A 118,593-nucleotide genomic window follows, 5' to 3' on the forward strand; every position below is an offset into this window, starting at 1 on the left:
GTCGTGGTGGAAACTGCACAACTTGGACAACTTGAAGAACAGCACCCCTGATACGTAGTGACGAGCTAGACAGCCGAAACGGGAAATCCAGGTTGTCAGAAAGCTGCATGCTGTTGTCTCTGCCGGGCTATCACTGGTTGCAATCATCTCTACCCGTCGAGTGATCTGTAAACAGTGCTAATGGCGTTTAGTGGACCCACGATATCTATATGGAGGTGGGAGAAAAGCCTTGTTGTCTCTCAAAATTCTCCCTCTAACTTGTGAACACGCCCGTCCATTTAATACCGCTGACATGCTACACTCGTTCTCGCCCACTGGCGACAGTCTTTGTTTGTACTGGGCCACACAAACCTTTCCATCATTAGTGCAATGCAGGGGTGGGCAGGGGTGTACGAGATTATGGATACTATCAAAAGCTCCTCTTCATAGCGTTTCAGACACAAACGGTCTGGTGTGGGTCAAGACACAAGGCACCAAGTAAGGTGCTTAGCACCTAAAAACTGCACTTGCTCACGCTGTAGGGCAATGGACTTGTTTTACAAGCATTCTTGCAGCTGTTTACCAGTTACCTCTGCTGTTCAGAATTGACTGTAATTAATATCAGACAAGATGGCATCAGTTCTTAAGAAAAAAATCAGCTACTACATTTTCTACTCTTCTTATATGCCTTGTGTCTGTTGTGGATTAACCAATAAATTCCAACAAGCAAAATTGTCTGGGAGAGCAATCCTCTGTAAATTTGCTAAAAGTAAACGTGATTGGTTTGTGATCTGCACAGATTACAAATGGCCTGTTCTCCACATAAGAGTGGGAATGCTGCACCGCTTCGTACATGCTAAGAGCTCTCAGTAGTATGTGCTCCAATCGGTGCCTACGCCACCTTACAGGACATACTGGTGGAGAGTTGCGCTAATCGCCTTTTGGCTAGCCTCTACCACTACAGTTAATGGAGCATACCGAACCGGCAGGGATAAGAGAACTGCTCTTATCTTTTCAAACGCATGCTGCATCTCTCGCTTGCTTGGCAGGGGGCGTTGGTCCATGGCTTTGTTACCTGACAGTGCTGCTGCCAGCGGTGTCTGTATACCCGCTGTTCCTGGTAGGTGTCATTGGAAGAAGCTAATTTTCCAGGCATCTTGTTAACTGCTGTGTCTCCTTAAGGGATCTTCTCTGTATGACTGAGGAATGTTACCTGCTTCTGGCACAAAACACATCTTCCATCATTTAAATGGTACAAATGGCTCTGAGCACTATGGGACTTAACATCTGAGGTCATTAGTCCCCTAGAACTTAGAGCTACTTAAACCTAACTAACGTAAGGACATCACACACATCCATGCCCGAGGCAGGATTCGAACCTGCGACCGTAGCGCGGTTCCAGACTGAAGTGCCTAGAACCGCTCGGCCACACCGGCCGGCTCCATCATTTACTTTTAGACTGTATTTACATATTCTGCTGAACACTGCGATGAGATGCTCCTCGTGTAATGCTAACATTTAGGAAAATACCAGGACATAATCGAGACAAACGAAATATTAAATTCAGAACCCCTTACAAGTCTACAAAACCAAATGGCATGCGTAGGTATTCAAAAAGACCAGTGTTATTACTGCGGTATTGAGGATGTCCTCTTCTGCAACTGGGACCTGATTTTAAGTCCTTTTACAATATCACGCTGAAGACCATAGCTCCAGCTAGCATATTTATTAAATCCGTTATGTTAGCAACTGGGAAGCCATCGGGGATGGTATGTGCGGTTAAGGCGCCGTCATCTCCACAGGGCTTACTGACGCTGTCCTTCATTTTTAGCATATGCATCGGTGATGCCCACAGGCCGTCCGATCTGCCTATGCTGCCAGTTTGCAACATTTCTTCAACTTCTGTCTTTGCTGCAGAAAAACTGCCAGGTGCTAATTTCTGTGGCTGTTGAGAGTCCGTTTGTTCAGTTATTGTCTCGATACGGTGATCATGCTATGCAGCATTTTACTTTAGTGGCCATCAACTTCCTGCCTAGTTGCTGGTATAATCGAGCTGTGAAGTGAGACGATGGTGTTGGTAGCGCCTCTGCCTATAGTACCTGTGAACCGCTCATCTGAATCTGTACTGTACTAAGATTTATCTCCAGCCTTTGGTGATGAGTAAAATCTGTTGCCTATATCGGTTCAATTAGATTTGTCAGCACGCACTTCCACTTGAGCTTTGTACTGAAATGCATGTCAATTATCGCCTCACGATAATCATATGTTGTTATGAATGAATTGTTGGCTCCCGTAAGGTGGAGGGGCCTGGCTACCGTTGCGTTCTCATTCTGCCTGAATAATAGCGTATTTGCATCTGAACCCTAGCCGATCAAATAGCGACCTCTGCTTTCTTGTGCTTACATACAAAAGGCGGGATAATGTAAGCAAAGAAGACTAGTTCGCTGCGTGTGTGGTTGAGCTGAGCTTAATAACTGCTCCCATCTTGAATGCTGTGTGTGGATTAAGTTTGGTTAAATGCTTTACATTGATTTCAGGACCCGTGTCTTCATTTTTAATGTGGCGCTCTTGTGGGAACTCCCAGACTGCCGTGCCTATTGCCGTGTCCTTAGGCCGTTAGGGAACGTATTCGGAGCCGTGCATCTCGTGGTCCGATCACCAAAATGCCTGCGATACCAGCACACCGGGCCGTGTTGCTAACCTTAAGACATTTGTGCGTCTGCTTGATTCTGCTGGTAGGATGGATACCTATCTCCTTTTGCCTTTCGTGGGTCTGCTTATCAATTGTCAGATACGACTACTGCTTCTGCAGTGGGTCTGTTTGGCATTTCAAACTTCAAAGCTGTTCCTCCTTCTCCACAGCAGCTGTCTCCTCCGAGCTGACATCGTTAGCTGCTTGCGTCACCACCGAGGTTTTCGATTTTTCTACCAAAATATACACTTCCTGTGCTACTGCAACTACAGAGTTAAAGTCACGTCTCCCACACGTTACCACGGCTGTCTTCACTGATGATGGTAATTGTGTCAACCACACTTGGCATAGCGTCACATTAGATATTGCCAATTATTGGACGGCGTTCTATCGCCCATATGCTCTCTTTGTAATATCTGCTGCACGCGCTGGTCCAACGATTAACACATCCGACAGACTAGCTGCCCTGGAGAGCTATTTCCGCTGCGAGGTAGGCTTCAATATAATATCTGAAACCATTGTCACTATCTCGGGATCTAAATTGTTAACCGCCGCAGCAAATTTCGTGTGATCACCAATAACGTTGTTTGAACTAAAGTTCGGGTTTTTCCAATAGGAACTTCGGAATCTGCACCTTCATTTGCGGAGCAGAAGTTGCGTGAGATTCAGCGGACGAACTACTTGTCGTATTTTCGGCCTGTCTTGTCTTCATGCCCTCTTGTGTCGCGACTCGAGTTCGAAGGTCGTCCATTTGCTTTTTCAGATGCTCTTGCTGTTGTAAACGCTGTGTCTCCGTCTGGGCCAGTCTAATGCAGTGACGCGAAGTCACCGTTTGACTTTGTACGTTTCCTGAGGTCTCTGCGGTCTTTCGCATTTCAGTGGTCACCAATTTATAGGATTTCGCCATAATTCACCCGCTAATAATTCAATGATACGACAGTACTTGAATTAAATAGTTTTTATTCTCATACTCAGGAAAATACAACTTGACAAATGGTTCAAATGGCTCTGAGCACTATGGGACTTAACTGCAGAGGTCATCAGTCCCCTAGAACTTTGAACTACTTAAACATAACTAACCTAAGGACACCACACACATCCATGCCCGAGGCAGGATTCGAACCTGCGACCGTAGCGCCTAGAACCGCTCGGCCATTCAGGCCGGCTGCAACTTGACAACAACAAGTAAACACACAACTGTCAAACTCAAGGCAAAGAGCAGACAACATTACTAATCAAAAGTACAAAGAACAAATATTTGCAATTTTTAGCTGTCAAAAGTCAACGACACAGTTTCGAAATTAACAGAAGGAGTAGACTCCCATGAAACCCATTATCCTACTATGATCTTCAGTTGTTGTTCCTCAGTTAATGGTAGCAAAATATGGAGTGATGAATTTAAGTGATTTCAGTGTTCGAAATGTGGACTTTTTACTTGAATTCCAAAATACAATGTCAGCAGGATTGTATGGTCTCTATGGAATTAGCAAGCAATCAGCAATATTGTGTTGCTGTTATAAATATGTCTTTGTATAGGAAAATTGATTTTATTTATTGTACATTGAGGTTAGGTTGTAGAGTCTGTTGTTATTGTTCATGACTGGCTTTGCTTTAACAATCGATAGTCGACTATGAAATCATATCACACGATGTAGCTGTAATGTTTGTCAGAAAACGACTAACACTACTTTTAGATATCTCACTTAGTTCATAGTGTGGAAATGTAAGACCTCCAAATGAAGGAAGAATAGCTGACCTAGCTGGACTGTAGATTTTACTTCCCCCATAGTTTTTACAGCTTTACGACCAACGACGTGAGATAAAAGTATAACTAAACACGAAGTTGGAATTTCTGGGTTCGTTAGTCTGTTGCGCTGTGAAGATAATATTATTTCCTAACGTCTTGTCTACACTTGTGGAATGCGTTATCAGGCGGTGCTACGTGAAGTTGTAGGTGTTTTTACACAAATTTATTATCAGTATTTGACAGACATATTCAGTCTACAGAAAAAAGACACCTGGGAATTTTTAAGAACTAGTGTTCCTATCACCCATGATGTCTTCGCTAGCAGGGAAGAAACACTACCTAACAAAGTTGTGTTCCTATATTTAAGATATGTGAACTCCGTGTTGAGAAAATAAAAGGTGTGAAATCTTATGTTGCAAATAAAAATCTCGACAAAAAGAAACTGACGAATGAGGCCTGCTACTGATGAACAACGCACAAATAAAATAATATGTGGGGTCAGTCATCTGTTTCTTCAATCCACTGGGTTTACCTAGAAGTCTCTGGGGACTAGATCTAGCGCCGATTATTTGTGAGGTGAAGTCAGGTTCATTATGATGTGCCCATCATTTCGTTAATGGTCACAGTTATTGTGATATTTACGTGGACGTAAGACACTGCGCGAAGATCGAAAAAGTTTGCAATGAAAAACAGGGGTCGCTATGATTTTACGTTTTTTATTTTTATTTTATTTTCACGTCTAGTTCCGTAGGACCAAATTGCGGAGCAAATCTCCAACGTCATGGAACGTGTCAGAACATGAAATTACAACATAAAAGTAATAACAGATAAAATGTGATGAACTCAAAAAAAGATAAGCCATGAGTTTATGTAAACGCAATTAACAATACAACATAGGAATCGGCTTAATTTTTCAAGCAACTCCTCGACAGAATAGTAGGAGTGACCACCGAGGAAAATCTTCAGTTTCGATTTGAAAGCATGGAATACTATTGTACAGGAATATGAGTACTCCCACGGAACTGGCAAACAGTATAGTGTTACACAGTTTAATAAACCATTCACTAATATGAAGAGTCAAGTAAAGAAGCAAACAGATCTGAAGGAAACATGAAATAAACCGATTAAACTTAAAGACTGGCAAAAGGATTCTATTCTTATTGCTCTCCCAGGAAGATAATCTCGTTTTTAGAAAGGTTCCAGGAGCTATTTCTGTAGGTGTCAAGCATATATCAAACGCTGCTAAAGGCTGCCACAGAAATGAAGATAAGATGTAAATGTCATTTGCAGGTATGTGCACAGTTATTTTTTCCGTGACAACAAAACCGGAAACCCAACATACATTCGTCCTGGAGTGAAAACCCTTGAAGCATATAAAAGAGAAGAAACAAAATAATTCTCTTTACCGCATCTTCAGAGACTTGTATTTTTGAAACAATTATAACTACAGAACCTTAAAGTAGAAAACGAAAATAAAAAGATGGAAAAAAATTGGAGAGGACAAATATACTCAAACGTATTATTAGTATGAAACATAAATAGTGTCTTCTGAAGAAGAAGAAGACATTAGACGTGAAACCATGGTGAAGGGGTTTTAACAAACCTTCCAATTTACAATTGATTGGCTGTTTGCTATTTCTACAAGATTTCATTCTGTTGTTGCTGCTCCAATCATGTACAAAATTTTAAAACATAAATATTATATTGTTAAACGTTTATTATTACCATGTTCTTTCCATTCCTTCCCTCATTGTCCAAAACAAATAAATAAGACTACAATTTGTAAATTTCACCTGCTCTCTTGTAAATGCTGACTTCTAATTGTAATTACACAGTTTATATGTTGCTTGTTGTGTTTGAGTAGTTCACAGTTAAACCATGAAAAAACTAAAAAAATCAGAGCATTTGCTGCCGCTTCTGTTCACTACGAACCTTGCTTCCACTGCTTTCTAGCTGCCTGTCGGTAGGCTCGTCTTCATCATAACTCTCACTTCCGTTGTCTTCTTCTTCTTTTTCTACTTTTTATTCTTCTCCATTCTTCCTCTCCTCCAAATGAAACTGAAAGTGATATTTCAGGTGCTTAGAGATGTTGTGCTCAACAGCACACATTACTATTAGTTTGAGGACTCTCTCTAAAGAAAGTGTTACATAGTTATTAATGACTGGAAATTGTTGCTTCAGTTGACCAAAGGCACTCTCCACTACCCACATTTTTCTCTGGCATGGACCAAATTGAATCTTCCCCGATCAGCATTTCTTGTTGGCGTAAACTGAGTGACTAAGCACGGAGATATTTTTCCATACCCGGGATTACCAAGTAAGTAAGCATCCCCATGGTGCCCTGAAATTATACAGGGTGCGGCAGAACCGATTGCCGCTGGGACTGTGATGGGGGTAGGCAGTTGCACGTGGTCTGCCTTTGTTCAGTTGTTGGTCCCATTTCAGTAGCCAACATGGTCTGGACCGGTGCACATTGTGGTTTTGCCTTTCGCGCTTGTTATGAAAACAACAGATCTGTGATCGCTACACAAGGAGCTTTCCGGCTACAGTTCAACATTCCACACAACAATGCCGTTCCTAATGCACACACAATTCGGTCCTGGGTTCGGCACTTGGATAAAATGGTAGCACACTAAGAATAGATAGATACACATGGCCGACGCAGATCCATCAGAACGCCAGAAAATGTGCAGCGGGTGAGAACAGCAGTTCAAAATCGCCGCAATGTTCTGCTCTACGACACTGTTGGATTGGAGATTTCAGACCGCAGTTTGAGAAGGATTCTGCAGTGCGGTTTGAGAAGGATTCTGCAATCCGATTTGAAGTTCCATCCTTTCAAAATGATCATTGCCCAAGAATTACGCCCAGCAGACTAAGCCACCCGTCAAAATCTGTGTGAGCAAATGCTTGCTCAGATCCCTCCGAATGCAGCCTTCTTCAGCAGTGACGATGCACATTTTCATCTTAGTGGATGCGTGAATAAGCAAAACTTCCACTACTGGACTGAAAATAGCCCCGGAATTATTCATAAAAAGCCGCAAGATTCTCCTAAAGTGACAGTGTGCTGTGTCCAATCACAATTTGGCATGGTAGGCCCTTACTTTTTTGAAGAGGAAGGAGTGACCGTGACAGTAAATTCCACACGTTATGTTTCAATGTTGCAAAATTTTCTGCAACCCAAAATGGACGAGATTGGAATGATGTCGGGTGGCCTGCGCGGTCACCAGATTTGAGCATTTGTGACTACTTTCTTTGGGGATACCTGAAGGAAAAGGTTTTCAAAAGCCGCCCCCACACCCTTCCAGACTTAAAACAGCGTATTACTGCCGAAGTGAATGCCATAACCCGCGGTATGCATGCAAGAGCTGCTCGAAATTTCATGGATCGTCTACAACAATGTATTGATGCTAACGGTAGCCATATTGAGGACATTATTTTCAAAACTAAATGAATGTATTATGCTATAATGTACTAATTTTTTCTCTATACATCCAAATTTACTTTTTATTGCTCCTTAAAACTGCTTAGCCTGTTCTGCCTCACCCTGTATTTCTAATTGGGCTACGTCGCCATGTTCAAGCATCAAGCACGCTACCAGACCATTCTGCACTCATGCCAGTAAATTTCTAACCAGCATCTACGGTGGCATGTACATTGATTGAGACACAACCTTTATGACTGATATAATCATCACTGTACAATGCTGGTTTTCTATTTTAAATTTGGGTGCAATCCACAGCCCCTATTACAGTTGTCAGTCGAAATACTTTTTGCCATTTCAGCTTAGCCGTGTTAATTTCCTACATTTTAGACGGAAATCGAATCCAGTCGTGAGTTTTTAAAATTATCTGATCCATAACATCGTTCACTGTTTTACATGCTGTTGTCCGGTCAACTCCAAAGTCTGGAACCCAGCCTCTCGCCCACACAACGAAGTATCTCCATCCGTTTACGGGAAGTCAAGGCTCCTCCACCTGTTTCATCACGTACTGGCGTGAATTCCGCAGTCAAAATGTCCACATTTTCAAGTCGTAACAGCTTTCTACATCTACTGACATCCCGCCGAATCTTATATTATTTCTCATGTCTGACCAGCAGGAACATCGCTGTGGCGCAGACTGACGGACAGTGCTTAAGAGTTAGCATGCCACTATCGTCTTACGAATAACTCTTATGCATCTGAGTGTGAAAGGCCAACGGCCTTGCCACAGTGGTAACACCGGTTCCCGTCACATCACCGAAGTTGGGCGCTGTCGGGTTGAAATAGCACTTGGATCGATGACCATCAGATCTGCCAAGCGCTGTTGGCAAGCGGGGTGCACTCAGCTCTTGCGAGGCAAACTGAGGAGCTACTTGATTGAGAAGTAGCGGCTTCGATCTCGGAAACTGACATACGGCCGGGAGAGCGGTGTGCTGACCACATGCCCCTCCATATCCGCATCCAGTGACGCCTGCAGCCTGAGGATGACACGGCGGCCGGTCGGTACCGTTGAGCCTCCATGGCCTATTCGGGAGGAGTTCAGTTTTTTTAACAAAAAATCTAAATGTCAAAAATATATATTCTGTTCTTTATTCGCAACTTAAATCAAACCCATCCGCAAAAGCCGAGGTAGTCTTGGCGATTAGAATCAACAACGTTTATTCACATACAACTTAAACACATCTTAAAATTGTACAAGACTTAGCTACAGCTAGTTTTTATTCACATCATTCATTATGTTCTTGAGCTGTCACAGCATCAAAAAGAAACTGACTTTACTGTTGTTTACATTCTAGATTGTACTATTACACTTAGCAATACATCAGCTGAAGACAGTCATTTATTATTTCAGCCACCAGGATTAAGTAATAATGTCAGACTCCATTGAGGCCTTTGTAAGTCGATAGATTTTCCTAAACTTTCACATTAGGTTCTTCTTTCGTGAGCTGTCAGTAAAGTGTGGTCAGGTGACAGAAAGGAAAACAGAAAGACAGATGAACACGCTGGCGTGCGAAGTTTATTGCACAAACTCAAGGGATTTGAAGACCTTAACCCGCAAACGAATCGTTTTTAACTTTACTTGCGTCCATGATGCACTAGACATGTATGACATAGGTGCATTATTTACTGTGAGCCCTGTGTGCCCTTTGTCAAAATAGTGGTAAGAGTTTCTTTCACCATACAAGAAGTCCGCCCCCAGTAGCTGAGTGGTCAGCGCGACAGAATGTCAATCCTAAGGGCCCGGGCTCGATTCCCGGCTGGGTCGGAGATTTTCTCCGCTCGGGGACCGGGTGTGTGTTGTCCTAATCATCATCATTTCCTTCCCATCGACACGCAAATCAAAAGACTTGCAACCAGCGAACGGTCTACCCGACGGGAGGCCCTAGTCACACGACCATACAAGATTAGATTATATTAGTACTTGTTCCATAGATCATGAATACGACACTTCGTAATGATGTGGAACGTGTCAGGTTAATAAAAGTTGTCTATATAAGATATTACATTAGACAAAATATTACATGACTCTCTATATTTTTAATTTTTTTTGTGGGGTTTGGGAAATTACCCACTTACTATATCCAAAAATTCATCTAATGAGTAGAAGGAGTTGCCATTAAGAAATTCTTTTAATTTCCTTTTAAATGCTATAAGCTATCTGTCAGACTTTTGATGCTATTAGGTAAGTGACCAAAGACTTTTGCGGCAGCATAATTTACCCCCTTCTGAGCCAAGTTAGATTTAACCTTGAGTAGTGAAGATCAACCTTTCTCCTAGTGTTGTAGCCATGGACACTGCTATTACTTTTGAATTCGTTCGGATTGTTAATAACGAATTTCATAAGTGAATATATATATGTATTGTGAGGCTACAGTGAAGATTTCTAGCTCTTTAAATGTCTGCAGGATGATCTTGGATGAGCTCCAGCAATTATTCTGATTACACGCTTTTGTGCAATGAACACTCTTTTACTCAATGATGAGTTACCCCAGAATATGACGCCATACGAAAGCAGAGAATGTTAATTCTTGTCTGTCGGGTGTGATAGCTATACTTGTATCATCGGCAAGAAGTACCAGCTTTGCATCTTCGTGAATATAGTATGGCAAGTCATTAATATATATTAAGAACAGCAGAGGACCCAAGACCGAACCTTGCGGCACCCCATTCTTGATTGTTCCCCAGTTTGAGAAATCACCAGTTTTTTGCATATTATGTGAACTGTTTATTTCAACTTTCTGCACTCTTCCAGTTAGGTATGATTTTAAACATTTGACCACTGTCCCATTCATACCACAGTACTGGAGCTTATCTAGAAGTATTCCTTGATTTACACAATCAAATTCCATGGTTTACACTTGCCGAACAGTGGCACATTGCTTTGGCCGTAATCGTAGGGTGGCTAAGGCTTCTTGCATGATAACTTTAACAGTCGGCAAGGCTTTTAAGCCGTTTCGACTTGGAAGATAGAAGAGCTCTGTTATCTTGGGTGTTAAGAGAGCAGTTATTCTACGTAAAACACAGTGCCACTGATTACTGTTTGTCAAACAGATATCGCGCCTGGCTAGCAGATAACAGATTAGATACTTAGAGTGTTTAATAAATCAGCCAACTTTTAAAGATTGCAAGTAACGAATAAGCGTCTCGGTATCTACAAGGAAAGAAATAAAACGTTTATAAACTCTCATTTATATGATAAGCTATTAACCGAACTGCTTGCGTTCACTTCTGCTGGAATGTATGGCAAGACAACTTGGAATCAATCGAGTAGAGCGTAGAAAACAACGGATTCCAAGAAGACGACTCTGTTGCTCGATGCCTGCAGAATTAATCACCGTTCTTTAAGCAATTTCAGCAAATACTGCACACTTGTTTCTTTACTTTGTCACTCACGTACGTCAGTCTTATTTCAATACTCTCCAGTTCTTCCTACAAGAGTCAACTAACATACTGCTTCTTCCTACACATATTTGCTAATTTTACTTATTTATTGCTTGTTTAGCCTGATCAGATTTGGGCCTTAAGAGCCTCTCTTACATGTGAACAGGAACAACAAATACAGAAAATATTACATAACAATCACAATAATAATAATTTGCATTATTAATAAAATAATAATAATAATTATTATTATTAATAATAATAACAGTAACACTAACAATGTGCTAAGATAATGAATGAATTAAGAAGGGCATTGACTGGTTTGAAGTCTTGTTTGCTATTAGAAGAAGTGGAAGGGAGAATGAAAGAGGAGAAGATTGAAATGAAAGTGACACTGCCTATTAGGAAAGAAGAGGACTCAATAGAGGACTCTGTAGATAAGGGGAGGGAAAAGTGGTGGGGACGGAGGTTTGACGAGAATTAGCTGCAGAAGGAGGAAGACTATGGAAATAAAATTAGAAAGATTCGAGCTCTTACAAAGGCTTTGAAACATTCTTCCTGCGCTCTTTTCTTGACTGGAACAGGAAAAGAGGGCGACGACAATTTTACACGAAGTAATATCCGCAACACACGCTAAGGAGGCTTCCGATGTATACAGAAGTTGTAAGTTGACCTCGCTGTCGACGTGTTGTTAAATCCTAGTCTTCCTTCATGACGTCTCCACCGAAAAGTCGTGTTCCTTGTGTCCTCGAATAATATACGAGAAGAGAGAGACCGACTTGTTGCAATTTAACAAGTATTCAGACCGCAATTGGAGCGTCGTTTTCTTCCAACAACGTCAATTCGAAGGCAGCACCCTGATGATATTGTCCCACGCGTCATGATAAGATCTATAATTTTTTTGCTTTTGGATAACGAAAGATATAATTATTACATATAGTTCAAAAAACCGACACTATATCGCGCAGTTTTATTGGAACACAGACGTCATTTGTGGGGCAACTGAACAAACTGTAAGTAAAGTTATGAATCTGTTGACTGTATTTCTTAATAACAAATTATGTAATCATGAATTGACCTTAGTTATTTACGAAGTCGCAATTCGAAGTTGTTGATACAACAATTTATGGAACTGTGTATGTAATTAGGGTAAGTCCGGGAGAGTTAGACCACCGGACTAGTGACGTATTTCACAAATTCGAGAGTGGTTTGAAAAGTTCTCGGAATCACCACGAGAGGTCAGCGCTAGCGCCACGAATTGTTCATGTGATATTCATTGGACTGTTGCTTTTAAACATGTGCCACGTCAGTGCTCTTGCAAGAGAGCTGTGGTGGTGATGCGGTTTCGTGTTGTTCCCGCGAAGTGATTATCTAAGATGGAAAAAATCGAGATCCGAGCAGTGATTAAGTAATTCTTAAAGAAAGCTATGAAAGCAAAGGACATTCATGCCGATTTTTGGGATACGCTGGGGGACTCTGCTCCTTCATATTCATCTGTTGCCAAGTGGACAGATGAATTTAAATATGGTCGGGAGAGCTTAGTTGATAATCCGCGCAGTGGTCGGCCAAGATGTGTTACTACTCCGGAAATCATTGCAAAAGTGCAGAAAATTGTCATGGAGGATCGCCGATTGAAAGTGTGTGAAATTGCTCACGCTTGCCAGACGTCATCTGAAAGGGTATATCACATTTTAACTGAATAATTAGAAATGAAAAAATTATCTGCAAGATTGGTGCCACGACAAGACAATGCGCGCCCGCACACATGTGCCGTCGCCATGGCAAAATTACACGAACTAAGGTACGAATTGTTGCCACACCCGCCTCTGCACCTGATATGGCTCCGTCAGATTTCCGTCTCTTCCCAAAACTGAAAATGTTTCTTGGTGGACGAAGATTCACTTCAAACGAAGAATTGATAGCCGGACTTGACAACTATTTAGCAGGCCTGGAGGAAACTCATTTTCGAGATGGAGTCAAGGCACTGGAACATCGTTGGAGCAAGTGCATTCATCTACAAGGGGACTATATTGAAAAATGAAAGATGTTTCAGTGATGTAAGTACTTTTTTCTATTCCGTTCCGAGAACTTTTCAAACCACCCTCGTACACAGCTAGAGCGGTTCCCAGCTACATGTGAGAAAACTGTTTTGTGAACAAACGTGGTGCAAAAGTGTTGCTGTCATTTTCATGTCACTTCTAGAGAAAAATTATACTCTTTGATCTGGTAAGCCGAGGAATTTTATCGTGTTGTTATATAATGTTAGTATTAAGGCTTAGTTTGTACAATATTGATGCAATTTTTTACTGCAAACTTGACAAGTTTGTAGGCATGAACCTTACCTAAAGTGGCCACCGAGATCGCTACCTGCAGATAGAAGTCTGTGTGGTCCATCTCTCTCAGACAATCGGGGGAGTTGGACCAGTGTTATCTGGGAGACATGGACCACTTGTTTTAATGCGAGACAGCTGGAGCACAATTAAATTTAGCTCAAGGCATGTGGAATAAGCCCAATGAAGACGGCCGCAGGTACAAACTACGCTTATTTGTCGGAAGATATGGGTCAAATGGCTCTGAGCACTATGGGACTTAACATCTATGGTCATCAGTCCCCTAGAACTTAGAACTACTTAAACCTAACTAACCTAAGGACAGCACACAACACCCAGTCATCACGAGGCAGAGAAAATCCCTGACCCCGCCGGGAATCGAACCCGGATACTCGGAAGATATGCCTGTGCCAACAAATGGAAAAGCAGAATCTCACACAAAGGACAACTAACCACTTCAGAGCCCATCAAAAGACCTAGTGATCCCAAACACATCAAAAGAGAAGAGCTATCTGCACAAGTCAAATTCCTGCACTAACATAGCTTCGGATTCCACTCCTACAAAACCTAACACTCCCAAGATTACAGCCAACATAGACAAAACGCTTGGAAGAAATGTCACCTACTCCTTAAAATGATAAAACCATGAATTTTAAGAGGAAGGCAGCATCTTCACCCAAAGGGCTAAACTCTGCTGAAAATGTGGAAACTGCAAGGAAATAGAGGGCTAAGAAAAGAAAAAAAAGAAAATACTGCAAACTGTAAAAAGCTGACCAAGTTCATCTGAAGCAGACACACTGAAGAAGATAACGAAAATAATTTTAATGAATGGGATGAAGATGTGTTTCTTGGGTATGGTGGGGCCAATTACGAAACTAATAACAATGACAATTGGATTCAGTGTTTTTCCTGTTCACGATGATCACAAGAATATTGTTCAACATTTGGCAATAAGTGTAATTGTTATGGGGGGGGGGGGGGGTTTAGAGGCTAATTGCTTGAACAAAGCCAACAAATCATTAGAAAAATTGGTGTTCAATCAAGATTTATAATACACTGATAAAATCGTTCTGGACCTAAATATTTAATTAATAATAATTCTGTAATCAATACAACAGATAACAAACAAAAATATAAAATTTTAATTGACTCATTTCTTCATGTGTAGCCATTTGCATATGGTCCATCTCTCCTGTACACTGGTCCACCTCAATCACACACCCAAGGGTGAGATGGATCACTCTTGTACATTTTCGTTTTAGCATACCTCTTGTATTTTAAGTGGCATTATCTCAGTAATATATTGAACTTAATTTTATATGATGCTCTATACGAGCATGCTGACAGATGTCAAAAAAACGTGAATAACACACAAAGTTTATGTTGTGGTCGAACTCTCCCAGACTTACCCTACGTGTATCTATAACTTGTGGCTGCACCTACGACTTAAAACTGTTAGACAACCTTCCACGACTTTCATGTCATTTTCTTTAATTAACGCCGTAAACGTCATATGGTCAGTTGCCGCTTCGATATTTCCACCATTACGTGGCATGGCACACCAACCCTCAGTATGGCTCGCCATCACTTCAGATTTTATTGTCTTCATACTGGTCTCGTACACTCACAAGCCGAACGGTGCTCCGTCAATCGCCACAGAATCACAGAACGTGGTGTCTTCATCAGAAACCGTGCATTACTGTAACGGCAATATCGGCTGTAAGACGCACAGCACAATGCCACCGTCGAGCGAACATCCGACCAGAAAAGCGTAGTCAGTAGACTTGCCAGCCTGCTTACAGTGTTCCATGGATTATGTAAGCGTCAAAGAAAGACTCATGTTGGTCCTCTGCAGATAATCTACTGGAGAGAAGCCAGAGATGCGATCTTCTCTCAAAAGTTACGCTCGTGCTGTGGCCTTCATTCCTGAGACTGGTCTGATGCAACTCCCTGCGATAGTTTAACCTGTGCAAGTCTGCATACGCCGGCCCTAGGTTGCCTGGTTGGCGCAATCCCGCAAACCGAGGGCATAAGTTGCCATGCACAGCAAACTCTCGCTGCATTTAGTCTTTTACAGTTCTGAGCTGTTCTGCTATCGAAATCCCGGCCTTTACCAAGGACGTTAGTCCCTGATCTCCCGTAAGTCATTTGAACATTTAACATGTACTGGTTTCACATTTTTCACAATCACACTTCTCTGTATCACAAAACTACTTAATCCTCGAGGCCTCAGGATGTATCCATAAACCTATTCCTTCTTTTAGTCGAGTTGTGTCACAAATGTCTTTTGTCCAAAATCCGATTCACTTGCTTTTCATTCGTTAATCCATGTACATACAGCTTTTTAAAAGCTTCTATTTTCCTGTTAACTGTTTATCGTTCTCCACGAGTTATATTCCAAACAGGTACTTTCGGAAGAGAGTGCCGCACAGTTAACTTTTATATTGTATTTTAATACATTTTTCTTGCTAGTTGTTGCTCTGCATTTTACATCCATTCTGCGTCTTCCATCGTCACATACTTTCCCGCCTAAATAGCAAAAATCGTCTGCTACTTTCCGTGTCTGATTTCCAAATCTAATTCCTTTAGTATCGAGTATATTGCATAGCCTTTTTTTTTTTTAGATTTTTACTGATTAGGCAGGCCTCTATCCAATATGTTCCCAATTTCTTTGACATCTGTGGCAGAATGGGACTGCGAGAGACGTCAGCCTGATGGGAAAGAGTTTGATCGAGGCAGGCGTCCTCCAATGAGCCAGATCCGCGCAGTTCCTGTGGTGAGAGCAGCGAAGCCTTCAGGCTGCGCCGCTCCAACCGCAAATGAAATCGGAAGGAGCTGTCGGGCTTAAAACGTGAAAAACACTCCAGCCACATTAAATTTTTGGCACTAATAACGGAGATATAATTTGGTAAGAACTCTCGAAGACTGTCCCACATCATTTCCCACGTCCTCGTTAACACAGCCCACAGTTAAAGAGTGACATCAACATAAAACTTCCTGAGAACTTACAACTGAGTCTGGAGCGGCACTCGAGCTTCTGCCTTTCGGGGATAATGAAAATCCGTTCTAGAAGCAATCCACCAGACTGTCGCTAAGCCGTGTCTTCGCAGTATTCTATCCCCAATAAGTGCTAGTCGCGCAAGGTATACAGCAGAACTTATGTGAAGTACGGAACGTGGGAGATGAAGTACTGGCAGAAGTAAAGCTGGATGGACTGATCATGAGTCGCGCTTGGGTAGCTCAATCGGCAGAGTATTTGCCCGCGAAAATCAGAAGTCCCAAGCTCGAGTACCTGTCTGACACATCGTTGTAATCAATCAGGAAACTTCAGATCAGCGTACTCTCTAACACAGGACCGAGCGAGGTGGCGCAGTGGTTAGCACGTAGCACACTGGACGAATGTTGTAACCCGCGTCCGCCCATCCAGATCCAGGTTTTCCGTGATTTTCCTAAATCGCTTCAGGCAAATGCCGGAATGGTTCCTTTGAAAGAGCACGGCCGATTTCCTTCCCCAAACCGAGCTTGCGCTCCGTCTCTTACGACCTCATTGTCGATGGGACGTTAAACACTGATCTCCTCCTCCTTCTCCTGCTCCAACGCAGAGTTCTGGAGATTCAATGAGATTTCATTCTGAAAAGCAACAGTAGGACCTAAAATGAACCAAAACAAGTGATTCAAAAATATTTGCTAGTATCTTGTGCAGATTAGGGGTAAAAATGTTGATAATAAGGTCAGAGAAGAGTAGAGGACGTCAAATCAAGCAAAATTTCCCATTAAATCGCGAGTCGGGAACGCACCATTGCAACTGACGGCCAATTAGCGACGAGCGCGCTGTAGTGTGTGCATTTATATTAACTTACCCTAGCTGAAACCAGTTATGCTCTTGAACAGAGTCACTAAGTAAATTAGCTGAAGATAATGGCTTTATCTGAACAACCAGAGCTAGACAATCGTTAAATGCCTATTCACGACTCTTTACGTCAGATGCAGATGTTCAATGACCTTTGCCGAGTAAACCTTGATTATAAAATCAAGTACACTAAAAGTGCAGTAACGTCATTAATCTGTTAAGATAATAAGCAGTATTGGAGAAAAAGCACTGCAATAAGATAGTCGACGTTTGATAGTGGTATGTGCGATCTTATTAACACTTTGCCGTCCGGCGATACCACTGTGGTGTCCTGTGCACATAATCGCTCAGTGGTCGGCGACAGCACAGTGGTGTCATAAGCATAGTACCGCGCAGTGGCCGGTGACAGCACTTTAGTATCTTTTTCATTCTGTTGGGGTTTTGTTTAAGTAACAATAAGTTACACACGTCAACAAGTTTTTTGTTTTTATAAGTACTTGTGCACTTTCATCATGGCAGACGAAAGAGACGATACGATTATTTACGATGAATGCGCGGACGTCTTGTCTGACGTTCCGGACGACGTTCCGATTGGGAAGAAGACATTGGATATCAAAAAAATGAAAGTGAAGCAGATTCGTCGGAAGATAGTGTAATACGTCCAAGAAGTATTCGGCGAATGCTACGGTTGCCAACTGATTCGGATGAATCAGACGAAGAAGACAGACTATGATTTACTGAGGACCAATAATAAATTTGAAGGATCTCCGCGTCCACACATATTTCCCAAAGATACACAGAGCGTCGTGGATATCGTAGAATTATATGCTGGGAACGATCTATTTGAATATATTAGCAACGAAACCAACAAGTATTACAGTCAAAATTGCAATAGAAGGAAACTGGATAAAAAATGCCAAATCTGTCGACGTTACGGGACCCGAACTTAGAAAATGGTTTGGCCTTGCTATCCTTATGGGAATTGTAAAAAAAAGCAAGGATCTATGATTACTGGTCAATGAATCCGTTGATAGAACACCGATATTTCGCAAAATGATGTCCCGCAACCGATTCAGACAAATTTTATCATTTTTACATTTTGCCGACAACAATAATAAACCGAATAATGCCGACCGGCTTTTCAAAGTGCAATTCGTAATTGATTATTTTTCCAAAAAGTTTAAAAAAATGTTTACTCTAAGTCGAAACATATCAACTGATGAAGGAATGATACCGTGGCGTGGACAATTAAATTTCATATTTTACAATCCTTCGAAAATTGCGAAATATGGCATACTCATTCGGATGCTGTGTGATTTGAGTACGGGATACAGTTCCTCATTCGAGATATATTCCGGCGCTGGACAACCTTTTGCAAAAACAGTGATGGAACTATTGACACCTTCTGAAGGAAAGTGGCATCACCTCTACATGGATAATTATTATAACAGTGTATAACTTGCAGAGAAGTTACTTGAAAAGAAAATTCGAGTTTGTGGAACGATACCGCAAAACAGAGAATTTCCGGAAAAATTAAAGCGCGCAAAAGTCAATGTTTGAAGCTTGTCAATGTTTGAAGCTTATCATCAATGGAAAGGTGACAAGCGGCCGGCGACAAGACAAGTAATCTGAATTAGCGCTGCCGGCGCCAAGCGAATAAATCTGTACCAGACGTGCGGACGGCAAAGTGGTAATAATTAAATCTAAAGGCTAAATGTTTTAAATTTTGCTTATGTACAAACAACATGTATGAACCTCTTTCCCCAAAAGTACAATAGATCAGAAAATGTGAACTAAGTCAATAATGGGAAAGGAAACAGAAATTAAATTTTAACCACTTTTTCTCTCAAATCACATCTTCTTATAGTAAATATTCGCAATTACAGACTCCAAGTCAGTCGAAAATTCCTGGAATGATGCGGCCTCAAGAGTTCTTGTGACCATTTCTTCCCGGACGTAAACTGGAGTACGCTGGATGATTACCGGATTGGCTAACGTTTATAGACGTAGTACCAAGTGGTACATTTCCGACCTACGGTTATCTGGAAAATTTTGCTCGATTAGACGTCCCCTACCGTGATATGATCACATAAAACTAATCTTGGAAAGTCTACACGCCAGACTGAGTCACTGGAAGAATTCTCAAAAAGTGCAGTCCAAACACAGTTGTTTTTCTCCAGTCTTTGTATAGTGCTCTACAAAGTAAACTTTCTCTCACAGAAATGGAAAACAATTTGTACTGTTGCACAGCAGAATAATTTTACTGGCCAGGCTTAAAATTTTGTTGAAGTCCTAACGAGCGAGCTGGGAACAGTGTAGATTACTGCTGGACGGGTATGCCGATCGTTATCGTCACACGGGGTACCGCCGAAGCAACAGACCTCAGAACAGGGCACAAAGAAGCGCAAGCACCGCTATGCTACTTAAGAAGACATTGTGAGGTAACACTATGTAACTTCACCGACTGAGCGCCACTACAAAGTCAAACCTTGACAGAAAGAACCGAGCTCAGAAACCCAGAATCATTACTGAAATTGTAATATGCTCATACAACCATAGCCACTATGTCACAGACGCTGGCTCGACCCATTAAATAGAATGAGCTTCGGAGCTCAAGAACATATTGTGTCATGCAACCATTCTGTCCGTGTCGCTAGAACTAGAGAGAATGAGAATCTGCTGAGTTTTATTGAAACCACGACACTCTGATCGATAAAGGCCCTCTTGCAACTTGCTTGCTGGCTTCTACACCGAGACGCAGCCAACCTGATGTGTACCAGAGCCGCGACCTGCCGATGCTGCCTCCTGGGCCATCACGGATGGGAAGACTGGTGTACAGCCAGCCCGTCGCCACTCTGGGTCATCACAGATGACCTGCAAGCTGCCATCCTCGCACCGACGAGGCGAGGCGCGTCCGCTCTGTCGTGTGGCCGAGTTGTGAGCGTCTGTTGCTTTCTTGGTCGATCCACACTGGGTGACGGGGGCCTAGTCTTCACGAAAGCTGGCATCCTGAAACACAGTCACCAGACTCCACCTGAGCACATGTCTTCGAGGGCGATCAGATGGTAGCCGCACTTGGCCATCGCAGTACGCCAGGGTAGGCCACACTGCCTCGCCTCGCTGCCATCGCCAGCACAGCAGGCAGACGTGACGCAACCTACGAATGGTAACAGCTGATTCCCCTTAAGCAACCACAAAATTAACGGTTCATTTATTATACCAAGTTTGTAGTACGTCAATGAAATTATAGGTATGTCAGTCAAAGTTACCTTCTCTTCCAAAGAACATTGTAGGTATTTCCTCCTTATATGTCACAAGTCAGAGACAGCAAAGGACCTGGAAGAGCAGCTGAACGGAATGGACAGTGTCTTGAAAGGAGGATATAAAATGAACATCAACGAAAGCAAAACGAGGATAATGGAATGTAGTCGAATTAAATCGAGTGATGCTGCGAGAATTAGATTAGGAAATGAGACGCTTAAAGTAGTAAATGAGTTTTGCTATTTGGGGAGAAAAATAACTGATGATGGTCAAAGTAGAGAGGATGCAAACTGTAGACTGGCAACGTCAAGGAAAGCGTTTCCGAAGAAGAGAAATTTGTTAACATCGAGTATTGATTTAAGTGTCAGGAAGTTGTTTCTGAAAGTATTTGTATGGAGTATAGCCATGTATGTAAGTGAAACGTGGACGATAAATAGTTTAGACAAGAAGAGAATAGAAGCTTTCGAAATGTGGTGCTACAGAAGAATGCTGAAGATTAGATGGGTAGGTCACATAACTAATGAGGAGGTATTGAATATACTTGGAGAGAAGAGAAGTTTGTGACACAACTTGACTAGAAGAAGGGATCGGTTGGTAGGGCATGTTCTGAGGCATCAAGGGATCACCAGTTCAGGATTGGAGGGCAGCGTGGAGGGTAAAAATCGTAGAGGGAGACCAAGAGATGAATACACTAAACAGATTCAGAAGGATGTAGGTTGCAGTAGGTACTGGGAGATGAAGAAGCTTGCACAGGATAGAGTAGCATGGAGAGCTGCATCAAACTAGTCTCAGGACTGAAGACCACAACAATAACAACATGTCACAAGTTTATTGTGCCTCCACCTTTTTTTAATCTTTTGAAGCAGATGGAGCATTGCACTTCACTGCTACCGCACATCGAAAAATACTTCCACAAACAAGGGACAATACCAATCTGTAATATCACTAAGGCCCGTAGACAACAGCGAGAAACTTCGTGTAGACCAGGTGCAGGTAAGTCTTGCACAGTGAACGTACGTGTTTACCTTCTAATAGGCCACGCACATTTCAACACGCCATTATTATTATTATTATTGTCTCTGCAGTGCTGTACCGGTTCTTAAGTCATGTGTGTGTTGCTAGTTTTTAACTGAAGCCGTTGTTATTAATCTAGGGCCAGTTGCTTTTCCCAGTTTTTATAATAATCCAATATTTCAAAGCAATGGAAATTTTACGAACAAGTATTACTCGTTTTTTAAAAAAAGTTTTATTTAAAAACAGAAATTTTTAACACTGTAGCCATGGTAAATTGGCATGCCGGCTTTTTACTCGATTGTTAGTAAACAATGAAAATGAAACCTTTTACAACCGAGACCAAACAAATACCAAAAAATATCGGCTGTTAAGAACTAAAATGCCGGTATCGGTTTTAACCGATCGGTTTTTCCCATCCTTGGTGCCCAGCCGCCACCGAGCTCTGAAGACAGTTGTATCTTCGTAAGTTTTGCTCATCCATTAACTGTTATTACAGATTATTGTATCACTGACGCCTCTGGGCTTGCTCTGGACCATTCATCCTCGTTCTTGCTCTGGACCACTCATCCTCGTTCTTGCTCGACTTCCTGATCAGAACACAACTCACGATCTGGGTCGCTACAGTATGTATTTGCCTTCAAATTTAATTAATTTAAAGGTGGACATATCTGTTATCATAATTATTATTGTTGTTGTTACTGTTATTAGATCTGATATTATTACTCTTGGTGGCTGGGTAAGTAACACGCAGTGTGCAGTGCGTGTATAGTTGCGCAGCTAATGGCTAGTGCCAAGATTTTTTTATTCGTTAATAGCAGAAAACAAAAACAAAGTCCCATGAGGCAGCAACTAATATCATACCACAAAAGTCGTCTCACTTATCAAAAAAGCGATTAATATACTGATAAATTAACATCCACCACCGCGGCCGGCACATTGAGCGGTCTGTATACGGGATCGGTAAGGGGGAGACGACAGGTATGTATATCGCTCCCAATGGTCCACGATGCCACTCATCGGGAGTAACCTGATGATGATGGCATGTTACGCCGTCGAAAATTCGATCTACAAAGATCAATTAATCTGGCTGCGTGCCCGAGCGACTTTCAAGCTGATTAATTAAGTTCAGAAAACCCGTAATTATGTGGAACAGTCTCACCAGTTTATTGATTTTCAGTCCACATTAGTTATTGTTAATATGAGTCGTTCAGATACTCCTGTAATTTTGAACAAAATAGTTGAGTACGACACTATTCACGTAATGCCCCTATCTCTACTTCAAGAGAAAATCAGAGTCATCTTTTAGCATATTTCTACTTTGGTAAGAAACTGTGGAACAGCTGAAGTACAGCGGTGGTAACAATACACACACAGTGCTCATTACGGCAAAGACTCACACAATAGCTAGGCTAACTTGCACACAACGTAAAATTCTTTTGAGACATTACTAAAGGCACTGATTTTCCATTAATATCTTATTTCTGTTAAGCAAGACTGCACATCGTTATTCGACGCAAGTTTTGTAAACGTCTGTTAACAAAGAGAACATTTCATTTAAAATGTTTATTGTTTTCTTTAATATTTGTCTGTGATGAAGGACTGTGGTAAGAAGAATGAAGAGTGACTGCGTTTTTGGCTATATTTTTGTGTCCCATATGCAATGACTAAACAGTCTTTGGTAACGATTCTGATCGGCGTTGAAAGAAGCAGCATTGTAATTAATTGGTAACTTGTTTAGCATTATAACTTCTGAGAGTTAAGTTCACAATTTTATTTTGTTAGTCAAGGGCATCAAAATTAATTACTGCATAATGTAATCAGTGCGTTTACATTGAAAAAGAGGTAAATACCTGAAAATTAAGGGGGTCTTTGGGATAATGGACGCTGGGCTGTGGCAAAATGAAGCGAGAAATCTGAATAATTTAATCCAGCAAAGTTCCTGCGGCTGAACAATAAGTTATCATAATTACTTTTGTATAGCTTATTCTTTAACTTATTGTGTCGGTGTCATGTACTGTATTTGTTAGTCACTCATAGTTGATAAATGGGTGCTTCGTGCAGACCAAACAACACAGGCAAATAGAGGCCACTTTTGATCAAAGTTCTGGGTTGGCTGAAGCGAATAGAAGTCGGTCATCTTTGGGTAGCGAGTGTTTTGCGTCTAGTCACTGCCAACACTGGCGATCTAATACTACATTATCTGTGATCCCGTATGTACAGAAGCCGCTAAGAAGTGACTGTCATACCGTGTCGTATTAAACCTGGAGGCACACATGTAGTGCCATCCATCACTCTCCCCTATCCTGTTCGTGTGTCGGGCTTTGGTGGGCGCAGTCGCTTCCTCCTCTCCCCACACCTGCCTGAAAAGGCGGCCAGGACGTTGTGAACAACCATAATATTGACACAGTAATTATCATGTTGTAGAAAATATCGTGAAGGTTCGCACTGAAGTCGCGGAACACTCGTTTTCAATGTCTTTAGTTATGGTACGATAAATTTCGCGAAGGATGCATACGTCATCCGTAGTCCTTCGAGGCCACGTTTTAATGACTATACAACCTATAAAGTGTGTGGGAGTTTCCAACAGCGTTCGCAGATATCAGTACAGAGTACCAACCAGCGATTATGCACTGAGGTGCCAATACCTCCTAATAGCGTGCCGGGCCTCCTTTTGCCCGGCGTAGTACAGCAACTCGACTTAACATGGACTCAACAAGTCTTTGGAACTCCGCTGCAGAAATAATGAGCCATGCTGCCTCCATAGCTGTCCTAATTGCGGAAGTGTTGCTGGAGCACGATTTTGTGCTCGGAGTGAAACGTCGCGTAAATGTTCGATGGGATCCATGTCGGGTAATCTGGGTGGTCAAATCATTCGCTCGAATTGTCCAGAATGTTCTTCAAATCAATCACGAACAATTGTGGCTTGGTGACATGGCGCATTGTCATCCATAAAATAACATCACTTTTTGGGAACATGAAGCCCATGAAAGGCTGCATATGGTCTCCAAGTAGTCGAACATAGCCGAGGACCCAGTCCATTCCATGTAAACACAGCACACACGATTATGGATCCACTATCAGCTTGCACGGTGCCTTGTTGACAACCTAGGCCCATGGCTTCGTGGGGTCTGCACCACACTCAAAACCTACTATCAGTTATTACCAACTGAAATCGGGATTTATCTGACCAGCCCGGTTTCCGAGTGGCCTAGGGCCCAACCGATCTGGTCTCGAGCTCAGGAGAGGCGCTGCAGGCGATGTACGTACGGTTAGCAAAGGCACTCGCGTCGATCGTCTGTTGCCGTAGCCCATTAACGCTAAATTTCGCTGCACTGCTCTACCTGATACGTATGTTGTACGTCCTACATTGAATCCTGCCGTTATTTCAAGGAGTGTTGCTGTCTGTTAGCACTGACAACTCTACGCAAATGCCGGTGCTTTCGAACGTTAAGTGGTAGTCGTCGGCCACTGCGTTGTTCGTGGTGACATGTAATGCCTGATATTTGGTATTTTTGGCACACTCTTGACACTGTGAATCTCGGAGTATTGAATTCCTAACGATTTCTGAAACGGAATGTCCCCTACGTCCAGCTCCAACTACCATTCCGCATTCAAAGACTTAATTTCCGTCGTGCGACCATAATCAAGTCGGAAATCCTTCCACATTAGTCACTTGAGTACAAATGACACCTCCGCAAATGCACAATCCTATTTTACCACGTGTACACGATATTACCGCCATCTGTACATGTACATATCGCTATGCCGTGACTTGTGCCACCTCAGTGTAGCTCATACTATCATTAGCGAGGAAGTGTCTTCAAGAGTTTGCTTGCAAACTGTAAGTAGCGCACAGATTGGAACTTACTGGTCTCATAAAGATGTATGCGCTTTCTGAGAATTGCCAACAGGACAAAGATTTTCATGAAAGTATGATTATGGAAATGGATCAACATTAAATTTGTCTGGTAAAGGTAACAGTCACTATGTCTAAATGTAGGGAGCCGAGAAATTCCGCGCTTCCACTGCCGTTGAAAGTGATAACGCTAGCTAATGTATTCAGTGCTTTGTATGTTTGACTTTTTTGCCGAAAGCATTATCATGAGGCTATTCGTTTTAAACTCTAGTCGCTGCAGTATGAGTTTCGCTCCTTTGTGATTCTAGCTTACGTAGATTGCTCTATACGGTTAGGTCATCCTGAAACCCGTGTTATCAGCTTTAGTTTCCTTACGACCAGTGCACATATGTCGCCAAATGCCGCGCATTCCAAAACAATGCACCTATCGAAATAAAAGCAGACCGCAAAAACGAATTTTTTATTCATACCCTTTGAGGAAGTTATTTTTATCAACGCAGAGGTTAATTGTGTTCAACCTTTTAAAGATAATAGGCCTTTACGGGGCAAATCAAAGGTATTGATGAAACACATGATTTTTCTTTTTTTTTTTTGTGCAGATGGTATGCTGTAGTGATATTCTAGTATATCGTTGTGAAGTGCTTTCCATACCGAGAAATAATGAAGTAAGTACGATAACTGAGGCAAGTGCAAGTGAAGGAAGGAAAAAAGAATAGTATATTAGATGTAAACTATATTAATTTCAGAAGAAATAAACGACATTCGTTTTAAACTCTAGTCCCTGCACGTATAAGCAGTACGAGCTTCGATCTTTTGTGATTCTTGCTTACGTAGATTGAAATGAGCAACTGACGAATCACTACAGTAGCTGTTCTGGACCAGTGTCGCCAACAAGAGCAGATCCGCAACGTGGATTGGGAAGTCCAGTTCTAAGTTGTAGTATTTGAACATTTTATCTCGGTTCTCGAGATCACACAAAACACGTTGGAAATTATAACTTCTCAGCTCTCGATCTGTCGACCAATAATCCCAACAGATGGAGAAACGTGAACCAGCTGACGACTCAAAATGAGAGTGGTCCCTACAATAGTAAACGTAGGGTGAGCCCAACTCCACCGGCAAAAGTTTGGTGGTTGGTCAGGAATATTTTCAGAGTATTTTGGTATAAGAGACCCGTAGTCTCTGGTGGCTCGTTTTTCGCTTTTCGCTTGGTTACTTATCTCCATTTATCTTTGTTCCTCGTTGTACTGAAAATAAGATGCACAACAGCGCAAATGACGGCGGTATGTTGTGAGATGTCAAAGAGACACACCTCCATGTTACTATTGCTATTTAACACTTTCTGTAAGTGCTCTAGTATCTCACTTGAAGCGTCTACGCTTTGGAAAAGATTAAGCTTCAACCAATCGAAGTGTGATGTCTCTGACTCTGCCTCTCCTCTGGTGTATGGAGTAACGGACAAACAAAACCACCAAGAGTTTCTCAAAATTTTATTTGGTTTCTGGTAGAGCTCATTTCACCACTTAAATATATTTCACATAGCGATACAACAAGACATTGGTCTGACATCATTACAAATGTAATTGAACGAAATAAGCAGTCAACAAGGAAAGCTAGTTTGTAACGAAACATAAGAAAAGGTCCTGAAATTTTAAGTTTCTCTTTTACAGAGACTGATGCAATTACAAATACATCTGACGACGGACCTACTCATAAAACTGAGTGCTGCTCTCAGAGAAAAATGCTCCTTAATTTTTAAAATATTGTACAGTGTATTTGTTCTTGGGTGATTATATTTCTCTCACTCTGTCAGTGTATGTACCATGTCCTCGACAATGAGGCAGGAATCATAGCTTGGAGAGGGAACTAATGCTTAACATTGTCTCGATTTATAAGTCTTCGTGTCACCTGCTTGTCTTCTGTTAATAGTAGCAATTTCTCTTGCCGGCCAGGGTGGCCGAGCGGTTCTAGGCGCTACAGTCTGGAACCGCGCGACCGCTACGGTCGCAGGTTCGAATCCTGCCTCGGGCATGGATGTGTGTGATGTCCTTAGGTTAGTTAGGTTTAAGTAGTTCTGGGGGACTGATGACCTCAGAAGTTAAGTCCCATAGTGCTCAGAGCCATTTTTTTTGCAAATAAAGGGTGGACTTGAACCACCGACGGGGGGAGCCGCGCGAACCGTGGCAAGGCGCCTAGACCGCGCGATCGCTAAATACTATCTACCTTCGACGTTACGGCCACGTCCGCTAACTTTGGCCATTCCGTTTTTGCTTGACTCGCGGGGCTAAGCTGCGCGGTCTAGGCGCCTTGCCACGGTTCGCGCGGCTCCCCCCGTCGGAGGTTCAAGTCGACCCTCGGGCATGGGTGTGTGTGTTGTCCTTGGCGTGAGTCAGTTTAAGTTAGATTAAGTAGCGTGTAAGCCTAGGGGCCGAAGACCTCAGCAGTTGGTCCCATAGGAAATTACCATAAATTCCTAATTTCGCGAGGCTACTACAAAAATCACTGTATGGTGGAGGTATGTCAACGGGAAGTAAATGCTGCAACCTTTTCGCCAGTTGGTCTACATACTCGTTGTCCCTGATTCCAACACGTCCTGGTATCCGTTATAGGTGTATCAGCTGAGGCAGCTCCTTTGCTTGATTATGACCTCTTAGTAGACCACGTCCCAAAGGATTTGCAGTTTTTCCTTCGGATGCCTTCGTAAGAGTCAGTACATATTATTACTTTGTCAATTTGTAAGTCGACTACGTAGATAATAGCTTGAAGTACGGCGTATAGCTCTGCGGTTAACATCGGCGCCTTTGCTAGCAATAGGAAGGATTGTCATAAACAATTCGCTTCCTGCAAGGATTTCCTTCTACTCCATTGATGGATTTCTCAGTAGAACCAACTGATTTTGTAACTTCTGCTCCATTTCAGTGCAGTAATGTGTTCATTGTAAATACGTATTGCAGTAGTTCTACTGTATGTTTATTACCTTATAAATAAATAAAAAATTCTTTTAATTTTAAATTCAGTCCGTTAATTCGATCTTAGTAAATAGTGATGAAAAATGATCCTTTCACATAGTTTTCATAAAAAAAGACAATCATTTCATTTGGGACCTGTGGAAGGTACATTAGCTTATTTGTTTTAGTTGTAAGTATTTGTCATGTATTATTGTTTTTCTGACATGTTCTACATCCTAGAGGACATCCTCACTACGGATCAATTGGAAAGAAAGTAAATCTAATCTAAAAACAGCCATTTTGGAACCATTGGTGAAGGATTTGCACCAGTCTTGTCAGTTTGCAGTGTAGAGGCTCTCAGTTCAGTTTGGGGCACCTAAGGTTGGCAGCCTGAGACGTTTAGGGAAAGAGTGGATATGGCTATTCTGCTACAGACAGGCTTCTTGGCACGTTGGAGCTGAGAAGCCGCCATGTGGAAACGAGGTTTATCTGTTGGAAACACGTTTCACTGAATGACTACCTTTAAAAAAAACCTCTGGTAGCTGGAGCACATATTTTGTAATGCATTCAGCGAAACATGTTTCCAGCGGGGCAACCTCGTTCCCACGTGGCGTCTTCTTATCTCCAACGAGCCAAGAAGTCTGACTGTAGCAGAAAATCCATGTCTACTCTTTAGCTCATCGCCCCCGTGTGGCTTTGTTTTTCCGGTGGCCTGCACACCGTTTGGGGGTGCAGAGACACGGACATCACGCTTCGGCTGCTTGAAGGTTAATCTCTGCCAAGGTATGTTAGAATAGATGGTGGAATACAGAGACGCTTTACGTGAGATGCTAGAGTTCTTACAGAACGAGTTAAATAGTAATAGTAAAATGGAGGTGTGTCTCCTCGACATCTCACACTGTGACTTGTCTCGCGTTTGGAAACAAACATGTTCTGTACACTCACTATACTTTCTGTCGATGACAGTTATGCACTCTTTACTCTTTGCCTTCAAGTTTGCGTTCATTATTTGTCGGTTCTGTCGCGGGTTTCTAATGCTGTCACTATTAGTTGTACCTTAACAGCGATACACTGCAGCAGGGATAGGTTTACTGAAGAAGTACCTATAAACACCTCGTGCAGTTAAATGGAAGAACGCACGACGACACTATGTTGAGCTCCTCGCACACCAGCGGCGGTCACTGTGACAAAAGTGTATATGCTTCGTCTGAGGTCTGTTGCAGTAGTCTGTATTTTGTGTCGTACGTGGTTATGGCACACTAAGGATTTCTCACTATTGTGCAGGTATTATTACAGAAATAAAAAAATAGGTTAACAAGCCTAATAAATCGTGATTAAGCCGGCCGCTGTGGCTGAGCGGCTCTAGGCGCTTCAGTCCGGAACCGCGCTGCTGCTACGGTCGCAGGTTCTAGTCCTGCCTCGGGCATGGATGTGTGTGATGTCCTTAGGTTAGTTAGGTTTAAGTAGTTCTAAGTCTAGGGGACTGATGACCTCAGATGTTAAGTCCAATAGTGCTTAGAGCCATTTGAACCATTCTGAAATCGTGATTACATTATTACTTTGTAACGATTCTTAAGCGACTACGGGTCGTTCATACTAAAACAGTCACAAAACAGTGCAGAACAAACACTGATATATTGTAGATAGAGTTCGGGTTCATCCTGCACATCCCACACGACCACACGTTGCTGCCGGCCGCGGTGGTCTCGCGGTTCTAGGCGCGCAGTCCGGAGCCGCGCGACTGCTACGGTCGCAGGTTCGAATCCTGCCTCGGGCATGGATGTGTGTGATGTCCTTAGGTTAGTTGGGTTTAAGTAGTTCTAAGTTCTAGGGGACTGATGACCACAGCTGTTAAGTCCCATAGTGCTCAGAGCCACACGTTCCACACTCGCACGTGCATCGACTCCCACTAATAATCGTCCACTTCTCTTCCTCAGCAGTTGTTTATTATTAACAGTAATAAAAATTTAATGATAAGCAGAGTGATATGCTACTGCATCACATATTTCAGCTACAGAGTAGGCAGAATGTCGACGCTGCTTCATACTACCAGTTTCGTTGTCATTACAGCACTGTCATGTCGGATAGCTACTGTCTGGAAAAGGAAAAGGAGAACTACGTAGCATTAAGTGCTTAATAATAACTCTGTATTGAAACTGTGTATATTTTTTTCGATATAATGTTCTGTTTCCTCACCAATTCCCCATTGCAAAATAGCGGTATCGGATTCTTTCTAGCATTTCCGTCAGCACTGTTAGGAATCACAGTTCTCGGCTTATATTGTGCAAACGTTCTGCTCTTTGTGGCGACGTGTCCAATGCTACCTGCCTTCCTCGACAGCGCGCCACGTCGCTCATAATCTCATGCCCTTGGCAGTGATCAACGCGCGCTCACACATACACACGGACACACACACACACACACACACACACACAGACAGGCGCGCGCGCGCCGCGCGCGGCACACTTACGACTGGCTGGCGCTACAAGTTCTAGGAAGGGCGACCAACCAGTTTCCCAGAAGACGCCACTTACTCAAACAGTACATGATTTCCTCGCCCGATATTTCTTTCATCACAATAAAAACATGCTAGCGAGTTTTACAGGTATTTCAAACCAGACTAAAGCTACAAAACCAAGAACTTGTTCGCCTTATCCTAGAAAGTGGTCAATTCTCAGAGCGCTGTTACCGCAGCTACAGAAATTTTGAGAGTGTTACAGGTCGTTTAATTGCTGTCGGCACCTGCGTTTATATGTTCAGGTTAAGGATGATTACGGGTAAGAGCGTACTACACCTAGCCTGTTAGCTACACAACATTTAGTCTGGTTACGGACTGAATGAGGTGGTGCTGTGGTAACACACTGGACTCGCATTTGGGAAGAAACTGCAGGAAAAAAAAATAAAATGAAATAAAACACCAAGAAGGAATTGTGCGAAAAACGAAAGTTGGTAGGCGTGTTTCTGCATCTGAAAGATGATGTCTACTCAACTTTCGCACCATCCTCTGTGAGACGTAAAATCTGGTTTGCTTTAAATACATGCTGTAACGGTCGTGAGCGTTAGTTAGCTTTGGACATGGTGAGCAGATGTTAGTCAGGCATACGTTTAAGGTGACAAAGACACTATTATCAACAACTCATTGAGTTTGAATGAGGTCGTGTAATAGGGCTACGAGAAGCTGGATGTTCCTTCCGCGATGCTGCAGAAAGATTTGACAGGAATATAGCGACTGCAGATGAATGCTGGAAGTGGTGGTCACTGGAACTTACGGTCGCAAGAAGACCGGTCTCTGGACGGCCACTTCGAACTACCGAGAGGGAAGACCATCATATTCGGCGTATGGCTCTGGCGCATCGGCCTGCATCTGCAGAAGCAATCTGAGCCCCAGTTGCCATCACAGTGACACAACGAACTGTTGCACATCAGTTACTTCGAGAACAGCTTCGAGCTAGACGCCCTGTAGCGTGCATTCCACTGACCCCACACCATCGCCATTTGCGACTTCAATGATGTTAAGCGAGAGCTCATTGGACGATGGTGTGGAGGTGTGTTTTCTGTCGAGAGCAGCTTCTTTCACGGCACCAGTGATTCCTGTGTGTTCGTAAGGAGGAGGCCAGACTAGCGCTTGCAACCAGCCTGTATGCGGCCTGGATACACAGGACCTACACTTGCAGCTATGATCTGGGGCGTGATTTCGAATGACAGCAGGAGCACACTCGTGGGTATCCCACGCACCCTAACTGCAGATTTGTACGTCTGTTTCGTCATTCGACCTGTTGTTCTGCCATTCTACATTTACATCTGCGTAGATACTCTGCAAGCCAACGAACTTTGCTTGGCAGAGGACATCTTGTACCACTACTAGTCATTTCCTTTCCTGTTCCACTCGCAGATAGAGCGAGGGAAAAACGACTATCTATATGCTTCCGTATGAGCTCTACTTTCTCGTACCTTATCTTCGTAGTCCTTCCGACAATGTATGTTGTCGGAAGTAAAATAGATTGGCAGTCAGCTTCAAACGCTGGGTTTCTAAATTTTCTCAACAGTGTTTCTCTAAAAGACTGTCGCCTTCCCTCCAGTGATTCCCATTTGAATTCCTGAAGCATCTCCGTAATACTTACGTGTTGTTAGAACCTACCGGTAACGAATCTCGCTGTCCGCCTCTGAATTGCTTCGATGTCTTCCTCCTATCCGATCTATTAGGGATCCCAAACACTCAATCAGTACTGAAGAATAGGTCGCACCAGTGTCCTATATGCGGCACCCTTTTCAGGTGAACCACTCTTTCCTAATAAACCGAAGTCGAGCATTCGTCTTCGCTACCACGGTCCTCACATGCGCATTGCATTTCATATCGCTTTGCAGAGTTACGGCGATATATTTGAACGACTTGACTGTGCCAAGCAGGACACTACTAATACTGTATTCGAACATTATAGGTTTGTTCTTCCTATTCATCGGTGTTAACGTACATTTTTCCACATTTAGAGCTAGCTGCCAATCACACCAACTAGAAATTTTGTCTAAGTCGTCTTGTATCTTCCTACAGTCACGTAACTCCGACACCTTACTGTACACAACAGAATCATAAGCAAACAACCGCAGATTGCTGCCCATCCTGTCCTCCAAATCATTTACGTGTATAGAGAACAACAGTGGTCCTCTCACACTTGCCTGGGGCACTCCTGACGATGCACTTGTCTATGATGAACTCTCACTGTCGATGACAGCATGTGGGTTCTATTACTCAAGAGCCGCTCACATATTTCTGAACTCCATATGCTCGTAGTTTCGTTAACAGCCTGCAATGGGGCGCCGTGTCAAATGCTTTCCGAAAATCTAGAAGTATGGAATGTGCTTGTTGGTTGGTTGGTTGTGTTGGGGAAGGAGACCAGACAGCGAGGTCATCGGTCTCATCGGATTAGGGAAGGACAGGGAAGGAAGTCGGCCGTGCCCTTTCAAAGGAACCATCCCGGCATTTGCCTGGAGCGATTTAGGGAAATCACGGAAAACCTAAATCAGGATGGCCGGACGCGGGATTGAACCGTCGTCCTCCCGAATGCGAGTCCAGTGTCTAACCACTGCGCCACCTCGCTCGGTAATGTGCTTGTTCCTCTACATCCATTGTTCGCAGTATATGTTACGAGAAAAGGGCAACCTGAGTTCCACACGAGTGATGCTTCTAAAACAATGCTGATGAGTGTACATCATCTTCTCAGCCTCAAGAAAGTTTATTATACTGGAATTGAGGATCAAGGATTCTGTAGCAAATCGACGTTAGGGATATTGGTTTATAATGTTGCGGGTCCATATTTTTACCCTTCTTACATACTGGAGTCACCTGTGCCTTCTTCCAGTCACGTGAGACTTCGTGCTGGGAGAGAGATTCACGATAAATACAGGCTAGGTAAGGGGCCAATGCCGTAGAGTACTTTTTATAGAACCGAACTGGAATTCCATCTGGACCTGGTGACTTATTTGCTTTCAGATCTTTCATTTGTTTCTCTACACCAGGGGTGCTGATTACTGTGAGATTCATACGAGAGTCTGACCAATGGTCAAATGACGGTTTGTTTGTGCGATTCTCCTGTGTGAACGATTTGTTGAACATGAAATTTAAAACTTTGGCTTTCGTTTTGCTATTTGTACTGCCATACCAGACTGGTCAGCAAGGGACTGAATGGACAACTTCGACCCGCTTAGCGACTTTACATAGGACCAGAATTTTCTCGAGTTCTCTGCCACATCTTTTGCTGAGGTGTGACGGTGCTAGTCGTTGTATGTTTCACGCATAGATCTTTTCACAGACGCACGAATCTCTACTAACCTTTGCGTGTTGTCATTTGTGCGTTTCCTTTTGAATCGAGAGTGCTGCAGTCTCTGCTTCCTCAGCTATTCTATCGCTTGAGCCTTGTCCCGCAGATACGCAGGGTCAGCCATCATTAATCGCATTTGGCATCTTAATGTTTAAGGGGTGACCGGATGCCCTTCCTGCCGCCACGCCGTACACCCCGGGACAGAATTAGTGTACGCCAGCTGTCTGCATCGAGTGTAATCCATGGAATAGTGCGAAAGTGTTCAGACGTCTGCGACCCCTCAGCATCATCCGAATTTCATTATTAAATCACGGTGGGTCTTTTCCATCCTTCATCCACCTACTAGGCACATAACTCTCCAAACCACGATTTACAATCTGCTTAAATTTGCCCGTAATTCCTGTACATCCACGTTACTGGCACTGAGCGATGTCAATTCACTGTCTAAGTGAAATGCTAACAACTGCTTATCCGCTCTGTCTAGCAAACATACTCTCCTAGCTTTCTTGACTGATTTATTAACTTTCGTAGTCATAGTTGCTATAATGACATCATTATCGCTAATCCCCGTTCTGTACTGACATTGTCGATAAGATCCGGCTCATTTGTAGTTACAATGTCTAAGATATTTCCATTGCGTACGGGCTGCCGTGCTAGCTTCTCAAGACAGTTTTCAGAAAACGTGTGCAAAAGGATTTCGCATGACTGTTTATCTGTACCCCCAGCAGTAAATCCACAGATATCCCTGTCTATACTCAGTAATACTGCATTCCGTCGGTACTTTCCAACGGGATAACGCTCGCCCACATACCGCTATTGTAACCCAATATGCTGTACAGAATGTCGGCATGTTGTCTCGGCCTGCTCGATCACCACATCTGTCTCAAGTCGAGCACATTTGGCACATCATAGGACAATAACATCCACAACCATCACGGTTGTCCCTGCACTGACCGACCAAGTGCAATAGGCATGGAACTCTGTCCCAGAAACTGACATACGGCATCTGTTCGAGACAATGCATGCACGTCTACATGCTTGCATTCAACATTGTAGTGGTTATACTGCTTATTAATGAACCAGCATTTCACTTTTGCAGTAATTCATCTCGCGCGTACATTAACTTGTGATCACTTGAGTACGTTGCCTAACAAATGTATTTCCAAAATTTCATTGATCTACATTAATTTTTTTTTGGTTTTGCGAGTTTTTTCCGTCAGTGTAGTAATCAACAGGATGTCTAACGCTAATCCCCCAAAGTGAAATATGGAAAAGAAATTCAAGTTCAAGGAGAAAAAATAAATGCGTTGAGGTTTGCCGATGACAGGGTCATTGTGTCAGAGACGGTAAAGTGCCGGGAAGGTCAGTTGAACGGAATGGGCAGTCTTATAAGACGAATATGAAAGAAAATAAACAAGGTTTTAAATCAGGCTATGCTGAAGGAATTGGAGTGGGATGTGATAGTAGATGATTTTTGCTACTTGCGTAGAGAAATAATACGATGACTCAGTAAAGATGATATGAAAAGCAAATTCGCGATGTCAAGAAAAGCGTTCCTGATAAAAGAGAAATGTGTTAACATTGAGTGTAATAAATATTTCAGTGTTACAAAATATCTGTGAAGGCATTTGCCTGGTGTATAGACTTGAATGGAAGTCAAACCCTGACGATAAACTGTTCAGGCAAGAAGAGAATAACAGCTTTTGAAATGCAGTGCTGCGGAAGAATGCAGAGCATTGGATGGGCAGATAGGACAACCAATGAGGAGGCAGTGAATCGAACTGGAAGTAAGGAAAAGTGAAGAGAGCTGTATCAAACCTCTCTTCAGACTGAAGACCAGCAACGATCTGGAGGAAAATTAGCGTTGATGGTTTCTTTTAACCCGTGCTTTACCAGAGACGGACCTCTCACTCAGTAGCAGACAAACGGCAGTGAAACGAATCGCCGCTGTATTCTCCTCACGTGATTCTGGGAATCGACAGGAAACTGAGGGAAAATGTAATCGGTATAGCTGGACGGAGATTAACACTGTTCTTCTAGCGTCCTGTGCCTTAACCACTGTTCTGCACTGCACTTTCAACCAGCCTTGCTTATTCTTGACATGATCTATGGAAACCTTAGCAAACTTACGTCAACTCTGAACGCCACAACTCATGAATACAAGCCAAGGATTTTTTTCGCTACATTATCTCATTGGGTTTAACACGACATGGATGTAATTAAAATACAGGATTTATTTGACACAAAACGTAGGTGTTGGCGGATAAGAAGAAAGAAAGCACTGCTCACCTGAGACCTTAGTTGTGGATGCAAAATTAACTGCTGAAAGTGGTCAACAGACACAGATAATGTTTTGCAAACCGAAACTGGTGTCTGTAAGATTAGTATGAGCTTTTGGTTGCACTTTTTGCCCTCAGACTACAGTCTGTAACGAACCCCAGAAAGAATAATAATGTAGTGGCCCCGACCGAGTCAACACGCAGGACAATATTGTTGAGGTAGTTGGCCCTATAGCGCAACGCACATCGCATTGGTTTGTGAGATGGGGAGGTGAGCCATGCGGTGGATTAACGACAGTGGGCTGGCACAGGCCAGCCAGAGTTTGGTTTTTAGGCGGCTTCCCATGCTCATTGAGGAAATTTCTGGGCTGGACTCAACAGTCTGCCTTAGAAATACGATACGGAAACAGTTACAATACAATATCAAACAGAACAAGACTACGATTCACAGCCAGAGGGCGCACACGACTTCCTTATATTGTGTAGTTTAACGACTGTTGCGTCAGGAAGTGCATCCGGCCACGAAATTAAATAATATAGTAAAATATACCAAATTCTGCAAAAGCAGATCCTGCACTAGAAGGGAAAACGTTAGTGAGAGGAGGAAGAAGAAGAAGAAGAAGTGTTCGAGATTCAGCGCTTCATTCTGTTGCAAATATACAGTATATCAGGCTTCGTTTCCAAAGGAACTAATTCCATGTACTCTAGCAACAAATTTTGCAACATTTGCAATTACCAATGTGGTGTCACCGCCAGACACCACGCTTGCTAGGTGGTAGCTTAAATCGGCCGCAGTCCATTTAGTACATGTCGGACCCGCGTGTCGCCACTGTGTGATCGCAGACCGAGCGCCACAACAAGGCAGGTCTCGAGATACGGACTAGCACTCGACCCCAGTTGTACGACGACTTTGCTAGCGACTACACTGACGAAGCCATCTCTCATTTGCCGAGAGACAGTTAGAATAGCCTTCAGCTAAGTCCATGGCTACGACCTAGCAAGGCGCCATTAGCCTTACATAGTTTGATAGTTATCGTATGAAATGTCTCAACAAGAAGAACGATGTATACAACAAGGATAAATAAAAGTTAAGTATTCGAGGAGCTGCATACTTTTCTTATTAGCATTCAATAGTTATCCTGTTCCAGAAATCACGCCAGTCGGCGTGTGTGTACGCGTGCCTTTCTTTCGGCTACCCGTCACTGTGGACTGGCTGCCTTGTCAGTCCACTACAACCAATTTACACTGACGAAAAAAAATCCGAACACCAATATATTGTTAATGTACGGTTAGCGAAATTTCGGGAATACATTTGTCCAGGTAATATATTTAAGTGCAAGTTCATAGGTTAATGTAACCGCTGAGATAAGGCATTGCAAATGTGAAACGCTGCTGTGTTAACAACCGGTACAACCGCCAGAATGTTCAATGCTAACGTGTATACATTGTGTCGTGCATGCACTAGACGTCAGTTTGTGGACTGGAGTTCCATGCCTCTTGCACTTGGTCGGTCAATACAGGGACGGTTAACGCTGGTTGTGGATGACGAAGGAGCTGTCGTCCGATAACGTCCCATGCGCGCTCGACTGGAGACATATCTGGTGACGAGCAGGCGAAAGCAACATTTAGACGTTCTGTAGAGGCCGGCCACGGTGTCCGAGCGGTTCTAGGCGCTTCAGTCCGGAACCGCGCGACTGCTACGGTCGCAGGTTCGAATCCTGCCTGGGGCATGGATGTGTGTGACGTCCTCAGGTTAGTTAGGTTTAAGTAGTTCTAAGTTCTAGGGGACTTATGACCTCAGCTGTTGAGTCCCATAGTTCTCAGAGCCATTCTGTAGAGCATATTGTGTTACAACGATGGAATGTGGGCGAGCATTATCCTGTTGGTAAACACCCCTTGGAATACTGTTCATGAACGACGGAACAGCAGGTCGAATCACCAGACTGACGTACAGATTTGCAGGCAGGGTGCTTGGGATAACCAAGAGGGTGCTCGTGCTGTCGTACGAAATCGCACCCCAGACCGTAACTCTAGTTGTAGGTACATTGTGTCTAGTAGAGATGGGCAAACTGAAACACGTAACTGTTTCGAAACAAATGAAACAGTACAATGTAATGTTTCGATACGCTGTTTCGAAACAGCGAAACAGTTTGTGTTTTGTGATGTAATAAACCTACACATTTTATCATCTTGAATGTCTACTGTATAAGTATGTCCATATAAACACAAATGAGGTGCGAGAGCGCTAATCATGTCGCAGAAAGTATGAAACTATCACTTAGGCGTCTTGGCAGTTTCGTATTTCCTGCAGCAAATGCGCTGCTTTCGTGACGTGTGACTTCAATTGGCTGAGGACAGCCATAGTTGAAGACAGAAGAACAACCACGAACGGAACTGCAAGTGGGAGCAAACTGCAGAAACAACGGATGCTACTGGGATTCCCACATTCCGTTATTATGGGTAATATACCCATCCTGCTAATTTCCATGCACACAAAGGGAATCGTTGTGGATAATAGGCACAGTGACTATAGACTCACAAATAACGCCAAATAATTCGAATAAATAACAAAATATAAAGGAAAAAAATTGTCCTTCAAGGTGTTTCGAACCGTTACTATAAATTCACCATGCTTCCCAGCCCTCCCCGTTCACCATTACAGTATAAGTGATATGTCAAACAGATTGCTTGCAATTATACCTACATCAAATTTATGTATATGTCTAATAACTGTCACTCTACGCCTTTTTTTGTTCAAAATGTTGTAGGTTTACTTGCGTTTCTTAATCTGATTTCTGTACATGAACAGAGAACAGTGTAATTTAACTGAATGATTTTCACATATTTATTATTTTCAATGTGACTAGTATGCGTTGTTTTATTGTTTGGTTAGTGTTTATAAAGCAGATGTTACGCCATTTCGGAATAGGACTGTCATCTAGAAACGAAGCTTTATTTTCGGATATCTTAAGCTTCATGCTAATGCTTGTCAAAAAGATTTCGACACTCTTGAAAGTGTTTCATGAAGTGGTATGTTGTGTTTCAGTACCTGTGCCGAGCCCGAATCTCGTCCGACACAAAGCGGAATGAAAGATCACTGTTTCGTTACAATTAGTCCGTTCCAAGCACAGGTGGACTGAAACAGCCTTATTTTAAAACAACGATACAGTTTCTGTGTCTGGCTCGAGATCGAATCTGGTCCGGTTATCCGAGACAGGGACGGAATGAAACACCACTATTTCGAAACAGTGAACCACAGCCGATCCGAAACACTGAAACAGTTCCACGTATCGATACACAGTATCGAAACATAGAAGCAGTGGCCAAGTATAGTGTCTAGGCTGCAGACAAGTTGGTTGCCGCCACTCACTTTGCCTCCTTCTAACCAACACACGACCATCACTGGCACAGAGGCACCAGACTTCATCAGAAAACAACAAAAGACCTTCACTCTGCTTCCAATGAGCTCTCGCTTGACACCAATGAAGCCGCAAATGGCGGTGGTTTGGGGTCGGTGGAATGCATGATACACGGCGTCTGGCTCAGAACTGTTCTTGAAGTAACCGATATGTAACAGTCCGTCGTGTCACTGTGGTACCAACTGCTGTTCAGATTGCTGCTGCAGACGCGGTACGATGCGCCACAGCCATACACTGAACGGTCTTCCCTCTCAGTACTGTCACGTGGCCGTCCGAACCCAGGTCTTCTAGCGACCATACATTCTCGTAACTATCGCTGCCAGCAGTCATCTACAGCGGCTACGTTCCTATCAAGTCTTACTGCAGTGACGTGAAAGGAACATCCAGCTTCTCGTAGCCCCATTACACGATCTCATTCAAACTCAGTGAGCTGTTGACAATGGCGACTTCGTCACCTTAAAGACATTCTTGACCAATGTCAACTCGCCGTGTCCACTGTCAAGAGGTAACTAACGCTCACGACCATTACAGCGTATATTCAAAGCAAACCTGATTCGTATCCTCACGGTGGCGCTACTACAGCCACTTACGCGACTCATGTGAAATTTGAGTGGATGTTATCTTTCAGGTGTGGAAACACGCCTACTAACCTCTACCAACTCCGTCTTGCTGTTGGGATTTTTTCCCGCCAGTGTATATGACGTTTGTTCGCAACAGAAATGACGCTAAACATTACTGTCCTCAACAATGTAAGTATTGTGTCCTACTCAAGTGTGAAAGTTATGAATGTAATCAGTGAATAGCATCTTTTCCTGCTAAGAGGTACTACAGATAAAGATGGTGACAGGAATACCAGCCTTCCTTGGGTACTGTGAGCCACTATCGCGTGTACGGATTACACAACTACAAATTACACAACTACTGCAGTCGGGCTGCACTCAACAGCAAAAAGAAAATTCTCGGCTTCATAGGAATAACCGTTGTCAGTTCTGTCGTTCCTACACAAGGCGGAAACAGGAAAGAGAAACACTTTCTGCTAGTGTATGCAAGACACGTGGAAACATTTTTTTATGAGACATACTTCGTTTACGAAACGTTCCTTACACTCTGCACTGCCCTTAAAGTGCTCTGCGGACTGACCATTCTTGACATCAAAGCACAAAATAAGAAATGTAAGCAACAAACTTCTTCAAATTTTCTAACTCATACAATCAAAAACTAAGAACTGTCATCACATTTTTTTTGTTGCAAGCATTTCTTCTTCTCCGCATTCGAGGTCCGAATGCAAATACAGTTAGTTTCAAGCAACTGTACGATAGAAACCATTGTGTTGTAATCATTGAGCATGTTTATACGAACCGTCACTTTCAGAGTGGCCCATAGTATTACCTCTTAACGGACGTCTGTTTCCTCATCTGTGTGTAGCTAATTGAAAATCGATAAAAATTGAATGCAAATAAATTACCAACTGCGAGACACAATTAATAATGTTCGAGTAATTTGCAAAGTAACCTCGGATACTGTACAATGCTGCAACATAATTGCCTTTCTCATCTTGTTGTCACTTGAGACAAAAAGCAGATTCCAATCTTAGGCCTCTGAAACCGAACTTAGACGAAATCCTAAATTACCTATCTCTTCCTGTCCTTCTTGCCCTGTCTCAGTCACAGCCTCCCGCCTAACAGAGTATAAATGCAGTTATTTCGAGCGTTGCGAACAGCAGATTGTACGCCACTGGTTTTGTAGATCCTCTCGCTGGAGAATGTTGTCAGCTCCCATTGCGCAAAGTATTCCCAGAACTGTTAACGCAGTTTCTTTCCATGACCGACAAGCGTTACCCTACCCTAGTTGATGAGAATGACGAATATACACTCCTGGAAATGGAAAAAAGAACACATTGACACCGGTGTGTCAGACCCACCATACTTGCTCCGGACACTGCGAGAGGGCTGTACAAGCAATGATCACACGCACGGCACAGCGGACACACCAGGAACCGCGGTGTTGGCCGTCGAATGGCGCTAGCTGCGCAGCATTTGTGCACCGCCGCCGTCAGTGTCAGCCAGTTTGCCGTGGCATACGGAGCTCCATCGCAGTCTTTAACACTGGTAGCATGCCGCGACAGCGTGGAGGTGAACCGTATGTGCAGTTGACGGACTTTGAGCGAGGGCGTATAGTGGGCATGCGGGAGGCCGGGTGGACGTACCGCCGAATTGCTCAACACGTGGAGCGTGAGGTCTCCACAGTACATCGATGTTGTCGCCAGTGGTCGGCGGAAGGTGCACGTGCCCGTCGACCTGGGACCGGACCGCAGCGACGCACGGATGCACGCCAAGACCGTAGGATCCTACGCAGTGCCGTAGGGGACCGCACCGCCACTTCCCAGCAAATTAGGGACACTGTTGCTCCTGGGGTATCGGCGAGGACCATTCGCAACCGTCTCCATGAAGCTGGGCTACGGTCCCGCACACCGTTAGGCCGTCTTCCGCTCACGCCCCAACATCGTGCAGCCCGCCTCCAGTGGTGTCGCGACAGGTGTGAATGGAGGGACGAATGGAGACGTGTCGTCTTCAGCGATGAGAGTCGCTTCTGCCTTGGTGCCAATGATGGTCGTATGCGTGTTTGGCGCCGTGCAGGTGAGCGCCACAATCAGGACTGCATACGACCGAGGCACACAGGGCCAACACCCGGCATCATGGTGTGGGGAGCGATCTCCTACACTGGCCGTACACCACTGGTGATCGTCGAGGTGACACTGAATAGTGCACGGTACATCCAAACCGTCATCGAACCCATCGTTCTACCATTCCTAGATCGGCAAGGGAACTTGCTGTTCCAACAGGACAATGCACGTCCGCATGTATCCCGTGCCACCCAACGTGCTCTAGAAGGTGTAAGTCAACTACCCTGGCCAGCAAGATCTCCGGATCTGTCCCCCATTGAGCATGTTTGGGACTGGATGAAGCGTCGTCTCACGCGGTCTGCACGTCCAGCACGAACGCTGGTCCAACTGAGGCGCCAGGTGGAAATGGCATGGCAAGCCGTTCCACAGGACTACATCCAGAATCTCTACGATCGTCTCCATGGGAGAATAGCAGCCTGCATTGCTGCGAAAGGTGGATATACACTGTACTAGTGCCGACATTGTGCATGCTCTGTTGCCTGTGTCTATGTGCCTGTGGTTCTGTCAGTGTGATCATGTGATGTATCTGACCCCAGGAATGTGTCAATAAAGTTTCCCCTTCCTGGGACAATGAATTCACGGTGTTCTTATTTCAATTTCCAGGAGTGTAGCACAGCCCACAGAGGATTAACATTTTGGTGCTAGTAAATCATTGGTTCAAAATCGAATGCTATAAACAAGTTGATAACAGTGATGAACGGTCTTACAGTGTAGTGTTACATTGTACTTTTATTCATGAATATGAAAAGCGAAAGATGGAATAGATCGCTCATGTTTCGGCGTCTTGCCTGCTTTTCCCGGATAGCGGCTAGACGTCCAGAACCGACTAAAGAAGGCAGGCAAGAGTACAATATAATGTCGTTCTCAGAGTTCGTATTCTAGTTCAAGGAAGCGTTAATAAACAAATAGGACTGTGAATGGAAAAAAATCCAGCTGTAACAAATGACATCAAAATAGTGAAGGACACCCATGTATAAGAGCATTCAACAAATATGCTGATACTTCCTTGCATGTTAATACAGTAAACCGGAACGGGACTCGAACCTGGGACCTTTAGCGTTCGCGGGCAAGTAGTCTACCGTCTTAGCTCTCCAAGCGCTGTTCAGGGCCCTCCCTAACAGCTTTACGTCCACTAGTACCTCTCCTCCTGCCTCCAAGACGGTCTGTCGCAAGTAAAGCTATGAGAGCGTGTTGCAGTCGTAGTTGGATAGCTCAACCGGTAAAACTCTTACCCGCGAGATGCAAAGGTCCGAGATTCTATTCCTGGCCAAGCACCCAGTTTTAATCTGACAGAAACTTTTAAATCGGAACACACTACGCTGCACGGTGAAAATTCTATCTGGTGTGAGGTATAGCATATTATTGTAATACGAAGATCTTACGTAACAACGGTACGCCTAAAGTTGTCTACACCGAATTATTGTGAGTGTCATGCTTACCTGACAGCGACAGAAACACAAGTGGACATCCTCCAAATTCTGACAGCTGCAGGACTTGTGATGCAGAGGACCTCACAGCTTCACAACGCTTGTGTCGTCCATGTCAGGGTATTGTGACAATACTCTGTAAACAATAGTGTTGGTGGTATAATACACTGGCGGAAAGAAACCGCAACGCCAAAAAATAATTAATGTGGAGTAATGAAATTTCAAGAATACATTTGTCTAGGTAACATATTTAAGTGATTAATATAGCAAATTCAAAAAATTAATGTAGCGTGAGATAAGCCATTGCAAATGTGAAATGCTGCTACATTAATAATCGGTGTAATGTTGAGTGCAAGCATGCAAACTTGCGCGTATTGTGTTATACAAGTGCCGGTTGTCAGTTTGTGGGATTAAGTTCCATGCCTGGTGCTAGAACTGTTGATATTTTTAAAAATATTGGGAATCCGATATATCAATATTTAAATGTTATCATTATCGCCTTCCTATTTGTCGGCAGAGAGAATCGAAATAACGATGTATCGAGAGAGGAAATCTCGACGTACCGGTCAAAAAAATATTGGCTACGCATTGTAAATATACCGCCAGTTTTTGAGCTATATATTTAAGTATAGACTTACTTCTAGGTGTTCTGTACATCAACAAGCTAGCACCCTGCTTATCCTGCTTAGAGCAAGAATTAAAAGGAGAACGATGCACGTTCACGCTTGGCGATAACCATTTTGCTAGCAATGGTAACCGCAGGTAAGGGGCACAATGAAAGTTGTCCGATGGGTCCGTCTTTCGGTTTCGTCACATGTCCGATTTGTCTGGAACACTTCATGTCGACTTCCTGTTTTTTTTCATTTCTGCAAGCCTCAGCGACCTAACAGCTGTAGCGTCAAATTTGCGTGGTGAAGTTAAACTTTGCAGTTCCTGTTGGTAGCACCGAGCGCCGATTACGGCAACATTACGCCTCACACGTTTCCGCCCACCGCAAAGACCAACCTCGTCATTTAGAATTTTGTTCATCCGTTTCAGCAACTGTTTTTGAAGAACGCCAATTTGAAGGAATAGCACACTAGTTGCGGTAATAACTGTTTTTTAACGCAACTGGTGTGCTATTTCTACACATCGGATATCTTGTTCTTCCATTCACACCGCCACCCCCACAGTGCAATCGGACTTCTTTGCGCCATCTATACTTATTTCACTTAGTCAAAGAGAGAGCATGAAAGTGATGAAAGCTCAAAAAGTAGTAAGACACCTACAAACAGTGAAAGTAAAATTATGTTCTACTACAATTTCGAAAGAACAACTTCAAATATTTATCGAAAATTGCCAAAAAAATAATATAAAAATATCGGCTCTTGATATTGCCGTTTCAATATCGACATATCGCCGAAGAAAATATCGCCGATTTATATCGATTATTCTTGCCGTACGATGCCCGGTGTTCTTGCGACCGTACTTTCTCGTGACCATCGCTGTCGGCAATCATGTACAGTGGCTACATTCCTGCCAAGTCTTTCTGCAATATCGCAGCAGGAACTTCCAGCTTATGATAGCCCTATTACACGATCTCGTTCAAACTCAGTGAGGTGCTGATAATGGCGTCTTTGTCGCCTTAAAGGCATTCTGACTAATATCAACTCACCACTTTGAAGATACATCATCTTTCAGATGCAGAAACACGCCTGCTAACTTTTGTTTATGTAGCACAAGTCCTTCTTGGTGTTGCGATCTTTCTTCTGTCAGTGTATATGAGGTAGCTGTTCAAGTGTTAAAACAATGCCAAATAAAAACAAATGGTCGCATGCAGTGATGCATCACCATCAACAGCGTCACAAATCTCACTCTACTATACCGCAAAAGGCGGATAACTCAGCGCATGGGTGTGCAGTATGGTGATAAAGAGCTGTGTCCGTCACTTCTTTCGCCACATCTCTTCGCCACGTCGGCAAATAATACTGGTGATAAACAATTCTTGCAGCGCCAGGATGTGTACCGGTTACTTCTGAGTCGAACGATACATTAGTTTTAATAAGCAAATTCGGCTGCGGAGGCAGATGACGTGTACATATTGTAGTCAAGTAACTGCAATTGTACAGCAGTGGCTGAGTACTTTGAGAAATAGTTTTAAAGCGAGCAACATGCTTTTGACTGGTCTTTTATTTGCAGATGACCAGACCTTTTTAGCGGCTCGGAAGAATATCAGATGCCGTCTATAACACAAACCAAAAGGGGTGCACTTCCTGTGGAAGCAATATTGAGGACTAAAGTAATATATATGTAAATATTATATAACAAGACCGCAAGTTTAGTTACTTAGGATATAATGTACATTTCCTGCGAGAGAACGGAGATTTACAATGAAACGAAGAAAGTTCATAACAACTTGTGATACTATTAAAGGAACATTAAGAGGAAAAATGCAAAACTCAACAGAGAATTACATAAGGTTGCAGTAATCCCCGTGTTAACGTACGGCAGCGACAAATGGGCAATAAATGCGCCACTAGGCACTATGGATAGCACATCAGAAGTAATTATATATGGTCGAAACTGATCATTTTCAATATAAAAGACAGAAAACATGACAATAAACTAAAACAGAACGAACATCTTGTATTGACCCATCCAGTTAAGAGGGATGTCGACCACGGACCACTAACGACAAGGGCTGGTGTGCCAGCCAGCCTGAATATGGTTTTTAGGCGGTTTTCCTCACCTGACTAGTAGCGTATTGGCTTGGCATCCATGTCCCATCTTAGTTACACGATTGTTAAACATTTAGACAGCGGTCGCACAGTTTCACATGGGATAGCACTAGATGCTGACAACCGGGGTACACAGATTCCGTCGCGGTGGAAGACGAGGAAGTGAGCAGCGGGAGTTGCAAACTATGACCACAGGAACGGTATCCAGCCACCCTCTACCAGCAATACTGCGAAATCCGAAAATTACTATCCTAACCCCGTGAAGACACGGGATAAAGATCATGAAAAAGAAGAAGAAGAGGAAAGAAAGTAGAATTAAAGTCAAAGGACGACGGAATGAGAGGAGACCTCACTCCATGTGGGACAATTTCCTTGAAGAAGGAACAAGCCGATAGGACTGAACTTAAGGATGATGATTATCATGAATCTTGAAAAGCGTTGAAGTAGTGAAAAACTGTAGGCCTGCGGTCAACCTAATTTAAAAGAGATTGTAAAGTGTAGTTTCTACCTGCAGAAGAAGCGAATTGCAGATGTTTAAATGAGAATACATATTCACTGATCAGCAAGAAGCTATTACTGTAATGACTTTCATTTGTAAATGTGCTTGTCAGCAGTTGCGCAAATACTGTAAGAACGTTTAAATGACTCTTAAGAACATTCCAACTGTGATTTCAGTTCATGATAATTTGAGATGTTATGGAGGCTTTTCTATTAACGTGGTTTAAGAAATTAACAATTAGAGCTGTAGTGAAACTTATAACCAAGGAGACATTGTTTACACAGAGTACTGAATTCTAACTCTTCTTCGGTTTCTCAGCCAGGAGCTATGCTTTTCAGTTGCGAAAACTAATCAAACGGCAAAGACAACATGAGCCTTAACAGTGCGTCGCAAGAATTCTTGCACGATCATGGATTCTTGGAATCAATATAAGTAAGACGAGCATTCTACTCCGCCAGTGATGAAGTCGACAGACTGCTTTAATGAAATTCTCTATAATAGTCTACCTTGTGTAAATTTTTTCATGGCTGCATAACTAATGCATGTACATCCGTTTGAATCTGCTTGTGTTATATTCAGTTCTTTCTCTCACTCACTAATTCCCTCCAGAAACAACGAGCGAGGTGGCGCAGTGGTTAGCACACTGGACTCGCATTCGGCAGGACGACGGTTCAAGCCCGTGTCCGGCCATCCTGATTTAGGTTTTCCGTGATTTCTCTTAATCGCTTCAGGCAAATGCCAGGGTGGTTCCTTTGAAACGGCACGGCTGACTTCCTTCTCCATTCTTCCCTAATCCGCTAGGATCGATGACCTCGCTGTTTGGCCCCCTCCTCAAATCAACCAACCAACGCTCCAGAAACATATACACTCGATCCTTAAATACAAAATCAACGTTTCTGGGCCACAGTAACAGGAGCAGAAGGAATAATATCTAATTCGTGTACGTCGTTTGGTTTAATAGTTTTATTATGTGCTTTTGAGAATAAGCCACACTGATTATTGTTTGTTGATTGTTGTTTTTAGTGTAATTTTGTTTGTTCTAAGAGTTTCTGTACTTTGTGATCGTTTCTATAGCATGAGTTGACGTAGTAGTTTTGATTTTGCTTCCTTATTTTTTGTGTACATCAAGATATACGGTGCCTGCAGCGCCACAGTCAATAGCCTGACCTCTTGTTCCGTCTGCTTGCACTTTCTCATTAAGTGTCTGATGACTTTGGCTACGGTTGCACATTTTTTTGTGATTTTATATACATCGCCAGTGACCAATTAGCTACTGTTGTAAAAAATATTATTATTATTATTTATATCTGTAGCGGACTTTATCATAGAATTATCATTATCAACAGTTTGAAACTTCTTTATTTAAATGAGTGTTTCTGTACATAAATTACAGAATGACTAGAAAGATGAAACTTCTCCGTTATTTGATTCTGAATCAGCTGAGTAAAATTGAACGTACTGAGCCTACTTTCTCTTTACTTCTTCTTATCATGTCAATAATGACACAAAATATTCTAGCGCAACGCAATCTGACTGCTCAAAAACAAGATATCCTGACTTTAAATAATTAATTCAAAAGAATGGCCCTGACTAAAAAGAAATTCTAACAATAACCTATACATGTCATTAAGCACTTACCTGACAAAAATCTTCATTAGGCGAACTACTGCAATACAGCGAGCATCAATGCTGCCAGCTAAATAAAAGATTCTAACTACTAAAGCCACTAACTACTAATAGGCATGTGGTTAGCAAAGGAAACATTTTGGTGCAAACCAAATAACGTATTTTTTTTACCTTAATAATGTGACATCCAGTTCAGACACGAATATAAATCGTCACTGACATCTAGTACAAAGGTATATAATCATGAATAATATTCAATCTCCAAGTCGAACATGTACGGATCGTTAGCCTACGCTAACACTTCAGACCCCTATCCTCCATCAATGCTAACTCACATCTAACATCCATCACTGCTGGCTGTTCACCTCCAACTGCCCAACAGTACTTCCATCACTGCTGGCGACTAACTTCCAACTGCCCAAAACTACTGGCGATTAACTACCAACAACGAGTCCAACCAGCCACAGAGTCTCTTACAAAGAAAGCGCAGTCAGAGATCCAATGCACAGCGCTATACAGCGCTGTCAACACAGAAGCAGCCCACTTACAAGTTGTGGTTGTCCCGTCAAGAGAAACGTGTGATTCTGTATAGTTTCAGTTTTACGTAGAAGGAAATGAACAGGAACTGTTCTTGTTATGTGTGGACATAAGATGACTTGGCCACACCCTGGAAATTGCTAAAGATGCATGGGCCACGATCGACGCGCTTCAGGTTGGTAATCTATGCTGCAAGGACGTTCTGTCGCCTGTGGCTGGGACGCCTCTGGCGCCGCTTGCATCCCTGGGTCATCATCTGATGTGCAGCGCCTGCTCGGTTTATTCTTACTCGTGTAGAAACAGGTACCAGGTGCTGCCCCGTGATGATAACACAACTGAGTTAGCACAGGATGCCTCGTTTTTTTCAGCCAGACTCCAATTTTCCTGCAAAGTCCGAACAACCACCGTTGATAAGTTTGTTGGTCATTGGGAGCTCCAACAACAGGCGGGAAGGACGGGTCTTCTAAGGAAACGTTCGCAGCGGACAAGTAGGTAAAGAATCGTTGTGTGTAGTCGGTATGCTTGCCAGAAACTCTCGTCCGAGAGGTGGAGGAACTGAAACTGCTGCGGGCAATCATCTGCAGAGTGTGGCAGGAATGATCCTTCCCACTAAAGCAGAGTTACTAAACACGGTTGGTTTTCCAAAGTTGCTTCACCAAGGAAAGTAAATATTCCAGATTTCGAATGAAGAGCATCTGCCATCACGAGTGACTTGGAAGGAGATATCCTCCGTGTGGCGAAGCAACTTCAATCGCTTGATAAAGACAGGACCTCCGATTCAATTTCAGACCACTTAGGTTCCTTTCAGAGTATGCTGATACAATAGCTCCACACTTAGCAATCACATACAACCGTTCACTCGTGAAGGATCAGTACCTAAAGACTGGAAAGCTGCACAGGTCACACCAATACTCAAGATAAGTAACAGGAGTAACCCGCAGAATTATTGACCCAAATCACTTGATTTTCAGTAGGATTTTGGAACAATTGCTGCTTTCGAACATTATGAATTACGTCAAAGAAAACGACTGTTTGATTCATAGCCCACACATACTCAGAAAACATCGTTCTTGTCAAAAACAATCAACTCTTTATTCTTACGAAGTAATGAGTGCTATCGACATGGCACATCAGATTGATTCTCTATTCTTTAACTTCTGGAAGGCTTTTGACACCGTTCTTCAGAAGCGACTTCTAATCAAACTACGTGCCTACGGAGTATAGTTTCATTTGTCCTACTACATTCATGGATCCCTGTCAGAAAGGTCACAGTTTGTAGTATTGATGGAAAATCATTGAGTAAAACATAAGTAAAATCTGGTGCTCCCAAGCAAATGTTACAGGCCCTCTGCTCCTCTCATAAACGATTTAGGAGACAATCTGAGCAGCCCTCTTGGAGTGTTTTCAGATGATGCCCCCATCCACCGTCTTGTAAAGTCATCAGATGATCAAAACTAATTGCAAAATGATTTAGACAAAATATCTTTATGGTGCGAAAAAGTGGCAACTGACTCTACATGAAAAGCGTTAAGTCATCTATACTAACACCAAAAGGAATCCGCTAAATTTCGGTTACACGATACATCAAACAAATCTAACGGCTGTCAATTCTACTACATACTTAGTGACTACAGTTACGAACAATTTAACCTGGAACGATCATATAGATGTTGTGGAGAAAGCGAACAAAAGACTGCGATTTATTGACTACTTACAAGATACAACAAACTACAGAAGAAACTGGTTGTCCTTCGTTTTCTGGAGTACTGCTGTGTGTTGTGGGACCCACATCAGCCAGGATTGACGGATGGCACCGAAAAAGTTGAAGTGCAGCTCGTATTATCGAGAAATAGGGGAGAGAATGCTGGGATGTGATATGTGATTTGTGGTGACCGTCATTAGAACAAAGCCGTTTTTCGTTGCAGCAGGATCGTCTCACGAAATTTCAATCACCAGCTTTCTCTCCCGAAACGAAAATATTTGGTTGTCTCCCACCCACATAAGGAGAAATTATCATCATAGTAAAATACGGGATATCAGAGCAATTTAAGTGTTTGTTGTTCCTGATCGCTGTTATACAGAGGAACTGTTGAGAAATAACTTGAAGGTGGTTCGATGAACCCTTGCCAGGCTCTAAATTGTGAGTTACGGATTAATTATGTAGGTGCTGGCCGGTTTCTGAGGTCATCATCGGTTCCTTTAGGTGGCTAGTTACATTTGCGAAAACAGCTTCTCTCGCACCCACGTAGAAGTTCGGCATGCTGTAGTGCCTGATAAGAATAATGAAGCACCCACAAAGACAGAAGGAAACGGAATTAAACCTCACGGGTTGAGAGGGTATGTAATGTTATTTTAGTGATTGCAAAACCAAGTAAAATTTACAGAGTTGAGAGTCTGTGCCCATTACGTTGCACTCACTCTGACTTTTTAACCATGCAATGATTCGGTAGGTAAGGGTGTCATAAAGCTTTTGTAACTGGCCATTTACATCCTGGCACCTACACTGGGATAGAGTTGGCGTCCGAGCTGGTCCTACATATGCTCTTTCGGGGACACAAGATCCACGGATCTTGCTGGCAACGGTTCAAATGGCTCTAAGCACTATGGGACTTAACATCTGAGGTCATCAGTCCACTAGACTTACAACTACATAAACCTAACTAACCTAAGGACATCACACACATCCATGCCCGAGGCAGGATTCGAACCTGCGACTGTAGCAGCAGTGCGGTTCCGGACTGAAGCGCCGAGAACCGCTAGGACACAGCGGCCGGCACTGGCAACGGAAGTACCTCAACATCACTTCGACAGTTCATAAAGACACGTACCGTGTGTGGACGAGCATTGTCCTATTGAAAAATGACACCGTAATACTGTGCGTGAGAAGTAACACATGAGGACGCACGATATCAATGACGAATCGTTGCGCCGTGAGAGATCTCTCAAACACTATCACTCATGACCTGAAGTATTGCCCGATGGCTCCCCACACCACGATGCCTGCAGTGAAACCGCTGTGCCTCTCTAAAACGTCGGAAGAGTGGGACCTCTCCCCAGGTCGCCGCCATACTCACCGATGATTGTCATCAAACATATTTCAGAACTGCGATTCATCGCTGAAACCAGTATGGCGCTATTCATCATGAGTCCGTGCTTACAGCATCACTCCAAAAGTAGTAGCCGTTTGTGTTGAGATGTTAACGGGTCAGCATATGTGTGGGACGGTAATAGGTCAGTTTCCTGTGTTAAAAATAATGTTCGAATTGCTGTTATTCTGACTGATTATAACATTTAAACAGTATTTACGATCAATATTCTCTCAAAATAGCAGTTGTTTTTATGTATTAAACCTTAAAAATGATTAAATATCAAAATCTGGTCACGTGATCGAAAACGCCCTGTTACTGACTAATGCTCTGGTGATGACGTCATAGGCTACGAGTATAACGAAGCTGTACTTGTGTTATAGGAGCGTTAGCCGAGGTTACGATGTTTTTACGTACCTTTACTGCAAACAGTTTAGATATTTAGTGATTGAAAACGCAATTAAGTAACAATAGAAAGAAATTTTGTGAACGCTGATAGTGGAAGCATTGCGAAAGTTGATGCGTTTATGCTCCACCCATTTAGAGCGGCGAAATATGAAACGACGGACATTCTTTTTCCTGCTCCCTGCAACGTCATTAAACTCGCTCCAAACTAGGGAATTGTAGAACTATTGCAAATGGGTCCTTATATTATAACTAGATTGTCGGCTATCAATCATGAGCTACGACCCAAAGCACAAGAAATTCATTCTTGCCAAATTTAGTGCTGATTTCCTCTGTAGATGGCACTCAGCAGAAATGTTGTGTGAGGCAGGTGCTCCGTGGCACAACGGATAGCTCATTCGACTGCAGTGAAGGACGTTGCTTGTGCCAGTCCTAGGAGGTTCATAAATTTTTAAATGCTTTACACTAAACACGAAAATAGCCGTAGCAAGAACTGATTGTACAATTGTTTTGATTGTGGGATGTATTATATACAGCTTCACATTAGTCTTACTCTGAGAAACGGACAACAGAGGATAAATGCATTTACTTTGCGAACAAACTATTCACTTTTTTGGAAAGCGTTGCTAGTAGTGAAGAGATCACCATATGCCCGCTATACAACGAGGTGTATGACTATAAGATTAGATGGAGAGATATAAAGAGTGTACAACATGCAGGTGACATAAATGTAAGGGCTGTGATGTTTGTGAGTGTACAGTAACGCTAGCGTCTGAAGCAGACGTACTTCATCAGTATGTAAGATGATGAAACTGCAAAAGTTTAAACAATAATTATCCTAGCTAGACAGTACGAAGATAAAAATATTATTTCGAACAAAATGAAAACTGTGTGGTCACATTAGGTGCAAAACATATTTTTGGTGTCTAACAAAATTTTATTCCTGCACTTACTGTACTGTGCAACAATATATTATAACTGTTAACTGATCCAAAGTTTAAATGTGAATTTCCATATCCCATTTAATATTCCCCATTGTATTGATTTTTCTTGTTCTCTTGTAAGTGAACCTTATGTCAGTAAATGTGCAATCTTCACTGAGTCTTGAATGATTTCGTATTTGGAGAACCCTTTAAATTGCTTTGTATTTGAACAAACACTGTAACCAATGACTTGCGCTTGTCTTTGATTTAATTTTAATGTCAATTTCTCTCACTTGGATAGATAATTTTGTTCATGGAAGCTGTCCATCATATGCGGGTCCAGGTGGGGCAGACACTTGGCCAACTCAGGTTCACCAGTGGCTCAGTTGGCATCTTGCAATATGCATGCAGCCAATTGCGAACTTCAAAGATAGTTTGATGTGTCATAGATGTGTATTTCTTATTTCAGTCAGTGCATGTGACAGACGCACATATGGCCACGTGAGCTATGACCGGTATTACAAGTCAGCACTAGTTGACAAACAGGATTCAAAGAACAACAATTGTCTAAAAAAATCTGCCATCATAATATTGCTGCTTCAGACCGCTCGCAATGTCAGCTGTGGTCTGAGTCAAACGGCTATCTGTTTGTGGCTATATCCGTTAGTCGTCTCAACAGTCCTGTATTTCATTGTGTATTACAAAGCATTTATTGAGCATTACAAAGCATCATTCAGAAGTACATATTGGTATATCATCTTAATTAAATAAGTGTTGACACTCAGCAGCCTGTTGTTTCATTATATATTACAAATGATATAGAAGTCATTCTTCAAAAACAGAGTTATTGCATGTAGCAATAAGCTGCTAGTGAGTACATACTATATTATGCAAGTGACGTAAGATATATTTGATATATGTCAAATGTAAGACATATGACCTAGTACTCAAGGTGCTCAGCTTTATAATACATACAGGTAATGGAATCAATACATCAGACAGAATGGAATGTTGCATTATATTTTGGACTAGAAATATTTTTTAGACTGGTAACATTATTTATTTGTGTACTGGTAAAAGTTGGGACTAGTAATAATTTTTTTTTGTGTGTACTAGCAATGCATTGCGTTGGGATTAATATTTAATTGCTGGAGCATGAAAATATTTGCCTTTTATGTACTGCTGGAAATAAAGCAATAAAAGTCATTTGTCATTTGTCATGAGTCAGCTGCAGCAAGGTTAGCAAACAAGTAGAGTATATGTGATCACATTCATGAATCATAGAAACAACTGGGTAAAATGCAAGTACTGGAACAGGTTTAATAACTAAGTGCCTGTAGCATATAACATAAGGACATATTTCAGAAACGATCTTAATATCATGAAAAGCTTCACCTGGAAAAAAATACAAAGTGTAGTTTTGAGCTGAAAGAAGAAATGTATTCATATTATGCTGAAAAGTAGTAAACTTCGGAATAACAGATAATGAAACATGTACTTCATATGTATGTACTCTAGCTGTCTTTCCCAAAACATTCAGTCATTATACTATGCGACATATGACGTACTGTCAAAAAGAACTGCAACAAATACTTAAATAACTACATAGCATCTCTTAACTAATAGAAAATATATACACTTCATCATTATCATCTGCAAAAAAAAAAAAAACCTTCACTATTCATATTGCCATATTCTTCATATAACTATTCATCATTATTTATTATCATTTGCAAAAAAATAGGCACTTCATTACTTATTTTACAACTTTCTTCATACAACTATTCATCATCATTCATTATGTCATATATTATAGAGATTTTTTACTTCTAGCATATTTCAACACTAAAATTAACATGTGTAGATTTGTCAAAAGGTCCACCACAATCGCATCATATTTTGAAAAAAAATAATTAGTCAAGACTGCTGTCATACAGTGTGTACATGATATTCTTGTTCATGCTAGTTAATTCCGATCCATTTACTTTTCATGACAAAGTATTGCATCTTCTTTCTTTCATTCTGATGGTAAAATATTCATGTTTTACAGTAAATACTGTGGTTGTTTAATTTATTTCTTTTACAAGGTATTGCTTTCTAAAAATGATGAATATGGATTATTATCTTGCATTTGTATCATATACTCATTGAAGAAACTCGTGTTTCTAATGATATAACTAAGCATACAGCATAGCAAGACATAAAATGTATTAGGTCAAATCCACAGACAAGAATATTTTTAACTGCAGAAGTGTATACACAATATCATAATGTAGTAGCACAAAAATGTAGATCAGTCAAGATAGACGGATATCATAAGGCAAAATGTCAAGGTCAACTGGTGTTTGTTGTATCTTAACGACTACATAGTGCATACAGAGAATATTCTGCTTTCTATAGGAAAACTATCATATATACATTATGAAGTGGAAAATGTCTCTGGTCTGTGATTATAGTACGTGGATTGACTTGCTAAGTTCAACTTATTGGGTCTTTCCAAGAAAATTATGTCATTTAGAAAATGTGCATGGTCTGATATACACTCCTGGAAATTGAAATAAGAACACCGTGAATGCATTGTCCCAGGAAGGGGAAACTTTATTGACACATTCCTGGGGTCAGATACATCACATGATCACACTGACAGAACCACAGGCACATAGACACAGGCAACAGAGCATGCACAATGTCGGCACTAGTACAGTGTATATCCACCTTTCGCAGCAATGCAGGCTGCTATTCTCCCATGGAGACGATCGTAGAGATGCTGGATGTAGTCCTGTGGAACGGCTTGCCATGCCATTTCCACCTGGCGCCTCAGTTGGACCAGCGTTCGTGCTGGACGTGCAGACCGCGTGAGACGACGCTTCATCCAGTCCCAAACATGCTCAATGGGGGACAGATCCGGAGATCTTGCTGGCCAGGGTAGTTGACTTACACCTTCTAGAGCACGTTGGGTGGCACGGGATACATGCGGACGTGCATTGTCCTGTTGGAACAGCAAGTTCCCTTACCGGTCTAGGAATGGTAGAACGATGGGTTCGATGACGGTTTGGATGTACCGTGCGCTATTCAGTGTCCCCTCGACGATCACCAGTGGTGTACGGCCAGTGTAGGAGATCGCTCCCCACACCATGATGCCGGGTGTTGGCCCTGTGTGCCTCGGTCGTATGCAGTCCTGATTGTGGCGCTCACCTGCACGGCGCAAAACACGCATACGACCATCATTGGCACCAAGGCAGAAGCGACTCTCATCGCTGAAGACAACATGTCTGCATTCGTCCCTCCATTCACGCCTGTCGCGACAGCATTGGAGGCGGGCTGCACGATGTTGGGGCGTGAGCGGAAGACGGCCTAACGGTGTGCGGGACCGTAGCCCAGCTTCATGGAGACGGTTGCGAATGGTCCTCGCCGATACCCCAGGAGCAACAGTGTCCCTAATTTGCTGGGAAGTGGCGGTGTGGTCCCCTACGGCACTGCGTAGGATCCTACGGTCTTGGCGTGCAGCCGTGCGTCGCTGCGGTCCGGTCCCAGGTCGACGGGCACGTGCACCTTCCGCCGACCACTGGCGACAACATCGATGTACTGTGGAGACCTCACGCCCCACGTGTTGAGCAATTCGGCGGTACGTCCACCCGGCCTCCCGCATGCCCACTATACGCCCTCGCTCAAAGTCCGTCAACTGCACATACGGTTCACGTTAACGCTGTCGCGGCATGCTACCAGTGTTAAAGACTGCGATGGAGCTCCGTATGCCACGGCAAACTGGCTGACACTGACGGTGGCGGTGCACAAATGCTGCGCAGCTAGCGCCATTCGACGGCCAACACCGCGGTTCCTGGTGTGTCCGCTGTGCCGTGCGTATGATCATTGCTTGTACAGCCCTCTCGCAATGTCCGGAGCAAGTATGGTGGGTCTGACACACCGGTGTCAATGTGTTCTTTTTTCCATTTCCAGGAGTGTATAACGACAAGAAAAGCGATCTACTGACCTTACCTTGCTGGGCACTTGCCAAGAAAAATACGATTATCATCAGTAAGTGGTCATATAAATGTAAGTGTATTTGGAGAAAATGGCATTACAGTGTGATACATCATAAAGTATGTTCACACTGTATTTCAAATGTGGTGGTTGCCCTTGGATTTTCTGGTTCTTAAAGTTTCAATATGTACTACATTAGGGTGAGGAATGCTGCGATTTCTATATGGACTAGCGTTTAGAAGCTCAAATTTTCTGCATCTACTCTTTCCTCTGTTGGATAAATAGTGTGTGCGTCCTAATATCTTCGTCCTACGTGAAATTCACGGCGTTTACAAACCTGTTTTTGCTGTCTCCTGCGACGCTGTGCGGCACGCTTGATGTTGTTGAGCGCAATGTCAATTATTTCACGGTGCCGTAGTCGACGAGATGTAGGAGAAGACACCAATTGTTTAATTTTGTTGGATGGTTCAACGTTTTTCAAGATAACAGTAGGAGATAACGTAGTAGATTCATTTGGTATAGAGTTAATTAAATCCTGGAATGAGAATATGGGTATGTCCCAATCAATATTTCTTTTATGGCAGTATATTCTACATAGTTTACCAATTTCTTTCATCAGTCGTTCAGAAGGATTCGAAGAAGTGTGATACCTGGATACATAGTTCGGAGAAATGTTTCTAGCTTGTAATATACGTGTCCATGTTGCAGATCGAAACTGTGGTCCATTGTCGGAAATTACTTTCAATACATAAACTACATGAGGTAGAAAATATTTAACAAATGTATTTGAAACAGATTTAGCAGTAGCTTTGCGTTGCGGAGTGAAGGTAACAAATTTCGAAGTGAGTTCAACAGCGACAAAGATGTAACAAAAACCTCTATTAGATCTGGGAATCGGTCCAAAACTGTCTACAGCGGCCATATGTCTTAATTTAATGGGTATAATACGATATAACGGTGGAATATGTGAAGTCGTGTCTGATTTAGCGTTTCTGGCAGATTTTACATGACGCTAAAACTCGTCGAAACGTTTCTCCATGTTGGCAAAACAACAATTCTGTCGTAGGATAAGAAGACATTTTCTGGCTCCATAATGTACGTAGCTTAAATGAGTATACCAAATTAATTTGTTAACCAATTCGTCAGGAATGCAGAGTAACCAGTTGTTACTGTCAGGGCGAGAGTGCCGAAACAGAATGTTGTCGTGTACAGTATAATTGTTTCTAATGGTGACATTACTCCTATCTTTCCACACGTTGTCTTTGCTCTGTTCTTTCGCTATGTCTCGTAATGACGACGAAATAAAATTTTCAAATGCAACTTGTTGAATATACATGAGGCTGAAATTTGTTCGGCAGAAGTTGGTTGCAACGTCCTGCCGATTGTTGCTGCGAGAGCGGGATAGTGCGTCTGCTAAAATATTTTTTGTACCGGGAATGTGAACAATTGTAAAATTAAATTCCTGTAAATAAAGTTTCCATCTGCTTAACCTGTCATGTGTAAACTTAGCGGAAAGTAAAAACTGTATAGCTCTATGATCTCTGTAAACGGTAGTATGTCCCCCATAAAGAGAATGCCTAAATCTGGTAAATGCCCATACAACACATAATTTTCAAGCTCTGTAACAGAATAACTGATTCAGCGGGTGACAGAATGCGACTTGCAAAGGCGATGTTTTTAATTACTGTAGTACCGTCTTCTTCAATTTCCTAAAAAATATGTACGCCTAGAGCGGTGTTAGAACTATCAGTGGCAATGGAAAAATTTGTGGTGGGATCTGGGTGTGATAAAAGTGGTGCGTTCAACAAGGCATGTTTCAGATTAACAAATTCAAACTGTGCTTGGCTATCCCAGGACCAAATAGTGTTTTTGCCAGTCAACCGGCATAATCTAGGGGTGTCTAAAGCAGAGTAATGAATAAATTTACGAAAAAAGTTAATCAACCCTAGAAAGCTGCGTAGTTGTTTCTAGGTCGTTGGAACAGTATTGTCACATATGCTTGAAGTTTTTCCGGGTCATGCGCAATGTCTTCTGCTAATATTACATGTCCAAGAAATTTTATGGAAGTTCTGCCAAAGTGCGACTTGCTAAGATTAACTGTGAGTCCTTGTGCACGAAAAGTTTGTAACAGCTGTTCAAGGATCAAATTATGTTGAGACCAGTTAGCTTCTGCGATAAGGATGTTGTCTACGTACATTGTGATTCTATATTTAAGTTCTATCGAAAATATTGATTTCAGACCACGAATAAATGCTGCTGAAGAAATTGTTAGACCAATCGGTAATTTGCAAAATTGATAACAATCACCAAAACAGAAAAAAAGCTATGTACTTTCTGCAGTTCGGATGGAGCTGAATCTGCCAAAATCCCGATTTTAAATCTAAGGTGGAATAAATAACATGAAATTTCTGTAGAAGTTCCTCTAGTGTCTGTGGGCGATCAGTTTCATTAATAATAATGTCGTTGACATGAAGGGAATCACGTACGAGGCGAAGTGAGCCATCCTTTTTCGTAACAATATGGAGTGTTTTATATGTGGACTAACCGCCGGTTCAATAATCCTTTGGTCTAGCATAGCTTGTAATTCTTCCTTAACTTGTTCTCTGTGGATATAAGGTTAGGTTAGGTTAGTGTTGTTTTAACGTCCCGTCGACAACGAGTTCATTAGAGACGGAGCGCAAGCTCGGGTTAGGGAAGGATGGGGAAGGAAATCGGCCGTGCCTTTTCAAAGGAACCATCTCGGCATTTGCCTGAAACGATTTAGGGAAATCACGGAAAACCTAAATCAGGATGGCTGGAGACGGGATTGAACCGTCTTCCTCCCGATATAAGGAATAGGATAATGTTTGTCTTTAGACGTGTCGTGCTGTTTAACTTGAACCGGACATAGTACCAGGAATGTTGTCAAAACTGGGGCTTTCTGTAAAAGAATTTTGCGTAGCTCTGTACGTTCATCATCTGCATTTGCGTAGCTCTTTATCAGAAATCATTTCCATAACATCGCAATCGGCTTCACCTTGTGTATTGTAACTGTGTACATACGTATCTGTGAACAATGTGGTATGCCAGTCTACATTACGGGATATAGAAATGACCTCTGTTCGATTAATTGCCTGTTCTTCTGCTGATAATGCGTGCTGAAATTCCAGTGCCAGTTGTACCTTTTCATCCTTTAACATCAAATAGGAACTTCTGAAAGTTATTAATTGCGTCATGTTGCACCAAAAGATTCATACCTAAAATAACGTTTGTCAGTAAAGGAACAATCCAAAAATTTGTGTGAAACATATGACCTGCGGTAAAAAATGATGAGTATGTCTGTAATTTTACATCTACTCCTTTACCAGATTCTGCTCCTCTTACTTTAGTTTTGCCTAGTGGTAATGTAGGAAAAGTATTCTCTTTGTTGTATTTGTTGAAAGTCTCTTCATTTATTACTGACATAGGTGATCCAGAATAGACTACTGCTGAAAATGTGGATGATTCAATTTTTTCTTCAATAACAGGGTGGGAAACGTTTTTTTGTATAACTCGTTTTTCATGCAAAAGCGTGTCTCGGATATCATCAAAAGTAATAACATTTTCGTGAACAAAATCCTGTGTGCCAAAAGTATTGTCTATGTTGCTGGACTATGTACTGTATCTAGTCAAGTTTCTTCTGACGTACTGTTCTTTGCAAGAGGATGCTATGGCATTTCGACTATTTGTACTGTTCTGTTACTTTGTCCGGACGTATTTGGCTGAGGATGATACCGATCGTCTGGTTCATTCAGAACAAACTGTGGTTGTGGATCATTCTGCTGCTGATAAAACCTACTGTTATTAATCGTGCGCTGAAAACTGTGCTCACTGCTTTTACGTCTGTCATTATCGTCGCTACTGTACGGCGCGTTGCGATGAGAGTTGAAATAATGTATTTTTCTGTACGTACTGGCTTCCTTGTTGCCGAGCGTTATGCTGTACGTGCAGGCGGCAAACCATTAAAGCCTGCACGACCTTGTAAACCACATTGTTGGTTAAGTATGCTAGCTGGTTGGTTTTGTTGCTGTTGTGGGGGAAAAACCTCGATTGTTGCCAAAATGTGTTTACGTTTGTTGATAAATTTGAGGATAATGCTGATTAAAATTTTGTCTGTTATTAAAATTATGCTGGTAGTTCTTGTCATTTCGGGAGTGTCTAATGAAATCTGTCACTTTCAGGTACACTTGTCATATCAGTTTTTCTTTACTCTTTCCTAATCCTAGATAGATCGATAGTTGAATAGTTGTTTTGATAGATATAAAGGATAGCAAAAGAGTAGGCAGCAGTGTAGAAAACTAAAGAACAAATAGCAGTACTACGGCTCGGGGCCCTGTGCACGCTACGGCACATATTCATCGAAGTGAAACGAATCCCCTGAGGTCAAAAGCTGCAAATAAATTTTAGTTTCTGCATTACAGGCCAAGCCGAAGGAAATGCAAAAGCAAATTGTTGTATCCAGTCCAAAGGGTGTATTTGTGTTTCGTCATTTTTAAATACATTAAATTTTCTCACAGATAGAAAGTGCTTATAATCAAAATTATCGTCTCTAAATGTCTGACCAAGATCAGCATTGTATAAGAATCTGTTCGTCTGTGTCTGTTGGGAATCTAAAGTCACGTACTCTGTAATCTTCCTAAGTTGTATTGGCTGGGGGAGTGTGACAAATGTTCAGAATGTGGCGTATGCTGTGACGTTTTAGAGGCTGAAACATTTCTTATTTCTGTCACTTCATAATGTAAAGATGACATTTTTCGACCTAGTATATGTGCCTATCTCACTGATTGTTTGCTGTTTATTTTGGAATTCGGGTGTCTTTTCGAAGGAAACTGGCGACGTATCGTCTGATTTAGTCTCATTGTTGTTTTCGATAACGTCAATTCGACTGGCCAATTCATCAAATTTTTCAGTCAGTGCTTTTACCTGATCGTCATTTTTGGCGTCACAAGCATCAATGTGTTTTTGCATTTTAGTGTGGTTTTGTTGAATTTCTTAACATCCGCTTTATTGGCATCTGGATCCCTTACTAATTCCAGTTGTTCAAGTCTGTCATCTGATATTGTAGCAATGTTTGTATCTACATATGTTTTTACTTTGGCGAACAATTTAAACTTGTCTTCCTGCCTCTGAGTAGTAATTGTTTCCATGACTTATTTCTTTACTTTATTCTGTTCCTGTATGAATTTGCGGTAACGCATTTCATTGCTTCGTAGGTGGTGATTAAAACGTTCGTCAATATGAATGTTTTTTTGTTCAGATTTATCGTCAAGTTTAGCATACAAGGTGCGTGAAAGTTATGCTGCTACTGCTTTAAGCTCATCGTGTAACTATGTTGTGTTTTCTCAACATTGTTTAGCGACTGTACTGAATTCATCTCTTAGTAATTCTGATGTGGTTTCGTGTGTATTGCGTATCTCTTGTGCAATGAATCTAATTTCTTCACTGCTGTTCCTGGCACAAGTCCTAATTACCTCACGTAATTGTTCTTTAGTTTCCTTACATTGCACGGCAATGGCTGTAATCTATCATTAATCTGTTTGAAGTTTTCATCCGTTTGTTTGATCGACCTGTTGTGTTTTTCATTTATCTGTTTGAAATTTTCATTAAGTTGTTTGTTTGATTCACTTAGTTGTAGAATATTGCCATAATTTGATCAACATCAAATTTAGCAGCTCTATTTCCTGTGCTCTGTGATAGTCTATCTGCATTTGATACATGTTCTGTAACCATTTGGTCGTTGTCTGATTTCACGAAAAGGTTTGCTGATAGGTTGTGCACTGTTCGTCACTACATCGGAATTAAATCAATCTGACATATTTTGAGTAAATTGTTCATCTTCATTATTAACATTTATCTGCTCACTGTGTGAATTTTGCACACTTCATGTTTCAAACTGGGCAGTGTTCGATGTGGTGGAACGCGCCGCATCATCAGTTGTTGTTAAATTTACAGTGGACATAATTAAATTTGTTTGCTCATCATTTAAGTTTGAATTTTTACTGGTGGTTGGCACACACTGATTGTCTAAAGTTGCGAGATTAGAATTATGACACTGAGTACCTCTCATATTGTCATTCAAACCGTTCAGGTCGGTGTTTTCATTCATTGCACTTCGCGATGTACTGTTTGCAGTTTTTCGCAGCATTTTTCATAAATTAAAGGTGGATACAAAATCAAACGAAGACAAAGCGGATTAAAGTGGAATAAATACAATGACAAAAAAGAGCAATAATTGCCGATGACCTGGGAAAAAGGAGTGACAAATTCGTAAATGTGTTGCGCCAAATCCAAACTACATTTAACACTAGATAAATAAGAGCAGATATATAGCTGACTACTTCTCAGAAAATTCTCAAAATACAATCCTGGCCGGATGTCTACAAGTGTAACCACCCAACAGAAAAAATAATAATAATTATTATTATTATATTTAGTGTAACCTCCCAACAAAAAATAATTATAATATTCACATTTAGTGTAACCTCCCAACAAAAAAAAAAATCTCGTTTACTTTCCCAACAGAAAAATTTCTTTCCAATAATAAAATTGCAAGCTTTATTGTGACCTTCCATTAAAGACTGACTGCATATCGAGGATTATTAAGTTTTGACGTCAGCAGCACTGTGTCATGGCCCTGTGAAATCATGAATAAACTGAAAAATTCTTACCTCACAATGATGTCGCCAGATAACGCTATCTATATATCTGCTCCTATAAGAAATTTTTGGCACAGCCCAGTGCAGATTTTCATTTGTAGGAAAACAACTGATTTTCTTCTGCTTAATCAACATGAGTATGCACAGGAAAAAATCGTAGAATCTTTAAACTCAGATAAATGACTGGTAAAAGTTTTCTTCTGAACAAAAGTTATTATTGAAACATTTCTGCAAGCAGTTACATGGGACGTTAACATTACAATTGTAGTTAAATCAGTTGTGGCAATTAACATATACGCGCAGCAGCAAAGAACAATAATATTATTTTAATTACCTTATACTGCGTCGCTCAGATACCGCCATAGTTCTGCACAACCGGCTCAACACAAGTCAACCACTGCACTGCCCTGTCCGAACTCCATAACTCCTGTCCGAACTGCCCTCTGTGAGCTACTAAACTCGACTTACTGCCAACACTGCGCTGACCTGCGATTCTATTATAGCATAGATATTCCATATCGCAGGCAGCGCTTGAGCAATCCATCGAAATTACATATGCTCAAGCGCGCTAGCAAATAGTAATGAACCTCTTACAAAGTGCTTCTTGCACCAACGCAAGAAGACCTTATGCTCCAAAATACATTGTCTCCGTCACGTGCGACACCAAGACCATCATGTTGGGATCATCTGCATGAACCAATGTAGGAGTCCACTGCAGTGTCAGCAGTCACTGACAGTGTGAGGTATAGCATATGAACATTCACTAATGCTAAACAATGGATTACAATGTATTTTAAACGTTTTATTTCTTAAAAAATCTGAATGGAATAAAATGTGTGATGTGTAGATTCACACTTTGCTTTAGAAACAGCGCGGGAATTCCACTGATCTGGTGGAATGTACCATGGCATATGATGTACTCTATGCTAACAAAAGGTATAGCGACTACTTCTAACACTATGAGTATGCCCTTACTGCATATGAGTAAATTTGATCTCTTTTCGAAGATAGGGAAGGAGAGTGGAACTGGGCCTAAGAGAATATCACCATTAATCGAAAGATTGCATTTTTAAAGTCATGGAATTTTTTCCTAAGCTTTTATCCATACGTTTGTAACTCAATGTTGAGATAGCATCACTTTTGGCTGACCAATTTTTTTATGACACTACATCGATCCTAATTTTTTTCATTGCGCCATTTTACCCAAATATGGAGCGAAGAATGAAGCATCAAGTGGGGTTAAACAACACGCTGTAAGACATTTAATTCTCTGCTTCGTGTAGTCCAATTTACAATTTAATTCTGTTTTAGTGTGCTAACTGATAGAAATATTGTTTCTTATCCGAAAATAGAACATACCAATATAAATTGTAGAAATAAAGTATTATGTCCACTGTTGATCAGCTTTAATCAACACATGAGATATTCACTGTTTGTGTAACCATGTATCACATAAATAGTTGTGTGTACTGCCCCATCCAGTGTACTCTAGATAGCACCAATCTGAGCACGATGCACATCTATACCAGACTCATATATTTTCCAAATTCATCACACACTATGCAAACTTCATTTTTAGAATTAGCAATCTTATAATCTAATTCATTGTTGCCACAAAAGTTGGTCAAAACTACGTCAGATTCAGAGATCAAAATTAATTATTTTATAATTTGTACGTTTTGTCTTAGAATCACCAGCTTACTATTTTTTAATTTTTTATTGATATCTGATGTTGGAATTTTCCTTGATCACCCGTTTATCTTCTTTAATTTTCATCAGTTCTTTGTATGATGTACCAGTGCGGAAGCAACGTACTCTTGGAACCAAATATCCACACCAGTCAACCTTAGACGGTGGCAGGTGAGGACGAGAACAGGACTGTTGCGAGCAGAGCAGTGGTGACACAGGGATAATGTGATTGTGCCCCAACCCTCTCACCTCTTCCTACCTTTCCTGCTCCCCTCTCATACGCCATGTCACTTTCTTGGAAACATGCCATCAGAGAGTTCCTAAACCAGAACACAAAACACACACACACATAAACACACACATACACACACGCACACACACACATAGCGACCGCCCACCCCACCCCCAGCGCGGGTGGCAGGGGGAAACTCGGAAATCTTCGATGGGGACCCTCGTTTTTTATTGCAGGTTACGATTCTAGGGCAAAATCTAGATATGTTTTGTCTCAAGCATTTTCTTCGTTTCGCCACACGTGGCGCTGCATTCAGAGAAACATAAATGGGTACACAATCGTAATTTAGGGGAGGCTACTTAATGGCCCTTGAATATCAAACGGCACGAGAGAACATACCTCCATGCTGCAACGGTGGGACAGGCCAGTATTTCGTAAGTTCTACTTGGAAACCTCATTTGCAACATTGTATTCCTCCCACATATTGAGTAGGGGAGTACTCGACGCGCCACTGCGGCTATGGCTCGAGGCGAACGCCACTCTACTTTTCCAATTAGAGTTGGTGTTCAAACGTAGTACCGCCAACTTCAGTACACTTGGTTATCCGCTTTTCAACTGATCGTACACAGGACAGAAGTATATTTGCAGGAATGAGAGCACAGGCGTTTTTGATGCGATCGATCATGTCGTCAGGGCCTGTTGGCACCAGCTGGTACACCTTATTTTTTCAATTAAATACCCCCTCAGAAAGAAATCTGGCGATGTCTAATCCAGCGACCTAGCAGGCCAATTAACAGGGCCACCTCTGCAGAACCACAGACCAGAGTAACATGGTCTACTACCTCCAGTGCTTCAGTTGTGTAATGCGCTGGGCGACGCCATGCTAAAACCACACATGTTGTCGAACGTCCAGGGCAAATCTTGCAATAGTATCGGTAGTTTCTGTCCCAAAAACGTTCGATATTTGCATCCATTTAAAGAGCCGTCGATAAAATTCTGACTAATGTGTTTGCTCCCCATTGTGCCACACCATACGTTAACTGACTAAGGACCACGATGTTCAACTTGCCGTAACCAGTGGGATTGTCTAACTGCAGTAATGCATGTTATGCCGGTTAACGCTACCGTGAGTGTAGAGTCATAAGAAAATAGTACCTCTGCAAAGAACAGGGGTCTTTTGCATTTATTGAATTGCCCATTCACAAAACACTACCTGGTTATGGAAATCGGTGCCATGAAGTTCTTGATACAGTGACGCGTGGTATGGATGATACTTCTGACGATGCAGTATTGTGAAAATATTACTTACGGACATACCCCGCGATGCAATTGCCGGGCGCTTATCTGTGGGTTTGGTGCATTGCCGTTAGTAGAGCTCTTTCATTAGTTTCCCCTGTAATGCTGTCACGGTAGCACGGCAATTAGCCCCCTGTTTGATATGTTGGAGGAATACAATATTGCCAGTTGGGTTTCCAGTTAGAAGTTATGAAATTCTGGTCTGTCCAACCCTCGCAGCATGGAGGTTGGTTCCCACGTGGCATTGGATATTCAAGCGCCATTGAGCAACATGTCGTAAATTACGATGGTGTACCCATTTCTGTTCCTCTGATTACAGCGCCATCTGTGGTAAAACGAAGAAAATGCTTCAGACAAAACATGTATAGAGTTTGGTGTAGGATCGTTATCTGCAATAAAAAAATGGGGGTTCCCATTAAAGATTTCAAAGTTCCCGTACACAACCCACTCACAGGATGGTGTGGCAGGTTGAATGTGGTATCATTTTATGTCCCCCTCCGAGACAAATAAACTGGAACTATAACTTTTTTTGATCCAATGTGTAGTTTCCGAGATATTTCTATGGCTAATGTTATTGCTACGCCTAAACTGTCTGTATTGTTTATCTAAGATACGTAAATATTTGTTCTGTGCCAAAATTCTACTATGGTTCGAGCTTTATATCCACTTCGTGTAAGGCAGAATGAACCCTCAAGTTAAATGTCGCAATGTTACTTCCTCTTCTAAGTTGTCTGTATTATTTGTTGAAAACTTCTCTTAGTTTGGCTAAGGCCAATACAACATCCACCAGAGTCTGATAATCATGGCGCAGCATATGCAGTGGTTGGAGACACTCTCCCCAATACCATTTCTTATTTGTCGATATCTACATATGCGATACTGTGGAGAACAATGTCCTAGATTGAGGAAGTTTCTCCATATTTAATATAATGCTTCTTTTGTCTTTGTTGGAGTCTGTGTTCACAATTTCCACATAGTTAAGGGTAAATAATTAAAACTATAGGCAGACAGAACATAGTTTATAATCTTTTCTCAGTTTTGATTGTGTGGAAGGTTTTATTTGTACAGCTTCTGGGTATTCTTACTGCGCTCCCAGTAGACAAACTGCGGAATATTGTTAATTACAGAATAACACAGCAACTGTTCTATAAGGTTCTGATAGTTTACGCCTAATGGAAGTCATTGGCACAGATCACAGCTGAGCACATTTTAAATACCGTACTCTTTGTTGGTGTTTAAACACTTAGACAATCTTCCGCAAGTTCAAGCACACCATCCATTCAGTAACTGTAAATCGTAGCTTTCAGTGTTGTAACAGTAACTATGTTCTTCAATAAAGCAAAGATATAGCAGCTGCACATAGATGCTGACTGGGTTAAAGAAAAAAATGTGTGGGTTATTTAACAGTTATCCACATGATAAGTTCTTCAAGTTTATAACTGTAGGCCATGGTGTCAAGGAAAAATTACTGTTTCTCCTACTTGGGAATGACAATGTGACAGCAAGAGGAATACTGGAAAAAAATTACACTCAGGTGCCGCACGTAAACCTTTGTTGTACTTGGTAGTACGATGGAGTATCTGACTAAACGAATCAGTGTCCTACATTATGTTAAGTAGAACTACGTTTGACACATAGGGGCAGCACATGGATCTAGATGTAACGCAAGACTTTGCTGGTATTTTTAACAAAGTGGTGATGTGTGGTTAACTGACATCAAACCATGGCTTCTGTGTGTAAGAAAAGTACCAAGGGAATAGCAATGTACTTGTGAAGAACAATAAGACAATTGGAATAAACAGTTTACTGTGGATAAGCTTCGATAGTAAAATAAAGATATATAACAAATGTATACGTCAGATCACAAGCTGTGTAGAGAACAAAGATATGGGTAACCATCTCATCGATTTCTGGTGGGCCTCCTGATACGCATCTATGAACAATTTTTACATCTGTCTTGGGTAAAGAACATGCTATTACCAGATTGGAAGCTATGTTTGTAACTATGGAATGAAGGGCCTGTTTGACCCTGTGGAAGATTGTCTAAGTGTGTTAAATGCCAAGAAAGAGCATTTACAACGTGCTCCACTGTGCTTTGTGTCAATAAGTTCTGTGTGGTGTAATCTATGAGAAGCTTACAGAACAGTTTCTGTGCTGTGTTCAACAGTGATCTAGAAATAGTCTACTGAGAGAACAATAACAGTACATTAAAGCTGATCGATGTACAAGTAAACCTACCACAGAATCAAAACTGAGAAAAGATTATAAACTTCTGTCTAAATATAGTTTTAATTCTTTACCTGTAAACTATATGGAAATCATTGAAGCAGACTCCAACAAGGACAAAAGAAGTGTTAGAATAAATGTGGAAAAACATACTTTTCTCTCAATCCAGAACATTGTTCTCCACGGTACGATCAAATACAGATATTGTCAATTTAGGATTGATTCCCACGAATAACGTTGTTCTGCAGGTTTTAAAGAAAAGAACAAGTGTATTGTATTGACTTAAACCATTACCTATTACAGAAATTACTCCTTTAAGTTCAGTTAAAGAAAACTGGAAATTAAAATGTTGAACTCAATCAACGTAACACGCAAACTGGACCATCTGGCGAAAACAAGCGCCATGATGCAAGAATATAATTCTCATTGGAAGAAGAACAAGCTGTTGTAGATGTGCAATCAAGGCTTATAAATTACTTGAAACACAGTATATGGAAAAATATGGACAGGTCTGTGTAATACAAGATATCGGCATTTTGTGCAAATGTCAAAGGAAAGTGGCTTCACATTGGAGTACTTGCAGAAAATGACGAATCCGACAACAGGTAGTATATCAGAGGATACTCGAAACTATATTTATAAACCTCCGTCCCTATTTGGATCTGCTTAAAATGGATTGGTACATTGTATCTAAATTTGGTAATCTTGACATTGTGCATCTAGCAACAGAAAAGCCATTTACAGAGTTTATAACATACATTTAACGACCATTCGTTTAATATGAAAAAAGTCCACTAAAATTTAGGAAATAGTTGCCGTCTTACCAAAGAGGATGTGAGTGTCTTAACAATAGTACTGAGCAGAAAATAAAAAAAAAATTAAAATTCGTGAAAGCTTTTGGTTAGAAGAAGTGGTGTACTGGATGTATGAAAGCACTGTGTTCAGCGTTGTAAGTATTCCTATACCAGAAATACAGGGCCTGATTGCTGCAAATGCTGTACCCTGATCATCAGACTCTTGTCAAGTATTTTATTGGTTTTAGTTGGACCGAGACGAGTTTTTAACAAATAATACAGACAATTTATAACTGAAATAAAATTTTGGCGTTTAATTTGAAGCTCTATTGTGTCTTGCACCAAGTGGGTACAAGGATCAAACCAGAGTTGGCTTGTGGTGTAAAACAAATCGGTACGAATTTTTGATAAATAATTCAGACAATTTAGATTTGGCAATAACATTGTGTCAGTTAATTTGGGGGATCCTTTATGCGTTTCAAGTAGTACAAAGATCAAACCATAGTTCTCATTTGATAACAAGTGTATATTGTCCTTAAAATTAAAATGGTAGTGCCAGTAAAGTGAGCCACTTAAGTTTTGCAATATTATAGAATATATTTTTAAGTGTTTTGATAAAGAAACCAGAGAATTTTTGATTTCCTTAAAATGCTGTTTTACTTTGGTACAGAAATCAAAGAAGTCATAGCTATGTGTAGCTGAATCAGTAAATTAGATCAGTAGCGTCAATAAGTGAGCCACCTTTATTGTTTTGTAATAGAATAAATCTTTATGTTTTTTTGATAAATAATACACACACTTTAGGTTTCTTTGAAGAATTATTTTACTGTGGAACAAAGATTGAATTATAGTCATTGCCAAGGTTACCCTAATCTGTAAGCTACATCAATAGTGCCAATATCTTTACATATTCTGACAAATAATATAGACAGTTTAAACCTGGAAATAAGACTGTGACATTTAATTTGAGGGTCCATTATGCCTTCACAAAGACTTGAAAAACAATAATGTTGGGAACTTGTGGGCTTGTGCGGGGGGGGATGCTGGAAAAGAATGGAAGGCTCTGGGGTACACACTGATTAAATGTTTCATTTTCATGCCCAGTAAAATACTTGGTTGCGAATGGGAGATTTAAATATGTGTGTGTGTGTGTGAGTATGTGTGTCTAGGCTTATGAACACTCTGACGGGGTCATACCCAAAAAAGTGGTATGACTTAGGAGAAGGGAGGAGGAGGAGGGGTTGGGTAGGGGAGGGGCATGATGTCATCCTCCCCCCCCCCCCCCGCATCACTGCACCCATACCCTCGCCACCACTTTCTACAGTCCAAGGAACAGCAAGTGTACCTAACTTGTGAAAAGATTACATTGTTCATCTATTTGTAGCCATCAAATTGTGGAGTGATTTTTTTCTCTGTTTACTCTGTTTGTGTACGTTTATGTTTGTTCATATGCTCATTGTTGTGATGTAGATGAAATGCGTAATTTCTCTTTTAACACTGGCCTTCATTGAATTCATTGGACATTAGGTTGATAGTTTAGCAGGTCTAACCACTGCCGATATTTATGATTGTTCTTTGTCTTCAATGACATATGGTACAGGTAAATCACTGCCTTTTTCATCCTGTAGTCCCACATTCAGTATAACTGAGATTCAGTGCTCACCATTTCCTCAGACAGTAAATTTCATGACTTAATGAAAAAATATCTCCTGCTCTAAAAACCAGACTGCAGTTTTTCCATTGTCGCCCCCTGGCATCAGCATAATCCTCGAACCAAGTTTCTTGGTTGCCTTAAGTCCAAGTTGGTTCCACTTTTTTTATTTTAAATTTAGCGCATTAGTATTTGTAAAAGGATCCTTTCATATAGTGCTAATTAAAAAATGACGATCATTCCACTAGAGACCTGTGGAATGGTACATTAGCTTATTTGTTATTTGTTTGAGTTGTAAATATCTGTCATGTATTGTTGTTTTTCTGACTTGTTCTACATTCTGGAGGACCTCCTCACTGCGGATCAATTGGAATGAAAGTAAATCTAACCTAATACAAACAACATAGACATCCAACTTTCCGTGACTTTATATTTCCCAAGTACATAATCCAAACTGTAAAAATACACCTTAATAGATTGTTCATTGAAAACAGTTACTCGGTTTATGGTTGTCACTTTTGGCTGTTTGAGACTTATGTCTTTTCACAGAAAGATAGTCATGCTTTCCCTGCCAGCTGTTTCTCCTTGCTAAAGTCATTAGGAACGTTGTTGCTTTTAGCGTAACTACTAAACTTTATGTAGACCATGTGGTGTCATCCCACAGAACAAATTAGCAACTTTAACAAATCATTTACCAGCTCATATATCTGTTCTTCAGAAAATACAGTAGGTCGTCCTAAATTGTATTCTTTTGCATCATTATCATTCAATTTAATTTTCCTTTGCAGTGCCACTTCTGATATACCATACTACATGCCACTTTTTTCTAATTGAAGCTCAATGGCGAACAGTAGGAACTGCATTTTCAGCTCCTGTGCAAAATAAACATATAATACTGTGTAGTTATATGATGCACCCAGCCATCGTGCGCCATATTTATTAACCCAGCCTTTATTGTTTGAGTAAATACTTAACAGCGATAAGAAAAAGAGAGTATCAAATGCAATATATTAAATTCCATATCTCTGAATGTAGTGTAACAGTTCTGACACTAAATGTAACTGGGTTTTCTCTTTTGATGCTAGTCAATTGTCAAGATGAGCATTCTAAAGCATTATGTCAGGGTGAAAATACTAGATAAATTAATATTTCTCTCTTAACAACATGTGGACAGGGTTGGTTCTTCCTTGGCTCGGGTATGAGGTAGAATGAAACAGCATTTTTACATAAGATAACTTTTGTTGCAAGTTTCGTACAACGGTTTTCTTACTGGATTGTACTGGCTCGGAGAGCGGCAGCTGTGCCGTTTGCGAAGCCTTCTGCTGCGGGAGCGGCGGCGGCGGTGGCGTCTGATTACGCGTAGCGGTGTGTATCTCGTGTCTCCGTCTCGCCCAGCTGACTGGAGACGCGCAGCGCGAGGTGGCCCGTTTAATTATTGCGAGCGAAGTCGTGCATCGGACGGTGATACCTTGGATGTGGCGTCCCAGTGTTTCCCTTCTCTAAGCGGCCGCGTGTGTTGTGCGTCGGCCATCGGAGCGGCGCGGCGGGGGAAGGCCAGTGTCCCAGACTCGAACAACGGACTCCCGCTTGCCAGTCTTCGGCTGTCAGATCTTCATCCCAGCTCACAGGTGACTGCTGATGTGAGGCCGTCTCCTTCCCGTCCTCACGAGTCACCCGGGTATGTAAAAATCACACTTCAAATACCTTTTAACTTCTGTCTTCTGGCGCTGTGGCTGCTGCTTGCTATTTCATTACAGCGGCGGACTTGGTGCGTCTGTGCATGATGCAGTGTCTTCTTGCATGACGGTCTTCAGCACCGAAACTGACTGAAAACTACTGCTATGCTTCTTCACTTCTTCGTCTCTCGTCTTATCTGTCGGGCCCATTGCGTCTCGCGTATTTATTCACTTCAGTTTACTGGAGGTGAACGACTTCATGGTCATTGCCTCTTCTGTCACGTTGAGAAGCTTCCCGAAGAATCTTCTTAACGTTGGTCATTGGCTCTTGGGATGTACAACTGAGAAACACGTGAGCCGGTCGGGCGATGCGCTGACGGCTGAATCGAGAGCACCCGCTTATGTGGAACTTGCTGACTTCACAGTCATTGTCTCTTCTGTACTGCTGTTCTGCTCGCTGTTTGCCAGTATGTAACTCTCTAAACTAAACCAAGTTTTTCATTTATATTCTAATTTCTGCTTCACTTTGATTTCACTAATTTATTTACTTAAGTACCACTCAACATTCCTCCACCCTTTGGAGAAATTCGCCCTCGAATTTATCACTCAACATTCCTCCACTCTTCACACAGCAAAAGCACTAACACAAACAATGAAAACTCTCGACTTAGAAGATTACACACACTTCACATTAAGTATTTTGAAAATACTTTATCACTTTACTAAAGCACAGCATGCTCATGAATCACATAGTTCACACATAATTTGTGGTAATAAGTGTAACAAATCTTGATGACAATGAATAAACAAGAACAGATGTTTCACTTAGAAAATTACATAGCATCACCTGTTTAATCTACCCTATACTAATGCAAGAAAATCTATTCTTCAGTACTGTTTATTTTAACATGAGACTGTTTAATAAAGATTGAAGTACATAAACAAAATTAATACACTAATGCTCAAAAGTAATCACTGAAGTACACCAGTTAAGAGTGTGGTATCCAGGTAACAGGGATTTGATGAAATGGTATATTATTATTTGGTTTATTTTTTCATGTTAAATAAAAGAAAACTGTACAAAGCAGAAACACCAACACAAAGGTTCCAGATACACCCGTTCCTAGCATTATAATTTTAGTTTTGTGTTCACTTTTTAATTTTAAGACATGTTGCATCATAACAATGGCATCAATTTTGCCTTGCTATGCGAGTTTATGAACATATCTAATGACTTCAGAAGGGAACTGTCAAGGGAGTCATTGAGGTAGGATAGATTTTGTGTAGGAAATGCTTGCATGGCGTTTTCTGAAAAAAAGCAACAACATGGTTATGGACTTACCAACCTAGTAAAAACAAAAACAAAGAAAAGAAGGAATACATTGTTAACTACAAGATCTACATGTTTCTATGTTCAACTTTGTTTTTCTAAAAAAAATAAACCATTATCATTTATTAATTATTTACATTTGTATACTATCCACAGTCTACTAAGATTCAGCTAGGACATTCGCACTCTTGGTCGAAGATTGTATGGTGCCATGTCTGTATGTTGTGCTGGCGTGGCCACTCTTTTTCCTCTTCGGTAACTTCCTCCACCCTTCGGAAAAGAAGACACTATTGTTGAAGGAATTACATCTGGAGCGCCCTTAAAAGGTTTTAAACGACTTGCATGGACAATAGTAGTTTGGGTGGGCAGTTGCAGTTTAACGTTGACTGGTGACGTGATCTCAATAATTTGATAAGGGCCTCTGCAGTTTGTTACTAATTTCTTCGTTTTTCCTTTCGCAATATATGGGGTTGACAGCATCACCCACTGAACGATTTTGTAATTTGGATATTTAGTTTGGGCATTACCTGATCTTTCCTGTCGTTCCAAAGCCTTTGTATTAGATTTTTGAACCTTTTTCCATATATCCTTCATCATTCGACTGAAATCTCTTACTGCTTCTCCGACTTTTCTGTTTTTCTGCCTGATTACATCAAAAGGGGACGACATTTTTCTCCCATAGACCACTTCATTTTAAAGCTGCGTGGTCAGTATAACCTTGAATTTCCTACCATACAAGTAGCATTTAAAGTATTTGATGCCATAAATAACACTTAACAATTCTTTCTCCGTTGTGGAATAATTTCTTTCTGCTGTTGTTAGTTGTCTCGAAGCGTACGCTATAGGGTGTTCCATGCCATTAATATTCTGACTCAAAACAACTCCTACTGAATGAGCACTTGCGTCACGGGATAAAATAAATTCTTTATTATAATCTGGACTGTGTGTTAACTTATCTTTATGGGTTTGGTACTTAAGTAAAGAAATTAGTAAAATCAAAGTGAAGTAGAAATTAGAATATAAATGAAAAACTTGGTTTAGTTTAGAGAGTTACATATGCTGTTTCACAATCTTCAGACCAATGAAATTTTGCACCCTTTTTCAATAATTGGGTTAAGGGTCGGGCAATTTCAGCAAAATTTTGAACATATTTTCGGTAATATGATGCGAGACCAATGAAACTGTGTACTTCTTTAACGCGTTGTGGTGTTGGAAAGTCCTTAACTTCCGAAATTAATCGAGGATCTGTTTTAATTCCCTTTTCACTAATGACATGCCCTAGGTATGTAACCTCTATCAATGCAAAACTACATTTTTCCATATTTAATGTTAATTTAGCTTTTCTAAGTCTCTGAAAAACATTACGGAAACGCACAGCATGTTCATTAATGTCTTTGGAGAATACAAAAATATCGTCTAGATATACACAATATTGCTGAGTTTTGAGTCCTCACAATACTCCATTGAGTAGTCTTTGAAAAGTTGCTGGTGCATTTTTCAAACCGAAAGGCATTCTTTTAAATTGCCAGTGGCCTCCTGGGGTAGAAAATGCTGTTTTATGCCTATCTTCAGGTGCAACTTCCAATTGATGATATCCGCTACGTAAATCGATTGTTGAAAAGTATTTACTGTTACCTAAACTGTCAATGATATCTGTAATGTTTGGAAGAGGATAAACATCTGAGATAGTTTGTTTGTTAAGGTGTCTGTAGTCACAAAAAAATCTATATCGTATCGTACCTGCGGGAGACTTCTTTGGAATAATTACTATATTTAAGTTATAAGGCGAATCAGAATATTCTGTAATTCCATCTTTTAGATGCTGTTCTAAAATTTCATCCAGTACTGGCTGTAAGTGATGCGGAACTCTATAAGGCTTCCTATAAACTGGGGGGGCTATTTCCTGTTGGGATCCTATGCTGAGTGATATCTGTTGCTGGCAGTGGACCTTCTGCATTAAATAAATCTTGTAACTCAACTAAAACTGCTTCTATCGTGTCTCTATCATTTCCTTTCAAATGCTCAATCTTCTGGCGTGATGCGGTTTTATAGACGTCTGGTTTCTGACCATCAGCAATATCTGACCAAATGAAATCTTCTTCTTCAAAAGTACTGACTGTAGCTACTAATATTCCCTTAAGCAACTCTTTGTCCTCCACTCCGAAATTGTCAATATGTACCGGTACTTTTCTTTCTCCCTCAACGTCTTGAACCCGTACAACACTTCTACGTACAAAACAATGTGATACATCTAATTCCTCATTTTCCTCTAGTGGCTCTATTAGATATATTGTATCTGTAGGTACCTCGGGGTCAACGGTCATCCAGAAAAGTTTTCCTGAGCCAAATGGTATCTTATCCCGTGAATCAACCTTCAAGGACGTTACACGCAGTGTAGTTGATTTCGCCTTCCGGTTGGGGAAATCTTGCGGCAGCGGACCCTTTGCAGCGGTGTCACCTAGCCGAAACACTATTCCGCTAAGTTCTACAGTTTGCTGTCTGAGGTCGATTTTAGCGTGATGTTTATTCAGGAAATCCAGTCCTAGCATCGCGTCGTACCCGTCAGTTACCTTTGTTACCACTTCTACATCTTCCTGAAATTGTACACCGTGAATATAGAAAATCAGTGATGTACATCCTAATGACTTCACTGTACCTCCTCCTACCCCACTCAATCTATACCTTGGAGGGTCATATTTCTTTTCTCCAATGTATTCATTACTCACTATTGATACGTTTGCGCCTGTATCCACCAGTATCCTTGCCTCTTCATCCTGTATGGTAGCAGATAACCAGCATTCCGCCTTCACATTCGCCTTAATGGCATGAAATTTTATTGGGAACGCCTGGCGGCGGCACCGACATTCCCGTTTGAGTTTAACTGATTTCTATTTCCTAAAACTTTCTTAGACCTGCATTCCTTGAATGTGTGACCTATTCTTTGACAGTTAGTGCATTGAGGTTGTCTGCAGTTTTTTGCTATATGTCCCTGTCGATCGCACCTAAAACATCGTATTCCTGCTGAAAATACATTTCGCTTCTCCTTGTATCTGGTGGCAATGTCTATTTCTTCGAAAGCCGTAGCCACAGATACAGCGTCTGCTAAATTTTTAGGAAACTCTGCCCTGACACGACGGGACGTTTCAGGAGGCAACCCACGTAAAAATGTATCCAGAGCTCTATTTTCTGCCTCTTGTAAAATGACTTTATTTACTTCATCACTAGTTGTCAACTGATAGGTGTTAATATTAACTTTTCTGATCCTATCTACAAAGTTTTCTAACGACTCGTTTTGCCTCTGAGTGATAGTGTTTAATTTTTCCCTATAAAATCTACAGCTGTTCTGTTTTTGAAAACGTTTAAGTAATCCTTTCTTCAATTCCTCAAATGTTGGAGCATTCCGTAATTCTTCATGGTATAATACGTGTGCTTTAGCCTCCCCTAGTAATCTTAACTTTGTCATTTGTAAGAGCTGTTCATCTGACCATGATCCTAACTTTGCAGCTGCTACTAAATCTTCAAAAAAGGCTGTTATGTCCTCGCCAGGTTTACCTGAAAAAGGAGTTACCAAGGCTGCTGCTGAGGAATCTAGGGTGGGAGGGATTGAACTGGTTTGCCTAACCACACTCAACTATTTAAATAATGTATTATTCTCATTTTTAAGCTGTGCTATCTGATGAACTAAGATCTGAATAGCTTCCTCAGTAGAAACCGCTTGTGGTGCTGACACAATCTTACTATACTAAATGAAAAAGATGTTTAAATATTTCGACAAACTCTTAAAATCATGAGAGAATATACACTTCTAAATAAAGAAAATATTACGACTGTTATGCAAACCTCTATCCTTTCACACATTAAACAATACTAACTGTGGACCTGTAGTGACTGTCATTCACACCTCATATTGAGCCAAGGGTTTTTTCTCTGACACCAAATGTAACAGTTCTGACACTAAATGTAACTGGGTTTTCTCTTTTGATGCTAGTCAATTGTCAGGATGAGCGTTCTAAAGCATTATGTCAAGGTGAAAATACTAGATAAATTAATATTTCTCTCTTAACAACATGTGAGCAGGGTGGGTTCTTCCTTGGTTCGGGTATGAGGTAGAATGAAACAGCATTTTTACATAAGATAACTTTTATTGCAAGTTTCGTACAACGGTTTTCTTACTGGATTGTACTGGCTCGGAGAGCGGCAGCTGTGCCGTTTGCGAAGCCTTCTGCTGCGGCAGCGGCGGCGGCGGTGGCGTCTGATTACGCGTAGCGGTGTGTATCTCGTGTCTCCGTCTCGCCCAGCTGACTGGAGATGCGCAGCGCGAGGTGGCCCGTTTAATTATTGCGAGCGAAGTCGTGCATCGGACGGTGATACCTTGGATGTGGCGTCCCAGTGTTTCCCTTCTCTAAGCGGCCGCGTGTGTTGTGCGTCGGCCATCGGAGCGGCGTGGCGGGGGAAGGCCAGTGTCCCAGACTCGAACAACGGACTCCCGCTTGCCAGTCTTCGGCTGTCAGATCTTCATCCCAGCTCACAGGTGACTGCTGATGTGAGGCCGTCTCCTTCCCGTCCTCACGAGTCACCCGGGTACGTAAAAATCACTCTTTAAATACCTTTTAACTTCTGTCTTCAGGCGCCGCGGCTGCTGCTTGCTATTTCATTACAGCGGCGGACTTGGTGTGTCTGTGCATGATGCAGTCTCTTCTTGCATGACGGTCTTCAGCACCGAAACTGACTGAAAACTACTGCTACGCTTCTTCACTTCTTCGTCTTCTTCGTCTCTCGTCTCATCTGTCGGGCCCATTGCGTCTCGCGTATTTATTCACTTCAGTTTACTGGAGGTGAACGACTTCACGGTCATTGCCTCTTCTGTCACGTTGAGAAGCTTCCCGAAGAATCTTCTTAACGTCGGTCATTGGCTCTTGGGATGTAGGCGAGGGCCTTTGCTCACATGCGACAACTGAGAAACATGTGAGCCACTCAGGCGATGCCCTGACGGCTGAATCGACAGCGCTCGCTTATGTGGAACTTGCTGACTTGTGAAGTCGTTGTCTCTTCTGTTCTGCTGTTCTGCCCGCTGTTTGCCAGTATGTAACTCTCTAAACTAAACCAAGTTTTTATTTATATTCTAATTTCTGCTTCACTTTGATTTCACTAATTTATTTACTTAAGTACCACTCAACAGTAGAAACATCTGTAGATTATTCCTGTTATACACGAATTTAATAATAATTTACACATTTGGTTGTACCTCTTAAAATACACTGGAGAACATTGCAATAAACGCTGACAAAACATGCATCATTTTGCGCCACAGATTCAGAGGAGTGAGTTGTATCAATAACCACTAGAGTGCAGCACCCTTCAGAAGCTGACTAGTACAAAATTACGAGGTACTGAGAGGTGTCATATTCCCTGCCACATTAAAATTCCCCCACTGTCCCCTACACACATTATCAGCAAGTTGGCGGAGGGAATATGTAAATTAGCCTCTTCTTCTTTTGGTTAATATTTACGAAGTAGTTAATTTACTGTTATGAGTTTTGGTTTAGTTACAGCTTGTTTTATACAACGAGGCATAGAACTTATTAAAGTCATCCTTTATGATAAAGCATATTTAAAATTTCATATTGGAGATTAGTCTCTCGTTAGAGTGCCACAACACTTTCAATCTAATTCCGAGGCAAAATTTAAATTTTTACTAAATTTCTACCCATAGAACATATCTCGAAGGATGGTGATATCGGTAGTTCACAGTTACTATTAACAACATCTTGTCACTGAAAAACATACTTTTTGCTTGCAAAGTTTGTTTGTTAATTTCGACTGAATCATCCATTGGGTCAAATGAATAAAATGGACACTGTACGTTATTCTCTAAATTTATGAGAACATCCTCAGGTTCGCATGAACAAAGCTGAGAATATTCTCTGCTTGAGTAAAACGATTGGGGAAGTTGTTCACCGCACAGAAAAAATTCTGATTTCGTATGAATAAAACTAGGGAAGTTACTCACAAGCGTTTTTTGAAGTGCTCTGTAGCATACTTCGAGCTCAGTAAGTTCTGTTTGAGTTTAAGTTTTACCGTTTTTTTTTTTTTGTAAAAATGGGAGAGTTTATGTTGTTCGGTGGACAAAAAAAGGTATATGTAGCCCAAAGAAATACTGACAGAGCGACTACAAGTTCATACAGGTTTAACAATGAAAACATTATTGGGCTGGGAATCACTTCCAACCTGAAAATCATGAAAGAATTGAGGACACCCATTCAAACGAAGCGACAATGAAAGCATTTTTGCACTAGATAGCAGACAAAGGTTTCCAGACTGGTATAGGACACGTCTTACTTATACATCAGACAACTGTGTAACTGTCATTTTTCTGTCATCCAAAAAACACCTTTGTGGATCCGATTTCCTAGAAACGTAGGAGAACTAGAAACAGTAAACAGCAACCAAGGTATCAGTTCCCTCGTGCGGTGGGGAGACCTCGATTGCCCACACATATCAATCATGAACCTTTTTGTACATGTAGAAGGGTATGCTAACTGAATATGCTTTCCTAGTCGACATGTATTTATAGCGAAATGCTTAGTAACGTCGATGCTTCATATTCTGGATCCGAACCCGATGCCAGGATATTGAGAAACTCTGATGTATGGTGGGTTGTGCTAGATACTAAGAGAGAATCAGCGCAGTGCTTCACTTTTAGCAGGTAATGGGAGTTACACCGTGGTTAACGACACTACTCCAGATTCCACAAACATCTGACCAGAGGGCCTACAACAGACTTCAGGGTAGGAGAATGATGCTGTTTTGGAAAGTTCAGTGTAGGAGATCATTATGTCATTAAATAATTACAATGACAGCGACACTTCAAGCATCTATCATAGCGACGAGAGTGAGTTTTTCTATTATCACCATGGAAGAGCAACTCAGTCGGACTCAGCAGCATGTTTGTAGTGTTTAGTTTACAATAAAGTAAGTAGCTAAATAAGAAAAGTATATTGTTGTAAGTTGTGAAATTTTAATAATAAGATCTTATCAGTAACTAGTTCCAAATGGAGTTCATCTCTAGAATTCAGTTTGTATCATATAAAATAAATGTTTTTGTGTCGCTTTTGTTCTTTACCCAAAACCCGTTGGTTCATTGAAGATAAGTTTTCATGCAGCACTAACTTTGTCTTTTGTAATGTTAGAAATAACAGCTGAACTACAATCCTAGCGATCTGTTTCTCCTAACGAAACCGCAAGGCCGACCACTTAGTAGACACGGGAGCGGGCCATCACGCTTCTTGCTCAGACAAAATTGTCTAGTGTTAGAAATCTCTGACAGAGTTCCGGTTGGAGTTGATGAAAATGTAATGTATTCCTAAGATTCTGTTCGCATGATGTGTTCACCTAACTCGAAATAACAAACAGGTTTTCAGTACATCTAAAATTCGGTAACATCGTCAGAAAATGCATTTTCGTAAACTGGTCTTACTTCGCCTTACTAATTTGTTGCCGGACATAAAACTAAAATCACAAGGCAGTGCAGTTCTTCCAGGATACACTGATGCCATTTCGTATTTGTACACTGCCTAGGCTGGCTGTTTGAGCGATCTGAATGAAATGTAAGATTGCGTGTGTGTTCTGTGTCGGACGCAGCACACAACAGACACCGAGAAATATTACAAGCAGGGGACGTAGTGAGAAGGAACTCCCCGATCAGAGGATAAGCTGCGAATTTTTTGTTCGTACGAAACTGAGAACTTCCTCAGAGAATGTTCTTTTTCTCTGAGAATCTTCTCCTGAGAATGTTCTGTTCTTTATTCATGATCAGTGTCTATGACATACGACTGTGGCGTTAGGTAAGCCTATTTGTCAAATCAGCACTCCATAGGTAAGGCTCTGCATAAATTTCGTCATTAACGATGTCAGCAATGGACATCGACACGGCAACTAGTGTCTTACTGCAGCTCCTGTATATAATAGCAGGGGACTGTTCTTTCGCAGATAACGTAGTGAAATAGTGTACACGGCATATCTTTTTCTGCTCTTTCATGCATCAGGACATATATTTTGTAATGGACCCTGACAAGCGACAGCTACGTTAAGTGGAATAAGACTAAACCATGGGTTATTTCCAGAACACTTCCTTCGATCACGTGTAATTCAAACTCCAGGGTGCGACTGTGAGCGTTCGACACATCGAGATGCAAATCATACCTTGTTACAGTGCCCATTTCGGGCATTAATTACAAACCTATCTATCTGTTTCTCCTGACGAAACTGCACGAGCTACCGCAATATGTTCCTAACCGATATAATTAATAATGATGCATCACAGCCAGTGTCAGTTAAGTCCGAGTTACACATTTAATATAAAAACCTACAACATCATAATCGAAAATTTATATATTAGGAATGTCAAGATTGAAAGGTTGATATTACTGTACAACGGACAGTGAAGTTCAGCTTACGTCAAGAAAAGTGAGTATTATGCTTGTAATGTACGAAGGGGTTCAGAAAAATGTAAACACTCTTTGATAGTCAGTATTAACGGAACAAAACGACATAACGTTACAATTCTTGCACGGGGAAAGGTTATTTTATGTGTTCAAAGAGACCAGTTAGAAAACGTCGATGGCGCCGAAGTATTGACCGAACTAGGCTGTCAGTGTTGCTGGAGTAATAGCCGCGCAGGATGCCTTGATGGTTTCCCATAGTTCATACTGTGTACCTGGCTTCTATTGATAAACTTCATTTTTCAAAGTCTCCCCATAGCTAGAAGTCAAGAGGTGTAAGGTCTGGAGACCATGGTGGATACTCAACAGCTTCTCTTCAACCTATCCATCGTAGAGGTAGATTTTCATCCAAGAAGGCTCTAACATCACTGTGGAAGTGAGGCAAAGTTCCATCTTGCTGTAGGTAAAATCTTTCATTTTCAAACACATCTCGGATGGCAAATAAAATCGATGTTGCAGCATATGAAGATACACCTCACCAGTTACGGTACCTTCAAAGAGGACTGGGCCAATCAAACTGCGCGATGATAGACCACAGCACACATTAAGACCCGATGGATTAACATCTTCGTCCACGTGAACTTGGGTGTTTTTAGGTGACCAGTACACGCAGTTGGGGGATTTACAGTACCGTTCTGTTGAATTTCGCCTCGTCAGATGAGATAACAATCCCTGAAAACCGTTCATCCTCGCGAAGCATGCGTTCAAACCACTCGCAGTGCTCCAGCCTTCGATTCGGGTCGTCCTCGTTCATATCGTGTAGCGATATTGGAATGTACGCTTTCCACTTTGCAGCCTTCAGAATTCGTCGTACGCTTGATCGGCTTACCCCTCTTCTGCTTCACAGATTTTTGAAGTGACCTAGTAAAATGTTGCAATATAGCAGCGCTGAAAGCTGGACTTCGATGTTTTTGGTCGGCCAAACCCTTCCTTATGCACTTCCTGAACAGTACCATTGGCTTCAAATCTATTCCGAATATAACAAATTGTTGTACGTGTTGGTGACTGAGTTCCGTACACAGTATGTTATTGCCGTGTACCTCTGTCATGTTTTCCTACTTCCATTACCACTTCAATAGGCCTTGTGTTGCACAAACGACAATCTTTGCTACAATTCATTGCTAGAATGTCATCTGCTGGAGAAAGCCCGCCAAGATCTGTTGAGAAAACAATGGGCAGCGCTATCGCACAAAAATGTCACTTTGCTCGACAGATACCAACTATCAAAGAGTGTCTACATTTTTCTGGACTCCTCTGTATTTATTATTACCATGTAGATGATTTTAGCTCCATGATTATTACTCAGAAAGGACTAAATGGTCTAGAACTGAGTTCAAATAAATGAAATAAAAATACTGTAACTTCTCTGTGCTCACCTATACGTTCGTTGTCGTACACCAAAGACATTATTAGAGCAGTATGTGAGTATATTAACTATGACAATTAACAGTATTACTGTTTGACAGAAGCAGTATAGTGCTTGTTTCTAAACGTGTAAATGACAAAGTACCACGGCTGTAATTGCAAACAATGAAATTCGAGAAGAAAACATCGAGTGAACGTTTATATTCTGATACTCAAGAAATATCTTGCAAGCTAAAACATGGAGACTCAAGTAGAAATACATTCAACGTATCCGTTGAACGAGATCACCGTTCCAATGCAACAACAACTTCAATTATAGTGAAAGTGGATGATATGCTGAAGTCTTTCGCTTTTTATTCAGGAAAAATTAACAGCTCTGATTATGTGAAAATAAAGGCAGAACATGGCCTGCTAATCGACTTTGAAGATTTCATTGGTTACTTGATTAATCTTTTGAAAAAGTGCAACAAAAATAGCGAGGATGAAGAAATAGCATATACTCTGCAGTTGGACTACAAAGCTAGTGGGGAAACCTCGGAGTACTCTCTACAAGTGATGGAGACAAATCATCTAAGAAAGTTTTGTCATTTGTCAATTTCACTAGCCGCTTGTGACGATAAAGAAATCAAAGAAACCCTCTGCAAAAGTTTCAAGCAGTTACAAGGAGTGAACGAGAGTTTAGGCGAAGAAGTGCGGAAAAAGACAGACGAATTACAAACGCTGAAGAGGGAACTTCAAGAAAAAACTGTTACTTTGGAAACAGTCAATAAAGCACTCGAGAAAGACGTTAAAAAAATGAGATTAGAGTATGATGATACCATTTCTAGAGAGAAAGCAAGGATGGATAAAATTTTTAGTGACTGTAACGAGAAACATAAAGCTGAATTAGTGCAGATGGAGGAACAACATACACGAGTGAAGCACGATCTGGAATATCTCCTGAAAGAAGCTGAAACGAAGCTGTGTGAAAGTGACGAGAAATGTAGGGTACTGAAACTCGATAATGAGGAACTCAGTGGGGTCGTTGAGAAAATGCAGGAGATCGAAAGAAGTACAGGAAGAGAAATAACAAAGCTGCAATCGCAGCTCGAAGCGAAAGATTCACTGATGAGGGAGAGGCAAGCTACCAGAAGAGTTCTCGTCATGAAGTACAAGGCGCTGCTGCGAGACTTCAGTCTGACTGCAGAGAAAGTGAAGACTTTACAGGGGCAGCTGGACAGTGCGGTTAAGCGAGAGGCCAAGCTCCGGAATCAGGTTGATGAAGGTAATTTCACTTATTTAATCAACTACTAATATACATATAGGAATACAACCTTATTTTCTCGACCAACCTTCTGGTTAGTCGCGACAAACAATTACAATCTGGTAACTGAACCAGCATGAGTTCTTGGCTTTGCTAACTGAAGACTCGTCACAGCTTTGTCAATAATTATTTAAATTCAGCGCCATAATAGAAGTTGCAAACCTTAATATATTATTGGCAAGACAAATTTACAGTGGCATTGTGAAAAGGCAGCAACCAGTTACGTTCGTTAATATGAATTTATTCGTTTGAACCATTACCGATTTAGCACATTTCCTACTCTAGTTTACAGTATTTATGTAACATTCTACGCGGATGGTGCACGTTTGTGGTACGTAGTAGGCTGACGTAGAAGTGTGAAACAGTTTTACGTGGGATGTGTTATAACCAGTAGCCGGCCTAATTATGAAATAACGATCAAAAACTGCATTGAAACTTATTTGGTGGCTGCTTCTATTTCACAATGGTGGCACATTCCATATCAGCGATCATTTGTCATAAACACTGTATAGTAATGTAATGTTCTTATATTCAGTTCTAGGGTGCAAAACAAAAAATGAACACACATTTACAGGGAGTGAGATTTCTAAAGTTTGTCCTTGTAGCGACATTTGTAGTAAAATATAATTTAGATGAAAAATTGAGAAACGAATGCTGTACATGAAATTTCCACCAATAATAATGTTAAAAGGAATACACTGGTAAAATACTATGAATGTGAGTAGGCCTATGCACCTCATCTACGTAACCACTTTATACTACCGAAATATGAGCAGGAAATACTCGGAACCAATAATGATTCAAAAAACAAACTCATCTTAACAAATGTGACAGATTGCTTTTTCAATAAAACAGTATAGTCGAGTAATTCCATCCGTTGCCCATTGACAAATTTTTGGTATATACATTCCTACTCCAATTGGACATGAAACCTAATTCCAAATTACAGCTGTCTTAAAACAAAGGACATCATTACGAATAAATATGCACTGAAGTAATTGTTATCTTGGATTAACTGTGTTAAAGTCAGTTCCACGAAATAATGGAATGACAGTCTATGAAACTTTTTGTCTCTTTAAGAGTAAAAAAGACCAAGAATCATTATAAAGAACAAATCTTTTTGCTGTATTTTCTACATAAGCAAAGAAATATTCGTTCATATAACGAGACTTGTGCAAAAATAACTTTCTGGTAATGGAATTACATACTTCAGAGATGCACATTGTTCTCATTTAAAATACAACAAAGATTCAGCTCACCAATTTCCTACAAAAATTCACAAAAGTTCTGTTGTTGTGAAGAATAACTGAAAAACAACGTGGTATAGTAGATAAATGCATTAAACAAATACTAATGGAATTTAAAAATTCTCCCGTAACGTATGATACTTCACAGTAACGGAATGACAATTTCACTTGAAAACTAGTTTCGTTCTGCGCTGTTACTGCATGGGGACAGTAGTACTTAGTCCTCTCATCCACAGTAGTTGCAGCCAGTTTCTCTTTTGGCCTTTTTCCCCCAGCATTTACCTGACTTTGAGCTAAATGTAAACATCTTTTCTGTTTGCGTCATTCCTTAAGAAAAATGAAATTTCATAACCATCCTCAACATAAATCACCTGCCACACAAAAAAATGTTGGCCTTCTTATCTAGCAAGGCAGCATAATTGATCAAGTCCTGTGAATTTGCTTTCACTCAAGCTTGCTGTTTGAAACTGTGTGCTAACCTCTGGTGCGATAGTGAGTAATACTGACACGCAATAATAAGAGAAGAAATAGGCGTAATAACATGGATGGTTTTGGTCTGCTCCACTGGAATTATTCCCATCCACATTTGAACTAATTCCTTCTTACTCTCGGCAGAGATAAAAAAAAATGTTTATACGGCGAATATTTAACTTGTAGTTTTTGCGGAGTCCTCAGCTCTGGATAGTATGTTTGATATTCCAGATTACACGCTTCACAATTCCCTCACTCCCATCCACGATACCTTTGCCGTGCGATGTGGCAGAAAAGTGCCATGCTCTGTTTATTCCAAAGCGTTCTCTGGAAAAATGTGCAACATCACTACAGTAAACTTTAACATCACAATACATAAAAATGCCTTTGGCAGTATCATTTAGGCATAATTCATAGATCTCTTCGAAGATAGCCAACATTCTGTCGCAATAAATAAAGTCAGTAATTCCCCCACCCTGGCCCCTTTCTTCCCTCGGGCAATACTGAGTTTATTTATAATCTGGCATTTGCAGTGTTTTCCACAGAGAGTATTTTATTAGCTTGGGTTAGGGAAGAAGAGAGCCAGTTCTTCAAAATAAATAACTACATTCTACGTGTATAGTATTCTTCTATTTACTTATATCATTGTAAATTTTTAGTAATGAGGATTATTAGCTGATCTTTCAGCAGTTGGTCTTCAGGCAGGCTGTATAGAAGTTTGTTTTTTTTATCCCTGAAAATTATCTCCTTGATTTACCTCCTTTTCTTAAACATTCCCTCCAATTTTTACTAATTGCATAGCTAACACAAATGCCTAAAACTGCAGTATAGCCAACATATAACAGTATGCCTATTTGGTATGGAACATCAGTCGAGGAATATCAGTCATTCAGTCACGAAACTGTCATTCCAATTTAAAATTAATGTCATACCATGACTTCATTTATGTGACTCTATTACGGCGTTTATGCCATTTCATAAGTGCACCTGCGTCATTCTGTTGCCAATATAAAATATTCTTAGGTGAATATTTATTTTCCTGTCATGAGACTTTTATTTGTTCTATAAATCGTATGCGTGTGGATTTTCAGTCCTCCATAAAATTACCTTTTCTACAGAAAAAGAACTCCTAGGTTTTTTTTAGTAACGGAATGACAGGAGAGGTCAATAAAAAACAAATCATCCCGGTGACCTTACAATTTAAACAAATTCAATAAAAGCTGTTGAAATGAACTAGCTTAAGATATGTCAACAACTTTTCAGAGATATTTTGTTAATATGTGCCTTTACAATGCTTTGTTGCATTGCTGTAAGAAAGTAGTTTTCAAGGGTAACTAGAAGCTGATATTTTAGTTAAGTCATAAACCCATTTGTTCACTTCCAGCACTTCTTACCATAAAAACAGAATTTCAGATAGAAAAGTTTAGTGTTTCAGCTAGTAGAAGTGGTAATCAGATTTGTAATAAGACATTTTTTTTTTATTTTTATTATATTGTCCATGTTCTCAAGGAACAGTCCTTAACAGTCAGTTACAACGCTGTCATTAGTAATAAAGTCTTCTTCGTTACTGTTTTATAATGATTTTCATAATGGATTTTAAGTGTGACAATTTTCATCGCTGTGTACTGGAAGACATTCACTCACCACGACAATGTCAGCAGCTTTCACATGAATCTCAAAATTTCATCTACTTGCGGTAGTTCGCCCAGGTGGACAAAAGGACATTGTAGAACAGTCCTTCTCTACTTATCTTGTCAACCATACTGTGGTAAGCCATACATTGTATTATCATCACTTCATTACTCTGTCGCTGTAATGTCGCTGCCTGTTTGCGATGATACCAGCAGCTGTGCACTAATTTCAGCGTCTGTGGCATCAGGACGCATTCGAACTGTTCAACAGTACTTCGATATAAGTTCATTGCTTTAGTATGTCAGTAGCCTTCCTTCCAGAAGCTTGCTCCTAAAAATCACAGTTCATTTGGAATATTATTGCAAACACCACTTAACATGTTGACGTACCCACTTTTAAACCTCAACTTTAAACAAGTTACATCTCATCCGTTACACTAAAAAATTACACTTGTCTCTTTACTTTATTATATTCGTATTATACCGTCAAGAAATTCAAGACACAGACCAATTCCTCAAAAATTTGTATACGTAAGAGCTCACAGACCGCTTGTAGTCATGACTGCACAGTCTCGTGGTTGGTTGGTTCATTTGGGGGAGGGAACCAAACAGCGAGGTCGTTGGTCCCATCGGATTGGCGAAGAAAGTCGACCGTGCCCTTTCAAAGGAATCACCCCGACATTTGCCTGAAGCGATTTAGTGAAATCACGGAGCCAGCCTCGCAGCTCTCCGCATTGTTGTTGTTGTGGTCTCCAGTCCTGAGACTGGTTTGATGCAGCACTCCATGCTACTCTATCCTGTGCAAGTTTCTTGATCTCCCAGTACCTACTGCAGGCTACATCCTTCCGAATCTGCTTAGTGTATTCATCTCTTGGCCTCCCTCTAAGATTTTTACCCTCCACGCTACCCTTTAATGCTAAATTTGTGATCCCTCGATGTCTCAGAACATGTCCTACCAACCGATCCTTTCTTCTAGTCAAGTTGTGCCACAAGGTCCTCTTCTCCCCAATTCTATTCAATAACTCCTCATTAGTTATGTGATCTACCCATCTAATCTTCAGCATTCTTCTGTAGCACCACATTTCGAAAGCTTCTACTCTCTTCTTGTCTAAACTATTCATCGTCAACGCTTCACTTGCCTACATGGTTAAACTCCATATAAATACTTTCAGAAACGACTTCCTGACATTTAAAGCTATACTCGATGTTAACAAATTTTTCTTCTTCACAAACGCTTTCCTTGCCATTGCCAGTCTACATTTTATATCCTCTCTACTTCGACCATCATCAGTTATTTTGCTCCCCAAATAGCAAAACTCCTTTACTACTTTTAATTGTGTCTCATTTCCTAATCTAATTCCCTCAGCATCACCCGAGTTAACTCGACTACATTCCATTATCCTCGTTTTGCTTTTGTTGATGTTCATCTTATACCTTCCTTTCAAGACACTGTCCATTCCGTTCAACTGCTCTTCCAAGTCCTTTGCTGTCTCTTACAGAATTACAATGTCATCGGCGAACCTCAAAGTTCTTATTTCTTCTCCATGGATTTTAATACCTACTCCGAACTTTTCTTTTGTTTCCTTTATTGCTTGCTCAATATACAGATTGAATAACATCGGGGATAGGCTACAGCCCTGTCTCACTCGCTTCCCAACCACTGGTTCCCTTTCATGTACCTCGACTCTTATAACTGCCATCTGGTTTCTGTACGAATTGTAAATAGCCTTTCGCTCCCTGTATTTTACCCCTGCAACCTTCAGAATTTGCAAGAGAGTATTCCAATCAACATTGCCAAAAGCTTTCTGTAAGTCTACAAATGCTAGAAATGTAGGTTTGCCTTTCCTTAATCTTTCTTCTAAGGTAAGTCGTAGGATCAGTATTGCCTCACGTGTTCTAACATTTCTACGGAATCCAAACTGATCTCCCCGAGGTCGGCTTCTATCAGTTTTTCCATTCGTCTGTAAAGAATTCGCGTTAGTATTTTGCAGCTGTGACTTATTAAACTGATAGTTCGATAATTTTCACATCTGTCAACACCTGCTTTCTTTGGGATTGGAATTATTATATTCTTCTTGAAGTCTGAGGGTATTTCGCCTATCTCATACATCTTGCTCACCAGATGGTCGAGTTTTGTCAGGACTGGCTCTTCCAAGGCTGTCAGTAGTTCTAATGGAATGTTATCTACTCTGGGGGCCTTGTTTCGACTCAGGTCTTTCAGTGCTCTGTCAAACTCTTCATGCAGTATCATATCTCCCATTTCATCTTCATCTACATCCTCTTCCATTTCCATAATATTGTCCTCAAGAACATCGCCCCTGTATAGACCCTCTATATACTCCTTCCATCTTTCTGCTTTCCCTTCTTTGCTTAGAACTGGGTTTCCATCAAAGCTCACGATATTCATGCAAGTGGTTCTCCTTTCTCCAAAGGTCTCTTTAATTTTCCTGTAGGCAGTATCTATTTTACCCCTAGTGAGATAAGACTCTACATCCTTACATTTGTTCTCTAGCCATCCCTGCTTAGCCATTTTGAACTTCCTGTCGATATCATTTTTGAGATGTTTGTATTCCTTTTTGACTGCTTCATTTACTATGTTTTTATATTTTCTCCTTTCATCAATTAAATTCAATATTTCTTTGTTACCCAAGGGTTTCTACTAGTCCTCGTCTTTTTGCCTATTTGATCCTCTGCTGCCTTCACTATTTCATCCCTCAATTTTACCCATTCTTCTTCTACTGTATTTCTTTCCCCCATTCCTGTCAATTGTTCCCTTATGCTCTCCCTGAAACTCTGTACAACCTCTGGTTCTTTCAGTTTATCCAGGTCCCATCTCCTTAAATTCCCACCTTTTTGCAGTTTCTTCAGTTTTAATCTACAGTTCATAACCAATAGATCGTAGTCAGAGTCCACATCTGCCCCTGGAAATGTCTTACAATTTAAAACCTGGTTCCTAAATCTCTGTCTTATCATTATGTAATCTATCTGATACTTTTTAGTATCTCCATGGTTCTTCCATGTATACAACCTTCTTTCATGATTCTTGAACCAAGTGTTAGCTACATACGCATACGTCTCACATAATGCCCGACAACAATTAAATATAACAAAACCTCTACTTCTGGTCATTAAAAAAGAAATTCCACACACAATAATGTTTAAAAATACCTGGCAATTAGTTGTTTCAATGAATACGCGTTTTTCAAATCGTTCAAATGGCTCTGAGCACTATGGGACTTAACTTCTGAGGTCATCAGTCTCTTAGAACTACTTAAACCTAACTCACCTAAAGACATCACACACTTGCTTGCGCGAGGCAGGATTCGAACCTGCGACCGTAGCGGTCGCGCGGTTTCAGACTGTAGCGCCTAGAACCACCCCGCCACTTCGGCCGGCTAATGCACGTTTTTCTGTGTATTATTTTACGCCTAGAAAATTTCTCGTTCCCAAAGTCAAAACGAGTGCAGTACTTTCGTTTGAAAGCGAATTGCACTTGGTCTCCTACTGTGAAAACACTTCAAGGCTTTACACTAACACCAGGAATGTAACTGCACAAGTCTCCACCTGAAGCTGGTTGGTGATCTATCGAAAAGCATAGTGGGGAAACAAGCAAGTGAATGAGGCAGTAATCAATTTTATTTTTATACACATAGCTTGCTATTAGCAGTAGTGGTAGAAGTAGTAGTACAGGGTGTCCCAAATAAAACCGGTACTGGCTAATCATCCCTACATTTACGTTTCCATAGATATTTCGCAAGCCGCCGCACAGTACGTCGTGGAGGATACCCTGTACCACTTCTAGTCGCAAACAGAGTGAGGGAAAAACGACTATCTACTTGCGTCCGTATGAGCCCTAATTTCTCATACCTTATCTTTGTGGTCCTTACGCGCAATGTATGTTGGCGGCAGTAGAATAGTTCGGTAGTCGTCTTCAAATGTCGGTTCTCTAAATTTTCTGAATAGTGTTTCTCAAAAAGAAAGTCGCCTTCCCTCCAGGAATTCCCATTTGATTTCCCAAAGCATCTGCGTAACACTTACGTGTTGTTCGAACCGACAGGTAACAAATTATGCAGCCCACCTCTGAATTGGTTCAATGTCCTCCTTCAATTGGACATAGTACGGAACCCAAACTCTCGAGCAGTACTCAAGAATAGGTCGCACCAGCCATACTTTCCTAAAATTCTCCCAATAAACCGAAGTCGACCATTCGACTTCCTTGCCACAGTTCGCACATGCTCGTTCCATTTCCTATCGATTTGCAACGTTACGCCCAGATATTTAAACGACTTGACTGTGCCAAGGACACTACTAACACTGTATCCGAACGTTACAGGTTTGTGCTTCTTACCCATCGGCATTAACATACATTTTTCTACATTGAGAGCTAGCTACCATTCATCACACCAACTGGTCTAAGTCGTCTTGTGCCTTCCTGCAGTCACTCAACTTCGACACATTACCGTACACCACAGCATCATCAGCAAACAAGACGCAGATTGCTGCCCGCCCTGCATATAGAGAAGAACAAGGGTCCTATCACACTTGCCTGGTGCACTCCTGACGATGTCCTTGTCTCTGATAAACATTCGCCGTCGATGAGAACATACTGAGTTTTATTACTCAGGAAGTCTTCGAGCCACCCACATAAATGGTTCAAATGGCTCTGAGCACTATGGGACTTAACTTCTGAGGTCATCAGTCCCCTAGACTTAGAACCACTTAAACCTAAATAACCTAAGGACATCACATACATCCATGCCCGAGGCAGGATTCTAACCTGCGACTGTAGCGGTCGCGCGGTTCCAGACTGTAGCGCCTAGAACCACTCGGCCACCCCGGCCGGCCCACCCACATATATACGAACTTACTCCGTATGTTCGTACCTTCGTTAACAGACTGTAATGGGGCACCTTGTCAAACGCTTTCTGGAAATCTAGAAATATGGAATCTGCCTGTTGCCCTTCATCCATAGCTCGCAGTACATCATGTGAGAAAAGGGCAACAAGCTGAGTGTCGCACTAGCGATGCTTTGTAAAACCATACTGATTCGTGGACATCTTTCAGTCTCAAGATTGACTATTATATTCAGACTGAAAATATGTTCAAGGACTCTGCAGCAAGTCGAAGTTACGAATATTCGTCTTTAATTTTGCGGATCCGTTTTTTTACTTTTCTTGTATTGGAGTCACCTGCTCTTTTCTCCAGTCGCATGGGACTTTGAACTGGGCGAGAGATTCACGATGAATGCAAGCCCTGTAATGGGTCAATGCGTTTGTAAAATCGAATTGGGATTCCATCCAGAACTGATGATTTATTTGCTTTCAAGTCTTTCAGTTGTTTCTCTACGTCAGGGATACTTATTACTACGTCGTCCACACGGGAGCCTGTTCGATGGTCAGATGATGGTGTGTTTGTACAATTCTCCTGTGTGAACGATTTATGGACTAAGTATTCACGCCGTTTGTAGCCCTATGTGTGACTTCGCGCGGTGGCTCGGTTAGCACGCTGGATACGCGTTCGGGAGGACGACGGTTGACATCCCCGTTCGGACATCCAGATTTAGGTTTTCCCAGATTTCCCTAAATGCCGGGATGGTTCTTTTAAAAGAGCATGGCCGATTTCTTTTCCCATATTTTTCTAATTCGAGCTTTTGCTCCGTGTCTTGTGAAGTTGTTGTGATCTGGACATTAAACACTTATCTTCCTTTTTCTTACACTTAATGAATGCCACCAGATGACAATAGAATGCATTAAAGTGATAGATGCTGCCAACTGTGCGGTGGCAATAGATTACTGATAGGAACAATGCCAGTTAAAATACACGGGGATTCTTAACGGCCCGACGCACGCACCAATTTATCGGCCTACACACGTCCAGATGGACTGCACTCAGCGATTACAGCGCCGCCCTGTTCCTACCGCTGGTAGCTAAATGTTTACAGTAAAAACATAAGGTTATGTTCGACGAGACGCCGCTTGGTTTTACAGAAACTCAGAAATTGGGCTGTTTTGGGGTAATAAGGCCAAAAGAACCGAAAGAAAGCTGTGGACAAAGAAGTGGCTAATGCAAAGAAAGAAATTCACCGACTCTCTGTTACTTGAGAAGCTGAGAGACGATGGCTTTCGTAATTATCTAAGAAGGTACGAAACAAGCTTTTCGGAGCTGTTGAACATCATCAGACTACTCTTAACCAAAAAGAAGACAGTCATGAGACAGGCTGTAAGCTGCGAGGACTGGCCATTAGCTACATCACGGTTTCTAGCCACTGGCAGAAGCTACGATGACCTCAAATTCAGTGCAATTGTATGTCCACAATTATTATCTAAAATGACACTTGAAACTGCAGCTTGATTTATAGTTTCCTGTAAGATTAACAAATTTATTTCAAATTAGAAAAAGAAAGAGTATAAATGATTATGGCACATATCATGTAAAAAATATAGCAGACACATAAGAAATGAAGCATATAGGAACTGTTAGAACTGCAAACAGTCCAAGCCTTCTTCATAGCAGAAGGGTTTGGATATATGCTGGTTTTCTTTTAACACTTTTCACAATGAAAAAGATACATTTCACGAATAAAACTCCATTGACTGTCTGTAGTTCGGTTTTTTACTTTTATTTTCGATACACATCGGAAACGAAATCTAAGGTCTAAACAGTCTGTGTTTCGGTTTTTAAATATAATTTCCGTTAAGCATCGGAAATAAAACAAAGAAACCGAAATACAAAAGGTCGACCGACTTTTGTTCGTGAAATATATACCTTTATCTCTCTCTATGTGGCACATGAAACCATTGTGGAATCGTTAAAAATGAAACAATTGCTTCATTTCCTGCATCTCTATTTCCCACAAACATCTGTACTCATTAAATTTTTCCAGAAACTTTAATTGAATTCCCTTTTGTCCGCCTCGCACCCTGCCATGTACATTAGAACAGCATTTAATCCAGCGCCCAGTGACAAAAAACGAGCGGTTCGGACAACAGCTCTCCACGACGCAAGTTATCGGATGAATTGGTGGTTGGTTCGGCTGTCGGGTGGTCGTACCCAACCGACACTCTGACGGGAAAAGTCGGTCGGTAGTTTGGGCAAAACTGCTACTAACGTCCAATTTATCGGTCGGTCGGTTGTTGCTTCCGTAGGGCCTTTAGTGGCCTAAAATGGCGTTTGGAAATCATTGTCGATTGAGATAACGTTGTGAATTTGAGAGTCGGATGGTGTTAGTAACAGAGGTTGACGGCTGCTGCAGGTGAGCGCAGACTACAAGAGGAGTGCGAGCGCGCGTCGGCAGCCGAGCTGCGCTGCCAGAAGCTCGAGGCGCAGCTGGAGGAGAAGAGCTCCGACTACGGCCGGCTGCAGCTGGAGCTGGCCAGCAAGGAGAGCGCCCTCCGCTCCAGCGAGGCCGCCGCCTCCGTCCTCAGCCGCCAGCTGCGGCAGCTGCAGCTGCACCAGCGCTACCCGCACGTCGCCACCAGCCGGCCACCTCTCGGCCTGGCGTCGGCGAGGCCGCAATCCTTCGGAAGCTGCGGCGATCACCTTAGGGCTGACACCTTCCGACGCGAACCGCAGGCAGCAACTGTCAGCGACGCCATTTCATCTTACTTCTCCAAGAGGCTCTGAGGCTCTGTATGTGGGCTTCGAGTCTTGTAATTGAAAGTTCCCACAACTGTGCCAGGATCGAACTTACCATACTTTTCAAGAGACTATAGCACGTTAGTGGTTCTTTCAGACTTAGTACCGCTAATTGTGAACTAAGAAAATAATCCATATTCACTGCTACCATCTGCGTAATTATTTTTTAAGAGAAAAACCTACGATTTTATCAAACTGTACTATACCATCTGGACTTGGTTGCAGAATTTGTCTCATTTCCGCTCTCTCTGTTATGTTGTCTGAATGTAGATAATGTGTTGTTTAATATATTATTCTTTTCTTATTGCTTTCAAATAATTCAGTTAGATGAGTCTTCAGTTTCTATCGGCGTATCAGTTGCTCAAACAGCCCACGGGGTATTGCTGGTTCGTGGTGTCCTGACATGTCCTGTTCGCTGAAACATTGTGCCCCGCTGGCCACTATGAATTGGCAGTACAATTGTGGACTCTTCGATCAGTTTAGTTACACAAGGGAGTTCAAAATGGTTCAAATGGCTCTGAGCACTATGGAACTTAACTTCTGAGCTCATCAGTCCCCTAGAACTCAGAACTACTTAAACCTAACTAACCTAAGGACATCACACACATCCACGCCCGAGGCAGGATTTGAACCTGCGACCGTAGCTGTCGCGCGGTTCCAGACTGTAGCGCCTAGAACCGCTCGGCCACTCCGGCCGGCGACACAAGGGAGTGCTGCAAAGTAATGCCTCCCATTTCTTAAAAAAATGTTGTTCTCGATATCGGTTGACAAATTACGTCATGAACCTTGCTCAGTTGACTTTCCTGTTGAGCTGACGTAAGTTGCAACCTTCTGCCGCTACAGGACTCCGAATTGCAGCGTGTAACATTGCAGTGTGTAACAGAATGTTGGTGAGTGAGAAGGGTGCTGTTTTTCGCCAGCAGGGAACTTCATTCACATACGGAGCATCCTCTCCTACGGCATGACAATGTCAGACCACACATGAGTTCTGCAGCAATCTGACGCCTTGGGACCACCTTCATCGATCATCCTCCATACAGTCCCGACTTCATGAGTATAAATAGCTAGTTATTGTTCGCAAGAACGATACTTTCTGAATCTGTGCTGACTACGTGTCGATAAATCGTTTTCCTCGAGGTACTTCATAATGTTCGAGTACAGTATATGTTCCAAAACCCTACTGCAAATCGACGTTAGTGATATGGGCCTGTAATATTAATTTATGAAAATCCACTGTTTTCTGACATGAAAGTGGTACTGTCAGATCATCACTGATATCAGTTATGTAGGAATTCAACACAAATAACTGCAATGTTCAACCCTCAACTGCTGATAGTGTGACTGTATTTAAGTATGTAAGATGGGGTTTATAGACAATCATTTTAATCAATCAGTGTGTGAGAGTGGGATGGGAAGGTTATTGATAATACTGGTATGATACACCGTCCACAATACTCTGCACACCAGCTTGCAGGGTTTTTGTTTGGATATAAGATATTACCAGTGATGAAGCTATCTCCAAGAAGCTGGTAATGAAAGGGAGGGTACCAAATCTAACTAGTACACATTAATAGGACTTCAAATCCTATACACTGTCGCTGGAAACTTTAACTACAGTAATAATACATAGCAATAAACATTTGGAGTGCACATATTTTCGGCTCAGATTCATCTGCAGGAATTTTAAGGCAAGTAACGAGCAAGCTCCAACTCGACTCGATATAAGACACAATTGTACTGGTGTAACTCTAAGACTGCCAACTACCACCGTAAAGTGTGGAAATATGTGGTGGTGAGAGTGCTGAGAGTGGTGCTGATGATGACATATGTGCTGGCCGAACTGAAGCTTAGGGTGGCAGTTGTTTAAATGGTGGCATCAGAGAGGAATTGTTTATCTTAGGACAGGTGGTATGAGATTCCACACATAGAGCAACTGGCCTATCTGCTAGGATGCTTTCAAGTTTGCAAGTTGCTTCTGTTCTGACCCAAATTAGACTGCACATCTACTACAGGTCAGACATCATTTGTATCGCCATCTTGGATTCTTACATCATAGAGCCTGTGCCAGTATTCCATGTCGACTAGCCTGGAGTCTGACGTCATAGTGCCTGTGCCAGTACGCCCTGATCAGCTGCCTTAGATTCTGTACTTAGTATAAGTGACGTGCTTCTACTGGTATCACAGTAGATCTGCCAGATTTTTTTAAAAATTTCTCGACAATTTGTACTTAACAGCTTTCACAGTGACGTCATAGGAAGAGGATACCCCTGACATTTCTGAATTCTCCGCTGAACTTTGAATTTCCCACCATTTTATACACACAAAAATTGACCTTTGTCAGAGGTGGGAATCCGATAACTCATCGATTACGTGATTTATGACATACGGGGAGGTGTAGTGGGTTACAGCATAGTTTGTCCCTGTTCTCTCACTATTATACTACCCACAATACTGCACAATACTGTTGCGTGGTTGATAATACATGAAGATACAGGACGTCCGTGATGTACTGGTCCCATTAGAGTTCCCTCAATCACTACCAGTCATGACTTGAAGTCATATCCGATGGCTCCCCACGCTATGACGTCAGGAACAATATCACTGTGCCTCACCAAAACATTGGAGAAATGGGACGTCACGTCTTCCTAGGTCACAATCATACTCGCCAACGATTGTGTTCCGGGGTAGTGCAGAACTACAACTGATCGTTGAACGCCACATGACAACCAGAGCAGTCCATTTTTGCAGGTCATGACACCACTCCAAATACATACTTCTGGCTTAAAATGTTAACGGCATCCGACGCATATGACGATAATTTCCTAGTCAGGTTAATGCTAGTCTGTGACCACTGTAGTAGGAGAATATTGCAGGGAGATCATTAGTTCATTAGTTGTTCTCAGATAGCAGGCACAGATATGAAGAGATTGGGATCTGCTTGGTGCACAGTACAGTGATCATCCCTTGTGGAGGTTAGAAGAGGTCGACCTCAACCCTGAGGATGAGGTAACTTTTCCACGCATTGCAACATTGGGCCATTGTCACGTCTGAATGCCATATATGATAACGCTGTCTGACACAAGTACATAGCATCTCAATATCCTTCGCACTGATCACTCCAATCTGACGCTGCTGTTACCATGCCAGGTGACAGCACTAAACATGAACAACACCAATGCACTCTGGTGACCAATCTACCTGTCACGGAGAATTACAAACCTAATCATTTGGTTAACCGCCGATGGTGAGTACACACGGCTTAGTGGTAGTACTAAACATTTAGCGGAGCTATCAAGAAGGGATATACAATAATATGAACACGCAGAAGTTGTAGTAGAGAAGCCAAATGTAAGTTTAGATCATATACATCCCGTCGTCGTCGAGGTCATTAGCAATAGAATACGAACTCGGATTGCGAAAGGATGAAGAACAATATCAGGCATGTCCTTTCCAAAGGGGCCATCCCAGCGTTTCCCTCATGGGATTTAAGGGAAACAACAAGAACCTAAACCTGAAAAGCTGGACTGGGATTTGAACCGTCCTTCCAACGAATGCGAGTACAGTGTCTCACCACCGCGCCATTTCGCTCAGTTGGGAAATTCCACATCACGCCAGCATTAATCTCCACCGGTTTTGTCACTAGCAACACAAATTCTGAAGAACGCTTCAGAGGATATAGCTTAGCATCCGCTCATTCTAGAGGCTGTGAAATATTTCCAGAGGTTGTTAAATATTTCTTGAAATATGCGATTTGGAGTACTTATTGTATTATAAGAAAGTAATTTTAAAATCAGCCGAGTAAGAACAAACCGTGGAAAAAATTTGCTGTACGCCAGATTCCTCATTCTATGAGGTATTCTTTTGCTCAAACTCCAGGTGAACTCATTATCCTTGATCTCCTTCTACGTCTACATATATACACTGTAAGTTACTGTACACATCATGTGAATGTTTGCGACCTTCTGTCCTCATGCATTCGTGGGATACGCCCAAATGCTTCTCGTCTTATTATCACTTTCCCTATACAAAATGTGTATTGGATGCCTTAGTACTGTTGGAAAATAGAAGAATCAAAGTTCGTACAGACGTTTTGGAAATGAGCTTGTCATGACGTGAAAGTTGCAAGCGTTACCCACTGCGCAAGGCTTATTGAACGTTAAATTTCCGAACCTCCATGGAGGGTTCTCATATCTCTCGCTCGGTGGAGTTATTGGGATGGTTCTGGGAAAGTTCTGAGCATATATAAAGGAGATCGGGCACAAGACGCAAGTGCGATTAATACTAAGGTTCTCCTCCAGCGTTTGGGATATTTATCAAGTAGACATGACCACAGATTCAGACAGACACTGCTACGTTCGTATCTTAGACGAAAGTGTAACAGAGGTGAATTGGGAACTTGGGTGGGACTTTTTAGAAGAAATGCTTAGTTCTTCACACGAAACCCTACTGGGTACTTAACAGAATCAGTTTTCAGGGAGACCTGAACGAATATTAATCGACCTTTATCGTATATCTCAATACGCGAATGGAACAGATCAGGATTCGCTAATATTCGTACGAACTATCATCCGCTGTCACTACACTGTAACTTGCGGAGTGTTTGTAAAGGAACATTATTGTTCGCAGTCTATCATGAAATTCCAAGTGCTTTAGCAAAAAACATAACTTCGTTCACGAAGAACGCCATCACAAATCGATTGTTTCATGTTGGGAGAATACGTGCGGTGAAAAGATCGAATATATAAATATGCATAAATATATGTTTTTCTGTGCTGTGGGTAACCGCTCGAGAATTTCCGACTGAAATCTAGGTCAGTCAACTCGGCACATTATGCTCTGATAACGCTGCTGCAGTATACGTAATAATGTTACTGTATTAGACTGACGGAAAAGGTCGCAACACCGAGACGGAGTTGCGCGACAGAAACGAAAATTGGTAGGTGAATTGGAAAACGTGTTTCTACCGAGCGAGATAGCACAGTGGTTAGCACACTGGACTCGCATTCGAGAGGACGACAGTTTACCTGCGTCTGGCCATCCTGATTTGGGTTTTCCGTGACTTCCCTAAATCGCTTAAGGCAAATTCCGAGATGGTTCTTTTCCAACCTTCCCTAATCCGAGCTTGTGCTCCGTCTCGAATGACATCACTGATGAGGGGACGTTAAACACTGATTCCCCCTCCTCGTGTTTCTACATCTGAAAGGCGATGTATATCCAGATTTCGCGCCAGTCGCATAAGAGTGGCGCTGGTAGCGCTACTATGAGAATGCGAATCAGGTTTGCTTTAAATACACTCTGCACCGTCCGTGAGCGTAGTTACATTTGAGATTGGATATGGTCAGTTGATGGTAGTCAAGAATTCCATTAAGGGGACAAAGACGCCATTATCAACACACAGTTTGAATCAACACCTCACAAAGTTTGAACGAGGTCGCGTAATAGGGCTACAAGAAGCTAAATGTTCCTTCTGCGATACTGTAGAAAGACTTGGGAGGAAGGCAACCACGGTACGTGATTGCTGGCAGCGGTGATCACGAGAATCTACGGTAGCAAGAAGGCTGGTTCCGGTCGGCCACGTGGCTCTACCGAGAGGGAAGACCATCGTGTCGGGCGTATGGCTATGACTCATCGTAACTGCATCTGCAGCAACAGTGTGCATTTTACAGAGCAGAAACCACCTCCATTTACGACTTCAATGGTGTCAAGCAAGAGCTCATTGGAGCACTCTCGTGGTTATCCCACGCACCCTGACTGCAAAACGTACGTCAGTCTGGTGATTCGACCCGTTGTGCTGCCATTCATGAACAGCATTCCAGGTGTTTTTTTTTTCCAACAGGATAACGCTCGCCCACATACCGCTGTTATAACCCATCATGCTCTACAGAGTGTCGACATGTTGCCTTGGCCTGCTCGATCACCAGATCTGTCTCCAGTCGAGCATACATGGGATGTCATCGGACGACAACTGCAGCGTCATCCACAAACGGCATTACCGTCCCCGTACTGACCGACCAATGCATGCTTGCATTCAACATTTTGGTGGTTATTAACGTAGCAGCATTTCGTATTTGCAGTGGCATAGTCTCACTCACATTACCTATGATCCTGCAACGTCAACCATTTAAATATGTTAACTGGACAAATGTGTTCCCGAAATTTCATTACCTACATTAATTATTTTTTGGTGTTACGATTTTTTTCCGTCAGTGCATTTATTTATAAGAGATAGTGGTGCTATAATTCGGTTGGGATATAAAACACCGAAAAGGATGACTAATAAAGATGTGTTCATAATTCTGTAAGCGTTACAGGTACTCAGTGCTCTTTCAGTTCTATACAAAAGAAATATTTTAAAATTTATGCAACAGAAGAGGCGAGTAAGTTTCTTACATTACTATTACAATAATTTTCAGTAGACGTTATTCTTTTTTCATGAAACAGCACTGTTCTACGAACACATCTGTATCAAAGTAACAGGGCAGAATATGTTGTATTTTAAGCGATGTATTATATTAAAGGTTCGAAATCTGGGTTACACTGTCAGTGGAATAGTTTATGTTGAGTAGGAGTGATTTTTTTTTCCCTACGCGCACTGACGTTTCATCTGATTCAGCAAGTTCCGAAGTCCGTTTGCAACACTCTACAGTACGCTGCAAGTGCTTCTGTGAATGAATCAGGACGAGCAAGCCACATGGCTTTTTCCTTCAGCCTACGTAGAAACTTGGTACCTAGAAATGGCGGTCAGTGAAACGGAGACGTTATACATTAAAGAAACGGGACTTCGTCCATCGTCGTGAAACACCGACTGAAAAATTAAGTTTGTAGCAGGTGGCTTAAGACTGGGAATATGTTGTTCTTTTAGACGCTTTCACTCAGTCGTAACACCTCATGGAAGTCGACGTGTGGAAGATGCAGCGATTATTAACCAACAGTGTAGTAGACGCAGCCTGTGCAACCAAGAGCGCGATAAGGCGAGTAAACGGATTGAAGTCCCTGCAGAATGCTTGGGATTCCAGCCTCAATAGGCATTCTCCACATAATACCTTAACGTGTATTTCACTTATACGGTCTTCGGCGTGACTATTCCAAATCGCCCTACCACAACAAGATACTGAGGTTCGATGTTCAGTGATGTTGATATTATTGCGATCACATTAACGGAAAATGAAAGATGTGTCACTACAGACGTGACGTAGAAACAATGGTAAAGTGCTGTAAATGCAATTACACGAACTATAGTGCTGTAGACAGGGGCGTTAGTAACGGCCCTTGTGCCCGGGGGGGGGGGGGGGGGGGGTTGTACTGTATTTTGAGGGTGACCAAATGGACTTCAGTGATTTATTTACAAATTTATTTTAATAGGCAATTTACCCATGGAGACTCATTAAGGAGAAGCGAACAGAAATGTGCCGGCAAGAGTTTCGTATCCTTTCTTTTTTAATGTTAACAGCAATGCCACAGCTTGTAGCGGCGATCACTGCGCGTAGCGTGCAGATTACATTAGCGGTGTTTTTCCAAAGTAGCAGCGGCCGCTACCATACGCAAGCTAGCGCTCTGGAATGTCTGCCTTCATTGTGTGTTATCTTCAGATGGCGTCGACAGCAATAGGCTCTCCTACTAACAATCGCTTACGTCTAGTTTTGTGATGGACACAGTATTACAATGGAAGTAATCTCCTAAGAGAAAATGATTCGCACATTACAATTGCGTACGTAACGTCTGTGTAATTCATTTTATTTTCTCTTCATCAACGCTGTACACGCATCAATATAAAGTGTATTGCTAGTTTTTCTTATATGGGGCGGTCTTGAATATATGCACTAAGTTAAAACCACAATGCCTAGAAATAGGTCATATTTAAGTGCTGCACAAGAGGGCAAATCAAATGCCTGTCGGGACAAAGAAGTTAAAGAGACAATGAAGATAGATACAATCTTCCACCGATCAGCTACACATCCAGAACATGCTCGCACTAAAATTAGTAATGAAAATGACACTGCAGAAACGTTTGACGGTTGAAAAGTTTAAACTGTAAGTCACTACAGTTCCAGAAACGAAACGGGGGAAGATTATGACAGTTTGCAAGTTCATAGAAGACACGATACCAGCTGTGAAAATAAATCGAGCGTAAATTCTGGTGATACACAGTTTGAAAGCTAACCGTCAGCATTACACGCCCGTTCACCACAGATGGACTGTTCTTCTTAGCTTCAAAATAATAACCAAAATGCACCTTTTAGTAATGATATAGAGGTTTACTCCAAGGTGAACTGAATGAAGAAACTAAACTAAAAATTATAAATAGCAGGGCATGCAAGCCTCGGGGTCCTTTCCCTAGAGACACTAACACTAAAATATCGTTTATCTGCGGTGATTATGAATATATAAAACACATCAGAAGATTGAACAGTTTTGGCTATGCTGTTTCCCTACTTCAAATGCAGTATACTGCATAGCGCGCTCGTTATTCAGAAGTGGAGAAAATGAATGGCATGATGGACAAATCTGACAGAACACTTTGAGATTCCTGGTACGTTGACTGGACAGCTTGATACTTCGAAACTTAATAAAATCTTTAAAAAGAGAAAAACTTGTTTTATTCAGTGATAATTCAATTTTAAATCATAACTAATAACACACAAATAAATACGTTAAAAATAACTGGTATCGTCAATATGTCGAAAAAACTACATGTTATTAACAATTTTTCGCGGGGCTCTTATTCACGTCCCATGGAACACCAGTTCTGTGTAGAACAGTTTGGGAAACGCTGGCAGCAAGAAAATAACAGGACATGAAACTTGGACTACACATTTAAGTGCATGTATTAGTTACAGCACGTGGAAATACGGCAAATCCACTAATACACTTCAAGATGAGGGGAATGACCACATGAAAGCTGTAATTTCTAGAGTATTGGATGTAACAAGGACATAAGCTCTATGTCAAAATGCTTTTCGCGGCCACCGCGAAACTGTAATAGGGAAACACCACCGTGAAACTGTAACAGGGAAACAAAGTGGCAATTGCTGATATACGAGGGTTGCCCAGAAATTACTGCAGCGCATTTTTTTTCTACAACAATTCTTTATTGAACATAATGAGAATTACACACATGAAAGAACAGTGTTTTATCTACACACCCTATTTTTCCACGTAATCTCCATCACGTTCTATGGCTTTCCTCCAGCGCGAAGCAAGGGCGTGTATACCCTGTCGGTATCAATCTTTGGAACGATGGCGGAGCCAGTGCTTCACTGTGTGAATAACCTCGGCATCGTACTCAAAATGTCTTACACACATGCTATCCTTTAATGGCCCAAACAAGTGGACGTCCGAGGTGGCAAGATCGGAATTGTCAGGTGTGACAGCTGTGAATGGCCTCCCCGATTGCTGCAAATCGTAGAGCTCCGCCGAACCGCCTTCTGACGTTGTCACCCTCCGTGCCAGGCGACTAACTGTACTTCTGTCGACAGCAGATGCTCCATAGACTTTCTTTCTCTGTTGTTGTTGTTGTTGTTGTGGTCTTCAGTCCTGAGACTGGTTTGATGCAGCTCTCCATGCTACTCTATCCTGTGCAAGCTTCTTCATCTCCCAGTACCTACTGCAACCTACATCCTTCTGAATCTGCTTAGTGTATTCATCTTTTGGTCTCCCTCTACGATTTTTACCCTCCACTCTGCCCTCCAATACTAATGTGGTGATCCCTTGATGCCTCAGAACATGCCCTACCAACCGATTCATTCTTCTAGTCAAGTTGTGCCACAAGGTCCTCTTCTCCCCAATCCTATTCAATACCTCCTCATTAGTTATGTGATCTACCCATCTAATCTTCAGCATTATTCGGTAGCACCACATTTCGAAAGCTTCTATTCCCTTCTTGTCCAAACTATTTATCGTCCATGTTTCACTTCCATACATGGCTACACTCCGTACAAATACTTTCAGAAACGACTTCCTGACACTTAAATCTATACTCGATGTTAACAAATTTCTCTTCTTCAGAAACGCTTTCCTTGCCATTGCCAGTCTACATTTTATATTCTCTCCACTTCCACCATCGTCAGTTATTTTGCTCCCCAAATAGCAAAACTCCTTTACTACTTTAAGCGTCTCATTTCCTAATCTAATTCCCTCAGCATCACCCAACTTAAATCGACTACATTCCATTATCCTTGTTTTGCTTTTGTTGATGTTCATCTTATACTCTCCTTTCAAGACACTATCCGTTCCTTTCAACTGCTGTTCCAAGTAATTTGCTGTCTCTGACAGAATTACAATGTCATCGGCGAACCTCAAAGTTTTTATTTCTTCTCCATGGATTTTAATACCTACTCCGAATTTTTCTTTTGTTTCCTTCACTGCTTGCTCAATATACAGATGGAATAACATTGGGGAGAGGCTACAACCCTGACTCACTCCCTTCCCAACCACTGCTTCCCTTTCATGTTCCTCGACTCTTACAACTGCAATCTGGTTTCTGTACAAATTGTAAATAGCCTTTCGCTCCCTGTATTTTACCCCTGCCACCTTCAGAATTTGAAAGAGAGTATTCCAGTCAACATTGTCAAAAGCTTTCTCTAAGTCTACAAATGCCAGAAACGTAGGTTTGCCTTTCCTTAATCTTTCTTCTAAGATAAGTCGTAAGGTCAGTATTGCCTCACGTGTTCCGATATTTCTACGGAATCCAAACTGGTCTTCCCCGCGGTCGGCTTCTACTAGTTTTTCCATTCGTCTGTAAAGAACTCGCATTAGTATTTTGCAGCCGTGACTTATTAAACTGGTAGTTCGGTAATTTCAACATCTGTCAACACCTGCTTTCTTTGGTATTGGAATTATTATATTCTTCTTGAAGTCTGAGGGTATTTCGCCTGTTTCATACATCTTGCTCACCAGATGGTAGAGTTTTGTCAGGACTGGCTCTCCCACGGCCGTCAGTAGTTCTAATGGAATATTGTCTACTCCGGGGCCTTGTTTCGACTTAGGTCTTTCAGTGCTCTGTCAAACTCTTCACGCAGTATAATACCTCCCTTTTCATCTTCATCTACATCCTCTTCCATTTCCATAATATTGTCCTCAAGTACATCGCCCTTGTATAGACCCTCTATATACTCCTTCCACCTTTCTGCTTTCCCTTCTTTGCTTAGAACTGGGTTTCCATCTGAGCTCTTGATATTCATACAAGTGGTTCTCTTTTCTCCAAAGGTCTATTTAATTTTCCTGTAGGCAGTATCTATCTTACCCCTAGTGCGATAAGCCTCTATAACCCTACATTTGTCCTCTAGACATCCCCGCTTAGCCATTTTGCACTTCCTGTCGATCTCATTTTGAGACGTTTGTATTCCGTTTTGCCTGCTTCATTTACTGCATTTTTATATTTTCTCCTTTCATCAATTAAATTCAATATTTCTTCTGTTAACCAAGGATTTCTACTAGCCTTCGTCTTTTTACCTACTTGATCCTCTGCTGCCTTCACTACTTCATCCCTCAAAGTTACCCATTCATCTTCTACTGTATTTCTTTCCCCCACTCCTGTCAATTGTTCTCTTATACTCTCCCTGAAACTGTACAACCTCTGGTTCTTTCAGTTCATCCAGGTCCCATCTCCTTAAATTCCCACCATTTTGCAGTTTATTCAGTTTTAATCTACAGTTCATAACCAATAGATTGTGGTCAGAGTCCACATCTGCCCCTGGAAATGTCTTACAATTTAAAACCTTGTTCCTAAATCTCTGTCTTACCATTATATAATCTATCTGAAACCTGTCAGTATCTCCAGGGTTCTTCCATGTATACAACCTTCTCTCATGATTCTTAAACCAAGTGTTAGCTATGGTTAAGTTGTGCTCTGTGCAAAATTCTACAAGGCGGCTTCCTCTTTCTTTTCTTATTCCCAATCCAAATTCAACTACTATGTTTCCTTCTCTCAATTTTCCTACTGCCGAATTCCAGTCACCCACTATTAAATTTTCGTCTCCCTTCACTATCTATATAATTTCTTTTATTTCATCATACATTTCTTCAATTTCTTCGTCATCTGCAGAGCCAGTAGGCATATAAACTTGTACTAGTGTAGTAGGCGTGAGCTTCGTGTCTATCTTGGCCACAATAATGCGTTCACTATGCTGTTTGTAGTAGCTTACCCGCACTCCTATTTTTTTTATTCATTATTAAACCGACTCCTGCATTACCCCTATTGATTTTGTATTTATAACCATTTATTCACCTGACCAAACGTCTTGTTCCTCCTGCCACCGAACTTCACTAACTCTCACTATATCTAACTTTAACCTATCCATTTCCCTTTTTAAATTTTCTAACCTACCTGCCCGATTAAGGGATCTGACATTCCACGCTCCGATCCGTAGAATGCCAGTTTTCTTTCTCCTGATAACGACATCCTGTTGAGTAGTCCCCGCCCGGAGATCCGAATGGGGGACTATTTTACCTCCATAATATTTTACCCAAGAGGACGCCATCATCATTTAACCATACAGTAAAGCTGCATGCCCTCGGGAAAAATTACGGCTGTGGTTTCCCCTTGCTTTTAGCCGTTCGCAGTAGCAGCACAGCAAGGCCGTTTTGGTTAGTGTTACAAGGCCAGATCAGTCAATCATCCAGATTGTTGCCCCTGCAACTACTGAAAAGGCTGCTGCCCCTCTTCAGGAACCACATGTTTGTCTGGCCTCTCAACAGATACCGCTCCGTTGTGGTTGCACCTACGGTACGGCTGTCTGTATCGCTGAGGCACGCAAACCTCCCCACCAACGGCAAGGTCCATGGTTCATGGGGGAAAGGTTTTCTTTCTCTGCAGTGAGAAATTCAATGATGGCACGTTGCTTGCAACGTACATCACCTACAGACGCCATTTCGAAACTGTCCTGCAGCTACGCCAGCTGTCGGAAGCGACGGAAACTTGGCTCGCTCACTCAGGAGACTTCCAATAATACACACGTAACGTTTTGCATTCGTAGAATTGTCTTCAGATGAGAAAACTAATGCGATGTGTTACTTTCTGGGTAACCCTCGTATAATAGACCTCCTCTCCAGATATGATCCACTTCTGAGGGCGTATCTTCCAAATTAAAGAACTAAAACAGAAGATTTGAGCCCACTAATTCAAAATGAGATGATACAACTGTTAAGTCATTGTGTTTCAGAGCAAATTAAATGAAATGAGCGTGTGGCAACGTTGGCCGGGAGGCCCCATCCGGGGACGTTCGGCCGCCAATAGCAAGTCTTAATTTCAGTCGACGCCACATCGGGCGACTTGCGCGCCGGTGATGAAGATGAAATGACGGTGAGGACAACACAACATCGAATTCCCGAGCGGAGAAAATTTGCAACTCGGCCGGGAATCGAACCCGTGCCCGCTTGCATGGGAGGCGAGCACATTACCACCCAGCTAAGCAAGCGGACGTTTCATAGCAGATTCTCGGTGAAATTAAGCAGCAGCCATTCCTTTCACTTATTGTAGACACAAACTCTTATATTTGCACTTAGATTTAGGCATAACAAATAGAAAGGAGTTTGAAATAAGGGAAGCCGTTTCAGAACTCCTTGGGGTGGTGGGCCATGATGCTAAAAGCTTTGAAAAAGAAATAATAACTAATTGAGACAAGATGAACATACAGCTGAATATGTATAGAGTTGCTGCATCTATGGGTGGCAGACATTCAGGTCTGCAGTCAAGAATTAAAGTATTGGTCCCAAATGCTGAGCTTGCATATTGTTCAACGTATAATTTAAATTCAGTACTAAATGATTCCGCCATGAATATAGTGCAACTGTGATAGTTTTATGATGAAATACAATGCATTTACGTTTTATTTAGTACTTCTGTGGTTCGATGGCAACAAGTAAATGAAACTGTTGTAACTGACAGCCTATTGCAATGACTCGAAGAAACTATGCCCAACTACATGTGTGCCAGATTTGATTCATTGTTATCAAACAAACAGAATTTCTTACTTTGTTAGAAAGGTCTATCCCCTATCATGTTAATGAGTAAGAAGAAAGCACAGAGGGAAGAAGTTTCTAATCTGTAGGTAAAATATGGAAACTTTTGATTTTACCCTATGTTTTGTACTCCAACGTAAGATTTTACAAAATAATAAACTAATTTCCAAACTACTGCAGTCCCCTAATGCTAATATAAAGACTGCCCCAGAAGTTCTTCCAACTTTAAGACACAAACTAGGCATCTTAAGATATAATCTTGAAGTATTAGTAGAAGAAGCGAAAATACTAGCGAAAGTTTGGAGCACTGATCCTAAGTTCGCTTCAAAAGATACCCAAAAATTGAAGAAATTTTTTGACAAGTTATTTGCACGTCATACAATTGTGGATACACAAAAGTCGTTTCAAGTCATAGTTTTCAATGCTTCCATTGATATTTTAATCAACAGTTTTCTTAAGTTAGAAAGTAAAGATATTCCAACAGTCTTTTTAGTGTGACTTTCTGCAACTCAGCATCTCCTCTATACGGTGAGTAGTAACTATCCTTTTCATAACACTGATATTCAGAAAAAAGTAGAATAGCTGGTTAGAATGAACGAATCAGATTTAACCTTAAATCTTTCACGTGAATTTATTAAACTAAAAACACTGATGTCGAAAGAATTCGGAAAAGAAAAATGTTGTCAATTAATGATGTCGCAAAAGTTTTGTTTGTTGAAAGTACCTTTCTTCAAAACTGTCTCCCTGAGGAATGCACAGCTCTCTATCTGTACTTGACTCTGCCAGTTACTTTTTCTACAGCAGGAAGATAATTTTCTTACTTAAAACTAACCAAAAAATTCCTCAGAAACTCGATATCGGAGCCAAGATTAAGTGCCTTAGCGGTTCTAAGAACTGAAAATGAAACACGTCGTTCTCTTAACTTGGATGACGTTGTCAAAAAGTTTTTGAGTGGTAAGCTTCAGCATGTAACCATACTTCACCAAACTGAAGGCGCTGTTTGTTCTACAGAGGGTACAATTGGTGAGTTTTGTTTCATTTTAACCTCAGTTACGGTGCGTGAATGTCTAATGTTTTCATATTTGTTCTATGTTTTGGTAAACAAGGCCCCAACGTTTATTTGCAGGAGAGCCCCCAAAACTTTAGTTACACTACTGGGTTCAGACGCTCATGGTCCAGATGGCAGCTGCGTAAAGATTTACAACGTCTGGACGGCCGCATCACAGAGCAGCCACGCCTCTTGGAACTCCATGAGATGAAGTGTGTCATTTGTAGAGCTGGTAATCAAAACTGGAACAAGCTGTTTTTTATTATCTCAAGATAACAAATCGTGTGCTGATTTTGTATTTTACTTCCCAAATTTTTCTAGATTATCAATACTTGTTCGAAAGAGAATTGTAACAGTATTACTTTCTATTTATGAATGAAATACGGTAACAGTCTGCGTTCCTATACTTAACAGGACGAAGATGCGAAAGCTTTCCATTCCTTAGCCCATGCAGTCCAGATCTTTGATGCCTGTGTTATGCCTATGGACCAGGAACAACACTTCTGTCGCCGAAGGAGCTCTTTATGTGTGGACCAAGATCAACTTTCTGCTCTCCTATGTTAGTTCATAGTGTTAAACGTGGACGACAAGCAATTCGGATAAGAAGGCGTCTTGTCACGGTCCGCGTGGCTCTTCCTGTCGGAGGTTTGAGTCTTCCCTCGGGCATGGGTGTGTGTGTGTATGTAGTCCTTAGGTTAGTTAGGTTTAAGGAGTTCTAAGTCTAGGGGACTGAAATGAAATGAAATGATAGTATGGCATACTATCCCCATACGGGGAAGTTTGGCCGCCGTTTTGCAAGTCCTTTTTTTTAATTGACGTCACTTCGGCGACTTGCGAGTCAATGATAATGAAATGATGATGGACACACAACACTCAGTCATCACGAGGTAGAGAAAACCTGACCCCGCCGGGAATCGAACCCGGGACCCCGTGCGCAGGAACCGAGAACGCTACCGCAAGACCACGAGCTGCGGACTACCACGAGCTGGACTGATGACCTCAGATGTTAAGTCCCATAGTGCTTAGAGCCATTTCAACCCTTTTCTTTCTTTCTCAAGAGGAGGACAGAAGATTTTTTTTAAACAACAAATCACTACTGGCGACCGTTGTGTCATAGTGTTAGTTCTCAGAACAGTAACTGAAAACTCCAAATGTAGTGAAGGCAATAGGGAACTGGAAGGTTGGGATCTGAAGAGAGGAAACTGGAATGCACCTGCTGCCGAAATAACTTTTTTCAGTCTAGATAATATACCTGAGAACTTAAACCTCCGGCCGCATACTCCTGTCGGTTTCCAGCAGTTAGCTTCATGTTCCATGAATCACATTGTCTGCAGCTGAGGGATGGTTTATAGCCCCAATACGTACATAGAATAGGGAAGAGATCATCAGTAGTGTATGATTTAGGATCGCCTGGGCGTGTGGTGCTCACATACTTCATGTGGAAATTAGGAGACATGAACTCCCTCAGGGCGAACAGACGTTCCTAATTAGAAATGCTGACTCACTCCACTTACTGAAAGTATATTACGAAAAATCAGGACTTAAGTTGCCTGCAGGCATTGAAATAAATTAGTGATAACGGATGAAAATTTGTGTCGGACTGGGACTCGAACTCGGATGCTTCTGCTCTCTAGAACGGTTCCCTTAACCACTTCGGCCATCCGGACGCGTTTCCCGGCCAACTCAAATTCTCAACCTGCCACGCGCAAGTAGCGATCCCATTCATTAGTCGCATTAGAGCCAGTGCTCCTAGCTTTCGCTAAGTCCCGCTGGGGTTCGGATGATACGGTGCATCACCACTGAAAGTACCTAGAGCCATCCTCGCTCGTATTTACAGAGATGTGTGGTGTCTATTCTGCCGGACATATAGGCTGCTGAGGTCCTGATTTCTTGCAATGCAGTTTCCGTACGACTGCTGTACCATCAGTGGTGTCTGTTTATCGGACATGTCGGACAGAACAGACTCCACATATCTATGTTACTTAACATAGTCACAAATAGTTTATCTATAAATGCAGTAAACAAGTTCAGAGTAGGTATTAAAGACGAAAACATGCTTATAAGAGACATTAACAGATGAAAGGGGGCTGAGTGAGAGGAAATACGAGAATGATAAAAGCATGGCGGTTGTGCCAATGGTAAGCAAATGTTAACTCACAATTAGCGTAAAAACACTATGTCATCAGTGAATTGTCGTGTTGTTCCTGGCAATAAGAGCATATTAACTGTAATTTCGTTTAATATAAATGCATTAGTTATTAGTAATAGCATGTTATTGTCATTTATAAGTAATTGTGACGACTGGATGTTTTTGCCACTTCGCTCAGCAACTGGATAGTAAATTATAATTATGGTATAGTGCATCAAACCAATCTCCGGACTAAGACCACCAAAGCAACAGCTTTTTATAAGAGTCACAAGCTCCGTTTTATTCCGAGAAATAAGGTTAAAAAGTCGCACCTCTGACACAACTAAAAAAGTATTTGTTTAATCCCCGTCTGGCTCTTTGCAATGTCTTCGGCAATCTCGACAAAGAAAAATGACCGACCTCTTTAAAATTCACCGACACGCGGGTTCACGCTTTGGTGATGAAGCATCACCTGTGTTTGTTCAGGGAAATAGTGGAATACACAGACAGCATTATACAGGGTGGTCTGTACGTGTGGACCCACATTTTTTAAAACAAAAAAGAAGTAGTGAACAGAAATTTAAGGCCAAGTAGTGTGAGATGGGAGAGGGGAAAACTTGTGAGGCTATACTACCAACATGGCAGCCATTTTGTAAACCGCCATCTTGGATGACATTCGCAATTTCATATTGATCTGGAGGTCATGTGGCAGATGAAACAGACAGAGAATTACCCGAGAAAAACAGTGCTGTCTTTCATTTGTGCATAGCTTTATTCATTCTCAAGTTAGGTCGCATTTTGTACAGAACAAGGCAAATGCTGGTGTAACATATACACACTACATGACATGCTCAGTGTGTTGTCCGGCATGTTGTAAACATCGTTGTCATCCACTTCAACTAGTGTTCGTGGGATGTAACCAAACATGTACTGAAATACGAGCAAGTATCGACAATCCGCTCCACGCGATGGGCAAGGTTCTTGATCTTCGCCGCATATACGGTTACCTTCACATGTCCCCGCAGATATAAATTTAATGGACGTAAATCAGAGGAACATTGCGGCCACTCCGCCAGATTTCTACGATCTACTCGTTTCCGGGGAAACTGGATATCCAGATACGTGCGGACAGTAAACCCGTAATGAGGTAGGGCACCATTGTGCTGAAAGAAATTGTCCCGTCTTCATGCAGCAGCGACGGCTGCACATGTCCATCCTGCAACTGTAGGTAACAGGCTGCTGGTATTGTACCCTGAATGAAAGTACACAGTGACGTCAACAGTACCGTTTTACAGTCTGTCTTGATAGTTAGTTATGTAACTCTCTTAGGGTAGTGAACCACCATTCCTCCTTGCTTAAATCATAGTGGTACAATAAACATACCATTTCATTGAGAAGTCCAGACTCCTCCAGCATGCAGGTATGTTTGCCGAACAATACGTAATATGGTAGGTCCCACTACGACCGAGAGAGGTCAGAAGTATCGTTGATCCATACAATCCATCCAGGGCGATTGTTATTTCCCACGGTGAGCACAGTCTTGCTGATTCGGCCACTACGACCGAGAGCGTACTGCCACTACGACCGAGAGCGTAATTGTTTCCGTCTTTATGTGATATATTGTTGATTCAGCTTTTTGTTACAGGTAAAATAATGACTTATATACATTTAAAATGACCGTAGAATTCATCGTTATTAGATATATTCTGCAGAAGACGACTATTTCAAGAGTCCAAAATATGTAGCACCATGCATCAACGTTCCTCCACTACGTCAGATACTTCGTGGAACATCGAATAGTGTTACACATTTGGTGCATTGTTTGTGCTGTGAAATTGCATTGAAGGGCAAATGAACTTTGCATATGTAATTCGACACATTATTTCCAATTTCAGTTTGTGATGAATTGCTGTAGGGAAGTACTGAAAGATGAGGCAATGGTAGTACTCCATCCTGAAATACCTGTTGTTCAGTGTTCATCAGATGAAGATGCATACTGTAGTGATGACGACCCAGATTACATGCCAGCTGCATACCAAAGTAGGGTGAGAAGAGTTATGACAAGCAGTACAATTACGACCATTTCTGTCTATGGTGGTTGACAATTTCAGAAGTTCCTAACATCCAAATGGATGTTTTGCGTACCATATCCCTCTCCGCTTAGGAAAAAAAAAAGAAACAAGTCTTGCTTCCAAGACTTCCACACTGTTTGAAATGTCAAAAGTGGGAAGTTAATCTATTTCTGCGAGAATAAATGTTCCATCTAATACTGTCATGTAACTTGGAGAGTCGTGGCACACAAAATGTACCACATCTGTTTTCGAAAATCTGTCCTCAAAACATCTAAATTCTGTTAATGTTTTTATTCTAATGTAATTGTATAACGTTTAACAAATTTTTTTAAAAACTGTTGAACAGATAAAAGTCTTGCACAATGAGAATCGAAATCTGTCTCATATCCCTGTGCTTGAAAGAGTTAAGATTATAGATAATCATTTCACAACTATGACTTCATCCTGATTGAACACATCGGATAAAAATTTAACAGCACTCCTCTGTGACCCTTTGATCGCTTCTTGTTATCCGATATGGTGGGGATTTCTAACACTCTAGGAACGAGTACGAGAGAATCATACAATTTTAATTAAGACTTCCAAAAATAAAATCATGCAATTAATGTTTTTGTTTATTTGCAGATACATGTCTGCTGTCCTGGTACATACCGGAATCTCCGCGCCATTGTACGTAGTGGAGCTAACAATATGGTGCAGGCCATTCATAAACTGCAGTATCGCGCGGTAATTCCTTTTCAACATTTAAAGAGGAACAACACTGCAACAACCCGTACCATGATAATGGACGTGTAAAGCAAAAATTCGCTGTAATATGAGAGCAGTTAGATGTGTAAACGCTTCCAGTGCTATCAAACCAGTTCGAATGACGAAGGACGTAGTGGCACACCATCTCTCTGTCAAGAATCGGGAATCACAAGAGAAGTGGAGACCTTGGTTCTCGAAAACCAGATTATCGCAGTCGAGGCTATAGTGAAGAAAGTGAAAAATCAATCATTCAAAATCTTGCACATGTTGAACATTGCAAAGGTCGCCGTCCGCTGGATTCTTGAGTTAACTTATCAGATCTATTCAGGAAACCCGCCGAAGCATAGGAAGCAACGAAAATGTTGCAGCTGTTTCAGGCAATCTAGATGACTTCCTTAACGTTATGTACCACTATCAAAGACACATAGCAGCAAAGCAGACAGTGGAAACGCGCGGATTCTCAGCCGCCAAGAAAGGCCAAATCCCTCTGTAATTGGGAAACGTGATGCCAGAGTTTTTTGTGACTGCTAAGGCGCGAAGCTAAAAGATTATGCCTACAAGGGGCAAGCCATCGCAGGAGTCTACTACTGAAATCTCCTGACAAGTGTAAGGAAGGCTGTCTATAGGAAGCATCAAGAGAAGTCGACCATCGAGATGTTTTGCTCCACGGAAAGCCACAGCCCATTCTGCACACGATAGGGACATATGTTGCTTCTCTAGGATATCGAATTTTGCCTGAACCATCGTTTTCTCCTTACACGACACCCATCGACTTTTTGTTCTGTACACGAATAAAGAAACCATTGCGTCTCAGACGTTTCTAGAATGGCGATGAGGTGGTTTTCGTGGTGTCACGTTTCTTGAACAACAAAAATACAGACATGTACAAAGAAGGTCTCAGCCAACTCATCCATCGTTGGGAAAAGTGTGTCACATTGAAGGGTGAATATGTACAGAAGGATTAACACTATTACCAACTTT

General features: G+C 41.6%; 1 protein-coding gene across 1 annotated transcript; it reads left to right on the plus strand.

The window, feature by feature from the left end:
* Window positions 1-16,266: 16,266 nt before the first annotated feature.
* On the plus strand, window positions 16,267-97,646 carry LOC124775556 (cilia- and flagella-associated protein 58-like). The gene is made up of 4 exons (XM_047250385.1): window positions 16,267-16,386; window positions 29,127-29,322; window positions 85,733-86,635; window positions 97,276-97,646. The coding sequence occupies exons 1-4, from the start codon at window positions 16,267-16,269 to the stop codon at window positions 97,644-97,646; spliced, it is 1,590 nt and encodes a 529-aa protein (XP_047106341.1).
* The last annotated feature ends 20,947 nt before the right edge of the window (window positions 97,647-118,593 follow it).

This window comes from Schistocerca piceifrons, chromosome 2 (assembly GCF_021461385.2).
Source record: "Schistocerca piceifrons isolate TAMUIC-IGC-003096 chromosome 2, iqSchPice1.1, whole genome shotgun sequence".
Taxonomy (NCBI): Eukaryota; Metazoa; Arthropoda; class Insecta; order Orthoptera; family Acrididae; genus Schistocerca; species Schistocerca piceifrons.

Bases quoted from the DNA above. Each gene is read 5' to 3' on its own strand.
- LOC124775556 (XM_047250385.1), top strand. From the start codon at position 16,267: ATGTTCCCAATTTCTTTGACATCTGTGGCAGAATGGGACTGCGAGAGA. The intron at 16,387-29,126 runs GTGAGAGCAGCG...ACATGTTTCCAG, and splicing joins AGATCCGCGCAGTTCCTGTG to CGGGGCAACCTCGTTCCCAC. The intron at 86,636-97,275 runs GTAATTTCACTT...CGGCTGCTGCAG, and splicing joins CCGGAATCAGGTTGATGAAG to GTGAGCGCAGACTACAAGAG.